Source organism: Macaca nemestrina, chromosome 6 (genome assembly GCF_043159975.1).
Source record: "Macaca nemestrina isolate mMacNem1 chromosome 6, mMacNem.hap1, whole genome shotgun sequence".
NCBI lineage: Eukaryota > Metazoa > Chordata > Mammalia > Primates > Cercopithecidae > Macaca > Macaca nemestrina.
In genome coordinates, this window is record NC_092130.1 from 170457817 (window position 1) to 170574490 (window position 116674).

Consider the following 116674-nt stretch of genomic DNA (forward strand, 5'->3'; position numbering starts at 1 on the left):
AGGTCATTTAAGGTCTACTATATGCTTGTTTATTCCAGTTAACCATTCATCTAATCTTTTTTCAAGGTTTTAACTTGTTTGCGGTGGGTTCGAACTTCCTCCTTTAGCTCGGAGAAGTTTGTTATTACTTATCATCTGAAGCCTTCTCTCATCTCGTCAAAGTCATTCTCTATCCAGCTTTGTTCCATTGCTGGCAAGGAGCTGCATTCCTTTGGAGGAGAAGAGGCACTCTGATTTTTAAAATTTTCAGCTTTTCTGCTCTGTTTTTTCTCCATCTTTGTGGTTTTATCTACCTTTGGTCTTTGATGATGGTGACGTACAGATGGGGTTTTGGTGTGGATGTCCTTTCTGTTTGTTAGTTTTCCTTCTAACAGTCAGGACCCTCAGCTGCAGGTCTGTGAGAGTTTGCTGGAGGTCCACTCCAGACCCTGTTTGCCTGGGTATCACCAGTGGAGGCTGCAGAACAGCAAACATTACAGAACGGCAAATGTTGCTGCCTGATCCTTCCTGGAAACTTCATCTCAGAGGGGCCCCCAGCTGTATGAGGTGTCAGTCTGCCCCTACTGGGAAGTGTCTCCCAGTTAGGCTACTCAGGGTTCAGGGACCCACTGAGGAGGCAGAATGTCCATTCTCAGGTCTCAAACTTCATGCTGTGAGAATCACTACTCTCTTCAAAGCTGTCAGACAGGGACGTTTAAGTCTGCAGAAGTTTCTGCTGCCTTTTGTTCAGCTATGCCCTGCCCCCAGAGATGGAGTCTACAGAGGCAGGCAGGCCTCCTTCAGCTGCAGTGGGCTCCATCCACTTCAAGCTTCCCGGCCACTTTGTTTACTTACTCGAGCCTCAGCAATGGCATATGCCCCTCCCCCAGCCTCACTGCCGCCTTGCAGTTCGATCTCAGACTGCTGTGCTAGCAGTGAGCAAGGCTCCGTGGGTGTGGGACCCTCTGAGCCAGGTGTGGGATATAATCTTCTGGTGTGCCGTTTGCTAAGACTATTGGAAAAGTGCAGTATTAGGGTGAGAGTGTCCCAGTTTTCCAAGTACCATCTGTCACAGCTTCCCTTGACTAGGAAAGGGAATTTCCAGACCCCTTGCGCTTCCCAGGTGAGGTGATGCCCCGCCCTGCTTTGATTCACACTCTGTGGGCTGCACCCGCTGTCCAACAAGCCCCAGTGAGATGAACCCAGTATCTCAGCTGGAAATGCAGAAATCACCTGTCTTCTGCATTGTTCATGCTGGGAGCTGTAGACTGGAGCTGGACAGCATGCAGGTGTGCAGTGGCCCGATTACTGGAGGGGTGGGATGCTGCTGGTGGCAGCAGCCCTGGGCAGGTGGCCCCCAGGCTCTGGAGAGCATGCACTTGGGCTCCCTCTGTTCTGACAGTAGCCTTCCTGGTGTGCTGCACTGCCTGTTGTCTGTGTGGCAACAGGACACTGCATGGGCTAGAGTGCTAAGGATCCAGCCAAACCACTGGATCCAGATGGTGTTGCGATGCTAAAGACCTCTGGGTGGACATGGGGTCAGCTCATCGGGGGCTCCATGGATGTGGAAATGCAGGGGATATTGAGCTCCAGGGCAGAATGTAGGCTGGTGGAGGCTGGACTCTCAAAATGATGCCATGGCATAGCAGCTTGGGTCTTAGAGGGTGAGAAAGACCCAGCGTTTCCTCTCGAGGACAATGCAGTCATGCATACTCCAGGCAGCTCCCTGTACTAGTCTCAGGTCCTGTGAGGGCCAAGGGGCTCTCTCATGGCCGGTACTGCAGGAGTCTGTGGTGGGAATGTGGACTGTTGGGAATCTCTTGCTTATCTTTTCCCCACAATGGGGAGTTCCTTCTGGCTTTACACCAATCTTAAGTGGGCCGGCTGTTTTGCTTTCCCCACCTCCATGCCTCAAAGTGTCTCTGCCACTTCCCTGCTGAATTCCAGCGTATTATCCTAGATGTACTGTTTGATGTGTGGTTATCTATTTGCTGTTTTGGTCCTTCTTTGTGGAGGAGGCAAGTTCTGGGTGCCTCTATTCCTGCTCCAAGAATTTCTTATCTTCTTCGGACCCGTATGCTATTTTCATGGCAAAAGGCAGAAGAGCATTAGGTTTGATTCTATCTCTTCCACTGACCAGCTGTGAGAACGTGGGTGGAAGTTTACCTTTGTGAATCCTGGTTTCCTCCCTCAGGAGCCTCTTGCAGGTGGAGGTGTGTGAAGCTTGACCAGATTACATGTAAAGCAGCCTGCTGTTTGCTGCCCCTTTCCTATGTATTTGTTTGTTTGTTGAGTTGTCTGTTTTTGAGACTTTGGATACTACATTTACTTAAAGTGATTATACCCAGACTCATCAGCTCCTTTCCTCTTATAAGCTGGAGTTTAATGTTTATCTGGAGTTGGAAAGAAGGTGATGCCTCATAAATTCAAGCTCTGATCATCTTATAGCTTCATTAATACTTTCCTGAAGGATGAGATGATAAACCTACACTTCTGATAGGTTTACAGCTTTCTGCTTGGGGGCTAGTGTCAGGGGGGAGATGTTCTATTTTTTTTTAAATTTATTTATTATTATTATACTTTAAGTTGTAGGGTACATGTGCATAATGTGCAGGTTTGTTACATATGTATACTTGTGCCATGTTGGTGTGCTGCACCCATCAACTCGTCATTTACATCAGGTATAACTCCCAATGCAATCCCTCCCCCCTCCCCCCTCCCCATGATAGGCCCCGGTGTGTGATGTTCCCCTTCCCGAGTCCAAGTGATCTCATTGTTCAGTTCCCACCTATGAGTGAGAACATGCGGTGTTTGGTTTTCTGTTCTTGTGATAGTTTGCTAAGAATGATAGATTCCAGCTGCATCTATGTCCCTACAAAGGACACAAACTCATCCTTTTTTATGGCTGCATAGTATTCCATGGTGTATATGTGCCACATTTTCTTAATCCAGTCTGTCACTGATGGACATTTGGGTTGATTCCAAGTCTTGTGAATAGTGCTGCAATAAACATACGTGTGCATGTGTCTTTATAGCAGCATAATTTATAATCCTTTGGGTATATACCCAGTAATGGGATGGCTGGGTCGTATGGTACATCTAGTTCTAGATCCTTGAGGAATCGCCATACTGTTTTCCATAATGGTTGAACTAGTTTACAATCCCACCAACAGTGTAAAAGTGTTCCTATTTCTCCACATCCTCTCCAGCACCTGTTGTTTCCTGACTTTTTAATGATCGCCATTCTAACTGGTGTGAGATGGTATCTCATTGTGGTTTTGATTTGCATTTCTCTGATGGCCAGTGACGATGAGCATTTTTTCATGTGTCTGTTGGCTGTATGAATGTCTTCTTTTGAGAAATGTCTGTTCATATCCTTTGCCCACTTTTTGATGGGGTTGTTTGTTTTTTTCTTGTAAATTTGTTTGAGTTCTTTGTAGGTTCTGGATATTAGCCCTTTGTCAGATGAGTAGATTGCAAAAATTTTCTCCCATTCTGTAGGTTGCCTGTTCACTCTGATGGTAGTTTCTTTTGCTGTGCAGAAGCTCTTTAGTTTAATGAGATCCCATTTGTCAATTTTGGCTTTTGCTGCCGTTGCTTTTGGTGTTTTAGACATGAAGTCTTTGCCCATGCCTATGTCCTGAATGGTACTACCTAGGTTTTCCTCTAGGATTTTTATGGTATTAGGTCTAACATTTAAGTCTCTAATCCATCTTGAATTAATTTTCGTATAAGGAGTAAGGAAAGGATCCAGTTTCAGCTTTCTACTTATGGCTAGCCAATTTTCCCAGCACCATTTATTAAATAGGGAATCCTTTCCCCATTTCTTGTTTCTCTCAGGTTTGTCAAAGATCAGATGGCTGTAGATGTGTGGTATTATTTCTGAGGACTCTGTTCTGTTCCATTGGTCTATATCTCTGTTTTGGTACCAGTACCATGCTGTTTTGGTTACTGTAGCCTTGTAGTATAGTTTGAAGTCAGGTAGCGTGATGCCTCCAGTTTTGTTCTTTTGACTTAGGATTGTCTTGGAGATGCGGGCTCTTTTTTGGTTCCATATGAACTTTAAAGCAATTTTTTCCAATTCTGTGAAGAAACTCATTGGTAGCTTGATGGGGATGGCATTGAATCTATAAATTACCTTGGGCAGTATGGCCATTTTCACGATATTGATTCTTCCTATCCATGAGCATGGTATGTTCTTCCATTTGTTTGTGTCCTCTTTGATTTCACTGAGCAGTGGTTTGTAGTTCTCCTTGAAGAGGTCCTTTACATCCCTTGTAAGTTGGATTCCTAGGTATTTTATTCTCTTTGAAGCAATTGTGAATGGAAGTTCATTCCTGATTTGGTTCTCTGTTTGTCTGTTACTGGTGTATAAGAATGCTTGTGATTTTTGCACATTAATTTTGTATCCTGAGACTTTGCTGAAGTTGCTTATCAGCTTAAGGAGATTTTGGGCTGAGACAATGGGGTTTTCTAAATATACAATCATGTCATCTGCAAACAGGGACAATTTGACTTCTTCTTTACCTAACTGAATACCCTTGATTTCTTTCTCTTGCCTAATTGCCCTAGCCAGAACTTCCAACACTATGTTGAATAGGAGTGGTGAGAGAGGGCATCCCTGTCTTGTGCCAGTTTTCAAAGGGAATTTTTCCAGTTTTTGCCCATTCAGTATGATATTGGCTGTGGGTTTGTCATAAATAGCTCTTATTATTTTGAGGTACGTTCCATCAATACCAAATTTATTGAGCGTTTTTAGCATGAAGGGCTGTTGAATTTTGTCAAAAGCCTTTTCTGCATCTATTGAGATAATCATGTGGTTCTTGTCTTTGGTTCTGTTTATGTGCTGGATTATGTTTATTGATTTGCGAATGTTGAACCAGCCTTGCATCCCAGGGATGAAGCCCACTTGATCATGGTGGATAAGCTTTTTGATGTGTTGCTGAATCCGGTTTGCCAGTATTTTATTGAGGATTTTTGCATCGATGTTCATCAGGGATATTGGTCTAAAATTCTCTTTTTTTGTTGTGTCTCTGCCAGGCTTTGGTATCAGGATGATGTTGGCCTCATAAAATGAGTTAGGGAGGATTCCCTCTTTTTCTATCGATTGGAATAGTTTCAGAAGGAATGGTACCAGCTCCTCCTTGTACCTCTGGTAGAATTCAGCTGTGAATCCATCTGGTCCTGGACTTTTTTTGGTTGGTAGGCTATTAATTGTTGCCTCAATTTCAGAGCCTGCTATTGGTCTATTCAGGGATTCAACTTCTTCCCGGTTTAGTCTTGGAAGAGTGTAAGTGTCCAGGAAATTATCCATTTCTTCTAGATTTTCCAGTTTATTTGCGTAGAGGTGTTTATAGTATTCTCTGATGGTAGTTTGTATTTCTGTGGGGTCGGTGGTGATATCCCCTTTATCATTTTTAATTGCATCGATTTGATTCTTCTCTCTTTTCTTCTTTATTAGTCTTGCTAGTGGTCTGTCAATTTTGTTGATCTTTTCAAAAAACCAACTCCTGGATTCATTGATTTTTTTGGAGGGTTTTTTGTGTCTCTATCTCCTTCAGTTCTGCTCTGATCTTAGTTATTTCTTGCCTTCTGCTAGCTTTCGAATGTATTTGCTCTTGCTTCTCTAGTTCTTTTAATAGCGATGTTAGAGTGTCAATTTTAGATCTCTCCTGCTTTCTCTTGTGGGCATTTAGTGCTATAAATTTCCCTCTACACACTGCTTTAAATGTGTCCCAGAGATTCTGGTATGTTGTATCTTTGTTCTCATTGGTTTCAAAGAACATCTTTATTTCTGCCTTCATTTCGTTATGTACCCAGTAGTCATTCAGGAGCAGGTTGTTCAGTTTCCATGTAGTTGAGCGGTTTTGATTGAGTTTCTTAGTCCTGAGTTCTAGTTTGATTGCACTGTGGTCTGAGAGACAGTTTGTTATAATTTCTGTTCTTTTACATTTGCTGAGGATTGCTTTACTTCCAATTACGTGGTCAATTTTGGAGTAAGTACGATGTAGTGCTGAGAAGAATGTATATTCTGTTGATTTGGGGTGGAGAGTTCTATAGATGTCTATTAGGTCTGCTTGCTGCAGAGATGAGTTCAATTCCTGGATATCCTTGTTAACTTTCTGCCTCGTTGATCTGTCCAATGTTGACAGTGGAGTGTTGAAGTCTCCCATTATTATTGTATGGGAGTCTAAGTCTCTTTGTAAGTCTCTAAGGACTTGCTTGATGAATCTGGGTGCTCCTGTATTGGGTGCGTATATGTTTAGGATAGTTAGCTCTTCCTGTTGAGTTGATCCCTTTACCATTATGTAATGGCCTTCTTTGTCTCTTTTGATCTTTGATGGTTTAAAGTCTGTTTTATCAGAGACTAGTATTGCAACCCCCGCTTTTTTTTGTTCTCCATTTGCTTGGTAAATCTTCCTCCATCCCTTTATTTTGAGCCTATGTATGTCTCTGCGTGTGAGATGGGTCTCCTGAATACAGCAGACTGATGGGTCTTGACTCTTTATCCAGTTTGCCAGTCTGTGTCTTTTAATTGGACCATTTAGTCCATTTACATTTAAGGTTAAGATTGTTATGTGTGAACTTGATCCTGCCATTATGATATTAACTGGTTATTTTGCTCGTTAGTTGATGCAGTTTCTTCCTAGCCTCGATGGTCTTTACATTTTGGCATGTTTTTGCAATGGCTGGTACCAGTTGTTCCTTTCCATGTTTAGTGCTTCCTTCAGGGTCTCTTGTAAGGCAGGCCTAGTGGTGACAAAATCTCTAAGCATTTGTTTATCTGTAAAGGATTTTATTTCTCCTTCACTTATGAAACTTAGTTTGGCTGGATATGAAATTTGGGTTTAAAATTCTTTTCTTTAAGAATGTTGAATATTGGCCCCCACTCTCTTCTGGCTTGGAGAGTTTCTGCCGAGAGATCTGCTGTTAGTCTGATGGGCTTCCCTTTGTGGGTAACCCGACCTTTCTCTCTGGCTGCCCTTAAGATTTTTTCCTTCATTTCAACTTTGGTGAATCTGGCAATTATGTGTCTTGGAGTTGCTCTTCTCGAGGAGTATCTTTGTGGCGTTCTCTGTATTTCCTGGATTTGAATGTTGGCCTGCCCTACTAGGTTGGGGAAGTTCTCCTGGATGATATCCTGAAGAGTGTTTTCCAACTTGGTTCCATTTTCCCCCTCACTTTCAGGCACCCCAATCAGACGTAGATTTGGTCTTTTTACATAATCCCATACTTCTTGCAGGCTTTGTTCATTTCTTTTTCTTCTTTTTTCTTTTGGTTTCTCTTCTCGCTTCATTTCATTCATTTGATCCTCAATTGCTGATACTCTTTCTTCCAGTTGATCGAGTCGGTTACTGAAGCTTGTGCATTTGTCCCGTATTTCTCGTGTCATGGTTTTCATCTCTTTCATTTCGTTTAGGACCTTCTCTGCATTAATTACTCTAGCCATCAATTCTTCCACTTTTTTTTCAAGATTTTTAGTTTCTTTGCGCTGGGTACATAATTCCTCCTTTAGCTCTGAGAAATTTGATGGACTGAAGCCTTCTTCTCTCATCTCGTCAAAGTCATTCTCCGTCCAGCTTTGATCCGTTGCTGGCGATGAGCTGCGCTCCTTTGCCGGGGGAGATGTGCTCTTATTTTTTGAATTTCCAGCTTTTCTGCCCTGCTTTTTCCCCATCTTTGTGGTTTTATCTGCCTCTGGTCTTTGATGATGGTGATGTACTGATGGGGTTTTGGTGTAGGTGTCCTTCCTGTTTGTTAGTTTTCCTTCTAACAGTCAGGACCCTCAGCTGTAGGTCTGTTGGAGATTGCTTGAGGTCCACTCCAGACCCTGTTTGCCTGGGTATCAGCAGCAGAGGCTGCAGAAGATAGAATATTTCTGAACAGCAAGTGTACCTGTCTGATTCTTGCTTTGGAAGCTTCCTCTCAGGGGTGTACTCCACCCTGTGAGGTGTGGGGTGTCAGACTGCCCCTAGTGGGGGATGTCTCCCAGTTAGGCTACTCAGGGGTCAGGGACCCACTTGAGCAGGGAGTCTGTCCCTTCTCGGATCTCAACCTCCGCGTTGGGAGATCCACTGCTCTCTTCAAAGCTGTCAGACAGAGTCGTTTGCGTCTGCAGAGGTGTCTGCTGCGTTTGTTATTGTTTACTGTGCCCTGTCCCCAGAGGTGGAGTCTACAGAGACAGGCAGGTTTCCTTGAGCTGCTGTGAGCTCCACCCAGTTCGAGCTTCCCAGCAGCTTTGTTTACCTACTTAAGCCTCAGCAATGGCGGGCGCCCCTCCCCCAGCCTCGCTGCTGCCTTGCAGGTAGATCACAGACTGCTGTGCTAGCAATGAGGAAGGCTCCGTGGGTGTGGGACCCTCCCGGCCAGGTGTGGGATATGATCTCCTGGTGTGCCTGTTCGCTTAAAGCGCAGTATTGGGGTGGGAGTTACCCGATTTTCCAGGTGTTGTGTGTCTCAGTTCCCCTGGCTAGGAAAAGGGATTCCCTTCCCCCTTGCGCTTCCCAGGTGAGGCAATGCCTCGCCCTGCTTCAGCTCTCGCTGGTCGGGCTGCAGCAGCTGACCAGGACCGATCGTCCGGCACTCCCCAGTGAGATGAACCCAGTACCTCAGTTGAAAATGGAGAAATCACCGGTCTTCTGTGTCGCTCGCGCTGGGAGTTGGAGACTGGAGCTGCTCCTATTCGGCCATCTTGCTCCGCCCCTGAGATGTTCTATTTTTATCTCTTTTTTTTTTTCCTTTGTTTTGATTGCTGTTCTGTAAAGGATCTTGGCTGTCCAGAGCATATTTCACTCATTTGGCTGGGATACTTTCTGAATGGTATAGAGATAACCAATTGTAGAGTTTATATTGAAACTGAAGATTTTGCCTCCGTCAAGAATATTATAATCTTAACTTATTGTTTGAGGCTCCATTGCTTTTGAATAAATACAGAATGTATTTTCTCTTCCCTTATTCAAGTGGGCAGTGTTTTAAATGGACTGTAACAGGAGCTTTCTCTGTTTGCATTGAGAGCCATCTCAAGTCTACATCCAGAAAACCTAATAAAAATTTGAGCTGCAAACAACTCGGTGGAAGCAGAAGAATGAAAGAAGTTGTTTGATGAGGATTTTGCAGAATGATGGCACAAGGCTGTTGCTTGCAGAAGGACTTAGCAATTTCTCAGGAAAGAGGAGTTTGATCCTACCCACTCCAGTCAGTCATTTCTGAGGGTTCAGATGACCATTAATTCCTCTTGCAAAACTATCCCACACAGGTGAGGTGGCACATCCTTCTACACGGGCCTCACTTTGGGTGCATTTCTAGTAAATTTTCCTTTCCCCTAACTCAGTGTGATATAAAGCTGTTCAAAATTATTATAAACAAAACCAAAACAAAACAACTGAAAATCTCATCAGAGTAGATGTCTCCTGGAGCTTATACAGTAATATTTATCATTTTGCCAATTTCTGGACGGGAAAAAATTCTACATTTGTTAACTATACATTGTGTCATAAATCAAAAGCGGGTGTTTTCTTTATAAGATTTCTCCATTGTTTTAGTTGACTGGAGCACATATTATCAATTGAACCAGTAGATTTTGGCTAGTAGATGAGATGGTGTGTCAGTTCTGTTTCTTGTTGGTGTTTGGTATTATGGTGGTCTTTGATATGGAAAACCATTCCTTCACTTTACCCAACTTGTGATTCCTTAGTACCTACGCCAGCTGTATTGTTTACAAGAGCTGACTACTAGTGCCTCTTACCAACACTGTTTTCAGTGACATCATTTTGGTAGCCCAAAATCATTTATGAGTGGAGTGTTTACACCACAGAAATTGGCAAACTCTACAAATCAGGGCTCTCCCCCGTATCCCTGACCCCCAGAGAGCCAATTGCTAAACAATTACAGACCCCCAGCGCCCCTGGCAGTCAATTCTCAATGCCTCAAACCCTAGAAGACAGAGGACTAGTGTTGGACAGAAAGTCACCATCCAGGAAATTGATCTGGGTCTTTACCAGCAGATAAGTAAGCTGAGCATTCCTACTGTCACTGCCTCTGCCTGCCACCATGCAGCTGTAAGTAGCTCTGCCTGAGTGTGTGTATACCTGTGTGTGTATTTATGTGGAAGGCCTGTGTGTGTGCCTGTGTTTATGTGTGGATTCAGGCATGTGACTGTGTGCATGCATGTGTGCAGGTGTATGCCTCTGTGTGCCCATGTGTGTGCATGTGTGTACCTATATGTGTGCATGTATACCTACATGTGTGCATGTGTGTGTGCATGCATGCCCTGTAGCTCCTGCATGCAATTGTCTGAAGCAGCCTCTGTCCTCTGCCACACATTTTTTCTTTCTGCCTAACACTTCTTTCCCTTCCTCCTCAGCCCATCAGAACAGAGCTAGGCATTCACTAGCCTGGGCAATCAGCTGCTCAGAGCCTTGCATACAGTGGAAACCTGAGGAATGGTTCTTTCTAGAAGAACGTGAGAATCAGGGGCAACTCCTACCACATCTTTTCCCTTCTCTTGTCTGCCTCTCCTTCCTTACCTTTCAAATTCACATTTGGGAATCTTTAAAGAAAAAAAGATGCCTGGACTGGGAAGCTTGTGGGAATGAGGAAGGAGGGAGAGCCATTGCTGCCTGTTTGCCCAGCAGTGGTAGAGAGTTTGTAGACTGGCCATGGATGTCAGAGTCTGGGGGCTTCTCTAGGATCTTCCGAAGGGCCTCTCCCTTCTCACCAGTGAAAACCTAGACTGATCTCCAGGACCTGAGCCTTTGTGATAGCTCTTGGGTTTTGTCAGGCCTCTGCAGCTACTGTTGAGCCCATTAGGGGCAGCAGCCTGAGTTACCACTCAGAGTTAGAGATGAGGGCCAGAGCCCTGGCCTTCTCTCTGTGCCCTGACATGTGCTCACAGTTTGCCTGTATTGTTCTATAGTCTTTAAACATAATAGCTTCTTTAAACAAGCGCCCACTGAAGCAGGCCCCTCATATTCCCATTTCACTCTTGCAGAAACTGAGATATGAATAGGTGAAGTAACCCCAAATCTTACATCCAGCAAGTGGCAGAAGCAGAATTGGAAGCCAGAGTTCCAGGTTCTCAGCTAAATCTCTAATGTGCGACTCAAGGGCCAGAAGCAATGTTTCCGTTTATTGGCTAGTTTCTGTAATCTCTAATGTGAATGTCTCTTCAGTCAGTTTTGTGTCTTAAATGTAACCACAGAAATCTAAACTTCCCAGGCTAAGCTGGGGATCTTGGTGTGGAGTCCACTCCTGCTGTGGGGACTCTAACTCTTGCTCCACTCTATGTCCTGACTTGGTTGCAACCAGGGGATGGCTCCTTGTGCAGACTCAACAGGTTAAAGCTGGAGGAGCCATCCATCTCTGAACACAGCCCCTTGCTGTACCTGGGGGGAATCGAAAGCTGAGAGAGTAAGAGATTCATCAAGGTAGAATGCTGGATTCAGGCTCCGCCAACCCGGCCTAGGCCCATCTCCTGTTCATCCCTCCACGTGAGGGTGCCGACTAGGCTCTGCTGGCGGGTGGAGAGTGGGTGCATGGGAGCCCCTAGACGGGGACAGATCATTGCTGTTGGCCACTGGGAGGAGCTGCAGCAAGAAGCACAGAAGCATGTCTTAGAATCATTCCAGGGCATGGTGGAGCTGCAGATAGATACCCACGTAAGCGCGGGCATTGGCAAAGTGATGTGAACACTGGGGCTGGGGTCTCTCTGTCCTCCCCAAAGACCCGAGACCTCACAGAACTATGATAAGCCTAGAGGAAGACTTATTTTTATTTCATTTTTTTTCTTTTTTACCTCTAAGGTGATGCCTTGTGCAAAGCTGGTGCTCAAAATATATGATTATGGATGGATAGATCAACAAAGACACAAATAGCAACAATGCTGGTTGCTCGGCCCTTTTGCTCTCTTCATTGGCTTCTTTTTCCAGAGCGTGCATCTTCTGACAGGTCTAAAGTGATCAAATGGGACCTCCGTTCTATTCCTTTCTTCACTGTAATCACGTGTTTGGGCACGGCTGTCATTTTACTGCCTGCTAGGAAAAGGGAATATGCTTGAATTTTATACGTTTCTGAATTTCATAAATTTTTTATTTTTAGAGGTGCTCCAGGCTGACTCCACACCTCCCAGTGAATGACAATTGTTCTAAAGGTGGACGTTCTTATTTAAGATTTTCATCAAGAAAAGTACTCTTTGTAGTGAACAAGGACACTCATGCAATTGGATTCACGGAGAAATGTTTGTTTTTCTCCCACTTGTTTAGTGTTGCTGGTGTTAGATCAAGTCTAGCCTTTACTGTTCCACTAAAAAGTGACCATTTGTGATTACATATTTACAAAACTATATTCAGAAGGATGTTTCAGATATTACATTTTTTCTAACAGTTCATTTCAGTTTTGAATAGAAGCCTTAAAATAGTTGGCCGGGCGCAGTGGCTCACACATGTAATCCCAGCACTTTGGGAAGCCGAGGTGGGCGGATCACGAGGTCAGGAGATTGAGACCATCCTGGCTAACATGGTGAAACCCCGTCTCTACTAAAAACACAAAAAAATTAGCCGGGCGTGGTGGTGGGCATCTGTAGTCCCAGCTACTCAGGAGGCTGAGGCAGGAGAAGGGCGTGAACCCAGGAAGAGGAGGCTGCAGTGAACCGAGATCGCGCCACCGCACTCCAGCCTGGGTGTCAGAGTGAGACTCCATTTTAAAAATAAATAAATAAATAAATAAATAAATAAATAAATAAATAATTGAAAAAGAAAGAGTTAAAAATAAATCATGGAAAATCATAAAGTGATTCATTATCTGAAATACTTTCTGAGTACAAAGCACTTTGTTTCCACTTCTTTGCTAGTACCTGCAAGTGAGCTAAAATGTGAAGGAAGGCATTTGTGATCTGATTTTGTGTCTACAAATGCTATGCCTAACCTTGAGCTGCTGCCTTTGTTGGTGTGTGAAGTGATGCAGCAAAGCAGGCGTTGGCAAACCTTCTGCAAAGGGCCAGTCCATTTATTTTACTTTGGGGGCCAAATGTGTCTGCCACGACTCCTCAACACCGCCATTGTAGCCGAAAAGCAGCCATGAATAATATGTAAAGAAATGGGCATGACTGTGTTCCAATAAAACTTTACACGAATAGGCACCAGGTCAGACCTGCCTTGCAGGCTGCTGTTTACCAACCCTGTAGTAAACAATACTCAAATGTACTCTAGTTGAGAATAAAATGAAAATTAGTGATAATGGTACAGTACAGCTAGAACATTATTATTTCTGACACAGCAATAACGTGCCACATATATAAAATGCTTCAACATAAATATGGGCAGATTATATTAACAGGTTGTATTGGCAATCACCATCCAAGTAGTGACCCCTGACCTGTGACTTCTCCTGTCATCTACAATCATTTAAAAAGCTGTCGAACCACTGGGGTGAGAGTGGTAAGATGTGAAATCTTCCCTTTGTCACCCTAATGATGAATTTCTACCTAGTCAGTTGGAACAGTGATACCATACATTTATTTGAGTTGATAATATGGCAAAAAAAAAAAATAATCATGGGGCTGCCCATGAAAATCCTATCTGTTTAGGAGATACAGGCAATATAAATGAAAGAAAAAGCTCCTAATAATAATTACCAAACCTGAAATCAAGGTAGAGGAAGACGCTTGCCCATGAAGATGTTTTAAGTCTGAATGTCCAGAAACAAGAGTCAGCCAAGTTGAAAGGTTGAAGAAGTCTGACCAAGTCTTCTCATTCCTAATCCACTCACGGAAGCAGAGAAGTATGTTATTTCAGGCCTCGGGCTGACAGCTCCCAGGGCTTGCCCTTCCATTCTGTCCCTTACACCGCATCTTGGATATCCCAAAACTGAAACTCGACTTGGTGTGTGCCCTGCCTGCTGGCCTTTTCCTCCTTAAAGGAGAGTAACAGTGGGCAAGAGGCAGCAGCCTCCACTGGCAGCATCACAACTGACCCCAGCCAAAAAGGACACCATGACATTCATGCTCTTCTCGTGCCTTTCAGGGGAATCCATAAATCAGACCCATTCATGGCCACCTGGGAAAACACTGGGAGCTGTTTGTAATCACAGCACATGAACACAACACCATCAGTCAATGTCTTCTCCTCAACTGTGATCAAAATTAATTTAAAGAGATTTAACTTTAAAAAGGAACATTGATGCGATGTTCATAAATCAATGAGCTAAATATTAGTCCTCATAACTGTTATAAAATCAGTTAATGATCCTTTCTGCTGTAAGCACAATTCTTAATCATTAGCACCATTACACATAGCTTCTCTTGAAACACATCACCCAATACATCACAACACACAGTACTCACTCTCTAAGCAATCACGTGAAAGAATAAGGAGATACCAGTAATTCAAAACTGAAGCAGGCTTCTGACTTCCTAGTAGGCAATAGTCCCCTAGAAACTATAGATTATGTGATGTTCAGCAGTTCTCAAGCTTTAGCATGTATTCGAAACACCAGGAGGGCTTATGAAAACACAGATTGCTGGGGCCCAGCCCAGAGTTTCAGATTTAGTAGATCTATGGTAGGGTAAGAACTTGGATCTCTTTACAACCTCTCAGTGGTGCAGATGCTACTGCTCCAGGACCACACGAAGAACCACTGTTCTAGAGAAGGGGCCTACACACTTTCTCTAGAGGGTCAAATTAATACTTCTGCTTTACAGCCCATGCCACCTCCATTGCAACTACTCAGTTCTGCTCTTGTAACACAAAAGCAGCCACAGATCATACTTAAGTGAGTGATGTGGCTGTGTTCCATTAGAACATTATTTACAAAAATAGGCGTGGACTGGACATGTCCTTTAGCCACAGTTTACTGACACCTGCAAGAGAGAATGAAGGACTATCTTCAGAAGACTTGCCACATCTCTCTGGCATGAATAACTGAAAGGGATAAAGTGTTGCAAGCCAGCCTCTCCCTACCCTACCCCAAATTTCTTCCTGAAAGATCTTGCCTGCACATAACATAAAGCATGAATGCCATGGCACCTGACTTTTATCTTTTAAAATGTGTTCCAAGGAACTGTCCAGAAACAACACATTATATTAATATCAGAAAGCTTTAGAAACTGGATCATTATTCAGAATTTCAGTCTGTTTTAGAGGAGAATACCAGAAGCCTACCTCTGTCACTTGTCACCATGTACTGTGTCGGCCTCCAATGGACTAGAGTATAAGCTCTGAGAGAGCTGAAACTTTATCTTCACTTTATAGAAAGGTGCCTGGAAAAAGGAAGGTGCTCAAAAGTATTTTGTTGAATAAAAGAAAGTATGAAATCAACAAATCCGTTCCTGGCCTTTAGATTTCTAGATTTACCTTCAGAGCCTGGTAGCCAACTGTGCCTCCCTCCTCTCCATCACTACAGCCCTGGGACCGTAGGAACAGAAAAGAGACCAGGAGGGAGGCTCAGGGTCAGCGGATGTCTACCAAGACCACCACACTTGGGCTGATGATAAGGACAGACTTCCTTTGAGTCTCTCAGTTCCTGTATTTTGCTGTTTGGACCCTCAAGGACCACTCAGCTCTCCAGACACCTAAGTGAAAGTTGGAAGTGGAAACAAACACCAGGGAACTGAGATCAAACAAAGCAGAGAGCCTAGGGCTGTTGATGGAAAGAGCTGGCTCCATGAGACAGGCAGACTTTAGTATCAGAAAGGCCAGCAAGGTAGGTAGGAGTTGAGGGGGAAAGGAGATGGAAAGCAAAACTTCCTGTTTTAATGAATTTGTTAGAACAGAAGCAACCTAAGTGTCCATCGACAGATGAATAAAGAAAATGTGACATCTGTGCACAATGGAAAACTATTGGGCCAAACACTGCAAGACCCCACTTACATGAGCAAGCCAAAACAGTCAAACTCATAGAAACAGAGTAAAATGGTGGTACCAAAGGCTGGGAGAGGGGAAGACGTATCTCTTGGTATATTTCACAGTTTTCAAGACGAATACATTCTAGAGATCTGCTACACAGAGCCGTGCCTGTAGTTAGCAATACAGTATTATTCACTTAAAGATTTGTTAACAGGGTAGATGTCTCATTAAGTGTTCTTACCACCATAATAGAGAAAAAGCCATTAGAGGCTCTGCTTTTTATGTGCAGTTTGCAAGTTAGAAAGGAGAAAAACTAGAACTGAGGTCTGAAAATCAGATTAGCAAGAGAATTTATATAAGATATAATCTGTGATGATGAACTAAATTAGTACGAGGTCATTTTGCAGCTGAAGTCTTTAACAATAGGCACAATTTATGAACACTATTCCCTACAAGGGGGAGGTTTAGGAACAGATGCAATTATCTTAAATGTGTTTTACAACTTGGAGTTACACAAGGTATGAGGTTAAGGGGTTATATTCCCAATGGGTAAAGATAGGCTCTGGGGTAAAACACTGGATAATAGGAGTGCCCTCATCTCTTGAAATCAAATTTCAGAAAAACTTGGCAGGAAGATCAGTAACTTATGATAGATAACAGAGGCTAGTCAAATGTGACAGGGCTACTTGGTTAGCTCATTAAGTCGTAAAAGTTCTCTCCACTTCAGCTTACACCCAGGAAGGTCATGTACAGGATAGCACCTGAATCACAGTAGGTTCAGGCCCAAGAATGTTGCATGCTCTCTGCAGCAGGTCTGGAATGGAGATCCAGAAGAGAAGAAAGTCATAGCTGAGCATGTCAGTCAGGGTGCTCCAGAGAAACCGAACCAATAGGGGTGTGTGTGTGTGTGTCTGTGTGTGTGTGTGTGTGTGTCTGTGTGTGTCTGTGTGTGTGTGTCTGTGTGTGTGTGTGTCTGTCTGTCTGTCTGTGTGTGTCTGTGTGTGTGTGTGTGTGTCTGTGTGTGTGTCTGTGTGTGTGTGTCTCTGTGTGTGTGTGTGTCGGTCTGTGTGTGTGTCTGTGTGTGTGTATGTCTGTCTGTGTGTGTGTGTCTGTGTGCGTGTGTGTCTGTGTGTGTGTGTCTGTGTGTGTGTGTGTGTGTGAGAGAGAGAGAGAGAGAGACAAAGAGATTTATTTTAAGGAGTTGGTTCCTGAGATTGGGGCGCCTACATTCAGTCTTTTTTCTACTAAGTTCTTCACCTAATTGGACGAGGCTCACCCACACTATAGCGAGTGCTCTGCTTTACTCAAAGTTCACCAATTTCAGTGTCTATCTCATCTAAAAAAGAGCTTCACAGATACATCTAGAATAATGTTTGACCCAATACCTGTGCCCCATAGCCCATCCAAGCTGACACATGAAATGAACCATCACATTGAGTCATCCACTGGCAGCGTCCTAGGAGAGGTCGTTTATTGGTGTTTCCAGAGCTTCCCTAGTTTTCTTTCTTTCTGAGGCTGCCAGAGTCCTCTCCTTAATTCTGTGAGCCCCTCCAGTACCCTGTAAATATTCCAACAAGAACTTGGGGTTGGTTTCTCCTTCTGAAACAAAAAGAGAAGGGAAAAGAAAAGGAGAATAACAACATTCTTAAGGGACAGAGGAACAGTAAATAAGCCAAACCCAAACTAAGCCTGACCCAGCATGTTATTCCCCAATATTTGTGCTGAGGGATGTCATGTCAAGCTATACCTTTGCTACAACCTTGCCTGGAATGCTAAGTGTAGCTTTTCTTTACTCAAATGCCCTGCGGTTCTTTGTTAAGGCCATGAATAGTCATGTTGTAAGTCTCCAGTGAGCTACTGAAATTGTATGTTTTCTTTTATTTTTTCCATGGTCAAAGGCATTTTATTAATTTGTGTCAGTGAAAAGCTTGTGGATGGTGCCCCAGAGGGTCCCTCCAAACCTGAAGGATGGCTTTGGGATTTGTTCTTATCTGGATTAATAGCAATCGTATTTCCCAAGCTTGGACCTTTTCTAAAATTGAGCAAGAACAGAGCGGGCTTTTCTGCAAACATACTGAGGACTAGGATCCAACAGAAGTCATTATTTACAACCCTCTCAAGCCTGCAAAGTCACACACACACACTTCACCCTGAATGGAATAATTAATCGATTATAGGAAATCACTTGCTGAGAAGGAAGATGGTCTAAAAAGAAAATCAAGTAATTTCAGCAGGAAAAAAAAAGGCTCTAAATTTTTTTAAGGAAATTACTTGCCATCTCTAGCCCTACAACAGTGAGATCCAATAAAGCTGAGATGGCAAGAGCCCAGGGGTATCTTCCAGACTCATGCCCAGGCATAGGTTTGTTAGTATAGACTCAGCAATTATTGGGGAACTTTAAGGTATGATACAAAGAATTTAGCCCATGTTCATATTTAGTCCTATTATAGAGCTGAACTCACCAATAAATTAACTTAAATCTAATAAAGTGGCCATGCTTAAAAACCCTTTCTATCATGAGGTGATCAGGTTGACATCTTCAGTGATTAGACATGTTAATAACATGTACCCTTAACATAATGTGATTTAAAAAAAAAAAAAAAAAAAAAAAAGGTCGCTATGGTCTTCCTTCCAAAAACCTGTAACTCCTGTTTTTAACTATGAGAAAAACACCAAACACAAATTAAGGGACAATTTACAAAACAAGATAGCTAAAAAGAATCCTTGTCTGTTTTTGTCTGGAAGCCTGGAGGAACGTACAACAGAATGTTACAAGTGGTCAACTTTACGTGCTGGTAGGATTGCTGATAAGTGGTGACTTGCTTTTTCCTTTGGACGTTAATCTGTTATTTAGATGTTCCAAAGTGTATTATTTTTGTATTTTTTAAAAAATGTATTCATAAAAATTAATTCTTTCTTGAATGTAGTCAAAACATCCACATGGCCAGTGACAGAAGATACAACATGCTCCTTTGGAGGAAAAAATAACGCAGGCCAGCAGCCTCTTCTTCGAGACCTTCTTCACTTCAAAGCCTGTGAAAACAGCCCTTCTAAAAAATGGTGTCACTAATGCTATCAAAACTCTTAAGATTGCCAAAACTACATTTAGGAGGCATATAGTACAGCACAAGGGCTGAGTGGTTCCCAGACAATGGGGGGGCTGCTGCTGTCCCTGGGGAGGACAAAACCCATGCATTCTTCCCATCTGAAGGGGTTAGCCCTGCACCTGTGAGTGTGCCTAGAAGAGGGGAGCCGAGAGCCCACCCGCTGAGCAGGCCACTGCAGGGGTGACGCCCACTCACCTTGCAGCCCCTGCCTATTGCAGGGCTGACATCCCCACTGCCTACAGGGTGGAGGTTGTTTCCTTAGTACAAGTCCTTTTTTATTCTTCATCTTAAATTAATAAGTGTCCAAGGAATGAACTAGCACAGCAGTTTTCAAAGTGTGGTCTAGGACCCCTGGAAGTTCTCTAGATGCATTCAGGGTGTTTAGGAGGTCAAAACTGTTTATGATAATACTAAAATGTTCTTTGCTGTTTTTCACTCTCATTCTTTCTCCAGTCTATAGTGGGGTTTTTCAGGGCCTACACAAATGGCTATGGCAACAGACCGCAGAAGCAAAGGCTGCCTTCTGTCTGCCAGTCTTAAGGTGGCACTTCCAGACCTTCCATTGCCTTTCTACACACAGCCTGCCTGCGAATCAGCCTGGAAGAATTGGGATTTAGAAACCGTGGGCCACTGTCCCTCTTGTCTTCTCTAGTCCTCCCTGTGAAGGCCCACCTCCTGCTGCCTGTCAGCTGGAAGGCTGCCGTTCACACTCCCTATCCATGAGACCTGCCCATTGTCTTCCACAAACAAGTGGGAATCTCTGTTCTAGAACATTCACCATGTTCTGCTTTGTAATATATGTTTACTTTGCTGTTTCTCTAAAATCTCTAACAACAAGTTATGTGCTTTTAGATCTGTGTTTAGTTCTTTAAAGTTTACAAAGCATTCTCAACAGGCCATCACACGTACTTCTTATATGCCTTCCAGAGGGGTGCACTATTGTGCCTGTCTTAAGGGAAGGGTGCTGAGACTCTGAGAGGGTGCAGTTTTCCCAAGGTAACACATGCAATGTGTGGTCAGGCTAGGGCTCAAACCTAGGTCTCCAGACCTAGAAGCTCTGTCATTTATAGATTGTACTTCCTCAACTGATCCCACATGAAAAGTCTGAGCAGAGCCTCATGGTCCTGGTAGAGGTGACCCCCCTCACCACACTTCTGATATTTGTTGTCTCACTTAATATGACATTCTCACACCTGAAGAGCCTTTTGAAAGGTTTTTATGCATTTTTAAGAGTAACAGAGTAAATCAATGTCCTAGTACCACCAAATTCTGTATCGTTTCTTTTTTTTTTTTTTAAAAAAAGGTAAAAAAATGTTGTTCTTCAATTTCAAATTTCAAGCTCCTTTGAGATTATTTTATCTTGCTGAAAGCCTCTTTATTCTTGATGTTTGTCATGTTTATCTTTTAGACTTAGAGCAATTTATATACCTTTCTAAAAAAATGTTATACAAGAAGATAAATGCTAAGACATAATATTGAATAACTATTTGAATCCTCAAGTAAGATAGGTGTTGTGGCCTCCAATATGGAAATGTAATTACAGAATGTGTAAGTAGCTTGCACAGGTCAAATAATGACTCAATGCAAGAGCTAGACATAAAATTATCCTTACCACTCCCCATTTCTCTGCTAAAACACATTTTTTTTTATAAATAACTTACAAAGCATTTGAAATTGCCTAGAAAGTCAATATTCATGGTTGTATTACTGTCATCTTTTTTTGCAGTTTCTATTTTCTAACTTTTAAATAAAGATAAGAGGAATATTTTGCCAAGGTTCAGACTGGTTTTTTTTTTTTCTTCAAATACTGTTAACTAAAGTATAACCTCATATGTGACTAAAATTGATCTCCATGCTCTTTATTAGCTGTTGAATTACTTTTGAAAAATGCCTGAAAGTGTCACTGAGTGATAAGTTGAGGCCCAATGAAATCCCAAAGATCCCTCACTTGTGTGTGTGTGTGTGCACACACACGTGTGTATATGTGTGTGTAAAATATATTCTATCATTTTTATTTGATTTTAAGATATGAATATCCTCTTCAAGTATTTTATGTTTATGTGTGTATGCAAATAAATTATATTAAAATTAATTCAAAGCCTACACTACATAGTATAATAAGAAATATCCTGGATATTACAAAGCAAAGTCAAGAATGACTGATGCTCTTCCCTTATGAGCAAAATTAACAATGGAGGAGAAATCAGAGAAATCCTGGGTCATTGTCTTCGTCCATTTTATGCTACTACAACAGAATACTGGTGACTGCATAATTTATAAAAAACAAATATTTATTTATCACAGTTCTGGAGGCTGGGAAGTCCAAAGTCAAGGGTCCCGCATCTGGTGAAGGCCTTCTTGGTGTGTCATCCCATGGCGGAGGGTGGAAGGGCAAGAGAACACATGAAAGAAGAGGAAGGAGGGCTTAATTCATCCTCTTATCAGGAGCCCACTCCTGTGATAACAGCATAAATCCATTCATGAGAACAGAGCCCTCACGAGCCAGTCACTTATGAAACGCCCCGCTTCTCAACACCATTGCATTGGGGATTAAGTTTCGAACACAGGAATTCTGGGGGACACATTCAAGCCATGGAAGTAGTAAATAAGAATCCAAAATTCTCATCTATCAGACCAGCACAAGAAGACAGGAAATAGAAACCAGCCTGGAATAAGAAAGCAATATTCATCGAAGTGATTGTTATGTGGGATTATTTTAATACACACTGGGACTATTCTTGTATTTCATGAATGCTGATAAAAAGGAACTCCCTTTGCAGTAATAACAGTACATTCTCTAGTATATTATAGCTTACAAAACACTTTTAAATGTACAACGGATAAGATAGCAAGAGCTGGTTCTCTTGGGTCTCGCCACACTAGCTAACAATCCTTGCACCAAGCTTAGAAAATCCAGCTACAGATCCAGTTTCTCCACTAAAAGAGGGCAGAGAACTCCCTGTGTCTCAGGATCCTGTGGGGGGTAAATGGGGTGACACGGAGCTGTCCAAACATAATCAGATTTAGTCAAAGTCCTTCATTCTCACAACCTTCCTGGGAGAGGCATTAGCGTTCACATCTCTGACTTGCAGATAAGGAAACTGAGGCTCAGAAAGGTTTAGTGATGTAGCCACAGACTAAAAATACACACCTGGAGAAGAGAATCTGCATTTTCAGTTTCTTCAAATCCTTTTTCTAGTGCTTTCAGCATTCGCAATAAGTGAATTCACCACCATTTGGGATTAGAAAACAGCCTATTTACAGGCGGATCATCTGAGCTCAAGAGTTCAAGACCAGCCTGGGTAATATGGCAAAAACCCATCTCTACCAGAAATACAAAAAATTAACTGGGCATGGTGGCACGGGCCTGTAGTTCCAGCTACTTAGGAGGCTGAGATGGGACATCACTTGAGCCTGGGAGGCAAAGATTGCAGTGAACCGAGATCATACCACTGCACTCCAGCCTGGGTGACAGAGTGAGACCCCGTCTAAAAAAGAGAGAGAGAGAGTGAGAGAGAGAGAGAGAGAGAGAGAACAGCCTATTGAGAGAAGAAAAGAAAATGTTCCCAAAACTCTCTTTAGAAGTCAGTCCACAGCTGGAGGGAATGGAACTAGGGCTTAGAAAATCCAGCTTTGGGTCCCAGGTCACACTCACCAGAGTTGCATCCCACATAAGTCCAACAATCCTTCTCTTTTCCATTTTGTTTGTTTGTTTTTGTTTTCCTTGGTGCATGGGTTAACCTGCCTTACTCCTATTGTTACTGTGAGATTCAAATAAGATTATTCATTCAACAATTCTCATCCTATCTACTGAGTATGTACATCTACACAGAACATCTACATAGTACATCTACACCACCAGTGGGTGATGACTGACATTTATTCTCAGCATCTAGGACTGGAGGGGCTGGACACTCCCATGCATGCATGCACACACGTGTGCACACACATATGCACAAAGCATTTACAAGATAAAGCAAATGTCAGAAAAGATTAGTGGCCATGTGCCATCTACATGCTACATATATTTTTCATTCTCTGTTTAGTCATCATTGGCTACTCTTCATTTAGGTAGCAGTTGTGAGAAATTAAATGTATCTATGTTCTAGAATTACATGGAGAAAATATCTGTTGAATGCTTCTTCTGTTCCCACGATGGTTTTAGGTGCTGGGAATACCTAGTGGGCAAGATGGATTAGGTTTCTCCCCTCATGGAGCTGACATTCTAGTCAGTGGAGAAAAACAATAAGCCAGCAGACAGATAAATGAGGAATTTCAGATGAGGATGGAGTGCTATAAAGACAGGAAGACAGAGAGGTATGAGTTGAGTGCCCAGATTCTTCACATCTGATGGTCAAAGCAGGCCCCTTGAAAAGCTGATTCCAGAATGAGAAGGAGTTAACCACGCGAGGATCTGGAAGAGACGGTTCTCGGCAGTGGTGTTGTGGGACTTTCTCCTTAGCCTAGCTAAAAACAGGGTCCTTGTCACATAACCATGAAAGATTAGGCTCCTAGACACTTGGAAGGGTGAGGAAAATGGAGTTTATTAGGCAAAAAGGAAAAAAGGGAAACAGGGACTCTCAGCAAGAGTCGTGCTAGCCGGTTTCCCATCTCACAGATTGAATCCCAGGTTCCACCCGGGAACAGAAGACATCAGGCTCCTCTCCTCTGCAAAGGGTATAAATTTCTGTGACTCTACCCCATTCTTCCAGTGTGCAGGTAGTCAGAGTTTCTCTGGGGACCCCTTTATGCTTGGCTGTCTCAGTGGGAGTGGCTAATGCAAAGGCCCAAGGGGAAGAATTGGCTTGTCCTGCTAGAGGAACTTCAGAAAGGCCAGTGTGGCCAGAGGAGCCAAGAGGGATGAGCTCACAGTTGGGTAGGACCCCTGTCATGCAGGGTCTGGAAGGCCATGTGTGCTAGGGGTTGTATTTGGCTGCCCATGAAGACACCAACCACAAGGACTTCATTTAATAGAAATTTGTTTCCCACACAACAAAAGAGTCTAGAGGAGGAGTCCACAGCTCTGAAGAGCCTTCATGGACCCTCAGATTCCCACATGCCTTTGACCTTTCTGCTCTGTTACCTTTAGCATGTGATTTTCATGCCTTTGATGGCCTCACAGTTGCAATATGATTGTTCTACCTTTGGCTCTCTGTCTGAATTCAAGGTGGTACAAACGATGAAGTCATCAGAAGGAAGGGGTGTCCCCATATTAAGAATGCAAATTTCCTCCAAAACCCCTCAGCAGATTTCCATGGTCAGAACAGTGTCACTTGGCCACCCCTAGCTACAAGGGAAGCTGAAAAATAAATGTCTTTTTTTTTTTTGTCTGTGAAGTTCACTACCTTCTTAACAGTATTTCCTTCATTAGAAATGCTGTTGAGTAGACAGATTATTCCACACTGTAATGAGTAGCTTGGATTGTATTCTAGAGAAGAAGCTATTTGCTGGTAGGTGGGAGAATCAGGAGTTCTTTGAACACGTGAAATTAACTTGGCTGTCACACTGTCAGGAGCAGACTGTACCTGAATCACATAGCACCCAAATATAATACGTTAGTGGCAGTGAATCTGTATGGGTCTGCAGCAACCTCAATTCTTGCCTCTGCAGAAGAATTCAACTGAGGGGTATAAAGCAGAAAGAGAGACTGAAGCAAGCTTTGAAGAAGAAGTGAACGTTTATTAAAAAGCTTTATATCTGGAACAAAAGGAAAGTACACTTGGAAGACGGCCAAGCAGGTAACTTTAGAGATCAGGTGCATGGTTTGACCTTTGACTTAGGGTTTTATACGTTGGCATACTTCTGGGGTCTTGCATCCCTTGTCCCGATTCTTCCCTTGGGGTGGGCTGACCACATGCGTAGTGACTTGCCAGCGCTTGGAAAGTGAGCAAAGGCCGTGTGTTTATTGGAGGTGTACACACGCTCACTTGAGGAAATCTTCCCTTACCAGCCCAATGTTCCTAGAAGGTCATATACCAGTTAAACTCTGCCATTTTGCCTCTTGATGTGTGGCAAAGAGATCTTATCAGGAAGCTGTTGATCACCACTTTCAGGTTTTTTCTATCTACTGGGCGACTGCCTTTCCCTGGCGCTGACTGCAACCAATTATTATTTTAGAGAAATGGTGTAACAACTTCTTGACCATCACCTGATGGTCACATAACATTTGTAGCGGTGTGGGTTGTGGGGAAGAGTCCTCTCCTGCCCTGCTCAGGCCGACTAGCTACCTACTGTAACACCACCAGAGTTTCCCAATCAGTACAACCCTGGAGAACAGGTCACAGCCAAAGATACACAACCTGTCAGACCTCAGGGCAGTCTAGGGGCCACCAGGGCCCCTCTGGAGCTCTGCTCCTTCCTGCGAAGGCTTCCCCACCCCCACCCCCCAGGGTTCCTTATCATTAGCATTTGAGTCTAAGATGCTGTCGCTCATAACATGCAACTTTGTTTTAGGTGCCACTAAGGGTAAAAACACTACCAATTAAAGGATACCACCATGTGCTCTTTCAACTTACAATTTTCATTTTATACTTCCAAGAAATGGTTCTTGAGGCTTAAAACGTAAGGCATGAGTTTTTAATTATATAGCACCTTTGCACATACATAAAAAGGAAACTACTCATGAAATTAATCGGTTAGGTACCCTTAAACGTTTAAGAATGTGAGTGACGCGGTATCTCTTTAAAGAGGACCCCAGTATTAACTTCAGGATTCTCTTCCAAACTGCTGGCACCCACTTGCAAGTTTGGATGTGAATACAAGACAATGAGAAGCATGTCATGACTGCAGCCTGGCCAACGATTATCCTATTAGTGGTGTTGAAATGTGTGTATGGAGTGGGGAATGCAAGACCAGTGTATGCTATGTGCATTTCCACGTGTGCCCTGATGCACAAAGAGTTGTGCAGCACTGAGTTAGACAACAAATAGAGAAGCCAAGGTGGTAGTGGTGAGTCTGGTGTTTAGTTGAGGGACAGAAAGAGAGAAATGAGGTTACAGTTTTGGCACCGGTAAGCATCTGCAGGTGGTGATGGTGGTGAGTCTGGAGCTCAGTGCAGGGGCAGAAATAAATGGGGTTGCAGACTTGTCACCCGTAAGCATCTGCATGATAGTTGTCCACACGGGGCTCCATGTGACTATCTATGGGAAGTCTGGATACAGAAGAAGGCCAAGTAAGCCGTGGGATACTCAAATGTTTATAAATCTAGAAGAGGGCGAACCGCCAAGCTGACAGAGTGAGCAGCCAGGGTGGCCAGAGAACTGGAGGGTAAGGCAGTGATGTGGCACCTCTGGACGAGCAAAAGAGGAGGGCGATGGCCAGCTACATCAAGTGCCACTAAGAGCTCAAGTAGAATGAAAGTGGAAAATGACAGTTGGATCTGGCAGCACAGAAGTTGTAAGTGACTTCCACAAAAGGACCTCCCATGGTTGAGGACAGCGCTGCAGAGCTTGATGAAAACCAGACAAACTGGACTGGAGGGAGTGACAAGAGATGAGCTCAACCTCCTTGAACAGTTTTGTTGTCAAAGGGAAAAGTACAGTCAAGAGAGGGGTTGTGTTTCCTTCGCTAGAGAGATTAATCCTGTCTGAATGCGAATCTAGCAAGGGCAGCGTGGAAGTTAACAGCAGTTGCAAAGCACTGGGGCAGGCGGGAACAACACGATCCAAGACACAAGAGCCAGGCATCAGCCACGGCAACAGGAAGATGATGGTGAAAACCAAAAGTGTCTGAGACCGGTCTCAACTTAGGAAGTTTGTTTTGCCAAGGTTGAGGATGTGCAGTGACACACCCTCAGGAGGTTCTGATGACATGTGCCCAGGGTGGCCAGGTAACAGCTTGGTTTTATACATTTGAGGGAGACATGAGACATCAATCAATACATAAGATGTAGGTTGCCTCTTTAGGAGGTAAAATGTGAAGTGGGGACACCCGGGTCATAGGTACATTTAAAGGTTTTCTGATAGGCAATTGGTTGAGAGTTATCTAAACACCTGGACTCAATAGAGGGGAATGTCCGGATTGCATTACGGAGTTCTGGAGACCAAGGTGTTATCATGCAGATGAAGCCGGGAATACACTGCAAATGTTTCTTATCAGACCTAAAGAGTCGTCTATTATAGGGTCTCCGTGCGAATATTTGTGAGGCCATGTTTGACTTCCACTTCGCAGCAAGGGCTGAACTAGTTTTTCACGACAACTTAGAAGGCCACCAGCGGAGTTGAGGGTCCATCCGTTGGCTGCGGCGCTTAGAATTTTATTTCTGGTCCATACCGGGGGAGGGCAGCGCTGGCCCTCACTCGGAAAGCAGGCTCTCCCCTCGCATCCTCTTTTAACAAATTCCTGCTCTCTCGACCCCCGTCGCTGCCATCTGTGCTCGCCTTTCCGCGCTTCATTAGGTCCTGCCGCGGCGGGGGCTGAGGGCCTCAGGGGACGGTTGCCTCCCCGCCGGGACGCCCTGGCCCTGGCCCGCATGTGGGGTGCCGTCACCCCGCCGTCGCCGCATAGCCAGGAGCCTGGCTGAGCGCGTTCGCTGCAGGAGGCATCCTCAGCTAGATCCTGCTTAACTTCCCGCAGCCAGCCGAGGACCCCGCCTCCCTCTGCTTCCTTCTCCCTCTCACTCCCCCACCCCTCTCTCCCTTCCCCCCGCCTCCCCCGCCTCCCCCGCCTCCCCCGCCCCCCCGCCCCCCCGCCCCCCCGCCCCCCCCGCCCCCCCGCCCTCCCCCCGGCCCCCCCGCCCTCCCCCCGCCTCCCCCGCCTCCCCCGCCTCCCCCGCCTCCCCCGCCTCCGCCCTCGGCCACAGCGTCCGACGTGGCACGGCCGGCTGCGCAAGCTCCGTATACGTAACTCGCGGCCCGGCGGGGCGGGCGGGCCGCGGTGACGTCAGTGCGCACGTCGTGGGTGGGCTTGGCTGCGCCACGTCGGCGCGCGGCGGCCGCGCCCCCTTAACAGCAGTGGCACTCGCTCGGTTCAGGCGGCTCCGGCGCCCCACGCGCGCGCACGTCGCTTTCCCGCCCGCTCGCTTCTCGGAGCTCACACCCGCGCTCACTCGCGCACTCCCGCCTGGCCCGAGAACCGCGCCGCCGCCTCGGCCCCGCGGAAGCCCCGCCGCGCCATGTCTTCGCCTCCCGAAGGGAAACTAGAGACTAAAGCTGGACACCCGCCCGCCGGTACTGACTCGTTTCCCCTTTCTCTCCACGCGCGGGTGCCGGGGGCGGGCTCGAACCCGGGGGCGCCGGGCGGGGGCTCCGCGGGGAGGGCCCCGGCGGGCGCTGAGACTTGGTCCGGGCCCTGATGTCCGCCCGAGGGGCGCGGGCCGCGGAGAGCTCGGGCGCCCAGGCCCGGGACGAGCCCGCCTGAGCTTCGGCCCGGCTTGCCGGCGGCGGAGACGCGTTTCTTCCTAAGGCGCGCGGGCCGCCGCGTACCTGTGCGATTGCGCGCGGGCTCCGGTGCCTTGGGCGAACCCAGTTGCACAACTTGTAACAAAGTTTTGGCGGATAATATTTACTTAGAAGGTACAAGTACAGATGTCTAGAAAGAAAATAACAGAAACAATGAAAAGTCAGTGGTGTTAATATCATGGTAATGATTAATTAGAGGCTGCCAGCGTTTCATACCGATTCAAGAACCAAGGAGCGGAAATAATTTTTATCATTAATCACTCAATATGACTTTCACCGCCAGTTTCTTCCACATCCAGATTTTTTTTTTCCCCAAAGGTGCTTTTTCTCTTTTTGAGCAAATCCTAAACTTCTGAGCCGAGGAAGTTAACGCCAGGAAAGAGCGGTCTGTCTTAGAACCTAGGGATCTAAGCAGCCTTCATGCTCCTGCGACCACCTCTTCTCTCTGGGCACGGTTCCTGTTTGCACTTTGGACTCTCTCCAGACGGGTCTGTTTCCGTTTCTACTCTCCTTTCCAGTGGCATTCGGCCCATATGGAGGGACACTGGTGAGAAGATCAAAGGCCTTGGGTCTCAGAAGCCAAGTCACCTCAATGTGTGGATGCGTGGGGTTCTTTTAGGGTCTTAATAGCACACCTTAGTGTCATAAACTCAGTCTTCTAGGAACAGAAGTCTTTGAGAAACATGGCTTCTTTTGGTGGCACATTTGTGCCATTTTCTTGTTACAATAAAGATTCCTGGCCGGGCGCGGTGGCTCACTCCAGTAATCCCAGCACTTTGGGAGGCCAAGGAGGGTGGATCACTTGAGGTCAGGAGTTCAAGACTAGCCTGGCTAACGTGGTGAAAGCCCGTCTCTACTAAAAGTACAAAAATTAGCTGGGCGTGGTGGCGGGCGCCTGTAATCCCAGCTATTCAGGAGGCCGAGGCGGGAGAATGACTTGAACCAGGGAGGCAGAGGTTGTAGTGAGCCAAGATTGAGCCAAAGCACTCCAGCCTTGGCGACAACGCGAGCGAGACTCCATCTCAAAAAAAAAAAAAAAAAAATTACCATTATCCTTCTCTGCTGTCCTCTACTGTAGGGCGGGAATTCCTTGCCCCAGCACAACGAATAGGAGCGGTTCTTTAAATACGTTGCAGTCCAGAGTAGACAATATTTTTCGGTGGTGATGGAAGCTCTCTACGACAAAACTAACTGGCACTAGAAAAGAAAAATGTCTAACTGATGCCAGAGAACTTAAGAGGCATGGGGTTTTAGAAAATCATTCCACTGGGTGGAAAATGGGCTTTGGGGGAATTTGTGTTGCATTGGTTTTAAGGAAAAAAGAAAAAAAAGTACCTCAAAGGGAGATTTTTTTTTTAATGGGATTTCCTTTAAGGATAACTGACTTCTATTCTACCACAGCGGGACCCTGTCCTCCATGGGGAGGAGCGCCTTGATTTCCACCTGGGGCAGGGCTGCCTCCAGGAACTGCGCTGGCCCTCGGCTCTCCAGGACCTGGATTACATTAAAGCATATCTATTGGAATGATACAGAACCAAAGTACAGTAATTAAATTGCATACAGGGATATACCCATATGGAGGATTTCTTTGTTTTGTTTTTTGTTTTGTTTTATTACTTTTTTTTTGAAACAGAGTCTCACTCTGTCACCTAGGCTGGAGTGCAGTGGCATGATCTTGGCTCACTTCTACCTCCGCCTCCTGGGTTCAAGAGATTCTCCTGTGTCAGCCTCCCGAGTAGCTGGGATTACAGGCACCTGCCACCACGCCTGGCTAATTTTTGTATTTTTAGTAGAGACCGGGTTTTGCCATGTTGGCCAGGCTGGTCTCGAACTCCTGACCTCAGGTGATCCACCCGCCTCAGCCTTCCAAAGTGCCCATATGGAGATTTTTAAGGTCAGAGGTATAAACTGTACATACTCACTCCCTGGGAAAAATTTCTTTCTGGACTCTGGTTTTCTTTTGATTGCAGAGTAAACAGCTAGGCTTTGTGAATTACAGAGAAAGTAGCTTATTTACCCCTCAGGAGGGAAGAGGCAGCTTATTTGTGCTAGTGTAGCAGTGAGCTTGGGTTCTGAGTTTGAGGACATCACTTCACGCTTCACTGGGAGTCAGTTTTTCTCCTTTATGAAATGCGAGGTTTGGGCCTCGGGGCAAGTCGCAAGGAGGGGCTGCGTTTGCTGCCGTGACTCTCCTGGCCCTCTTCAGCGTCAGGGTACCAGCACTGTTCATCCCACAGGTAAACTCCTCTAGTGACTTCAGGGCAGCTCCTTTAGACTTATGGGGTGAGCTCTTGGCTTGTGGCTGTCACCGTCTGTCATCTGTCTCCAAGATGATAGTTAAGAGGAGGGGCCTGACGGCAGCACCCCTCAAATGCCAGCAGCACCCCTCAAATGCACTTTCCCAGGTGTTACAGAGGACTCTGTGTGTTTTTTGGCAGGAAGCTCCGGTGTTCTTGTTTAGTCTGGCATTGCCAGACAGTAGGTAGCTCTGAAGGGTAGATAGTTAAAAAAAAAAAAAAAAAAAAAAAAAGGCGGTCCACTGCAATAAAGGATAATCATCAAGGATTGCCAAGAGCACAGTTCATAAACCAAAATCACTGCCTTAAAAATGTTGAGAATGCTTTCATTAAGTGCTTAAATTGAATAACAGACTTGTGCCTCAGTGCTCAATCAGAAATAATAAAATTCTCTTACAGTGACTATCTTAATGTTCTTTTGTGTCTTCTCTTTATTGCTGTCTGGCCCATATCTCCTCCTGTACATTCCTGCAATCCCCTTGTTTTCCTTCGTGCTCTAACCTTTGCCTGTCGTCTTCTTGCTTCCGGGGTTGAGTCTTCTCCATCTCTTTATTCCCTGGGGCAGCACAAAATACTTAATAAGTGCTCCTGAGTTTCCCCAGGGCCTCTTCTCACCCCTCACTGCCCCCATAGCATACCCGGCCCACAAGTTCCTTGGCTCTGAGCGCTCTCTACTGTGCACAGGGATGCAGGTGGTCCTCTCAGCCGGTTCAGGCAGCAGACTAGTGGAAACACTAATGAAGTTTGTTCAGTGTCACAATGTGCTGACACACTTCTAAGCACTTGGCACGTTTAACTCATGAAATCAGCAGTCATCTTACTGTTGAGATACCGAGCACAGTGCCATTTAAAAACGTGACCCAGAGCCGAGTGCGGTGGCTCACGCCTGTAATCCCAGCACTTTGGGAGACACAGGTGGGGAGAGCACCTGAGGTCAGGAGTTCAAGACTAGCCTGGCCAACATGGTGAAACCCCGTCTCTACCAAAAATACAAAATTAGGTGTGGTGATGGGTGCCTGTAATCCCAGCTACTCCGGAGACTGAGGCAGGAGAATCTCTTGAACCTGGGAGACAGAGGTTGTGGTGAGCCAGGATCACGCCACTGGACTCCAGCCTGGGCGAGAAGAGCGAAAACTTAGTCTGAAAAAAAAAAAAACCTTACCCAACTGTTTGGACTATCTGTTGCCAACTCGCCTGAGCTAGTGACCTAGTGGGAGCAGCTAGAAAGGCTGTTGCCTTTTGGAACTTCAGCAACCCGTCGGACGACTCTATCACTGGCCAGGTGCCTCCTCCCAAGGTGGGAGACGAATGAGGCAGTTTGTAAAGGCTTCTGAAGAGTGTTAGAGAAAGGTGCCGTGCAAATACAGGTATTGTTATTTACAAGTGATGGATGGCACTGCATCACGTCCTGGCAAATGTGCTGTCGTCTGCAGTCCTCTGTAAAAGTAATCCAGCCTTAATGATTTGAGACCTCACCACTGCTCCTGACTACAAAATCTTTGCAGAGAAATGGGGTGAGACTGCTTGTTTGATGAGTTATTGCAAATGCAGATTAGCAAAGTTAGAATTAGCAAGATTCTGTTTCATCTAACAGCAGTCATAGCATTCCATAGCAGAAAGGGGCACCTAATTATAAGCCTTGCTGTTACTCATTTCTGCCAGTCTTTGTGAGTCTGTGGCAGTGAGATGGGTAAAATTTCTTTGTTAAATACATTTTGCTGGCCCCGTTCCCCTCCATTTCCCAGTGGAGCCAAAACCATGTGTCAGTAGAGTTCTCATAAATCTGCTACATGATAGCTTTGAATGTTACTAATCTTACATATGGTTTTCTTTGAAAAGCAGACTCTACATCCCCTCTCAAAGTGAATTAATGGAAATATAAGCACAGTTGTATTTGTTTCAAGTAAAATGGAAAATAGACCATGTTACTTTTTTTAGTAACTTCAAAGTAACTTAGTTCTTATACTAATTGATCCTTCAGACATGAGTTAAGGATGCCTTTCAAAACTCGAGTGTAATTCCCCCTGAATTTTCTCCCTGAATTATCTCCCTGCAGAAAGACTTTCAGATTATCGATTGCTAGAAACGGAAGACTAATTTGTCTTCTATTAGCCCTGCGGTCACAGATTTGCTAAGCATAGTCCCAGTGTCAACCAGTCAGGACCATAGATTGAAGGGTCCAGATAAGAGGTCTGCTCTTGTTCCCAACATGCCAAGGAAAACAAGACCCCTTAGTTAGCACGGTTTTTTTTAAGAAGATTTCTGTCAAGACAGCCCCTGGCATTTCGCCTCTTCCCTAGCCTTTTTTTTTTTTTTTTTCCTCCAGACAGGGTCTCACTCAGTCTTGAGTGCAGTGGCATGACCTTGGCTCACTGTCACCTTGGCCGCCTGGGCTCAAGAGATCTCACCTCAGTGTGGTGAGTAGCTGGGACTACAGGTGTGCACCATCATACCCAGCTAATTTGTGTACTTTATGTAGACACAAGGTTTTACTATGTTGCCCAGTCAGGTCTCAAACTCCTGGGCTCAAGCGATGTGCCCACCTTGGCCTCCCAAAGTGTTGGGACTCCAGGCATGAGCCACCACGCCCAACCTTCTCTAGCCATTTTTGGTTATCTGTGCCTTCTCATGTCTTTGGTGAGTGTCCTTTTCATTTCGGCCAGTGCCCTGTGCATTCTTACTTGGTTATGTGACTGCTTTCCCCTTCCCAGCTTCAGAAATCTTTTTTGTTTCTATAGAGAATATTCACTTTTGTATAAAGTACTAGATTAGGTATAGAAAATGGTACTTCGTCTTGTAACAAACAACCTAAATTCTCAGTGGCCGAGCTAATCCAAGTTTATTTCTGTCCTGGGGGGCGGTCTTCTTAACAAAGAACAATTCAGAGGCCCAGACACCCCCTGCTGCATAACACTAGCTTTTCTTTTTTTTTTTTTTTTGAGACGGAGTCTCGCTCTGTCGCCCAGGCTGGAGTGCAGTGGCGCGATCTCGGCTCACTGCAAGCTCCGCCTCCCGGGTTCACGCCATTCTCCTGCCTCAGCCTCCCGAGTAGCTGGGACTACAGGCGCCCACAACCGCGCCCGGCTAATTTTTTGTATTTTTAGTAGAGACGGGGTTTCACCGTGGTCTCGATCTCCTGACCTTGTGATCCGCCCGCCTCGGCCTCCCAAAGTGCTGGGATTACAGGCGTGAGCCACCGTGCCCGGCCCAACACTAGCTTTTCAATGTGTGGCTGCTGCAGAGGGGATGAGTGTAGGTCACCGTGCTGGGGTCTGTATGGTGTGGCCCGCAAGTGGTGTGTGTCATCACATCAGTTTCCTATGGCTGCTGTACCAAATCACAATACACTTAGTGGTTTTAAATAACACAGTTTTATTATGTTACAGTTCTAGAGGTGAGACGTCCCAGATGGGTCTCACTGGGCTAAAATCAAGGTATCCACAGGGTGACTGGTTCCTTCTGGATGCTCAGGGGAGAATCCATTTTCTTGCCTTTTCCAGCTTCTAGAGGCCACCTGCTTTCCTTGGTTCATGGCCCCTTCCTCCACAAGCCAAGGAAAGCTTCTTCAAAGGCAGCAATGACCAGTCACATCCTCACATTGCACACTCGGATCCCTGATTCTTCTGCCTCCCTCTTTCACATTTAGAGACCCTTGAGATTACATGGGCCCATCTGGGTAATCCAGAATAATCTCTTCACCTTCACAGTCTGTGATTCTAAGCACAGAATAGCAGTTTCCCTTCTTTCTTCCTCAGCTTAAGGTCAGCTGATTAGCAACTGTAATTCCATCTACAACCTTCATTTCCCCTGGCCATGTAGCCCAGCACACTTACAGGTTCCAGAGTAGGGGAACATGATGACATGATGCTGCCCACCAAAGTCACTTTTCCCCATATGGTTGGGCAGGACCCAGTTTGATGCCCCCAATCCAACTACGGGGAAGCCGGGAGTGGGACTGGCAAACACCTGACTAGTCCTTGCCTCAACCAACTCCCAATGCCAGCTTTTACAAAGCACCTCCAGGCAGCAGATCCTACTTTCCCCTAAACTTTCTGAAATCATCCTCCCTATACTCAAGGATATACATGTAGCTGCTCCATGTACCTCCCAGCTTGAAAGGGGCCCAGTCAGCTGTCCGGCAGGGTGCCCATCCTGGCCCAGTCGGTACTGAATTTGTCCTTTGGGTCAAAAACCATGTCATGGATGGAACACACACTGCTGTGGAAGATAGAGTCAGGCATTACTACTTCAGAGTCAAAGCTCCATGGCCCAGGGGGGTCCCACTATGTCTCTGAACTTCATTCTTTAACGGGGTTGCTCCATGTAATTTAAGAGCCTTCTCACCTTCACAGTCTATGATTCTGAGCACAGAATAAATAGCAGTATGAAGCCAACAAGAGTGCAAATTCAGGAATGTATCTGGGGCTCCGGCTCATTTTTTAGCACAAACCATTACTTCTAGCTTATATGTGCACATGTGAAAGCTCCTGTAAGGGCTCCACTTGGTCTGGGGGCAAGGTTCTCATTGGGGTCTTCAATAACTTGTATCTGTTATTGGGCCAGACTGTCAGCACTCACTCTCTGCGTACGTTCTTACCGCCTCTCACCTCTTTATCCTCTCCACTTTTTAGGGTTCCCACCTTCAGGTGCATGGGCTTCCATAAACGTGAGTCTCCACTTGCCAGTGATTTTCCTCTCTCCTGGTGGCATCATTCTTCTTAACTAAGATAAGCCATAGTCTCTTGCTCTGTTCACATTGGGAAGTTCTACCCACCTAATCTCACCAACCCCTTTGCTTACCTGCCAATACATTGCTCTACCTAAAATCCTGTGGTTTAATCATAACCTGCAGCAGTGGTGGTTTTCTGTTTTGTTTTGTTCTTTCCACCGGAACAGTCCTCAGAACCTTTCATCTCTTCTTTTAGGTAGAAGAGCTTCCCTTTGAATAATATTTCAATAACTCTTCTCAGGAAAGAACAAAGGTAGCATATACTTGCGCGTCATGCTCCAGTACCTGCAGTGAATGCTTTTGGGACATTTGTGTGAATTAACAGCCCTTCCTAGTCCCCTGCTGTAAACCGCTCCCTGGTTCATGGGACTCTTCCGGTATTTCCCCTTTCTTCTTCCCGCAGTATCATTTTCTAGTGTGCTATTGAGCACTAGCAGATAGCAAGCCACCAGTGACTCCGTCTTACAGCCAGGCATCCTGACACCTGAGGATGGATGCTTGGCCCAGGATCCCATGTAGTCATTTGCTTCCCTGGTGTTTGCTTACCTCCCGGAGGTGACCATGGGTAAAGCTTCCTCCACCCCCCTTCCCATTTGGGCGGGCAGCTGCTCTGAAGAGAGCTTTTCATTTCAAACTCACCTTCCCTTATCTAGGTAGGGTAATAACCTGGCCCTATCTGTAGGCCGTTCCTTTGAGTTACTCTCAGAAGCCATGGTGCCCTGTTTCCTGGAAGGAGTCTGAGCAAGGAAAGGCTTACCTATGATTAAGGGTGGAACCCAGTCTGCTGCTTGCCAGCTGTGCGATTTGGGGCCACTAGCTTCCGCTTCTCCCTGCCTCAGGATCTACTCTGTGGGGCTGCTGTACAGTGGAAAGATGCGTGGACTCCACGTGGTTAGAGCAGTGCCTGGCACAGAGTGGTGATGAAGAGAAGTTAGATCTGTAATTCTCCAGAAGCTTCCTCACTTAGGTGCTGATGTAGTGACAGAGGTCCTGGTGGTGATCAGCACCACGGTGGGCAGGTGCTTTACAGGGCATGGCCTTCATTCCCCAGCAACCCATAGGGCAGTGCTCTTTAAGGAACTGCTGTGAAGAGAGGGTGAAGAACTGGAAAAGCACCAACGATTTGAGGACTCTAGAGGCCTCTCTAAGTACTAAATGTTAAATTAAAAACCCGTTTAATAAGACTAGCTAACAGTCGAGCACATCCTGTGTACCAGACCCTGTTGGAGGCATTTCATGTGTGCTAACTCATGTAATCCTCAGTTGGCCCTGAGAGAGGGGAACATTGTCACCCTTTCTTCATAGGTGGAAGACCCTGAGGCACAGGGAGCTTCAGCAACTTGCCCACACACAGCCACACACACACACAAGCACATACGTAGGCACACATGTGCACAGGCACATGCACACACAGGCAGAACTGGGATTTGAACCCAAGATTCTGGCTCCAGCATCTGTGTTCTTAGCCGCTGCACAGCATTTCTGCTAAGAGGAAGCTTATTCTTTACATTCAAAGCTCTCATTTGAATAACAACCACCACAACAAAAATCTAAGGTTTTTCTGTTTCTCCTAAAAATACTTATTTGCAAATCATTCTGCAAAGATTTCTGCAAAAGTAATTCTGCTTTTGTAGTTTTACAAATGAAGAGTTCTAGAGACAGTGATGCAACAATCATAATAAATATGTGCTGTCATTTTTTTGGCAGTATTGCAAGTTAAAATGAACCTGTCTCAGCTTTGAGTTATTATGATTATTGCCACTTTTTATTGCTACATTAATCACCAAACATACTGAGAGGGATTAATGAAGTTAATTGTTTTTAGAAACTAAATTAAATGCAAGTGCTAATGCTGGGTGACTGAGCCCTGACATTGTGTGCTTATTTCAGTGGAGGAGTGGACAGGCTGCTCTGCAGGAGCTGCGGAAGACTTGATCATTTCAAATGTCACCTTGACATTCATCATTAGTTTTCTTTGTAGTTAGTTGCACAGCTCTTTTTATTTTTACTTTATGAACACATCTGTGAGTTATAGTTTAAAAGTTTTACGTGTGCCAAGTTGAAAAGATTCAGAGATCATTTTTAAATGGGCATCTGTATTATTGGTTCATCCTGCCTTAACAAAATACCACAGACGGGGTGGCTTAAACCACAGACATTTATTTCTCCCAGCTTGGGAGGCCGAAGTCCACGATCAAGGTGTCGGCAGCCCTGCTTTCTCCTGAGGCCTCTCTCCTGGTCTTGCAGACGGCACTTTCTTGCTGTTTCCTCACAGGCCATTTCTTTGTGTGTGCACATCCCTGGTGTCTCTTTCTCTTATAAAGACACCATTTCTATTATATTAGAGCCCTACCTCAATTCCTTATTTTAACTTGATTATCTTTTAAAGACCCTCTGTCCAAATACAATTGCAATTTAAGGGTATGTCAGGACTTCAACCTATGAATTTGGGGGGTATACTATTCAGCCCATAATAGTATCTTTCATCAATTTCTGATGAGTATGGGAAAGAGGTGGGATAGAGCGGGGAGGAAAATTAATTTTTAAAGAGCATTTAGTGGGACAGTTCTTCTAAGCTCTTCCTTGGGCCCAAAACATTCATAACTCTGAGATCCTATGCTTCAAGAGAGTGGAAAATGACCCTAAGGTGTAGATAATTGTATTTTCAGTCTCCATTTCTGATTGGGAGGCCAACTATGTAGGCTGGGAAATCTTAGATTAAAAAGCTGCCTGCAAATGGTAGTTCTCTTCTGTTTTGTCTTTGGCTTTTTGCTTTTTTAAAAAAATTTGACCTTGAAGTGAAAGGAATTCCTAGAAACCCAAAACGAAGAAAGAACTGAAATTCAGACCTTTAGCATGAGAGGTGGGCCCACAGGAGGCAGGGAATAGCCAAGGCTGGATGCTCAGAGGCCACACCCCTGGGGAAAGGGTGGAAGAGGGAAACCTGCCCAGTGGCCCTGGGAGGGCCAGGAAGCCGGGCTGTGTCAGCCTGGGCTCTACATGGGGACAGAAGTCTCCTTGAGAATTTGTAAACAAAGGTTTGCGTTTACATGAGTTCTGTTCATATTTGCACTGTTTGGCAATTTGTCTTCTGAGAAATCTGCCTTGAAAAGGATTTTCAGACACCCATACTCCTGACTTGACAAAAACACATGTAGCATCTCCCCAGAGGGTTGCTGTCATCACAGGCCCCATAAGATCCTTACTGGTAAAGTCCAGTGAAGACAGATTCCTCCTCCACAGTCTCCCAGGACAAGAGCAAGAATCCACAGACAAAAACAGACAGCAGAATTAGACTCCAGAGGACTTTAGAAAATCAAATAATTGGATATATAACTAAAATGATTATATAAAGGAATTGAACGCACAAGAAAAGAATAAGACCCCATCAAATACAGACCTAGTGAATTTGAGACAAAAGCTCTAGATTTTTAAAAAATGATTAAAAATACAATGATTAAAAATCAATTGATGGGATATAGAGCATATTTTTGAGAGAATTACTGAACAGGATTCTGTTTCCTTCTGCCCCAAGTAGAATCTCCTCTCTGTTGATAAGAGGTGCAGGCAGCGGGGAGATGTTAGTTCTAAACCCAAGCCAGCAGAGGAATGGTTTAAACACAGTTCTTCATTTTCCTTGCTCTCTTTTGCCCTTTTCTAACAGCCAGCTGCTGGGGCAGTGCTGGTCCTGGGAGCAAATGTCACCACCTCCCTCCAGTCAGGGGCTGACAGAGTCTTCCAGGGAAATGGAAGACCAGTAAACCTGAAGCATGTAAGCCCCAGGCTGCCTCTCCCATTCTCCTTCCCGTTCATCAGCGGCATAAAGAAACTTGGCCTGGACTTTTGTGACTCAGCAGGGTCCACCCCAATTTAAAATGCCAGAGGACATGGTGTGGCAAGTTGACTGTATCATGATGTTAGCCATCTTGTGGCGGAGACTTGAAGGGTAAAGCTCTCAGTAAGGCCTGCACCCAGAGCCTCGGGGGCCAGTGACTGCAAGGAAAACAGCCCTGCTTTCTAGCCAGCACCCCACTCTCCCGAACACCTCTCTTTCAACAGTCTGAGGAGGTTTATCTCCTTTCTGCAGATGAAGCAGGGAATCTTTGAGAATCTGAGACTCTAGTCTGAGACCACATAGCTAAGGGCATGGAGGAACGTGCTGACCCCAAAACACATGCTGGTGGCTACCATGTGAGGCTGGCTTTTTGGATATAGGGGCAGCCAGCTTTTCCAAATTCCGTTCCATGGAACACTGTGGTCTTGATGGAGGATAACTGGTATTATACCAAAAAAAAAAAAAAAAAAAGTTGTGTGGTCAGATAGGCTGGGGAGAGCCGGCATGCTCTATGCCTGCCGTAAGTCTTCCTCATGCAGGGTAGCACACTAAGGGCCAAGAAGGTCTCCCTTGGGGAAACCTATTTAATTTTGTTCAACCTAGCATTTCCCACTCTTATTAGATCCTAGGTCACCCTACCCCTTACAACACAGTATTAACATATTAGCCATAAAGGAATTGCAAATCAAACCACAATAAGAGACCACATCACACCCATTAGGATGGCTATAATTAAAAAGACACACAATAGCAAGTGTTAGGAACATGTGGAGAATTGGAACCCACACACTGGTGGGAATGTGAAATAGTGTGGAGGCTTTGGAAGACAGCTTGGTGGTTTTCAGAAGGATAAATTCAGAGTTACCATGTGGCCTGGCAGTTCCATTTCTCGGTATATACTCAAGGAAATGAAAACATATGTCCATACAAAAACTTGTGTATAAGTTCTTCATAGCTGCATTGTTCATAATAGCCAAAAAAGTAGAAACAACACAAATGTCTAATTGACAAGTGGAGAGATACAATGTGATATATCCATGCAATAGAATATTATTTGACAAGAAGAGGAATGAGATACTTACATGTGCTATAACATGGAGGAACCTTGAAAATACGCTAAGTGCACGGAGCTAGTCACCAAAGGCCACATATTTTATAATTCCACTTATATCAAATGTCCAGAATAAGCACGTTCAGGTGACTGGCGGCCTGGAGTTGGGAGGGGTGGAATGGAGGGTGACTGTTCATGGGTGTGGGGTTTCTGTTTGGGGTGATGAAAATCTCCTAAAACTGATTATGGCAATGGTTGTACAATTCTGAATGCACTCAAAGCCATTGAATTACACCATTTAAATGAGTGAATTGTATTCTACATGACTTACGTATCAATAAAGCTGTTTTTTGAAACTAAGTTAACATTGGCCAGCAGTAGGCTTTCACAGCACAGTTTGGGTAAAGCTGCAGGAGAAGTTTTGTTGCCAATTGCCTGGGCTCTGTGAAGGCACAGTAGCTGTCCGATGTCACCCATCACCATATCACCCCATCAAAAACATCTTCGATATTTGAGAAGGTAAATTTCAGAGGGGAGGGTTGAGGTGAGCCCTTGTGTTGAGGCTGTGGAGAACTGAAAGCAGCAGCCATGCTCTTTGTGTAGTTTGTGCCCTGGTTACATGGCTGCTCTTACAAAATACTTGAAAGGTGACCAAATAGAAAAGCAAGAGCCTTGGAAAGTTTCTGAGCAGATCTATAGTAAGAGATTATGCTGAGTGCTGTATCATTTTGAATTCACCCCGACAGCCTTGACCTTCCCTAGTTAATCATTGTCATTGCCAGATTCTCCAGACTAACTTGTGGCCATTGAGCAACCAAAACCTTTCCAACTGGTCCCCCTGATCCACAGGCAGCCCCATTTCCACATTAATCCCACTCTGTCTGTTTTCATTTCAGTGAAAGCTGGTGGAATGCGAATTGTGCAGAAACACCCACATACTGGAGACACCAAAGAAGAGAAAGACAAGGATGACCAGGAATGGGAAAGCCCCAGGTGGGACGATGCTGGTGACTTGAGCATGTTTCCCAAAAACCGTATTCAGTTAAACGTTAACATTTGTTCTCTGTTCTATGATTCTGATAACTCCTGGGCTATGTGGAGCCCTGTTCTGTGTATTTTTCCCTTCCTAATCAGGGAGGAGGGGGCTTTGTTCTCAGGGGAGAAATAGAGCCCCTAGAGGTCCTCTTCCCTGACCAGTTACCACGAGCCCACCCTGTTCCCACCCCACATCCAGGGCTGGTGCCCCGTCTGTCTGCACAGTTAGAGACCTACCTCCACCTGCCCAGGTGCCTGGGTGTAGCCAGTGTGCCTTCCTTCCCAGACGCCAGGGCAGGCCAAGCCAAGCAGGAGCAACTGCCTGTGGCCCCTTCGTTTTCTGATGGTGGACACAGCTGCCCGCCACCCTCTCCCCAAGGCTAGACCACCAGAGTGGACAAAGTAGGCAAATTCTTGCACCTGTGAGTCTTTTGTACTCCAGGTTTCTGTTGTCATTCCAGAGAAACAAATACTAACAATTTCTGGGCAGTAGTTTGCAACTTAGGCTTCCATACTGAAATCACATGGAGACCCTTGAGAATTGCCACACTGGTTGAACCTCAGGGGTGGACCTGTCTGTCTGTGGAGCCGGGGCAAAAACTTCTGATTTAAGAATGGTTAAAGCATTTCCTCCCTCAGATCATCAGCCAGATCTAGAATTACAAGGCCATGCCCTTATGAGGACTGGGTGTACTTATATGATACCTCTGCTCCCAACCCTCCTGGGGCCTGCACAGGGGTCTCCTTGCAGACCCCTCCTCCCACACTCAACACCTATTTTCCTTAAAGGTTCAGATTTCCAGTTGGGTTCAGGGAGCTTGAAAGGAATCCATTTCCCTAGACTTTGCAATACGCAAACAGGCACCACTAACACACCTCTGCAGGAACTCGTCCACATAGAAGAAAACACTAGAGCTCTCTACTTATAGCTTGTCTCCAGATGATGTCTCGGCCAGAAGAGGAGAGGGTGTGGAAAGGGAAAGAGGCTGTGGAAAGAAGCTAACCTTGATTCCTGCGGATTAGGTGCATGCTTTTATTTCATTTCATTCCAGCAATCCTGAATAGTAGGTGGTATTCTCCCCAGTTTGTGCACGAGGAAAAAGAACCCCAAAGAGGATATCAGCTTGCCCGTATCATGCATCTTGCTAGGTAATGGAGCAGGAATTTCAACCCAGTTCTCATGCAGTGTTCAGTGGGCTGGGCTTCCAAATGGGTACTTGCCAAGAGCAGGCACCCACATGAGGAAGTGGTACATGTTCTTGGTAACCCTGCCTGTCTGCTTCTAAGTAGCGTTCCCCATTGAGTATTGTCTATAAAACCTCAAGACAGTATGAGTTATGGAGCGGCCATGTGAGGGAAGGACAGCATTTTGGGTGACGTTTCTGAGTGATTATTAGTGATTATTGTCCATTTTAAATCATGAGATTAGCAGTGTAAAGATTCAGTCCCAGTTCTGGTTTTAAAAGAAGACAGTTTAAAGAAAGTGCTAGAATTTTCCGGGCATGGTGGCTCACGCCAGTAATCCCAGCACTTTGGAAGGCCGAGGTGGGTGGATCACTTGAGGTCAGGGGTGCGAGACCAGCCTGGCCAACATGGGGAAACCCTGTCTCTACTAAAATACAAAATCAGTCAGGTGTGGTGGCATGTGCCTGTAATCCCAGCTACTCGGGAGGCAGGAGAATCACCTGAACCCGGGAGGCGGAGGTTACAGTGAGCCAAGATCGTGCTACTGCACTCCAGCTGTGGCAACAGAATGAAACTCCCATCTCACAAAAAAAAAAGAAAACACTAGAATTATTTTTCTCATTGACTGTGTTCACAAAGCTGTGTTTGGAACATAACAGCATTAGCAACTCTCCTATAAGTTCACAGTTGTATATCTGAAAGTCTTACAGCCCAGCTTATTTTGGAATGGAGAAATTTGGGGGTTTAGGAGGATAATACTGCTTTTAGGAGAATAAAACCTTGCACATACCACATAGCACCCCCAGTGGGGTCTGAGGCAGCATATTGTAATCTGTATGTGATGTTCAAACCGAATTAGATAATTTTTTTAAATTTAGGGACTCATGTCACTTCAGGTTAAGTTTTGCCTCAGTATAACTTTTAGGAAACCTTCCATTTTCCGAGCATTCTTGAGTTTGGGAATTGAGGCTAAGAGTGTGTAAGCTTGTAGTAATTTCCTTCTAAGAAACCTGGGGTGTCGTTGCCCTTCTTCAGAACCACCTGTTTCCCTAAGGAAGAAAGAGGGCAAGAGATAACGCCTTGCCTGGAAGAAAGAGTCCTGGAAAGTTAATGAAACACATGCTTTTCTTGGTGAGTTTAAGTGGAATAAGGTCCCAACAGCTAGTTCCCTGCCTAACACAGTGTCAATACAATGAGAGGTAGGAATTTATTAGCAAGTTTAGAAATAAGGACAGAACAGCCCACTCGTTTTCTTTGTATTGATTTTTTTCATGAGTTGAAATGTAGCTTTTCTAGAAGATGAGCAATTTAAATAAATAAGCCAGAGGATGAACGGTTGAAGAAGAAAGATGGAGCACCCCAGCACTGTAGATTGTAGCATCTTATTTACCTTAAAGATTTGTTCTCTATCTCTAGAGAATCAGATATTTTGAAGCAGGCCCACTGCAGGGTATGGTTTGCAAAGCACATCAGCAAGGCTTTTGTTGATATTGTTCCCTGCAGCCAAATTGCTAGGATACATTCCTGATGAGTGTGTTAGCACTTGTCCTCTTGACTTTGGCTTGGCTGTTTACTGCTGTGGGTTAAACAACTTGACACAGCATTTACAGAATGGGGTAAGCCTGTGTATACTCTTCAGCTATTGATGTAAGGTGCCAAAATAGCCCTTTCTAACACACTCCACCAGGCCTGGTACTCTGTGTAATAGTTTACTTTTACCACCGTGCACTCGCACTCCCCATTTCTCTGGTGGGCTGATTGAATAATCATAATTAATAATCATCATCACTCATTCTTACAGAGTGCAATGAGCTTGGCCCTGTTCTAACTGCTGTGTTCATATTAATTCATTTGGTCTGTGCTACTACTCACTTTGTCATCATCCCTATCTCAGAGCCGGTTATTATTGGCCATTACTCCCATTCTGAATTACTACTCTCTCTTCAACAGCTCTGAGAGTGAAGTGACTTTTCCAAGGGCACATGGTAAGTGGCAGTGCCAGCATTCCAGCGCTGGTGGCAGTTTCCGGATTCCCTATGCTCCTCCACAAGGCTTTGCTTACCCATTGAGCTCTTGTTTTGGCTGGGCACTTGCTAAGTGCTTCACGTTGGATTTAATGCTCATTGCACCCATAAGTTGGTATTACTGTGCCCATTATAGAGATGAAGAAAGCAAGGCTTAGGGAGGTTTCCAACCTAATGATATGTAATCAGTCATTGGCCTGGCCAGGGTTTAGCCTTGAGTCTGTCTTGATTTGGAAGCCCTTGCCGCTGATATGTCACATAAGTCCCTGGATCCACAGAGACTACAATCCTGATCTCTGTGTAAATGAAACTTATTGATTCTGGGGTTGCCCATAACCTTGTCTATGCTCCTGAAACCCATAATCCTACCCTTTTCATGCCTCACCATCAGTAGATGCTCTAATTATCACTTTATAGTAAGGTTTCAGGGGACTGGACTGGTTTTACTTTAGGTATGGAAAAGCCTACTTAATTGCAGAATGTATAAAACACTTAATTATCCTCTTGGAAATGTCTTATGGCATATGTGACTTTCCTATCCACATTACGCTGATCCTAAAGTTTTGTATTTTTTAATTTTGATCCCAGTGTTGTTCAGATATGAAAATGAGTACCTAACACCAAATGCCAGTTTCCTCCTTAGCCATAGATGTACATTTGCAACACTTCCTTTTCCTTGCCAGACATTTAAGACTAGTTTTAAATTTACTGACTCATCTCTGGTGGCTTCCTTCCCCATTAATTGGAAAATCAAGTACTGATTACAGAGAAAAGGGACAAATGAAAGATGAAAGATGTTATTGTGTTGACAGGAAAAAAAGCCCTGCAACTTTTACTAGTAGTTATTTTTCTTGCAATTGTTTATGCAACTCTTATTCCCTTGAATCTTGTAGTTTTCCACAGACTTAAACATAATTTCTTATGCTTCCGAGTTGTTTTGAGAAGCTGTGTTAAAAAAAAAATAGAGCCAAAATGTGAAAATGCTGCCAAAGAATTTCCATCAACCTGAGTTCTAGTTACTGGTGGCTCTTCATGTCCAGGAAGAGTAATAGCCTTCATTATTATTAGCTAATACTTCCCTGTGTGGCTGCTTGGTTCCATCTCAGAGCTGACCCAATTAAGGAAAGTGGTGGTTTTCAAGCCTTTTGTCAAGTGTCATAGATGAAGTAACCAGTTTCATTATGTAAAGGAGAGACCGCAGACATAGAATGGACTTCAGGAGTCAGGGTTCACTACAGAAAACAGTTGAATGTCAAACAGTTACTGACATTCTACCATAAACTGGGCTTGGTACAAGATATTAAGAAGGAATGGGTAACAGAAGGGGTAAACCAGAAAAGAACAGGTTTGGTCACTGACAAGTGGTGGATAGGAAAGGAGTGGAAGGAAGGGAGAAACTGGAATGGGGAATAAGGAACAGTTCTTCCCTGAGCTTGGCTTTTTGCATAGTTCTGACCTAGAACCACGGCACTGTTTCACATACCTGACGAGTAAGCCAACAATGCACATCAACCAAGAGGTGGGAGGGACCCAAAGTGGCACACAAGCACTGACGGATTGAAGGGAGTGGGAAATGCAATTGCTTGATGTAACCAAATTGAGGGGAGTGGGGAGTTATTAAGTAACTTTGGAAAACAACATTTTTAAGTGGTTACTATAAGGCCAAAGACAATAAAGAACTATGCATAAATGGTGTATTTCAGTTAGTAAACAGGCCTCTTAAAGGGCATGGTTTAGCAATTCTGAAATTGCCTTATGTGAATACTAGGATTCAGCAAACAAAGAGCGAAGTTCCTCACTGTCAGAGAAAGAGGTTACAAATAGGAAAGGGAGAAGATCGAAATGAACTTGGTGCTGTTGGATGGGAACTGGAAGTATCTGTATGAACATATGATTTGGATAGATGGACGGATGGATGGATGGTAGATACAAACATACCTATACACATATACAGAAATGAATATGGATAAGAGGGTTAGTGTCATACCTGTATTTCCTAGCTTTGTTCACTGAGAGGGCCTGAAGAACTGACACCCATGCAGCCATAAGTATCCCTGGGGCCCAGATTGTGGTGTCTAAACACCATTCCCCAGTCAGAGGAACCAGGGTTCCTTGGAGAAGTAGTTGATTCCAGGCCACGACAGGAAAAATACTAGATGAGCCTGGAATACACTGTAGTGCCAGAACATAAGGAAGTTCTCCAGAAAGGTTTGGGGCGGGGCAGAATGTTACAGAAGCCCAGCTGAAGGATCTCCTTATATGGCCTTAGCTGGAATAATTTGCAACAAAGTCATAGTATTGGGTTTTTGTTTGTTGTTGTTTTTTTTTTTTTTTGAGATGGAGTTTCACTCTTGTTGCCCATGCTGGAGTGCAGTGATGTGATCTCAGCTCACTGCAACCTCTGCCTTCCAGTTTCAAGCGATTCTGCTGCCTTAGCCTCTGAGTATTTGGGATTACTCTTAGCCTCTGAGTATTTGGCACCCGCCATCACGTCCAGCTAATTTTTTTTGTATTTTTAGTAGAGATGGGGTTTTACCATGTTGGCTAGGCTGGTCTCGAACTCCTGACCTTGTGATCCACCTGCCTCAGCCTGCCAAAGTGCTGGGATTACAGGCATGAGCCACCGGGCCTGGCCGATAGTGTTAGATTTTAACCGATACGGTAAAATAAATATCCACGAGTCCATACTGATATAAATAATTGAATTAATAAGCCAGGAGAACAGATAGCTATTTTTTGTAGAAGAACTCCAGTTACTTAATGTGTAAGAAAGGAGGTAACTAGAATATCACCAGGAGGCGAACAGCACAGTAATTGTTGTAGACAAGATCCACTGATGGATGTCAGAATTAATGGGTAAAAGTTTGAGGAAAAACCCGGTATTTATGTAGTCAACAGGATATTTGCATAGTCTCAAAGTATCTTCCCCAATATATTTGTTAATTACAAAACAGAATGAAAAGAGTGTCTTTACCGTGGAAGCCATGAGAAGCACATTGTGTACAGTATGAAAACGGAAACAAGGCAGAGCACCACCTTCAGCCTCAACTGGGAAAATGCAGGTTGATTGTCACAAAAAATACTATAAAAAGCCTTTGCTGCTCTACCTGTGTCTGTGAGTGACCATGAAGGTGCAACGTGTGTTTGATTTTGGGGTTACAAATAAATTTTAGCAAGTAGGCAAGTTTACAAAAATGGAATACATAAATAGTAATGATGGACTGAACTTATTGTCTCGCCCTTTATAGAACAGCTTTGCCAACCCTCATTTTAACTTAGTCTGCCTTCAAAAACTAGTCTACTACTTTATAAACAACTTAAGAAACTTAAAACAGTATACTTCTAATTACCACTCTACCCACTTTGTGTTTTATCATATACTTCCACCAGTACTATAAAAAATAATGTGCTGGTGATTACTTGACTCCTGGCCTTCCAAGAAAAAAATGTTAAAAGCCCCAATTTGTAGCATTTGTTATTTTTATAGTGTGAATACTCCTACCACAGCCACCCCTCCCCCCCCACAACCTGCTTTTTTTTGAGATAGGGTCTCATCTTGCCACTCAGGCTGGATTGCAATGGCATGATCCTGGCTCACTGTAGTCTCAACTTCCTGGGCTCAAACGGTCCTCCCATCTCTGCCTCCCAAGTAGCTAGGACTAGAGGTGTGCACCACCACACTCAGCTAATTTTTAAATTTTTTTTGTAGAGACCAGGTCTCACCACATTGCCCAGGCTGGTTTCAAATTCTCAAGCTCAAGCAATCCTCCTACCTCAGCCTCTCAAAGTGCTGGGATTACAGGCATGAACCACTGCACCCAGCTACAGCCAATTTTAAACTAACAACATGACATCACTAAACATAGACTTGTGAAGGCATGTATGTGAACAGTCAGCTCTACATGCCAGTGTCAGTCAGCTCCAACACACCACTGACTACAACTTCCACTTATATTGTTATTGTTTTTAATAGTAGCCTTTTAAAGATGTTTAAAGAAAGATAGATATGAAATATCTTTTAAAGATTCATTATGTGCATCTAATGTTCATTCTGTCTGGTGTCCTTTCTTTCTTCCCACCAGGTTTCTATCTGTTTTATTCTCTTTCTGAAAATATTTGTGATAGTAAATGTCTGCTGGAGATGAATTCTTCCAGGTTTTGTCTTTCCAAAAATGTCTTCGTTTTGCTTTTACTTTTGAAAGATGTTTTCACGGCCGGGTAAGGTGGCATTCCATTTTTTCTGGCTTCCATTGTGTACAGTGAGAAGTCAGCCGTAATTCTTGTCATTTTTCTCTGTACGTAATGTTTCTGTTTACCTATGGTTACTTTCAAGATTTTCTCTTTATTTCTGTTTTTCAACAGTGTGTTTGTGATGCACCAAGTTTGGTTGTCTTTGTATGTATCTTACTTTCACTGAGTATTTTCGATCTATGATTTGGGGCCATCAGCTTGGAAAAATTGTTGGCCATTGTCTTTTCAAAAATTTCTTTGCTTCATTTTTCTCTTCTTTTTTTGAGACTCCAGTTATACCCGTATTAAACCATTTGATATGTTCACAGGCCTCAGATGCTCTGTTTTTCTCCCCTTTGCCACTGACTCCTTTTTCCTCTTTTATTTCAGTGTAGATGGTTTCTTTTGAACCTGACTCTTTTCTCTTGTGCCCAGTGTGGTGATAAGTCCAGTGAAAGAATTCTTCATCTCTGATATCCTGTTTTTCATTTCCACTTCCATTTGGCTTTTAAAAATACATAGCTTCCATTTCCATGCTGAAATTTTCTGTCTTTTCACACGTATTTGTCACAGTTATTTTAAATCTTCATCTGATGGGTCTGACATCCAGGCTTGGTCCTTTGTTCTGTTAACTGTTCCTTTACAATGGGTCACATCACTTCTTTGAGGGTCTTTTAATTTTTAACTAAAGTAAAACCTGGTGTGTAAAAGAATGACAGAGACAGAAATAACACTAGAAGCTGAAGTAAATAATATTTACATCAGTCCAGAAAACAGCATGCTTTTCTGTTCAAACCCATTCGTGTGTGTGTGTGTGTGTGTGTGTGTGTGTGTGTGTGTGTGTGTGTGTGTGAATTTAGTATTTATCGTTGAACCGGGTCTGGGCTGTGTTTCTGCTTTAGTTAGACTGAAGACTTCACAAACATCAAATTAATTGAAGGTAGGATTATAACCTTCCCACTTGTAGTGGCTTAGGATATGAGTGCCTCGAAGGTGTGTCTATTTTCCTGCCCTGCCGTTGGACTTCAGCAGGCTCTGTGTGTATGCTGAGCCTTGTGGGTAAGAGCCTTTCAATTCCCCCATCCCTTTCCAACCAAGGTGGGCCTCTGCTTAGTCCTGGGTGAGGCCTAGAGTGCCAGTGGGAATCATAGTATTTGCCTCATGTGATTATAATTCACTGGTCAATTAGACAACATGTAAAAACACCTCAACCATCTCAGTCACATATTAAGTGATAGCTGTTATTACATCTGTGGGAATTTTTAAAACTTTTTATTTTGAAATAGCTTCAGACATACAGAAAAGTTGCCCAAAAAAAAGTACTAAAAAAATCCCATCTACCCCTTACCATATTCCCCATGTGGTAGAATTTCCTCCCATTTCTTACCTTCACATATGCCTAAATCTACATCTGTCTGTTTATACGAACTTTCTTCTGAAGAGCCCTTTTACTCTGGAATACTTTAGTGTATATTTACTAAAAGCAAGTACTGTATAATTATCAAAATCAGGAAACTAACATTGAAACAGTAGTGTTGCCTAATCTACAGACTCTTCAGACTTGGCCCGTTTTCCCACTACTGCCACAAATTTCAGCCCAGGATAATACCTTCATTCAGTGATATCTCTTTAGTCGCCTTTAATCTAGAACAGTTGTCCAGCTTTTTAAAATCTTTCATGACCTTAACATGTTTGAAGAGCATAGGTCATTTATTTGTAGGATGTTCCTCAGTTCAGTTTTTCTGATGTACCTCCACGATTGAATTCATGTCCTGCTTTAAGGGCAGGGACCGCACGAAGCGAGGTCTTGTCCTCCACTCCCCATCTCATGGCCAGTGGTGCTAGCTTTGATCATTAGGTTAAGATGGCATCTGCCAAGTTTCTCCTCTATCAGTTTACTATTTTACCCTTTGTAACTCATACGTATCTCACGGGGGAATACTTTGCAACTCTATTGGTATCGTGTTTCTCATCAAACTTTCACCTGCTACTTTGAGCACTCACTGATGATGCTTGCCTGAAACAGTGACTACTGTAGAGATACTGTATTTATTTCCCAGGGCTGCCTTAACAAAATGCCACAACCTGGGTGGCTTCAAATAACACATTTGTCATCTCAGTTCTGGAGTCCAGAAGGCTGAAAGCAAGGTGTTGGCAGGTTGGTGGCTTCTGAGAGCTGTGGGAAGCATGTGTTCCATGCTGCTCCATTGCTGGTGGTTTCCAGCAATCTCTGGCATCCCCTGGCTTGTAGATGCGTCACTCCAGTCCTGTGCCTTTACATGGTTTCTCCCTTTGTCTCTTTACATCGTCTTTCCTCTTTGCATGTCTCTGTGTCCAAATTTCCCCTTTTCATAAGGACGCTGGTCATACTGGATTAGGATCCATCCTGATGACTTCATTTTAACTGGATTAATAAAGATCCCATTTCCAAATAAGCTCACATTCTGAAGTGCTGAGAGTTAGGATTTCAACATGCCTTTTTTGGAAGACGCAAGTCAACCCGTAGCAGATGCCAAATGGTGATCTATGGCAATTTTTAATGGTTCTCATTATTATCATTGTTAAGATAATAAACAGAAAATTTTAAACTTCAGTGTAAAGATGGCCCAGCCATGTGCCAGCTTAAATCTCAGGCCTGTATGCCTGGGAATTTTTATCTTTGAGCCATGATTTGCATGTTTGAACTTTAAGCCGTTTGGTGAACCAATTTCGACATCACCCTTAAGTTCCAATGTCACCTTTTGTATCCAGGCTAGTTGTCAGCTGCCTTTTAAAAGGGGCGTGTCCCTGTTCTCTATGATGTGTGTGGAGATTTCAGCAGACCAGGGATGCTGAGCACCGGCCAGCTGTCAGCTCCAGTGTGTGTGTGTTTGTTTGTTTGTTTGTTTGTTTGTTTGTTTGTTTGTGTTGAGACAGAGTCTCGCTCTGTTACCCAAGCTGGAGTGCAGTGGCGTGATCTCAGCTCACTGCAACCTCCACTTCCCAGTTTCAAGTGATTCTCCTGCCTCAGCCTCCCGAGTAGCTGGGATTACAGGCTACATGCCATGCCTGGGTAATTATTGTACTTTTAGTAGAGGTGGGGTTTCACCGTGTTGGCCAGGCTGGTCTCAAACTCCTGACCTCAGCTGATTGCCTGCCTCCGCCTCCCAAAGTGTTGGGATTACAGGCATGGGCCACCGTACCGGGCTCAGCTCCAATATTGTGAGTGCCCCGTGCTGGCAGGCAGGGCCCACCACTTGCCAGCAGCAGCTGACCCAGGAGCTGGAGTGCCGTGGGCCACACAGCCCTGCCCTGGCCAAAGGCAGAGCCGCAACATGGCCTGGGCCCTGAGTGACATGGAATGTCTGTTTGAGGGGTAACTGCTTGTCACTGCTTATGGACTGAGATGCCTCTTCCAGGGAGAAGCTGTATGGAAGGCACAGCAGGAGCTCCAGAATAAAAAGCAGTCCTGATTTCATGGCAGCATAAAATAGTAACAAATAGCGCATCTGCCCTGGGAAGGAGAATCAGGAAGACTCCCGTTGCTGTTGGGCAACTCTTCCTGTTGGGTTTGTCAGACTGAGACTCAGAGACCAAGGCTGTAGGCAAAATGGGGCATTGCTGAAGTGTCACAGATTATGTGCCAGCAGGGGAGTGGTAAAAGTAAGCGTTTTGCCTGTGGCAACTTGGGCAGCAGAAAGTTGACAGAACAAGCACAAGCCCTCAAACCCCCTGACGGCAGCCGAGTCTGCTGGCAGCATCCGCTGTGTGTGAAACCCCATGCAGGATGACATCTGTGCGAGCGACGCTGCCCAGGGAGAGCTGGCACCTGGCAGCCTCTCCAGAGGCTGCAGGCTGTCCAATGGCAGCATCGAGATTGCCATTAGGACAAACCCACTCTCATCTCCACCCAGGTTAGAGTGGGCAGAACTTCCGGGCAGGCTGGCTGCCTCTCCGCCGAGAAGCAGCACATTTGTTTTCCTAGGGCTCCCATAACAAAGTTCCACAAACTGGGTGGTTTGAAAACAGAAATGTAGCGTCTCACAGTTGTGGAGGCCAGAAGCTTGAGATCAAGGTGTCGGCAGGACCACACTCCCTTTGCAGGCGCTGGGGAAGGTCTGTCGCAGGTTCTCCCAGCTTCTGGTAGTGCTTGGCTGGTGGCAGCCTCACTCTGCTGCCTTTGCCTGACTTCTCCCTGTGTGCCTGTGTGTGACCAAACTTCCCCTTTTTATAAAGACACCCGCCCCATTGGATTAGGGGCCTGCCCTTCTCCAGTATGACCTCTTCTTAACTAATTACATCTACAACAACCTTGTCTAGATAAGGTCATGCCCTTAAGTACTGAAGCCTAGGATCTCAACCTATGTTTCTTGGGGAAACATAAATTCAACCCACAACAAGCAAGCAGCACCTTGTGACACTAGGCATCAGCTGGCAGTTCCTGGCTCTGTGGGCATCCCAACAGCAAAGACAGCACGGTAATTTGTTGACTGTGATGCTTACACGGTAAATGATTCTCTCTTCCCCTGTGCCAGTGTTTACTGTTGCCCAGGCTGAGCACTGCAGCAGCCCGCTTTCCTGACCAGGGGCATGCTGTGTACGGTGGTGTAGCCCCAAATTTGATCACACACTCCATCAATTAAGAAAAATGTTTTCTGGCCAGGCGCGGTAGCTCACGCCTGTAATCCCAGTACTTTGGGAGGCCGAGGCGGGCGGATCACGAGGTCAGGAGATCAAGACCATCCTGGCGAACACGGTGAAACCCCGTCTCTACTAAAAATACAAAAAATTAGCTGGGCGTGGTGGTGGGCGCCTGTAGTCCCAGCTTCTAGGGAGGCTGAGGCAGGAGAATGGCATGAACCCAGGAGGCGGCGGAGCTTGCAGTGAGCCGAGATCGCGCCGCTGCACTCCAGCCTGGGCGACAGAGCGAGACTCCGTCTCAAAAAAAAAAAAAAAATTTTCTGCATGCATCCCCAATATATGTATATTCATTTTAAAAGTATACATGTGCACTACACTGCCATTAGATAAGTTATGAAACATACACAAAATGGATGGTAAGATATTTGATAAAGATGAAATAAGCAATATTTTAAATGTCTTGCTATTTCTAATGACTATCATTAGCTAATCTCAAGGTCCAGATACCCTGGAGATGGGATTTCTCGTTAATAATTCAGGATGTAAATCTAAATTTCGAATGGGCTTCCAGGCAATTTTAGGTTTTGTGGGGGAGAGCTGCTGCTTGTCAGATGTGATTGGGTCGTTGACATTTGTAACATGGAGACCAATGACAACAGGTAGGAGCGCTTCTCTTTGCTTATGTTCACTTGTGCTTGTATTGCGATTAACTTTAGCCTCCAGAGGTTATTTTTTCAGGAATTTTGTTTAAGCCACTTGTCCATTTTGTAAAAGTCAGCTTAAATTCACTCTAAATTCAACATCTGAGCACAGTTTGAGGCACTTGGGATATATTCAGGATGATACTAGAGAATTGAACTCATTACCCCGTTAACCAGATGGAGTCATGGATATGTTGCAAGACACTGAAAGCAAGTGAAGGGCATGGAGGCCTGTGGGTGGCGGCCCCGCTGCTTCCCCGGGAGCTCTCAGGACCAGGAGGCTGGTGAGGGACAGTCTGCCTGGGGGCCACATAGTAAATAGTGGCAAAGCTTAATTCATTTTGTTTCTTTAGATAAAAAATAAATGTGAATAGAATATATCTTCATGTTTAGCTCATTTTCCCAGCTAAATAATTGCCTTCTTAAGCACAAGGGACTGCCTTAATCATAGATTAATTCATCATGGCCCAATACCACTTTTGCTGTTGTATATAATAGAAATTAAACATTTCTCCCAACACCTGTGGATATGTGTATTTTAGCATGATCAGTAGAAATTACACTGTGAGCATTTTAAGGAGTTTTGCCCAGAATCGCCCTATGAACACAGAGTAATAGCACTGTCAGGATTCCCAGTGAATGTAGCCTGATTCCTCCTCTCCTGGAGGTGGACGCCAGAGAAAGGCTTGAGGCTGGCAGGCAGTGAATCAAAGCCTCGCCACGGAGAGATGGAGCATATGGGTACCCATATGTCATGAGATCCTGGCTGAACTCCTTAGATTTGGGAATGAGAAAGAAAGTGCGGGCGGCCAGGCTTTCCTCCGGGGCCAGTGGCTGCTGGTAATAGGCTGTGAGACAGTGTTTGTACAACATCTGGCTACATAACGGATGTGGAAACCAGGTGTGATTTATGAGCTTCCGAATGGCCCCTTCCTGCTGTCTCTCCTTCCACAGGTCCCAGCCTCCTTCTAAGATTGTCATACTCCCATCTACACCGGCAGGGCTCTTTTGATCTGATGGGAGGAGGGAAGAAAGGAAATGGGGCTATCAGTTCTCCCTTCCAGGCTCTGCTCTGTGCGTCTGCACTGCAGTCAGCCTGTTGGAACGGACGGCTCTTTTGTTTTTATGGTGTGACTCAAAAGGTTGCACTATTTATCAGGAGTGTTTTCTTATTACATAAACATATGAACTGAATTTAAATCAACTCTCCAGTGCTTGGATTTTATAGAATGAAATATGTAATAATAACCACATCAAAGTAAGAGCCCTTATTGAGTTTATTACATTAAAATGACTAGGCCTGAAGTTTTTAAATCCTTTTTATCTAAATAAGCCGTGTTGACTTCAATTGTCTCAGAAGGCATAGCACTCAGAAAACACTTGGTGAATCACTAATAATCATCTTGGACTTTGATTCTCTAAAGATAATATAGTCAATTAACTTTATTACTTCTTATTTTCCAGTTGGTGAAAAAAAGTGAATGCAGTAGTAGCCATGTTGGGGAAGAAAATTCTTTATCCTCACATGTTCTGTTGGGCCTTCCCTTCTCTCTAGGCAGGATGTTTACTTTGATTTTTGTGCACATCCCCTAAGGCAGGACTGTAGTCATTACTGTAGAATTAATATGGGCTGGAGTATCAAGGGTGGTGTTCTACTCAAGGGATTCTCATAGAATCAGCAGCTTTAGAGTTGGACATAACCTGAGGATCACTTAATCCAGGTGCTCCTAAGTGGGGGCCTTGAGAGGTGAGATGTCAGATTTTGCTAAAGATCCAGAAGGATCTAGATACCAAAAGTGAAACATATATCGGGTAGCAATCCACAAAGTGTTTTGTGTTAAAAATTAGCCCTTGTCCTCTTCTGGGCATATATCGAAAGCAACAGGGTCACCAAGAGATATTTGTACACCCGTGCTCATAGCAGCACTGTTCACAGTAGCCAAGAGGTGGAAACGACTCAACGTGCCCATCAACAGATGAATGGAGAAACAAAATGTAGGGTACACACACGCACACACACAGGAATATTATTCAACCTTAAAAAAGGGGGAAATCCTGTCATATGCCACATCATGGGGGAACCTGGAGGTCATTATGCCAAGTGAAAGAAACCAGCTACCAAAGGAAAAATACTGCATGATTCTATGTATGTGCGGTATCCAAAGTAGTCAGACTCATAGATACAGAAAGTTAGAATGGTGCTTACCAGGGACTTGGGGAAGGGGGAATGTGGATTAGTGTTTAATGTGTACAAAGTAGCAGATTTGCAAGATGAAAAAGTTCTGGAGATCTGTTTCACAGCAATGTAAATATACTTAACACTACTAAGCTGTACACTGAAAATGGTGAAGATGGTGAGTTTTGTGATATATGTTTTTTAACCATAATAAAAATATTTTTAAAACAAAAAACAAGGCCCTTGCTGCTGTGGTAAGCAGTTTGGTGGAGCCTCAGAAAGCTGAACAGCATTTCCATGTGACCTGGCAGTTCCCTTCCTAGGTATACACTCAAGAGAACTGGAAACAGGTGCTCAAACAGGAACTTGTACGTGAGTGTACCTGGCAGTTCCCTTCCTAGGTATATACTCAAGAGAACTGAAAACAAGTGCCCAAACAGAAGCTTGTACATGAATGTTCATCCCATCATTATTCACAATAGCCAAAAAAATTGAAACAGCCCAAATGTTCATCATCCGATGAGTGGAGAAACAAAACATGGTATATTCATACAAAGAATGGAGTGGTTGATTAATGGTATGGTCACGGAGGAACTTTGAAAACATTGTGCTACTTAAAAGAAACCAGACACCAGGCCACATATTCAACAAGGCCATTTATATGAAATATCCAGGATAAGCAAATGCATAGACACAGGCAGCAGATGACTGGTTGCCAGGGGCTGAGGAGAAAAAGGGGAATGGTGAGTGGCTGCTTAATGCGTATCGATTGCTTTTGAGGATGATCAAAGTTCTGGAATTAGATGGTGGTGGTGGTTGCATAACATAGCGAATGTATTAAAAGCCACTAAATTGTACAGTTTAAGGTGGTTAAAATGGATTTTATGTTCTGTGAATGTTACCTCAATAAAAAGGAAGTCCTTATGCCTGACAACTGGGAACCATGGCTAGGTTCAGCCCGCACATTGTCATTGCTGAGAAAGTGGAAGCTCACTGTGGTGACAGGACTTTCTGGAGGGCCATGACTGAACTCCTCAGGGACGTCAGGCACCTTCAGGGTTGGGGAGAGAGGCATCTCATGCAGCCAGGCTGCAGGCCCAGGCAGCAAGGACACATTGACTCTTCGAAGAAGTCTCAGGATGGGATTGACCACAGGAGAGGTGGGTCCCTGGGACTCTTCCAGGGCCACCTCTCTGCCCTCCTCCTGGAGCAGCTGCCTCCACAGGCTGGCAGAGGGTTGGCCGTAGCGGATCCATGCTTCATACCCAGACAAGTGGCATTGAGAGGGAGAAACAGGCATCTCCTCTTTCATCTCTTTTTAGGAGGAAGTAAAGCTTTGCCAGAAGCCCCCTAGCAAACTCATTGGCCAGAATCGGGTGATCTGACTATCCCTAAGTCAGACATTGCTACAGTTGCCTTAGATGTGCGGTTTGCAGTGCCATGGAGGTTGGGAAGTCAGGCACAAAGACCAGCACCACAGGCAGTGTGGCCGGGCAGAAGCCAGGCTCAGGAGGTCTTCTGGAGTAGTGGGGATGAGGAGGTGGCCCAGGTCTGTACAGAAAAGGAATGAAGTGCAGGGAGCACCGCTGAGCCAAATGTTAGGACCTGGAGCCTGGGCATTGAGGTTCAGGAACCCTCGCACAGGGCTTGGGATCTGAAGTCAATGTGGCTGGTAGCAAGAGATCAGAATCCAGGTCCAGGTTCTGAGGTACAACTGGCACCAGCCAAAGCTATGGAGAGATTCCTCCCTTCCCCCGCAGGACTCTTCATAGAGAAAAGATTCCCCCCCGACCAGGGCTCTCAGTAGAGAGAGATTCCTCCCCGACCCGGGCTCTCAGTAAAGATTCCCCCCGACCAGGGCTCTCAGTAGAGAGAGATTCCTCCGACCAGGGCTCTCAGTAGAGAGAGATTCCTCCGACCCGGGCTCTCAGTAGAGAGAGATTCCCCCCGACCAGGGCTCTCAGTAGAGAGAGATTCCCCCCGACCAGGGCTCTCAGTAGAGAGAGATTCCCCCCGACCAGGGCTCTCAGTAGAGAGAGATTCCTCCGACCCGGGCTCTCAGTAGAGAGAGATTCCCCCCGACCAGGGCTCTCAGTAGAGAGAGATTCCCCCCGACCAGGGCTCTCAGTAGAGAGAGATTCCCCCCGACCAGGGCTCTCAGTAGAGAGAGATTCCCCCCGACCAGGGCTCTCAGTACAGAGAGATTCCCCCCGACCAGGGCTCTCAGTACAGAGAGATTCCCCCCGACCAGGGCTCTCAGTAGAGAGAGATTACTCCACACCAGGGCTCTCAGTGCCCCAGTCTTGTAGTAGACTTGTATAGGACAGGGTTTCGTGTCCTCATAATTTTTTCAGCAGGAGCCCTTGGCTGTTTTCCCTGGCACACACATCTGAGCACCTACTCACTGCACATGGGCATTTGCTTATTCCCCTGATGTCCGTAAGTACCTTGTCTGTGCCGGGTACTCTCTGCACAGTGGGGACACATTAGTGAGCAAAACAAAATCCCTCTTCTCACAGGGCAGGCGTGCCACTGGGAACAACAGATGATAAGCACATGGACAGCTGAAGATGAGCTGTGGCAAGTAGACTTAGCAATGCTGCAAAGAAAGCACAGAAGGCAAGGGGCAGTGAGGGGTCTTTATCTCCTGAGAACACCGCCCGTGAGGACAGCCTGATTGAATTTTTGTAACCACCGTTAATCGTAGCCAAGGCCCTCTGCAGAATGCATGTGGAAAAAGGAAATGAAGACAGATGCTAGGGTAGCTGCCCCAGGACACAGCTGTGCAATCAGTGTCCTTGTGGGCCCACAAATGCATGCAGAAGCTCGCCAGGCAGGCTCTGGCAGCACCCGGATGTCCGAGCACGTCTGCTCCACTGTTAACTTGGGGTCGCCGTAAAGATGAATTTTCTGCTAAGGGGAACCAGAGTAGCATCTCTGTTGGACATGGCTTCAGGATGTATGGGCAAGCCTGAGGCTAAGGATCCTGCAAACTAGGCACGATCAAGAGTGTTTGGTGTGCTAGTCAGAATGTGCTTGGCTGTAGTTGCCCTGGCATTCTAGGTAGGACAACCGAAGAAAGAACACTGGAGAATAGGGGATGTCTTTGGTATTCCAAGAATTTGGCAAAACCTCTAACTAGATCACTTTGAATTTATGTAAGTCAGGAATAAAGATTATAAATGACGTCTGTTGAGCATTCCTTTGTTGCAGTTTCAGAGTGATAATGAAATTTAGGGCAATTTTGGCCAATCTAAATTAAGAGAAGTAATTGCTGTTTACTTTTTGGGGGAACATCGTGGGAGGTAGGAAATGAAGGGGAGGGAAGCTAAGATGATGGAGTAGAAATATACATGTTCTGATATGGGAGCCTATTTTCAAAGATGGAGGTTGGGTATAAAGTTTGTTTGATTATAAGAACATGAATTCATTGCATTTATCTAACATTCCTACCTACAGAACAGCAGAGCATGACCTCTGTAGCTAAGGTTAACTTTCAACTATCCTTCAGTGGGAAGTGGACATGAGGGAATTGTTTTGACATTTTTGAAACCTACACTCTTTGTGGGAAAAGTGTGGTTGATACCCTGCAATATTAAATAAGTTCTGTGGGTTGAGAAAAAAACTAGGACAATTAACAACATGGATGTTGTCAGTTAACATGCTGTTTAATTAACATGAGAAAGTTGATACCCTTTGAACCTAAAAAATCACATAGACTTTCGATAGGTGGAAATATGGCGAGTCTGTACTGATTGGGGGAACAGCATCAATGTTCATTTTGAAAAAAGCACAATAAATGATGTCACTGATGCTGGGAATGGTGCTGGCTGGCCCTCTCCCCCTACCTTTTCCTCTCCGCATCTCTCCCCCCAGTTCACTCACACTTTGACACAAGGGTGCCACATGGGGGTATCTCTCCAGACCTTCTTCATGGGTTAGCCCCACAGCCCAGCCCCCTGCCCAGTGCTGTGGTCACGATCAAAAGTTGTGTCTAAGGCAAGACATGTTTTTCATAGTGTGTGATTAATTTGAACCCAGGAGTTTGGTGATTATATCTGTTTACTTGAACTTACTGGAAGGTCAGGTTTTCTCAAGAACAATAACAAATCAGTAATATCATCAATTAGTAGCACTGCTTTAATTTCTTAAACTCAGAATTGACTTGTCCATACATCTGTTTATATTTAATTTCCCTGAAGCTCTGAAAATAGGGCAAAATAACATAGTCTTGGTCCATCAGAGGTATTCTTCACTGTCTTTTTGGCCTATCCCTTGGGCTCAGTCTAAATCTTTCCCCCAGCATTTTAAGTAACTCCACACTTAAGGATTCTAAAAAGTAGCAGTGATAGCAGAAAACCTAATACAGACTAAAAATGAATGGGAAGTTCATATAAGTCAATAATAAACACATCAAATTCCCAATGGATTAAAAAGAAGATTAACGAATAATTATCAAAAGAATAAATATTTGTAAACAAATATTAGTAAATAAATACAAAAAATAAAATTTCACTTTCTGATGTCCAGAAAAAAAAGTAAGTTACGACTGCCTTCATGTTCTTTTCTTTGCCTATTAATCATAGACAGTCAGCCTTCTGTATCTGTGGGTTCCCCATCGAAGGGTTCAACCCACCGTAGAGTCAACCAACTGTGAACTGAAAACATTCAGGAAAAAAAATACGGATTATTGCATCTGTACTGAACATGTACAGACTTTTTTTTCTTGTCATCTTCCCTAAACAATACAGGGTAACAGCTTTTTACATAGCATTTACATCTTATTAGGAATTGTAACTAACTGGAGATTATTTAAAGTATATGGGAGGATGTGTGGAGGTTATACACAAATACTACACTATTTTATATCAGGGACATGAGCATCTGTAGGATTGTGGTCTCCACAGGAGTGCTGGAGCCGCTCTCGCATGGATGCCAAGGGATGACTGCATAGATTGGATATCTCAATTTATACTCCCAGAAACATAGCAGATTGCCTACAAACAGCACACCATTTTCATCCCTCAAACTCTGCTCCCCTTTCCATCTTGTTACTAGGCTCTCCTAACTTGGATACAGAGTTGTCCAAGCCAGAACCAGGGAATCAACATGTACTTCTCCCACTCCCCAGTCCCCCACATCCAAACCCTCAGAACGAAGTCAGGCCCTTCAGCATCAGGAGCAAGGCAGCAGGCCCCATCCCCACCACCCTGTCACGGCCGACTGTCAGGGCTCCCTGCCTGGCACTCAGAACCAGCCAATCTAAACATCAGGTCTCAGCTCAGAAGTCAGCCCCAGGAACGCTTTCCTGACAGCCCTGCCTTCATCAGGGTGTGCTGACCCCTGTGTGTTCCCACAGGCACCTGGGACTTCCCCTCTCATGACACTGTGGTTCCGCTGTGGGTAGTTCTCAGACTACAGGCTCCCCTGGGACAGTGGCCAGGTACTGTTGCCTGCTGTGTGCCAGCCACCCATTCTGACACATGGGCACATTGAGAGACCGTTCCCACGAACATCTCATGTTTCTGCACAGTCCAGGTCCTCTGAGCAAAGACATTTACAGCCAAGTTAATAATGTTTGTATAAGGAGACATTTTAGGACAATACAGCTTACAGAAGTCTCCTTTCCGCTCCCCTGAAACAGCTGCTTACATTCCAGGATCAAGCTAAGTCTCTGTCTCACCCTCTCGATAGTGGAGAGGGAAGGTCACCAGCAGCCCTGTACAAGGTCAGTGTTCCCTAATTCTGGGGTTTCTCTTCTGTGATGATTCCACTACATGTCTAGGTAACACTTGGCCCTCACCGTGTCACATCACTGTGGGGATTGGCACTTAGCAAACTAGTGCCAAGATGTTCTTGCTGCTCTCTCTGACTCGGAGGTCTTGCACCTTCTGTTATGAACACCCATACACACGTGCACACACACACACACACCCTTCCACACACATGCACACACAGTGGCAGGCTGACGTGTTAGCTGACAAGTGGGATAAAACCTCAGGCCCTTCACAGTTTTGGGTATAACGAGGGTAAGCTTGGAGGGTGATGTGACTTGCCCATTGTCTGTCAGCTAAGCCAAAGTGGCAGGGGCTGAAGAGCAGTCAGAACCCAGCCACCTGCGCCAGGGCCAGCATCTTCACCGTCACATGTCTGCCTCCGCTGTGTGACCAAGGAGCCTCCCAGATTTTAATGTGCTTGCAGATCACCTGAGAATCTGGTCAGAATGCAGATTCTGCCTCAGCAGGGCTAGGGTGGGCCTGAGACTGTTTCTCCTGAGCTCCTGGAGTTCACGGTGCTGCTTGTTCCCCACCACGCTGTGAGCAGCGCTTATCTGAGACATGCGCACCATCCCAGTCTCTGCAATGCAAGTGAAGCCTACACATTTCAGAAATGTGTGAACACTGTGTTAAAGGAGGAAAATGGTTCATGAACAGTTATATTCTTTCACTGTGGGTGATAATGACAATTTCCCAATTGGCCACCATATTTATAAGGACTCCAGAGTATAAATGACAACTGTCCAACAGGCAGAATGGAAGGTTTTTTTTCTCCATGGGACTTGAATCTGTTTTGAAAGCATCTGTGATGTGTCCTGTTGAGTTTATGATTATGTCTCATCTTAATCAGGCCTTGGAGAATGAGAAGTTTAGAAGATTGTCCCTGGTATGACTTAAGCAATTCAGCAACATTCAGGAAGTCTAATAGCCAAATAACAGCAAATACAGCTACCTTTAGACCAGGTGCTTTACATACTTAGTCTTATTTAGTCTTCACATCCTACAAGGTAAGTGGTGGGACTCTCTTTTATGGTCAAGGACATCTACTGAGAAAGACTAATGACATGCCTAAGGCCATTACCAAAGTAACTGACAAATAAGATGTGAATCCAAATGTGTCTGACTCCAAAGACTTCCAGTCTCCTGCCCACCGTTTCTGCTCTGTTAACTAGTCATCTTTCCCCAAAGAGTTGTGGGGAAATTATTGAGAAGAAAGCCAAAAATCCTACTTCAAATGTTTAAGCTGAGAGTCATCTTTTCAGCACTAGGATTGTGTTATTAGGTACTGATTTGCATCAAGCTCATTTAAGACAGAGGAGTTTCAGTGATTTTCCTTTTACCCCAATTGTCAACTGAAGCTTTGGGGCTTTACAAGACACCCCGGTAGTGTTGGAGCAGCTCTGCAGTGGCACCGGCTTCTGCGGAGGCTCCCTGTCTCCACCGGAACGTCAGCTGCTGCCCTGGTGAGTCTTCAGATCTTGCAGGCAGGAGCCTCAGAACCAGGAACACAATTGAACTCTCAGAAATCCCTGGCCCAGCGTGCAGGAGCCCACGCACCTCAGGACTAGAGATAGCCCAAGCTCAGGACCCGATATAACTATGTCAGACGCTAGCGATTGGAGACTTTCAAGGCACTGCAAAGAAAGGAAATTAGACTGGAAAAGTACAAATAAGAGGAAGCTGGAGCCAGAGTAAAAACCAATGACTCACCTCTACCAAATTAGTGATGACTATAAGTGGAAAAAAAATAAGCCTGAAATGGGAAGGGTGGTGCCAAATGGGCCCAAAACAAATACAGCTGAAGAATGGAAGGTTTGTTTTCACTTTGCCAGGGATTCCAAATGTGATCAGAGATAGAAACAAATGCAGCTGTTTCCCAGCCTTAGTGAGGCCAAGCCCATGGGGTGTTGGGTCAGAGGGGAGCCTGAAGGGGAGAGAGGTGAGCAAGAAGCTCAGGTCGGCACGCAGCTGCAGAACCACCGCCTTCTCCTCCTGGGGGGAGGAGGGAGCTACACCCTCTTGCGGCTTTCGGGTTTTTGAGAGCTTGACTCTGTCCAGATGGCTGCGTACCCCGGTGAGAGGCCCGGGGCAGCACCAGCACTCTGCCCTCCAAGTCACTGGAGCCCTCATCCCTTAGGGACACAGAAACAGAAAGGAGGAATGTTTCCTCTGCAGCTTTAGTTTGACCCCACCCAGGCTGAGCCTTTGGTCTGTTAGTTCATTTACTGGTTATAACTTTTTGAAAATCCTGGACCACATTTATGACTCCTAAATCAAGCAATTTAGGTACACAGAGTCTGCAAGAGCCAGCCTCCCCTGGTCTATCTTGAAATGTGTGTGAAGCATTTAGTCTAGGAAAGCCCTAAGCTGATGGGCCCTGGGGTGCTGGCCCATTGCTCCTGGGTGACCCCTGGTAAATCATGAACCTTTGGTGCCTGTTTCCTCATCTGTAGCACAAGATTTGTGCATGTGTCTGTTTCTCTTATGGGATTTTTATGGAGAAAAGAAAATGAGGGGAAAATAGGAATACCTGTAAGCTTTGAAAAGAACTAAAAGCACAGCACGAGTTAATAGCAGTCCCATATTCATGGGGCTCCTGTTATAGAGGTGGAACCTTGCTAGACTCTGAAGAAAATAAGAAAGTATAAGTCAGTCCTCAAGAACCTTCCAGAGATTGATTAATCCTCACCGAGGCCATCTGCATTCCTTTGGTGGCAGAGTAGTTCCTGGGTAGGTATTTATAAATCATTTCAGGCTTAAACAGGATTAGAGGTGCTGTGCTTTTAAATCATTTTAATTTAGAGTTTTTACCGGAAATTATCCTATAACATTTTGAGGGTAGCACAAGGAAATAGATTGCCTTGAAGACATCCCACAGGTTTACTTTTTTGCTGTATGTTTTTTTCTGCACCCAAACGATGCACCATTTGTATTTTGGCATTTACTTCAATAATCTTCCAAGTAGACACCTGGCAAGTATACTTGGATAGCAAACAGTCCTCTAAGATGCAGAGCAAGATGTGCGAGTCTCCTTCTGTATCCTTAGGAGTTCTGTCAACGCAGAAGGTGTCACGACTCAGCATTGTAATGAAGATGAAGATTATGGCATATAATAACATGTAGGACTGACTCAGACCGGAGATCTTTAATGAGGTAGGAGCTTGGTTTCACACGTTCTTTTGCTTTAGTATCTGGCCTGGAGCCTGTGATAGAATCTCTCCTCAGAAAGGGCTACGTGTTAATTAGTGGCTGTAGCATACTGCCTTTTTCTTTACTTAAAATGCTCAAGAACTGTTTTGTTTCTTGCCTGGGTCTTCTTAATGATTGTTTCTGTATGTTCCTCCATTCCTTCTCTGCTATTTCTTCCCCCGATATCCCAATGAAATGAGCTTCACAAGAGTAGTTTTGCTCAGATGACCCAAAGGAGCTAAGTACTATTTCCAAAGTTTTGCAGCCACTGAATTGTTCTTACAAGGCATCATGCTGCAAAACAAGGACTGGCCTAGAAAACCTGAGCTGACCACTGCACTGATAGCCAGCTGAGCGGCCCTGTGCACATCAAATTATATTTACAGGATAGACTATGTGTAGGGAGTTGAATTAATTGCCATGGCTTTTACCATTCTTATCTTCTAATTTTTTTTGACCTGATGGGCTATTATTACAGTATCTTCCATCTCTATCAGTGTGAGTTTGTTATTGTAAGTGCTGTTTTACAGGGACTGAACATTTAGCTTTTCTTTTTTAATTGCTTACTCTTTTAGAGGAGACGGTGATGGCAAGAGGGAGGAGACATGGCAAAATACATAAGGCATATCTGTCTATATTTCTTTGGCATTGACATTTCATCAAGGGACATGACTCTGAAAGATGGCTGTCCCTTCTAATGGCTGGACTTTGCGGCTGCAGTGGCCAGAAGCATAAAGACGTGTAAAGAGGATTTTTCGGTACATCGAACACTGAATGTCTTGCTATGCAGCTTCTGTGATTGATATTCGGTTCTGTGGGCTCCTTCCTTCCTAAGTGCAGTCTGTAAAGGATGGTGGGGAATAGTAATTTCAAGAAAGATTTGGCATGAGTATCAGTCGTTGGGTGGTGGGTGTGAGAAGGGCGTTGCTGTTGGTGGGTAAAATGTCGTCACTTAGATGTTGTCATTTTCCCCCATATAGTTTTCATTAAGGTGACATTCTTGTGGCATCTGGGTCCAGGCAGGGTATAGCAGCCAGCATCTGACCATCTGCAGTCGTGAATATATATATATGTGTGTGTGTATATATATATATATATATATATGGCGAGAGAGAGAGTGTGTTTATTAAGTATTAACTTACACAATCACAGGGTCCCACAGTAGGCTGTCTTGCTTCAGGAGCAAGAAGAGCCAGGTCCGAGTCTCAAAACTGAAGAACTTGGAGTTCGATGTTCAAGGGCAGGAAGCGTCCAGCATGGGAGAAAGACGTAGGCCAGGAGGTGAGGCCAGTCTCTCGCTTCATGTTTTTCTGCCTGCTTCATATTTGCTGATGGCTGATTAGATGGTGCCCACCAGATGAAGGGTGGATCTGCCTTCTCCAGCCCACTGACTCAAATGTTAATCTCCTTTGACAACACCCTCACAGATGCACCCAGGATCAATATTGCATCCTGCAATCCAATCAAGTCGACACTCATTATTAACCACCACAAGTCCATCCCTTGTCAGCTTGAACCCATACACATTTCCTGAGATCATACATCTTCAAATAAATACAGTAATAAGGTCATAGTTACACCCAACATAATACAGCTATCCTTTGTACAACCAGAAATGCACTGATCCCTAACCCAAATACTATTACATAAGGTTAACAATACTTAAATGCTGATGAGGTCAATAAATCTTATGTCACATGATAAAGGAAAAGGAAATAAAATAAAGATATTTTCTTCGTACAAGCATATACATGCACAAATATGTTTTTAGCAAAAGAAGGAGGAAATACTCATGACAATTACAGTCCTCATTTCTGGAGCCGGTCACATGGTCGTAGCTGGTGTTGATGACTACCTTCTTCTACCCAGTCTGTATTCCCCTTGCCTTCAGCAAGCACCTCAGCAGGTCATGGTTTTTACCCTGGTGGAGTGACCCAAACCTTCATTCTTGAGGGGTCTGAGCCATTTGTAGTCCTGCCTGGGCTGTTGTAGTTTCCCATCGACCTTAATCACAGGGCTTGGTAAGACTAAGAGATGCCCTAATAGATCTCCTGTATTCCATGCGTACTCTTCCTTACCTCCGTTGTGGAGTAGTAGACTGATTTCATCTAGAGAGTCTAGGTCAATCAGCCCAGCCAACACTGAAACTCTCTTCTTAGCCTGTTGACTTAAGGTAAGAAGAGCCTAAAGTGTCCAGGCGGCAATCTTAACTCCAGTTGAATGAAATCATGGTTGTGTCTCCTGGTAGCAGCGTTCCTCCCTTTGGAACTAAGACCTCTAGGCTAGCAGAACATAATGTTGTGGAAACAAGAAGCAAAAATTTTGCCAGTGGATCATTAGGGGTGATGGTGAATGGTGCCATTCCCACTTCCACCCCTTAATTACTGGACCCGTGAATCCTGGCTATGGGAGAAACAGTATCATATATTGGAGGCTGATTGAGAGCATACACAGCCTTCTGGAGAACTTTGCCACAGCCCTACAAAGTATTGTCACCTAGTTGGTGTTGTAATTGTGACTTCAAAAGGCCATGGTGCCCACCCAATTAAGGGTGGGTCTGCCTTCTCCAGCCCACTGACTCAAATGTTAATCTCTTTTGACAACACCCTCACAGACAGACACACCAGGATCAATATTGCATCCTTCAATCCAATCAAGTTGACACTCAGTACTAACCGTCACAGTTAGTATAGGGGCCTACCCACAAATATCTAGACTTCAAAAGAGTGTACTTTGCATGATAGATGTGTTCCTGAAAAGTTTATTGTAAAGCACAATTTCTCTTAGTTGCATTTTATCTTCTTACCAACAGTTTCAGGGCTTATCCAGCTTCATTCTGCCCACTCTTTCTTCACCAATGGAGCTCAGTTTCTGTGTCCCCTGTCACGTTCTCATCACCTTGAAAATGGGAAATAATTGGCAGGCAACCCTAGGACACCACACTTCTAAAATTGACCACAGCTATCAGCTAAAGGGAGCAATGCAGTATGAGGTGGGCCCACACTGAGTGAGATGGACATTAATGAAAGCAGCCCTGGGTTGATACTCACATCCTCTGCTGGAGACATTAACAGCAGTGTTTATCTCTGCTAAATCTGGGCATGGTGTATCGAGAGGTTTCCTGTCAGGTCCAATTTGGGATCATCAAATTAATTGTTACACGTGACAAGCTGACATGCAAAGAAAGCGATAAATACCTCAGTGCCTTGTTGGAATTCCATGGTGAGTTCCTAGGGCCGGGGGCATGAACGATAAATGAGGCTGATGGCCTCCCTGCCTACAGCAGCCTGTCCATTCTCTCTGTGGCATCGGAAAACTCACCCCTGTTTTCCTTGAGACCTTAGTTAACTCACTCACTTCCTAACAATTGTGTTAATTCTTCTTAGCATTTTTCTTTTCCTTCCGAGAGGTGCTATGTACCTAGAAATGACCCAGCAGCTTCTTCAAAAGTACCTTGCTGGGTCCTCAGGAACTGCTTGGTAACTGACCCACAAGACATTGCCAGTGTGCCTGCGTTTCTCAAGCTCAGAAGATTTTGCTGTAGGAACCCACTGGCAGCTCAGGCTTCTACTCCATGTCCTCAAGGGTGGAATGGTGCAAAGTGTGGCCAGGAGCAGTTTAGACCCGGAGTGAGTGGCACCTGGAGGTGGGTGGGGCATCAGCCTGATGGTTGGGAAGTTGCTCCTGTTGCTGTCCTGGGCCCTGTAATCTGGCTGCCATTCCTATTACTTCACAAATACTCCCTAGTGCAGGTACAGCAGCATCCTCCCAAGGACCAAACGCAAGGGACATCAGGCTACTGTGTCTTTAACCTCTCCAACATTTTACGTTTGGGGCCTCCTCCTCTCCTCCAAAAACAGGAACTCAGCAACTGTCCACATAACTCCCTGCACTTTGGGCACAAGCAAATTTAAGTCACATTCGTGGCATAACTCTGGAAGACACGGAGACCTTTATGGCCTGCATATCTGTATATTCATATGTGTTAATCCATTTTTGCACTATAGCAGTGTAAATACCTGGGAAATACCTGAGACTGGGTAATTTATAAGAAAAGAGGTTGAATTGGCTCATGGTTCTGCAGGCTGAACAGGAAACATGGCAGCTTGTGCTTCTGTGGAGACCTCAGGGAGCTTCCAATCATGGCAGAAGGCAAAGGGGGAGCAGGCGTCTCACATGGTGTGAGCAGGAGCAAGGAGAGCAAGAGGGGAAGTATTGCACACATTTAAACAACAAGGTCTCACGAGAGCTTACTCACAACCGCGAGAACAGTACCAGGGGGATGGTGCTAAACCGTTCATGAGAAATCCACCCCCATGATCCAGTCGCCTCCCACCAGGCCCAACCTCCAACCTTAGGGATTACGATTCGACATGAGATTTGGTGGGGACACAGATCCCCATATCACTGTGTATCTGAATATCTGTGCTTCCTCACTTTTCAAATCCTTTTGAATTTTTTTCTTTATATTTTTCCTGACTTTGTTTTTATTTGTATTACCTGTTTTCTTGCCGGAAGAAGTATGAAGTACAAATATCAAAATATTACTTTAAATTGTAATTTTTTTAAGATTTAATAACAAGGTCTCCTGATAGGTCTGATCACTGCCATCACTTTAGAGTAGTGATGAATGTCAACAGTATTTCTTGGTATCTGCAACAACAGGAATGTGATATAAAACTATTAATATCTGTGATTTCTGTTGATGAAAAAGTTACAGGCACTGCTGATACTGCTGAGTTCACCCTGAGAAGGCATGCTAAATATCAGCCAGATGTCAGTGGAGATAAAGATGGAGGGTTGGTTGGTTTGTTGGTTGGTTTTTCCCCAGCCTAGTTCATGGGTGTTCTGAATTTTATTTCTTGATCCATTAAATTAAGAATCTTTACCTTATACCTCCTAGATCTGTGTTATGTCAAAACATATATGTCTACTCCAATTTTTAATTACATCAGACAACTTTCCAAAGGTGTGGATCTCAGTGTGACTCTCACGGTTCTACACCCCATATGCCCTTTCCATGTGGAAAGAACCCGCAGCCTAGTTTAAGTGATTCCATTGCAAGCCTGCGTTGCTGAGAGTCTTAATTACCTTTTTCATTGTCAAATATTAAGAGGAAATACATGGGCAGCCTGATAGGATCTTGACTGCTCCCTGATGTGCAGTTCTCAGACCTCTCTGCCTTCTTCTGTTCACCGTCCATTAGAGAACTTGCATGTTCCCACCTTTGTCATCACCCAAATGAGGAATAAACGCAGCAGCACTTGCCCAGCCCTGCTTCCCCACCAGAGCACACCAGGCGTGCCTGCTGGCTAGAGGGATGACTCCTTCCTGGTCCAGCTTCACCTCAGCCTCTGGTGGATGGAGTGCACAGGGCTTGGGGCAGGAGACTTGGGTTTGAGTCCCAGCTTTGGGACCTGCTGCCTGTGTGATTGTGGAAAACACTTCAACTCTCAGCGCCTGGTCTCTTAGCTGGAAAATGGGGGGTAAAACAGTAACCCCTCTCAGATGAAAAGATGTCAGCCTTGAGCAAGATAAAGCACGTTATGAATGGCTGTTGGTGGTGGTTCTCTGTTACACTCTTCTGCCTCCCTCATTCCCTGTTCCTCCTGGGCTTGAAAGTCAGTCATTGTGATCTCCTCCTCTGCTGCCCAGCCCAGTCCTGCTGTCATGCCTAGAACATAACTCCCACGAGGAAATGCTCCGACTGCCGCAGATCCTAGGCTTGGTTTGCTGCAGAACCTCTTACTGGTCACCTTGTCTCAGTCTTGCCCCAGTCCAGTTGACCTTCCATTCCGACGTTAGGTTGTCTTGCCTGGGATTCCAGTTTCCCCAGCCCGTAGCCTTTACTCCCTAGGAATCAATTATGGAGCCTTTGGCTTGGGAAGGTTGCCTGCAGAGTTCACCCTGAGAGGGCATGCTAAATACCAGTCAGATGTCAACGGAGATGAAGATGTAAGGCAAATTGGTTGGCTAGTTGGTCGGCTGGTTGACTGGTTTTCCCTCAGCCTGGTTCATGGGTGCTTGTGTCATATGGAGGCCTGCACTAATGAGTAGATGCCTTGGAGTCCACCTCAGGCTTCTGCCTCCCCCACTTCAATAGGAGCCCCACCTAGATCCATTTGATATCTTGAGGTTCATTCAGATTTGATGTTTTAAAACAGGATCTACTGCTATGGAAGAAGTTGATAACCACTGAAAGAGTTCAACATCGTCATTCTGCAATTGAATAACAGTAGCCCTGAGAAGCTAAGGGCATTCCCGCCAACTTCAAGGCTAATGTATGGACCCACGGGGCTTCCCTTGCCCTGGTCTAGAACTCTCTCCCCTGTGCCATGTTGTTCTTATGGGCTCCTGCCCTTTGTAACCTGTCACTTAAGACCCTGCCCAGTCTCCCCCACCCCATCCAGCCCTCCTCACAGACATCACTGCCTACCTTTTCCATGAATCAGGACCTCAGAGGCCAAAATCTACTCAGCAGAATACACTCAGTCCTCAGTCCTCCTCCACACCTCTGCTGCCCTTCCTATGTGGAGGGGTCTCCCAATCCCCCCATACCCTGAATTGCACCAGTCCTTCCAGGCCCCACTGAAGTGGCTTTTTCAAAGCCTTCCGTTATGACCCCAGCCCACAGGAGCTTCTCCCATCTGAATTCTTTCTGCACATGCTGTGTGTGTCACTGTGTTCGTTTGCTAGTGTTGCCTTAACAAAGTGCCACAGACTGGGTGGATGAAGCAGCATAAGTTTGCTGTCTCCAGTTCTGGAGGTGGGAAGTCCAAGACCAAGGTGTCAGCAGGGTTGGTTCCTTCTGAGGCCTCTTTCGTTGGCTTGTAGATGGCCGTCTTCTCCCTGTGTCCTCAAATGGTCTTCCCTCTGGGCCTGTCTGTGTCCTGCTCTCCCCTTATAGGGACACCAGTCATACTGGGTGAGGGTCCACCCTAATGACCTCATTTTAACTTAATCACCTCTTTAAAGGCCCTGTCCCCAAGAAGAGTCATACTCAGAGATTCTGGGAGTTAGGACTTCAACGTATGAATATGTTGCTGGGAAGGACAGGGGTGAAATTCAGCCAGAACAGCCTCTCACTTGGCACATAGTGGTTGCTTGCCTCAAGTCTTTCCTGCCCTGCCTGGTCCTGTTTTTAAGGAAGGATTGTGTAGTATATTACTTTGTACCCACGCAGTGCTTGCAAATGCTAGACACACGTCATTTTTCATTGAAAAACTAACTTACTCTTGAGTCCCAAACTTGGGTTTAATGAAGTCAGTGAATCAGCAATTCTTGAGGCTCTATTCAGAGCTCTGTGTGAGAAAGAGTAAACAGACGTCCCACCCAGAGTGAGGTGGCTGAGGTCTCATCAGGAAGATGGGGATAGACAGTTGGAGGGCGGGGTGGTGAGAAGCACCGACTCCAGGAAATAGAGGAAGTGCTGTCAGAGTTCGGAGGATTTTTAATGCCAATAGAGTAAGAGAGCGTAGAAGTCATCACTCTCACAGAGCATAAACGCTGGAGGAGGCAGGTGCGCGTGTGTCCTCAGAGGACCAGTGTGGGGGCAGTCATAAGGAGAATCCTTCCTCAGACCAGGGTAGTGAGAGACCACCTTTGTCTCTAGTTCCACCCTGTCCGAGGCTGGCCTTCATAGAGGGTGAATGCAGACATGGATCGCCTGGCATCAGGGCAAAGTTCGAATGAAATTCTGATGAAGGTAAAAGCTCCAGGCCACCCCAGGTGGGTAGATTTCAGCCGCAACTGGGAGCCACGCACTACTCTTGGCCCTGCTGATCCCAGGGTCTGCTCATACCGACCTTCCCCTTGCTGTGTACAGAAGAGCAAAACCCTTTTCTCTCCCTTCATTTCAAAACATGGAAGTGTGGACCCCCTGGCCAGATTTATTTCATGTTGACAACTTCAGATGTTTAAAGAGTTCAAGTCTTAGATTCACTGATATTTAATTAAAGACCTCAGTTGTTATTTATTAGCTACACTGCCTTTTCTCTTGGTCCCTTCTGTCCTCACACAATACGCTCCGAGGTAAATTCATTTCAGCCACAGTTTCTCACACCGTGCCTCCGCGGACAACCTCTGAGCCCTCACCACTTTCCCGGCTCAGCTTGGTGGTGTAACTGGGCAGCTTGATGCAGACGCCCAAGATCCCTCAGTTGCCCCAAACAATTCCATTTGCCCCTCCCTTTTGTACCTGCTTCTCACTGACTCCACAGTGTCCCTTAACACCCGGTGATTGGGACTCAGGCACAGGTGCAGGGCTGAAGGACACTCCCAGCCTGCTTGCTCTGTCACCCACAGAAGCCAGGGCACGTTCTGCCATCAGGGAACCTTCTCCGGCCACCTTCCCAGGCGCTGTGCTTCCCACCAGCCCCTCCATCGGTGTGGACCCCCATCCCTTCCTCTGCACCCTCCAGAGCACACCCATCATCCCACCACCCTTCGAGGCTCGATGCCAGAGGCCTCCTGACCTCACTCAGGGCGCTCTGTGGCCCTAAGCCCCATGAAAGGCTTCTGTCGCCCCCTCATGGTTCTATCTGTGTTGGGGCCTCGCTCAGAGCGCTCTGTGGGCCCTAAGCCCCATGAAAGGCTTCTGTGGCCCCCTCATGGTTCTATCTGTGTTGGGGCTGTGGACACATTTCCCAGGAGGCTTCTCAGTGCAGTGGGGTGAACACGGAGAACAGGAGCTAAACCTGCCTCTGCCAGGGCCGTTCTGTGGTTTGGGTCAGATAACTGCAACTCCCTGAGTCTCAGCTTCTCATCTTGGAGGTGGGCCTGTGATACCCGTTTACAGGACTTTTCAGGGGATTTGGTGCGATTGAGGCTGTGAAGGCTTCCGTATGGCCCCTTGCCAAGAGCAGGCCCTCAGAAGGGCCCTAGCCACCTCTCCCTGAGGCTTTGGGGCTGGATTGTTTTGGAGCCCAGAGAAGGGGAGGGGTCGTTTGCTGAGGAAGTGATTTTTCCCTGATTTGTTTCTGAAGGTGGAGGTGAGGGAAACTCCCAGGCAGCCTCTTTATGTGGGCACTGCTCCCTCATCACAGAGCCTGGCAGTCAGCCTTGAGTGGCACTAGCATCACCTGGGGCTGGTTACACACAGATCGCTGGGCCCCTGTGTTTGAGGAAGGCTTATGTCGTATATAGAAATGTGCGTTCTGACCAGTCCCAGGTGAATCCATGCTGATGCCCTGGGTCCCAGGACTCCACTTGGAACCATTGCCCTAAAGAATACAAGAGGGGCTACAGGCTACAGTGCTCACCACTCTTCCCTTTGGGGGTATACCCTGGGACATGTTACAGGTGGGTGTCAGCCTCTAGTCCGTTGCCTACATTTTACTGCCCTTGTGGAGGGTGGGAGCCCTGCTGTGCAGCAGAGTTCCAAGCCTGCTCCTTGGCTTCCTGTCGTGTGGTCGGAGGCAAGCAGCCTCTAGGATTCTCTCCTGGAAATTCATTATGCACCTTAGCTTGTGACCTGGCCTGGAGACCATGCCTCCGAGAAAGCCACACAGCCCTGTTTAACCATTTGCCAAACCCATCTGACCAGGAGGCAACGCTCTGGGCAGTGTGGTGGGATGTTTTGAACACACCCGAGCAATGAGGTTGGATTTGAAAATCCTTTCCAAGCTCTGCCCAGTGGTGGAATTGACGTACTGGGCTCCCTTACCTATCTCGTTCCTCTGGGAGTGTCCTGCGTTTGGGTCTGGCACACCACACCACGCAGTAGTCACACTGTGTGAGCGCCACAGCTGCAGCATCACATAGTCAGACTTTTATTCATCTTTCCCCAGTAACTCGCCTGGGTTTTTATAGGAATGCATGTACACATCCTGAATAGCAAGCCTAAAAACATTTATAACGCGTACCTCATACGGTAGAACTTTAGCTATTTGTGTTAATTATAGTGAATGGTAGTCAGATGTGCTTTTTAAAAATCCAGGTTATTAAATATTTATAAAGAAATGTGGTGGTGTTACTTTCATGATCAAGCCATAGCATACACTTGTCTATTCCAGAGGTGCCAAGTGAGTTCCTCGTAGAGGAGATGTGACTGAAAGCACAAGGGAGGATTACTTGTAATGAACGTATCAATTATTTGTAGATTTAGCGTCTTTTGGTTTTAATATTCTTTCTACTATCTTGTTTATATTGCCTATAACCTTTGACCCAATGAACATGAACTTCAAATTAGTGAAATCCAACGAAATAAGGTTTTACTCTGTCAGAAAAATCACTCACCTGACAACAGGCGCAGCTGTGCTCCTGTGCTCTCGCACCCTAGTTAGAGGTGCTGAGAACGTTTCACAGCGTCCAGAGCCTTATCTGTTGACCCCAAACCCATTCCTATGTGGGCCTGCAGCGTAGGAGTCCACCTGCACAACCGCACAAGGACTCTCCCCCATTGCTTACGATGACAGAGAAAAGTGAAAGCGTGGAAACTGTTGTCATTAATGACATGGTTTCAGAGGCGCCGTGCTTTTCACACTGTACGCTATAGCCCGCTGGTGGGTCGTGAAGTCGGTTTAGTGGATGGAGATCAGCAGAGCTGGGACCATGCAGAAAATATTAGTGCATCCCAGGATACAAGGGGCAGAATTGTTTGTTAAGGGAGATGTGTGTGTGTGTGTCTGTGTGTGTCTGATATGTGTGTGTCTGATATGTGTGTATGTGTATGCATGTGTGCGTGTCTGTGTGTGTCTGCATGTTTATGTCTGTGTGTGCATATGTGTCTGTGTATGTCTGTGTGTATCTGTGTGTATATGTGTGTGTCTATGTGTCTGTGTGTATGTGTGTATCTCTGTATGTGTGCGTGTGCACTTGTGCCCACTGCGTCACACTGTAAAATGATCCAGGTTTTTATTGCTGGTGATGCTGAAACTGTAGGAAAGCCATTTGATAGAAAATCTTTTAAGCAATTACAGAGTAGAGAAGAATTAATAATTTGGTTTTAAAAGTTTTGTCCTCAAAGTGATCATTTGAGTTTATATTCTCCCAAGTTATTTCTCTGCTCTGACAGCATATGCCCTTTATTATCTGCCTGTTGGTATATATGCCTGGAGTTGTAACAATGCTCAAGTTCGTATTGCCCATGGAATTCCTTTGTACTTAATATTAAAGGATGATTCAGCTCTTCAGTAACTCTTAAGAATTTCAAGCCTAAATAAGAATAGAGCCACTTGGAGGTAGTGACAGCATGCGGTGAGGCACCAAATTAAGGTGATTCATGGAGAATTTAATCTAAAAGAGAACTGGATGATGAGCAGAGCCAGTGCTCATCCAGTACCACCTATCCATCACACCACCCTTGCACCACAGCACCTGTGCATCATGTGATTTCTACGCCACACCATCTGTGTGCCATACCACCCACACACCACACCACCCATGCATCACACCACACCACCCATGCATCACACCACCTGTGTACCACATTGCTCACAAACCACACCACCCATGCATCACAACCATGCATCACACCACCTGTGCATCACACCACCTGTGCACCACTGTCCGTGCACTGATTGCAAATCACACCACCCATGCATCACAGCACCCGTGCATCACACCACCTGCACATCATACCGCCTGTGCAGCGCACTGTCCGTGCACTGATTGCAAATCACACCACCCATGCATCACAGCACCCGTGCATCACACCGTCTACACACCACACTGCTCACAAATCACACCACCCATGCATCACAGCACCCATGCATCATACTACCTGCACATCACACTGCCTGTGCACCACATAGTTTATGTACCATGTCACCCATGTATCACACCACCAGCTTTCCTGTCCTCAGCTGAGTGCTGGGGCTGCATTGTGGTTTTCAATATGAGTCTTTAAATTACTCAAGTTTGTGCTGCTGTTGAGAAAAGGCAGAATCCACCCTTGGGCAGTTCTCCCATTCCCGAGCCCACCCACGTGTCTGCCTCTCAACACTTGCTCAGCTGACTAAGCTACACCTTTCAGATATCAGCTGAATTCTTGCTGGCCCCCCAAACCAGTGTAAACCCCTGCCCTATGCTCCTCTAGCACCTTGGCCTTCCCCTTCATAGCACTTGGCTTAAATGTAAATGCCCAGCTGATTTTTCATTATTCATTCGACATTGAGCCCCAGCCTCCTCAGACATTGCAAACTGACCGACTGACTTGGGGACAGACCCATGGCTTCCTTTTAAAGCCAGTCCTCTCTGACTTCTCCGTGTGGGTTTTGAACTTAGCCTGCCATCCTTCCCTCTTATAGTTGTGGGAATTCAGATCAAGAAAGGAGGAATCACGTGACCAGGTTACCTAATTACAGGAGGACACAGGAGGTTCGTGTTGTTCATGAAGGTGGACCTGAAGCATGCCATGTGCATCAGGTTTTTCTGGGCTTTTCTGGAATCCTGAGCCCTTTTCTCCAGGGCAGTGCTCCCACCTACAGCATAGGATCAGGTGCACACATCTGTTGGCCTCTTCATTAGGTACAATTTAATGTGTTAAATTCGGATACTGTTTTTAGGTTAGTACAAGCATGTCCTTATCAAATCCCATCATCATTTTTGTCTCATAAACAAGAGACAAGAAATTCTTCCAGGTAAAATGTTTCTCAATTGCCTCGTCACTGATTAGTAAAGTAAGTTTTTCTTAACAAGTCTGTCTCTGATTTTCTGACAAACCAGGTAACATTTGAATAAATTCTCAAGATTGTGCCCAAGCCATATAAGGCGTTAATGCATTTGAGGTTTGGATTTGAAAGCATCAGCTGCAGTTAGGAGTCCAGTCTTTGGTGTCACACTTGTGAGTTTGGTTCCTAGCTTCTCCTCTTACTCACTGTGTAACCTTAGGCAGGTTATTCAACCTCTCTGTGCAGGTGTCCTTTTCTGTAAACGGTGATTATTAATAATACTTACCTAAGCTGACTGTTGTGAAGATTACATGAGTTAATGTGTCTCCAGTATATAGAATAGTTCTGGGCCCAGAGTCAGAAAGAAATACTAGCTATTATTAGTAGTATGTTCATTAGTACTTGATGTGTCTCCGTCATTTTATAGTCAAGCACCTGGAACTAGAAGTAATCCTAACACCCTGTAAGTGGATGGCTCTGGTTAATACAGAATATGTGGGCAGAATGTGTTTATGAAGACACTTCTGCCTGTTTTTGTTGTGTGCTGCTCTCCATGTTGTGCTGTTGGATGCAAATGCCGATGTGAGCTGAGCTTTCTGCAGTCCAGGGGGTGGAGGTGACTGTGGCTTCTTTCTCATCTACCTGAAATGATGCGTGTTCGAGACATGCTTTGTTTCCCGGGCTCTTACATGATTCAGGGCCATAAATCCCCAAAGGAATGTCACTTCTGTACGGCTCATGGAACTAATGTCTCACCAAGCACACTTGGTCCAGCACACCCACCTAACCAAGGATTTCATAATTTCTGGGATTTCCCAACACATAGATATATCAAATCATAACAAAAGAAAATCAGCACTCAAAGGTGTGACAGCACCTTACGTTTAAATCTGCTTCTCTCCCCGTGAAAGATGACACTGAGTAGGAAAAGAAAACTGCAGGAGGACAGAGAGCCTCTTAGACCAAAGCTGAGTTCTCCTTTCTCCATGAAAAATGCCCGTTGTCTAACAGGTTTTGCCCAGATAGTACATACCGTGGGGACATGCTGTGTGGAACTGCTTCTGTTTCATCACAAATGACAAGGCAACTGAAAGACTGGGGCCAAAGGTACAGCCTTGTCCTCACACAGCAGTGGAGAGAGCCCAGGCTTCCGCCACACAGGCTTTCCTTCCAGTGACCAAATAGCACATGGCCCAGTGGTGGAGAAAAAGAGGATGGAGAAATGGATTCCCTAGCCCGGGGCCTCCGCTAGATCACTGTGGCCCCTCTTTAGCCTCTGAGGTAAAACTCTTTCCAAAATGTGTAAGCCATCTTTACCTCTACATAAAATATGGAACACAATTTAAACTCTGCCTTTAATACTTGTCTCACAGCCCTCTGTAGTGTGGGCCACAGTGGGTTGATGCTAATGGAAGTTCTGCCCAAAAGGCTTCCTTATTCAAACACACTCAGGAAATGGGTGAAATGAAGTTAATCTGGTTTCCTTAAGATGGCTCAGAGCCCCAGTACACTAAGGGGCATTTTAGTCTCTCAGAGGAGGATGCAGGAAGTAGTGCTTCCAGAATTTAGTTGACCACAGGTTACTCAAATTGCAATGCAGGACGAGAGCCAGGCAGAATGTATTTTGGGCCACAATTCTGAGGTTGTGCATCCGACAGGTGTAGGAAGACCAGAGCTTGCCAGAGAATTTGAGGACCCAGGTGCTTATCCTGGCTCCACTCCTCCCATTTCCATGACCACAGGGACTGTCTGCCTCTAAGCTGCTTCCTCACCTGTATGAAAAGGAGATCAGTGATGCTTGTGGGCTCCTGGCCCTGTACACTGCACAGGAAAGACTGAGGGACCACAGGCAGTGGGCTCTGAAATCAGCGAAAGGCCGCACAAACAGAAGACAGGTGTTGGTGCTCAGTTCTGTTGACCCAGAAAAGGCCAAGATACAATTTGGGGGAAATTCCCTGATTGCATGTGTTCTGTTCTGCTTTGCCAAGGGTTTCACTTAATTGGATGAATTCAATTTTACTCTATACAGATAAGTGTAGAGAGCTGACCGTGGCATCTCCATGTAATCCAGGAGTAATCTTTTTACCTCCTGACAGTTTTACTGTCTTATCTGTTTCTAATCCATTTCCCTTTCTTGGCAGCAGACTGGGCGACAGCACAGAGACGCATAGGAAGTGGTGAGCGAAAAGTGCCCATGTCTCCAGGGCAAGCGAATACACATTCCAGAGCCCTTGGAAAACTGCAGAGGGCTTCATGTTTTCACACTGAAACCCATGGTGGCAAAAGTTGAACTGATGTGAGGCTCTTTATGGTCCCTAAATCCTACTTAGTGTAATATTCATACATTTGGCTGTAGAAAAATGAATGGATTTGAATATGGGGTGCTGCCCAAGTCCCTCTAGAGCTGTTCACTATATATGATTTTTATCACATGTTACCTTTATAAAACTTAAAAAATCCCCAATTCTGAAATCTATGTAGCCCCAAGGGCTCCAGGTAGAAGAGATCGGGGACTATGAAGGAAACTAGGGTACAAAGGCACCTGTGGAGATGAAGGTCACCAGGCTGGCCTGGTATTTGACAGGCAGGACCTCCTGTTCCCAGGTTCAGGCAAGAGGTTGCCCAGCCCTCGGGATGCTGCTCTCGGTCACAGCGTGGTGCTGTGAATTCTCCCCATCCTCACCACTGCTGCATTTGTTGTGAAGCTACAGAGACAAGCCAGTGCCTGGCCCCCGCCAGGCTGGAGAGGCAGTGAAGGCACATCCCCCCATCGAGGCCCTGTGCTCTCCTCTACGGGGGTCCCTGGGTGGGCAACCAGCCAGGGGAGGCTCCCTGTGCCCCCCACACCCAGGCTGCTGTGTACAGAAGCAATTGGCATGCACCCCAGGACACTAGCTACCGCCAAAGCCAGTAGTATTTTATGAGCCTTAAAAAATCTTGTTATACCAGTCTGTTATGAATTATTGAATTAACACTGCATATTTATAGCAACTTCTTAATAGTTTAATAATTTATTCATCCCTTATGGATCCTTTGGTATATTTCTTTTAATTGTTAGAGAAAAGAGTTTTTTTAGAGCTAACTTCACTGGACTACTTCCTCAGTGGTGCTTCCGGAATACTAAAATAGAGCTCTACACAGTTGTTCCAAACCTTAAAGCACTTAAAGCACGCAGCAAACAGACCTGCCCACACGGGAGTGGGTGACAGCCCCCTGCCTGTGCACAGGGCTGCAGCTACTCTGTAGAAGCCCACAGCCAGCCAGGCCCAGCTCTCAGCCCCAAGGCTAGCACGCTAGCGTTTCACAGCCTACGCTTGGATCGCGTGTCTTCTGAGACAGTTTAGGGACCGTATTGTTTGCATCATCCATATTGTTTCTAAAGGGAAAAACATCTTTCTGTGTCCCAACAAGTAAGCTCCCTATCTTGGGAGCACCCTTGCTTTGTAAGGTGTGTCCTGCTGCCCAGAGTGAGTCATTCCTCACAGAGCCTGCAGCTGGCTCCTGCTCCCAGGTGCTTGGTGATAAGGGGAAATCAACAGAAACTGGCTCTTTGCCAACACTCACTTGCCGATGACTAAACCCAGAAATTGTGGGGTAGCCTTAGGTAAGGAGACAAAAGTTGAAAACTTAAGACCCAGATCCTTCAGGCATTTGAGACTCTGGCTGAGGAGGCAAGGCATGCCAGATGGTCTCTGCTCAGGGTAAGGGTGCACATCTGTCTGCATGTTACTGTCCCTTTTGCATGGGTATTTTTGGTCATGAGTGGCATCGCACTTTATTAAAAAGACATCTTTTCTTTACAAGATGAGCTACCTTTGATCCTTAGTCTTTCTCTGGTTTAGGCAAGAGTCCTGCCAAGGCATCCAGCTGTTGTTGGCAGCTGCCAGGAGTTGCCGTAAAGAAGGTAGATGGGTTTTTTCCCGTTAAATTTGTTAATTCAGGCTCGTGAATGTGTCTTTGATGACACCCCATTCCTCTTTTCTGTACTGCCTCTAGCTTACTGTTTTTGTCACTTAAGCTTCAACTCATGGTTCTATCACCATTCTCAAGTTTGACTTGAAAAGATCTGAAGTACCTGTTAGCCTGAGCTCCCTCTAAAGAGGGAGAAAAGCTAATCTTCCAGGTCAGTCTGGCAAAAGCTGGAGGAAGAGCCCGTTTGCCTGGGGACTCCAGATATCACCCCATAGCCAGCAGATCCAGCGCAGCCAGATTGTCAGGTCACAAAAATAAATCCACTATCTCTAATCGCTCTTTTGCAAGCCTTTGAGGCAAGCAGGGCATGAGAGTTACTTATTCCTAAGAAATGAGCAACAAACAGTCCCAGCTAAGCACCCTGGTTCATTCACTGCCTGGCCACGACCACAAACTTGGGCTAAGCTGAGGGTCACTGACCGGTGATGTCATTTGGTGCTCAGAGCATTTGTCGAGTATGTGTGTGCACCAGACCATGTGCCAGGCGCTGGGCACACAACAAATTCCACCATGGTCCTTGACCTTGAAGGGGAGTCATGCGTGCAGAAGCTTAAAGCCGTGTTGTGATAAGTGGGAAGTTCTTGTGGAAACACAGCTGGGAAAGTATAAGTCCTGCCCTTGGAGGGGCAGGAAAGTGATGGAAAGAGAACATGAGCCAGCCTTGAAATTGCTGTTTATCAGCTGGCTCAAGTATCAAGGTGGAACCAAACACAGGCAATCCGAGCATTTCTTCCATGAAAAATGAAACTTAAGAGCCCCAGAAAAGTTCAGGATCATACCAGAATTCCGTGTCTCAGCTTGGAGTGACCATGCAGCGTATTTAGTCTGACATGCTTTGACAGTGAGAGAAAGCACTACTAGTAATGACACCAGGACAGATGCCTGAACCCAGACTGTCCTGGGGAATCAGGGATATAACCACCATCCTAGGGATAACTTGAGGCCTAATTTGCTGCCCTGAATGAAGTTCATTCTCCTTCTACTGGTCAGAGAGGAGATGGCAGGGGATTGGTTGCACCGCCCCACCCCACCTTTTTATTTATTTATTTATTTTAAGAAAATGATAGAAGACAAATACAATGTCATCTGACATTGCAATCATTATTGGAAACTACAGTGCACAGTGTGTTTGTACTTATATCCTTGAAAACCATTTTAGGGCTCACTGTCAGCCCTGTTACTGAACCATAAAGATGCTGGGTTTAAAAATATTCAAATTGGTTCCTTATTGAGGCAAATGCTGAGGAAAAGCAGCAGATTGCATCTTGAGCTTGAAAAGAACTCCTCTTTGACTTGCATTCTCTGTGATACAGCTGACTTCTTTTAAATCAGTGTTCTGAGTGAGTGCTCCCGTTCCATCTTCACCTGCCTTTATTAAACAAGCAACACAGAGGCAGATGACTTCTCTGGTGCTTTATGCATGTATCTCACTTTAAACACTGCATTTTTTGTTTCCTTGGGAAATAAACCCTCATAGCCAACAGTTGCTTCAGGTCTTGACCAAGTACCCACATGCCCCAGCCAGATGCCATGGTTAGCCTCCTGGGTGTTCACCTCTATGTGGGCTTCTTCCCTCTGGTTTCTAAGGTGACAGCTTGTTCATCAGATGCATGGAACAGCACAGACACAGGCATTTCACACCCGGCTACTCAGAGCAGGGGCCACATGGCCCAGCTTTTCTGGGAAAGGTCTGGTTTCACACATTCTCTCTTGTGCTGGTCAGCCAGTGTGTTCTGGTTTGAGATAACAAAATGTAAAACCGTAGGGCCATCTTACCTATAGCACGTGACCCAGAGAAACAAGGGCCCTGGATTAGTTTGCAAAGCAGTTCAAGTCAGCCTTGAGTCCTGTAATGCTGCAGAGAGCCCAGCACCCTCATACCCCAGCAGGGCTGGCCCCATCTGGGTGGTCGCTCCTGGGTCTCCAGCACCTAGCACTGGGTGGTTGCTCAGTGAATATTTTACCTGATAGAAGCGCCCAGGCACAGTGGTGGTGAGCACAGATCCATGCATGCTGACTGCCATGCCCCACACATCCACGCAGCCCCTGGGGCTCCACAGTGCCAGTGAGAGCTCCCCCCCAGAACCTGTGCCTCAACTGAAAACGTCCTTCCCTTCTTCCATCCCTAATAAGACTCCCCCTCCTACAGGTCCCAGCAGATGTGAAAAGGAGAACAAAGAGCCTCCAGTTCCTCCTTTGGCCCCAACCTTAGTTTGCATTCTAATTCATTAACATTTGCAGGGCTGTCCTTAGAGATGGTGGTGGCAGTTCTCCTGAAATGCGCTTGTGTTGTTCTTGCACTTTCTGTCACTTCTCTAGTGGGTCTCAGAAGTCAGATGGGTGGACTTACCTGCCCAGCCATGTGGAGGAAGGAAGGCTGCCATGTAGGTGTCTACTCATGCATACCACCTCAAAATGAGGATTATACACTACGAATCAGTTCCCCTCTGACGTCTTAGTGGAAAGTTTCCATTGAGCCCTAATGCTCCCTAGAAGCATGTCACATCCTGCCCGTGGAGGGGCCCACCCAGAGCTCCATTCTGGTTACCCTTTTCCTGCTGGAGGCCATGCCCTCCAGGTGCATCTCAGCTCGGAGAGGAGTTCTCCAGGTCGCAGCTTGCTCTGTCCATCATCCAGCATCTGCCGCCTCACTTTGTAAATAACAAGGCATATGGATGTCTTCACTGGTGAGATTTGCTGGTGGTAAAGCATGTTATCTGGCTGCCCCATGGAAAGCAAAGGAAGCTGCCTCAAGGTAGAGGACCCCCCCCTCAGGGAACCTTTGGGAGAAGCAGGTGGGAGTGAGAGCTGTGGGCCTGGGGCCTAGTGCAGCACACACTGGACATTCCCCTTACTTCCTGCCCCTGCCCTTTCATTCCTCTCTGGAAAGGCTCATTCGCCAAGTTCACAGAGATTCTGTGGTTCCCTATCTGTCCTCAGGAACAGCTGTGGGGGAGTTCTCATCCCTGATGAGGATCAGTCTTGTGGAAGTCCTTCCTGTCGATAAGGACATACTTAGTTTTCATGTGGTTGCCACGGAGACTGGCCACATCAAAACAGAGACAGCCCACGTTTCCAGAAACCCATGGTGACCTGCTTTTGCATTAGCTTCTGGGAAACCTCACAGGTGTGGCCTGATGGCCTCTTGCTATTTAGGGAGCCCTCTGGGACCAATCTTCACCTCAGTCCCTAACCCAGCGTCCTATACAGCTTGTGAACACCAAATGCCTGTTAGTGGAGAGGAGGAAGAAGGTGAGAGTGATAAGAAGCAGAGACAAGCTCTTATGTCCCTCTAGCAACTGGACAGGCAGGAAAAGTAGGAAATGCTCTAGAGATTGTGCAAATGCTTCCTTATTTTCAGGCATGCTTGATACTTATAAACACCATAGACAGACAGACAGGTAAGTAGGTAGGTAGGTAGGTAGGTAGATGTGAACAAATGTGAACCTGGAAGGGCCAGTCTTCCAATATAGATCCTTAGTGGCTCACTGGGTCCAGATTTTAAATAGAGCCAAGTGGCCATTTGCTGACTAGGAGTCATATAGGTACTCTGAATTTCCCCCAAAACCTGCACCTTTTTATCTTTGGGACTTTTAGAGCTCACCTGAACCAAACAACCAGGGCTCAGCTGTATCAGCCAATCAGAACTAAGCAAACTTCTCTTTTTTTTTTTTTTTTTTTTTTTTGGAGACAGAGTCTCCCTCTGTCACCCAGGCTGGAGTGCAGTAGCACAATCTCGGCTCACTGCAAGCTCCGCCTCCCAGGTTCACACCGTTCTCCTGCCTCAGCCTCCCAAGTAGCTGGGACTACAGGCACCCGCCACCATGCCTGGCTAATTTTTAGTATTTTTTGTAGAGACGGGTTTCACCGTGTTAGCCAGGATGGTCTCGATCTCCTGATCTCCTGATCCGCCCGCCTCGGCCTCCCAAAGTGCTGGGATTACAGGTGTGAGCCACCACGCCTGGCCCCATTTTTAAAATTTGAATTAACAGACCTGATTGATTGGGAACCTGGGTAGGAACTTTTGCTCTAAAACCCAAGCCTTCCTTTGTTCTTTGGAACATAACTTCATTTTATATTGGAGGCTGTGTCTCCCTGGTTTGCAAACTGTTCACTGGCATAAAGTCTCTTTCCTCCAAACTCCTTTTTCAGAGAACTTTTGTTGACAGATAGATGATTGACTGATAGATAGAATGACATCTACATATGTATATATATATAGTATGTATGTGAATAAATGAATGAAACCACTAATCAATAAACCACAATAAACCTTAGGGCCCTGAATATTAATTTACCCGGGAGAGACCCAGTCACTAGAGATCAGGGCATCATGAATAGTCAATATCAGGGAGTCAGTGAAGACTCTAATTAGTGGCTCACAGTGCATTTTCTCGAAACCCGAACTTTAGGGGACTTTGATGCTGGTCTATACCACAGCCTGCCCTACTGTGCTCCCATGCTATTCTAATACTCTGCAGTATTTGCTATAAACGTGGGTGAAGGTAGGGCTGTTGGGTTGAATGTAAGTTGTCCTAACTCACTAGCTGGTTTTGAAAAGTAAACAATTCGTTGTGGGTTTAGTTTTCTGCCTATTTGACCCTGCTCTCTCTCTCTCTCTTTTTTTTTTTTTTTTTTTTTTTTTTTTTTTTTTTTTTTGCTAAGTCTGGAAAAGGCCCAAGTCTTGGTATGGTCTTAGGAGGCCTTACAGAGCTAGCATTTCCAATCAGGTAGCAGCTGAATTTGCAGATCCAGAGACCACTGAGGCCACTTACTGTGTCAGCCTGGCTGGCTGGCGAGTAGCTGTGCTCTCAGCTCACCAACTCCCTCCCTTGCTGTGTGTGGGAAAGGTGGATTAAGGACATAATTCCTGGTGAATCCAGCCACAGAGGAATCAGAAAGCCCTCCTCCATCATGCAGTGTCCCTGACTTGAGCCCACACTCTGCGTGGTTCTCCCAGGCCATGCTTTGACTCTTGCAGGATGCATAGCTCCGTGACTAAGAGATGCCTGGCTGGAAAGTATCCTCATTACAAGTTAACTCTGGCATCTCTCTAATTCTGTTGCTGGTTCTGCATGAAAACGTCCTAGTGACAGCTGATCCCATTGAAGGTCAGCCGCCTGTGCTTCCAGTGATGGAAGTAGACTCAGACCAGATGAGTTTTCTGGTATTGGATTAGTGTGTGCTGCTTTCTAATAGGAATTCCATTGACAGTTGTCTCGTTGGATTTTTTCTACCTGCATGATCATTTTCCCTTTTAGAACCATCATAGTTTTATCCTATTTAAAATACATACTTTGTACTTTGAACCATGGACACCCACCTCCCCAAAATTATACCATTTATCATATGACCCTTGAGCCTGAAGATTGCATTTCAAAATATAGACAATTAATAGAGTGATTTTTAAAGCACCTGTCTAATCAGCATTAAGCAGTCACCAGCACCTTCCCATAATTGAAATTCCCAAGAATGACTCTAACACATGGACGTGTTCGGAATCAAAGATGGAACCGTTTTTAGGGTAAATGTTACATCCTGAAATCAAGCAACATGTAAAGTTTTTAATACATAGATGATCGTTATACAGACTAATCATCGTACCAATTGTCCTCAGCCCTGCTGGACAGCCGCGCGTCTCTCCGTTGTAACGAGCTAACCATGTAATAAAGCACGGTGAGCAGGCACTTCCTAGGGCGGTGCCAGGAGCCTTTCTGAATCCTGCAAAGGACTGTGTCCAACGCCTGATCTAGCGTTTTTAGAGGTGGCCCACCTACAGCCAAGGTCTCCCAATGGTGTAGCTTTGGAGCTACACCTAGGCGGGCTTCCCCCCAGTATCTTCCACGTTGCCATGTAATTAAACATGCACACTTTTTTTAAAATTTGCCCCTTGCCTTTAACGATAACTTACATTCTTCCTAAAAGTTATCTTCTCTGGAACATTTCATTAAGTAAAGGAAGCAGCCATTTTTGCTGCTTTATAGTGTTTGAATTGTTCAGGAGTGGAGGTGGGAGTGGAGGTGAACAGGGATTCCCACTCTTTGGTGCTGGGGGAACCTTTTCTCATAGTAATGTCCTCAAACCCTGCCCCATGGCACCGTGCAATGCTTAGAACAAAGGAGTGAGGAAACTCAAGGTGGGCACACTGGCATTCTTCAAAGAAGCCCTGAGAAACTCTGAAATTCCCCAGACTTGAAACAAATGAGAGAGAGAGAAAGGAAGTGTTATGCTTTAGAGGACAAAAAGCAATGACTAGACTGTCTTCACATAGGAAACTAATTCATTACTTATCGCCACTAAACATGAGCTTGTCAGTGGATGTCTATTCCAAACACAGTGAATACACTATTTTATGTAAACTCCCTATTCTACAAAGTAGGAATCATTCCCATCTTACAGATGGACACTGAGGCTTTGAGAGGCTGCTCATCTGAACTGAGATTTGACCCCAGAACCATCTGTTTTCTAAGCCCAAGCCCTCAAACGTGCCATGACACTGCTTTTGTCTGTGGTTCTGAATCGCCTCTGACTCCTGTAGAGATGGCAGCAGAATGTCTGGGATTTCTACACCAGGCTGAGGCCTCCCCCCAACCCCCTACTCCCTCCCTCACTGTCAGGAAGCGGTGCCTGGGCCGTGCCCCTCAGATGTGGTCGCTTCTGTATGTGTGATAAATTTTGAAAGTCTCAGTGGTGCAGGACCATCAGTACGTATTAAATCCATAAGATGTAAGAAGGGTAATTAACACTTCCTGTCATTATTTCCCCTTCTTTGCATCCGGGGAAAGAGGTAGAATAAGGAAGAGCAGGAGGAGGGAGGGAGGAGCCACACGCCAGATGCTGAAGTGGTCTGGGATGGGTAGAGTGCTGGGCCCACAGGAGCTTTCTGGAGCTGTGTCTAGAGGGAAAATGAAGGTCCCCGCCTATTTAAACTAGACGCCCAGTCCGTGGCTTTCACACTGCATGCAGAGTGTGGAACACGTCATCTACTGATGAGCCCTGTTCACCCGACACATCAGAACTTGGGGTTTTAGCCTTTCCTAACTAAAAAAAAATCTCTGTGAAGTTTTGACATCTGGATCAACAATTAGCCAACCATCTGTGGGTGGAATGCTACCTGGAGAGAAATATTTCAGAACCCCCAAATGACAGCATCCTTCCCACACAGACCCAGACCTGGCCCAGACCCAGAAGAACAGGTTGGGGTGAGGTTTTGTCCTGAAATCACAGTGTCCTGGAAACAGTAGGTCTGAGGAAGGGGCAGATTGCTGTCGCAGCCTCTTCACTGAGGGATTTGAAGACACTGATTCCAGTCATATGAAACTACCACCTCACTGCAAAGAAGGTGCTGTTAGACCAGTGCGAACTCAAGTATTCTCCCCTAGAAGAGCACCTCTGGCTGTGCCCTTTTGAAACATTTTATAAATTTCATATACCAAATTTAGAAGGAATTAGGTTCCAGGTTATTTTCTCTCGGGTTTAGAATTGTGTTTGCAGCGCTGGAGTTGAGTTCTATATACCTTTGGTCAGACTCATGTGACAATTAGCCACTCCTGGGGAGAAGGGGCACCTCGTGTCCAGGTGCCAGCAGCCCTTGCCCGCAGTGCCTGGCCAGGTTCCATTTCTCCTCGCTGTGGCCGAGCTGGCCGGAGCCTTCACGGGCTGAGAGGACCAGCAGTGCCATCTTGTGGGAATGTTGTCAGTGCTGAAGCCAGGCTGAAGGAGGGAGACGGCTTCACCTGTCACACTCTGAAGAAGGACGTTGCCCAGAAATGCCTGGGTGCAGTCGAGTGAGACGTTTCCCTCTGCTCACCAGCCATGCTAATTATTATTTTGCTGTCCAGAAAATTAATAGCCCAAATAAATTAAGACCAAGCCAAGAAGGTATTTCAAGAACTAAAAATGCAGGAATGGATTTGTTTTCCATCGACTTACTAGGAAATGTTTAAAAAGTCACCCCAGGTGGGACTATATTTTCCATAAACTCTGGAAGCGCAAAGCTACAGATTCCAAGCAGAGTCAAAACAAGAGTTTTGGAATTTATTTCTAGGCTGCCCTGCAGGCTCCGTGCTTTCCTGAGGAGAGTGGACCAAGAGACTGCTTTTCCCAGTCAATGAGCGCCTGTGCTGGGCCGCAACCTAAGTCCCCCCTTCATCAGTGCATGAGAAGGGCCCCCGGCCCCAGTCACTTTGTGCGGGCAGAAGCTGATCGAGGGTGCCCCGTCCTCCCACTGCAGTGCTCTAGCGTCGTGTCCTCTGTGTTACACACGTGCTAAGCGCACACTGTGACTACCTTTCATCAGCACACAGACACGTGCTGAGCACACACTGTGACTACCTTTCATTAGCACACAGTGGGCGAGGCCCAGGGGCCTTTTCTTCTGCACTGACAGAGGGTTTGATTCGAAGTGCAGCCCAGTTCTCAAGGTCATTACCCTGGAAGAGCAGTCTCTTTGCCTTCCCTCCTCAGGAAAGCACGGAGCCCACCAGGCAGCCCAGAAGCAAATTCTGAAACTCTCTTTCGACCCTGTTTAGAATCTGTTGCTTTCTGCTGTGTGTGTGTGTGTGTGTGTGTGTGTGTGTGTGTACACATGTATACAGTCACCTAAGGAGGTAGGGTCTGTTGCTGTCCAGTTTTATGGACAAGGAAACTAAGCCTCAGAAAAGCCAAACACCAGCTCACCAGCTTGTCCCTGGCAGAGTCAGGATTTTAACCCAGATCATCCAACACCAGAGCCCACACTCATGGTGTCCATTTGCCACTGTCCCTCCTTTCTGTGGTTCTGAATCGTCTCTGGACCTGTCGGCTGCCTCTGGATCTGTTGGATGGTTTGAAGCCTCCCCTGCATTTTGTTCCCGAGACTGAGGAACAGAGTCATCTGAGATGGTAGAGATCTCAGCAACCCAACCGAAGAGCACAGCCCTTGTGCTTTCTCCCGGGCTCTGCCCCCAGGACCCCAAGCAAGATTCCAGCCTCTCTGAAGCACCATTTCTTCCTCCATAAAATGGAACATCGCCTGCCGAAGGAACTCAGATGAGCGAATGATTTATGTGGAAGTGCTTTGTGTGATAGTTAAATGCTAGAGACATAAGTGATCATTTTTCAGGAAAAAAAAAAATCCACTATCAAGTCAGAAAGTAAATCTTTAGGTAGATTTGAATGTATTGTACTGTCTGGTTGAATAAAGGACTCTCAGGTTACATTTAGATTGCTTACCTTAAAACTCTGCGTCTCTAAATCATATACAGAAGACAAGCTAAAACTTGAGGCAGCTAAGCCCTTTAAAATGAGGGGACTGGGCTTGGGGCCAAGATTACATGCCCTGTACGGCCCTCGTTCCAAGTCTGGTTCCCAGCACTTATCACTGTGCAACCCTCAGGCAAATGACCGGCCCTTTCTGATTTACCCTTCTAATCTGTGAAATGGACAGCTCCTGCCTCACAGGACCAAGAGAGTTAGATACAGCACTTCTAAGGGGAGCACCTAACTCAGCAGCTGGTCCATAGTACATAGTGGTGATTGGTAAACAGTAACTTTTATCACCTGAGACCATTTCTGTCCTTTAGGGAAAATAGAGACCCAGTGGCTTATTAAAGGCCATGTGTCCCTGCCTTGTGTGTACACACTTCCCACTGATAGAGTACATTTACATGAAGAGGAGACAGCATTTGCAGAGGATAACTTGAGTAGACTTCCATAAACGCAGGTCAAAACTAACATGAAAATGATTCTGTTACATACAACTCTACAGTAATGCCTTTGCTGCCATTTTTATTACTTTCAGCGGGATCAGAGACTTGACCAGATTCCCAGTTTCACTACTACTCCGTGCACAGGTGTGTGTGTGTGTGTGTGTGTGTGTGTGTGTGTGTGTGTGTGTGCATGTTTCTCCCCATCCCAGAATGCAACTGCGTGGTAACTAAGCTGACCCTAATCCCTACCAGGATGCTTGGGAAGGAAGAGGCTGACCAGTCAGATGCACATCGGACCCCTTGCTGTTGCACAGAATCCTATTTTGGGGTAAAGAAGGGCACTGCATTTTTCCAAGAGTGCAGAAGCTCCCCCAGGGTTAAAGGAAGAAGGGTAAGGATCCCACAAAACTAGCTATGGTGAGCCAGGCTGGAGCAGGGCAGCAGATACAAATTACTTTGTCCACCGGTTGCCTATCAGTAGCAATCCTGTTTGAAGATTATTAACAGTCGGTCCTTTTGGGACACCTGGATTCATTTTCTGGCTGACCTGCTCTCTGTAGCCCAGGAGAAAGTATTATTGCAATATCGGTGTCCTGTGGGGACTGAGTAGGTACATGTGGGGTGTCACATACAGTTCTAGGCAAAACTCTAGAAACCACACTGGAATGCAGTTGGGAGAATAGCTGAGAGAGTGAAGGAATTTGAAATCATGCCTTTGAGTCTGGGAAAGGGATGTTCTGGGGGTTTGTGGTAACCTTCTTCAAATATCAAAGGGCTGTCCTGTGGAAGAGTCGTTAGACTTGGGATGGGCGCTGGACTAAGTGCAAGAAGACAGAATCCGGACCCCTGGGAGACATCCAGGAGGCCCCCACTGAAGGCCCTCAAGCTCTTGACTGCAAAAGGATGAAGGTGTAGATTGCAGCAGCCGTCTGTCTGGTAGGGAACCTCCTGTCCAGCCCTAACTCACAGAGCGCGTCGCTTTACCCCTCTCAGAACTGGCGCAGAAACCACGCTGTCAGAACCCCGCGATGGCGAGGGAGGGTGTAAAGCCTTAGAACACAAACGAACGTTAAGTCTTCTCAATTTTTATATGAGTTACGTGTTGGGATGGCAGTAATTTGAATATATTGAGTTAAATAGTTGCTGTATGGGAGTTTAGGGAAGTTTTAAAACTATGAATTTGGGTTTCTCTGCCCTTTCCACATTGGTTTAAAGATGAGACCATCAAACTCAGTGTTGATGAGATCTGCATTCCGCAGGGTTACTCCCTCACTGAGCGTCTCTGGCACTTCATCCTGCCGGTCTGCAGTCTCCACAGAGTGCCAATACGGTGTAAATCTTCTTCATTAAGAAAATTTAGAAAATAAGAAATAGTGAACTTTTGTTAAGGACAAAGGGTCCTTTTCAGAGTTTGATGTGGTCCTTACCAGATGGACAAGAGAGACCCACGTGCACGCACAGCAGGTGGCTGCTTAGTCTAGGTGTGAAAAAGCTGCAGTTTCTGCTAGTGTATAGGAAGTGTTATCTGGATTCTAATCCTGGCTAATTCTGCCTGGCTTGCAGTTCCTTTACATTTAAATAAGTGTGATTTTTAAAGTCTGGAAAGGCCTGAGGATACGGGGCAGGCAGGGTTGATAGTTTTCACTCTCTCTGTTTCCTGAGAGAAAATAATGTTGCATCTTCAAAACAGCATCTGTCAGAATGATTTTCATCAGATCAAATAAATCCTCAAAGCAGCTATCATACTTTATAGACTTGAGAAATGCAGGTTATACTTTGCATGGAAGCCTAATGGCATTTAAAATAGGCGTGTTTTGCCTGTACAGCCTTACACCCAGACTCCTGACCAGGGTTTCTCGCTTGTGAGATTTTGTTCAAGCTACCATATCTCAAAGAGTTTAGTAACTGTTTTGACTATATGAACATCATAAATAATTATTTGCCAATTTAAGTTACTGTTAATTATAGTTGGAAAAAAGGATTGGGCTGTGAAGCCTTTGGGCCAAACTTGATGGAAACCTTCAGCAGCATACGCTGCGTCACTGGGCGAGTGACGTGAAGATACATATCGCCGCTAGACATCTTGGAAGAGGCCTGCCTTTTGCCGTCTTTTCATGGGCAGCTGCCATATGTCCTTACAGCCAATTATGGCCTTTTCAGTTTTAGAGGAGAGAAGACTTTTGGGGGAGGACTTTTGGTTCATAAAGACTTTTAATGATTAATGATCAATACAGATTGATACTTATTATTCTGCGGCAGGGAAGCTTATTCTTAAAAATTAGTTGCTAAATCTAAACCACAGTACGATACCTCTTCACACCCATTAGAATAGAGCCTTTATCCAAAAAATCAAAATAAAACAGAAAACAACAAGTGTTGGCAGGGATATGGGGAAATAGGAACCCGTGTCCGTTGCTGGTGGGAATCTAAAATGGAACAGCCGCTGTGGAAAACAGGCTGGTGATTCCTCAAAAAGTTAAACACAGAATTACCATATAACCCAGCAATTCCACTTCTGAGTTACACACAAAATAATTGAAAGTAGAAACTCGAGCACATATTTATACACCCACGTCCATAGCTGCACCATTCGCAGCAGTCCAGGTGTCCATCAGCAGACAAATGGATAAGCAGAATGTGGTCTGTCCGTACAGCGGGATGTTATTCAGCCTCAAAACGGAATTCCCACACATGCTGCCACATAAATGAACCCTGACAATACTATACTAGATGGAATAGGCCAGACACAGAAAGACAAGTACTGTATGATTCCACTTAACCTGAGATCCCTAAGATAGTTAAACGCATGGAGATGGCCAAGGGCTGGGAGGAGGAGAGAATGGGGAGCTAGTGTTTAACGGGGACAAACTTTCTGTTGGGAATGATGAAAAAGTTCTGGAAATAGATAAAGGTGATGATAGCATAATATTATGAATATACTTAATGCCAGTGAGCTGCATAGTTAAAAATGGCTAAAATGGTAATATTGTTTGTAATTAGTTGCTGAGCTGGCTGGGGTTTCCAAACGAAGTTGGAAGGGAGGGAGAGCTTGGACTGTCTTTAGCGATAACGTTTGCCTGGAGCAGACCAGAGCTAAAGGAGACCCCTCAGTCTGGTGTCCTGTCACTTCCCACCGAGTCGCCTCTTGGGGCTCGATAAGACTTTCTCACGAAATACAATTCTTGAATATTGTGTAAAAAGTGCAGTCTTAAAGCAAGGACCTCACCTGCGGAAGTGCTGGATACACAGGGTTCTTTCTTTCAGTGCCTTATTTCTTACCGGCACCAAACAGATGGGGGTGCTGAAGAACAGCAGTGCAGGATGAAGTCTCGGGTCTTCATGTTGCTCTTCCCCAAGTTAATTGGGTGGAATGCACACTGTTATGGTTGTGCCCCAAAAGACTGCTCTGACCTAAGCTCTGACCTAAGCCACTGAGTGACTTTCCCTGTTCCTGCTCCTCAGCTCGGAGTCAGCCCTCAAGGTGTGCACGAGGGGCAAGTTCATGGCCTTTCCGTCCTGAGTCCCTTTGACTGCAGCGCCAGACCCTCAGTCTTGCCATCACTCAGCCAAGTTGCCAGCACCACGTCCAGCAGAATGACTGGCCACTTTGTATAGGATGTAGCACAAAGCACACCAACCCCTGGCTCATCGCCGCACCCGGCGGGCCTCACCTCACCCCCCACCACCCGATGGCTGGCAGAGGCACATTTCTTATGCTGAGCCTAGCATGATTTTCACTGACATGCCCTGTCTTTATGAGCAGAATCCAGCAAGCCACTAAAGCTCAGCAGATTCAGTCATGGCTCACCACAAAGGATCTATCCCCATAAAATTTGGGGTTTTGCAAGGACAGCGCCATCTGTGAATGCCTCCCGTGGACTCTTAGAATCTGCAACCTGCAACCACGGCCCTGGACGCTCCTGGAATGAGCTGGGACTGTGGGGGAAGGGTCATTCTTACTCCTGGGGGTCTCCTTTAGCCCCCAGAGTCTCCATGGCCATTCAGCAGTTGTGATGGGACAGTGTCCTTGAGCAGCTCATGTGGGAGTGAGGTGCTAAATGTGGGTTTAGGAAAGGAAACAGCGTGAACTGGGAGTCAGAGGCTGGGTTCTAGGCCTCGGCTTCCCTGTGTGTTTTCCAGCACTCAGGCTAGAGCAGAGTGGTCATGATCTCGTATCATCACTGTTCATACACATTTCCCCTGGGACATACTCGAGGCCTGGAACCCCACCCTTGTCGTGATCAATGCAGGAGACGCCCAGAGGACATCATCTCTGAGGAGCACCGAGGGCAGGGAGGAAGGGTGGGACTGTGGCAGGTCCCTGGGTTTCAGACATCCGTCATCAGTGCACACAGGGACCAGTGCTGGAAACAGACTCCTGATAGCCAGGTCCCCAGAGAGCCTCACGTGGTAGCTACTACATAGTGGGACTGGGCTCAACCAAGGAGCCTGTCAGGAACACCCAACATGGAGGCCTCTCCAGGCTGGCACCCTGCTGCTGGACAGCACCTCTGCGTCCAGAGTTCCATCCACCTCTGCAAAGGGTGGCCTACTCACAGCGTAGACCACCCTCATTGCTGGGATCTCCTTTAGCCCCCAGAGTCTCCATGGCCATTCAGCAGTTGTGATGGGACAATAATTCTGTGCATGTGTCAGTCTTTATAAATACACACATAAATACAGAATTACAAGTGATTTTAACTTTTTTTGCTTGTCTGCTTTTCAATAATGAATATGTACAGGCAGACCTCAGAGATATTACAGGGTCTGCTCCAGACCACCATAATAAAGCTAATATTGCGATAAAGTGAGTCCCACAAACTTTTTGGTTTCACAGTGCACATAAAAGTTTTGTTTACACTCCATTGTAGCCTATTAAGTGTACAGTAGCATTACGTCTAGCATTACATCTAAAAAACAATGTGCATACCTTAATTTAAAATTAAAAAACAATTAAAAATTATGTATGCTGATGATCATCTGAGCCTTCAGTGAGGCTCAGTCTTTTTGCTGGTGGAGGGTCTTGCCTCAGTGTTGATGGCCGCTGACTGATTGGGCTGGTGGTTACTAAAGGTTGAAGTGGCTGTGGCAGTTTCTTAAAATAAGACAACAGGCCGGGTGTGGTGGTTCACGCCTGCAATCCTAGCACTTTGGGAGGTCGAGGCGGGTAGATCACTTGAGGCCAGGAGTTCAAGACCAGCCTGGCAAACATGGTGAAACCCCATCTCTACTAAAAATATAAAAATTAGCCAGCCATGGTGGTGTGCGCCTGTAATCCCAGCTACTCTGGAGGCTGAGGCATGAGAATCTTTTGAACCTGGGAGGTGGAGGTTGCAGTGAGCAGACATCGCACCACTGTATTCCAGCCTGGGCAACAGAGTAAGACTCTCTCCCTCTCTCAAAAAAAAAAGACAACAATGAAGTTTGTGAGATAGATCAACTCTTCCTTTCAGGAAAGATTTATCTGCAGCATACGATGCTGTTTGATGGCATTTTACCCATGGTAGAACTTCTTTCCAAAATGGAGTCAGTCATCTCAAACCCTGCCACTGCTTTATCAATTAAATTTATGTAATATTCTATATCCTTTTTTGTTATTTCAACAGTGTTTACAGCACCTTCACCAGGTGTAGATTCCAGCTCAAGAAACCACTTTCTTTGCTCATCCATGAGAAGCAACTCCTCATCCTTGAGGAGTTTAATCACTAGATTGCAGCCATTCAGTTCCATCTTCAGGTCCACTTCTAATCCTCGTTCTCTTGCTGTTTTCACCACATCTGCAGTTACTTCCTCCAGTGAAGTCCTGAACCCCTTCAAAGTCACCCATGAGGGTTGGAATCAGCTTCTTCCAAACTCCTGTTAATATTGATATTTTGACCTCCTCCCATGAATCATGAGTGTTCTTAGTGGCATCTAAATTCTTTCCAGAAGGTTTTCAATTTACTTTGCCCAAATCCACCAGTGGAATTACTTATTTCTTTAATAAGACTTGAAAGTTGAAGTTACTTCTTGATCCATGGGTTGCAGAATGAATGTTGTCTTAACAGATATGAAAACAACATTAATCTCCTCTCCTTGTATACGTGGTCTTGGGTGGCCAGGAGCATTATAAATCAGCAGTAATACTTCGAAAGGAATCTTTTTTTTGAGCAGTAGGTCTCAACAGTGGGCTTAAAATAAGCAGTAAACCTTGATGTAAACTGATGTGCCGCCATCCAGGCTCTGTCATCCCATGTATAGAGCACACACACAGTAGATTTTACATAATTCCCAAGGGCCCTAGGATGTTTGGAATGGTAAATGAGCATTGGCTTCAAATTAAAGTCATCAGCTGCATTAGTTCCTAATAAGAGTCGGCTGTCCTTGGAAGCTTTGAAACCAGTCATTGACCTCCCCTCTCTAGCTATGAAAGTCCTAGAGTACATCTTTTTCCAATAAAAGGCTGTTTTGTCAACATTGGAAATCTGTTGTTTAGTGTAGCCACTTTCATCAATGATCTTAGCTAAATCTTCTAGAGAACTTGCTGCAACTTCTTCATCAGCAGTTGCTGCTTGACCTTGCACTTTTGTCTTCTAGAGATGGCTTCTTTCCTTAAACTTCATGAACCAATCTCTGCTAGTTTCCAGCTTTTCTTCTGCAGCTTCCTCACCTCTCTTAGCCTTCATAGAACTGAAGGGAGTTAGGGCCTCGCTCTAGATTAGACTTTGGCTTAAGGGAATGTTGTGGCTTGTCTTCTATCCAGACCACTCGAACTTTCTCCATATCCACAATAATGCTCTCTTTTACTTCCTTGTCACTCACCCCAGTGCTCACTGGAGTAGCATTTTTAATTTTCTCCAAGAACTCTTCCTTTGCATTCACAACTTGGCTATTTGGTAGAAGAGACCAGCCTGTCTGAGCTTCCGACTTGTCTTCCTCACTAAGCTTGGTCACTTCTAGCTTTTGATTGAAAGTGACAGACATGCGACTCTTCCTTTCACTTGAACACTTCTAGGCCATTGTAGACAATTGTAGAGTTGCTAGTTGTCCTAATTTCAATATTGCTATGTCTCAGGGAGTAGGAAGGCCTGAAGAGAAGGAGACAGGGAATGGCTGGTCAGTAGAACTGTCAAAACACATGCGACAAGTGTTGATTAAGTTTACCATCTTATAAGGGCACAGTTCGTGGTGCCCCAAAACAATTACAATAGTAACATCAAAGATCAATGACCGCAGAGCACCATAACAGACATAATAGTAATGAAGATGGACGCCCATAGACCTGCTTATGCAGAGTTGCCACAAACCTTCAATTCCTAAAGAAACACATTACCTGTGAACTGCAATAAGCCGATGCCATAAAACAAGGTACTTGTGTGTGTGTGTGTGTGTGTGTGTGTGTGTGTGTGTGTGTAGAGGGGAGGGTGTTTACCTATATATGTACATAATTACTCAAGCTTCCTCAGCCACCTTTTAGGGCTCAGTTTGATGGGGAAGCTAATTCCCTTTATTATGCATGTATTCTTACTAGATTGACTCTCTATGGATGACATTTTTATCAAGTTTCTGGAGTGGGGTGATCTCCTGTATTTCCGCCTTTCAGAGCCTTGACAGATTAAAAAGCAAGTAAGACATGGAGACAGTGAAAGCCACTGTGCACTCCTGCTGTGGAAAGACGGCTGTGCCTTGTTGAAGATGATAGTATATGATTTGCTACCAGAGTGGGGCCATCCCTGCTTAAGGCTGTTCATAGATGTTTAAAAGAACATTCCAAAGGACTTTAAGAAACTTTGCACTGCTATTTCTGTATTCCTTTCCAAATCTTTTATAAAATGTTAGAATTCAGACCACAGTTCCCAAGCTTTGGATGCAAACTCCTTGGCCTGAATCCCTGGAAGCCCTCCCCTGTTAGTGGCATCAGGCACCACAGCAGGGTATGCTTTAAGAATCAAAATGAATTCAGTTATACCACGTGGTGGGGCTTAAACTGGAGCTGAGCTTACTCATCTCTGGCCGGCTATTAATCCTATAGCTAAATCATATACGTAAAGGAAGGGGAAGAAAATCCAACCTTGGTAACCATACAACTAACACTAAATAAAACCAAGGTCATGTATGGGGTATCTCTGTGCTGCTTCGTAAAACTTGAAATTTCTGAATCTCGCTAAGTAACAGAAATTACTTGGGGGAATTTCAGGTGCTTTTGGTAAACTCTTTGGGGAAGTAAACAGTCAGTGAACTTTCTGAATGCTGGGACTTTTGCCTGCAGCAAAACAAAACTAAGACAAGTTAAAAAGACCACCAGCAGCAGAGGAGAAGTAGAGCTGGGAAGAGACAGGCTGGGGAGCTCAAGGGATAAATTCTACCCCCTCTGCCCAGCAGGGCTGGCCTTAAGCAAAACTGAGCCAAGAGGGAGATGCTTCTTCTCCACCCACCTCCATGAGTGTTCCAGATCGATCGTGCTGTCCCAGCTGGGCTGACCTTGTATTCACCTCCTGCTCTTGGGTGCCTGTACCTCTTGGTGGAGGCATTTTGGAAGTGCACACACCTTATCCACTACCTTAAACTGTGTCCTGATGTTTTTAAATTTTGGCACATGTAGCCATCAAAAATAAATGTACAGAAGAGTATATAATTACATGGAGAGATGCTTACCATAGTCTTAGTTCAGAAGGCAGATTACAAAACAGTGTGACTATTTTTGTAAGAAAAAAGTTAAGAAGAAGACAAGCACGTACATCTATGCATAGAAGGAAAGCCTGGAAGGATAGCGCCGTGTTAACAGCCGTGTTTCCAGGTGGTGGACCTGCTGGTGATTTGAGCCTGTTTGGGCTTCTGTTTTTTCACACTGGGCTGTATTGCTTTGGTACTGTATCCGTTCCCTCAATACTCCACAGTGTGGTGAGCTCAGTGTGAGTTAACATGTCAAGAGGTGACAAGTTTCCCAAGGACCTTATGTTTGTAATGCTCGGGTATTGATGGGGGATGGGAAGTTTGTGTTGGTTCTGGAATCTGCCCTGTGAGGATGCTGGAAGGGGAAGCCCAGGGTTGAGGAGGCAGTGAGAAAGTCTCCAAGTCCACGCCATGTAAAACTACTTCTCCCCTGCTTTAGCGAAGCGCCTGTTTCATGATCTCATTAAATCAAAAGAATTGGGCTTGCCCACAGTTAAAAGTGTTGATTTAACCAAAAAACAAAAATAGGCTAGGCACGGGGGCTCATGCCTGTAATCCCAGCACATTGGGAGGCCAAGGTGGAAGGTTGGCTTGAGACCAGGAGTTCAAGACTAGTTTGGGCAACATAGCAAGACCCTGCCTCCGCAAAGATAAAACAATTAGCCGGGTGTGATGATGCACGCCTGTTGTCCCAGCTAGTCGGGAGACTGAGGCAAGAGGATCACTTGAGTCTAGGAGTGGAGGCTGCTGTGAGCTATGATCGTGGCTCTGCATTTCAGCCTGGGTGACAGAGACCCTGCCTCTAAAAAAACTACAAATAGAAAGTGCTTGTAGGCAATTCACTTGCAGTTGGCTGCAGTCTCTTTCTCTCTCGTACTCGGGGCTGAACTAGCCTCAGGAGAAGGAGGCTCCCGAGCCCCGTAGTGTGGTCATTACAACAAATAATGCAGAGGAAGAGGTTCGCTCCCCATTCCGCCTCCACGCCCTCCAGCCTGGCTCTGCCACTGTGTCCCCTTTTTTGGACTGTTTTGTTAAATCTGCCTTTTCCCTTCTTGTTTTCCAGTCCACCTAAACCCACTGTGTTCATCTCTGGGGTCATTGCCCGGGTAAGTCTGGGAGTGTCTGCAGTGGGTTTGAGGCCTTTGCATGGCAGCATGGAGTCTCCTGGTTCCTTCTGGTTTTATTAAACTCTACCTGGAATAACCCAGCACCACTGCTCATCTCAATTGTAGCCATGGCTCTCTTGGTTGCCACATTTCCCCAGAGGGTGCTTCTGCAGACCCCAGGCCAGACTCACAGTTTGGGTCACATCCTTTACCTTTCCAGAGCCGCCCTTTGGTGAGACCCAACATTGTGACTTAAGCGCAGGCCTCCCACCAGTAAACCATCAGCGAACCCCCGCCAGCGAACCCCTGCCAGCAAACCCCCACAGTATTGCCGTCCACAGGGCTGCTGTTCTCAGGACATTCACTTTCTTATCAGAGGATGCCTGAAGAAAGTGCCAGCGTTGGGGATAGCCCACTATTGGTGGAGCTGTGACCACAGCCAGCCAACCTGCCAGCCAGAGAAGTGTGGCTCCAGCCTGCTCGTGTGGGCCCCACTCTGGCCACACCCACAGTTGGCACGAAGCCCATTGATCCCTCTGGAAAATAGCGGGTCCCTCATGAGACTGGGCAGGCCGAACCTGGCTCTGTCTCGTAGGCGCCCTATGCATTTCCTTCCCGGCCAGCGCCCCAGGCCTAGCTCACAGCTGTGGTGGCACATCTGAACTTAAGATCCTGGATTTGGTTCTGTCCTGCCCCCAATGTAAATAGTCACAAATACAAATGTAGCAGAAGAAAGCCCCAGGCATCTAAGTCAGTTCTGTGGGAGTCGCGTGTTCCTGTGTCTCACGGCATGGGGCAGAGCCAGTGAGCATTCTTGCTGTCCTGCCAGCGTGTGGGCCTCAGTGCCACCTGCCATTCCCCGGTTCTGATGGCCTGGGCCCCCCACCACCCAGAGGGGACAGGCTTCCACCCTCCTTTACCCATTCACAGTCCATGCCCGCCCTGCACGGACACTGGTGGGCGCCGGCCTGGGGCTTCCTCACACATGAATCCCATGCTTCCTGCAGAGATGCTGTTGGGCGCTGGCCTGGTGCTTCCTCACATACAAACCGCATGCTTCCCGCAGGGACGCTGGTGGGCATTGACCTGGCTCTTCCTCACATACAAACCCACTGCTTCCTGCAGAGATGCTGTTGGGTGCTGGCCTGGGGACTGCCTCACCCATGAACCCCATGCATCCCGCAGGGACGCGGGTGGGCATTGACCTGGCTCTTCCTCACATACAAACCCACTGCTTCCTGCAGAGATGCTGTTGGGTGCTGGCCTGGGGACTGCCTCACCCATGAACCCCATGCATCCTGCAGAAACGCTGGTGGGCACTGGCCTGGGGCTTCCTCATCCATGAACCCCATGCTTCTTGTTGATCAACCTGAGCTTTCTGTGTATCCTGACAGGGTGACAAAGATTTCCCCCCGGCGGCCGCGCAGGTGGCTCACCAGAAGCCGCATGCCTCCATGGACAAGCATCCTTCCCCAAGAACCCAGCACATCCAGCAGCCACGCAAGTGAGCCTGGACCCCACCAGCCTCCCCCGCGGCCCTGGCTCTTCTGTACTTGGTATTTCCCTGACAGAGAAAACCAGCACTTTCTCCCAAATCCTGCTCTGCTGGGAAATCTAAGGCAAAACCAAGTGCTCTGTCCTTTGCCTTACATTTCCATATTAAAAACTAGAAACCGCTCCAGCCCAAACCTTGTTTATGGGGAGTCCGGTTGGATGTCGTTTGAGGATGATTGCGCCCCTAGAGGTGCCATTAGCAGAATTTGCCAAGATCTGAGAAAAACTTTTAGCTTTAGTTCTATTTCAGCAGTCGCCTGACATCCTTGTCTGTGGTCTTAAAAACAAGAAGGCACACATTTGAAAGGATGAGATTAAGGTTAGGGGAAAAGCTCAGCCATTGCATGCTTTTTAGTATTGGGACAGTAAAATCTTAACACCTGCGGGAAAGTAAGAACTAAGGGAATGAGTTTGGGCGGCCCCTCAGAAAGACCATTAGAGGCAGGGAAGAGCAACGCCAAATTTCCCTCCCTTGTGAGATGGGGGATCCTGTGCAGGCTGAGGAGGCACCCATGAGAAAAGCCAAAAAAGCAGAGCGAGACTCCGTCTCAAAAAAAAAAAAAAAAAAAAGCATGCATCTTAGAAATAGCTCCTCAATTCCAAGAGTCAACATTAGAAATAGCTCCTCAATTCCAAGAGTCAACATGCCAAAAAATGAGGCTGGAGGCAGGTAGCTCCGAGGGAGGACTGCTGGTATGAGATCTCGGCATGGCAAGCCCAGCATCGCCTCAGCCCAGACAGGCTCCACCAGGAGATCAAGCAAAGCTGGCCTTAAGGAATCACCTCCTGAGCCACTTCAGAGTCTGGAAGTGACCACGGACCAGGGTGGAGGAATAGACTTCTACTTCATTCTGGGACACTTGAGCCAGGGAGTTGAAAGCTTGGAAAGAGCAGATAAGAAACCTGCCCCTTGTCTCCCTAGGGACGTGAGACACCACATTCCATTTGTGCTAGAAAAACCTGTCCACTGATGGGTCTAACCATTCCAAATGCTTTCCACCCCGTGTGCACAGCTGCCTGGGTCCGTCGTCACTTGGGTGCGTCACGTTGTCCTCCGATTTTTAGATGAATTTCCTGTCTAGAGATGTCCTAGTCTGCTCACTGGCTGGTGGCAGTAGAGTACCCTGCATCTCCGAAAAGCCAGAGGGTTCGCCTAGTCAGACGAAACTCCAGAACGGTGCTTGCGGAGGGCCTGACTGTCCTGCTCACCCACAGCCGATCTGCTGCAGGCCAGCAACCATGCCGTGAGCACCTGCCAACCACCAGCCTTTCTGGTACTGTTCTGTTCACATCTGCCTGCTGGTGAGGGCAGAGGCAGACCTGGTCAGACCCAGCGCCCATCCTCCCTGAGGGAGCACAGCACAGCCTCACACTTGAAAGGCAGTGTTTGGTTTCCCATCTAATCAACTTAAGGGAAGCCGGCGTGTACCCTTCAAGACCCTGTCGCCACCTGCTTCCTCATCAGTTTGGTATAAACTGAGGGTGGCTTTTGGAGACCCAAACTTGGTCAGCAGCGCTACCATGGAACACCCCAGCAAGCACCTCCCAGCCTGCCTTTTGGAGTAGCACCCAGGAGGGGATGCTGCGCTCCAGCAACACCAGGTCAGGCCCGTGCAGACCCCTGCCCCTGCCGCTGCAGAAATCCAGAAGCATGCTGAATGCTTCTCAGTCTTCAGCCGGAGGGAGGGCTGTGATTTCCAGAGGTGTGCTTTTTATGTACTTTTAGCTAGATCTGGCATGCATCTGTGGCCTTTAGATCATTAAATCCAAACTGTTTGCCTAAGTGAGTGTATCAGTTGTTAACTTCAAGAATATTGATGATTTATAATAAAGCTCCTGCATTTCTCTCCAGCTTTGTTTTTTCTTGTAGATCAGAGATTCCCTTTTATATTTTACCGGGGTTGCCAGATGGTTTCAATAGAAGTACAAATACCCATACATGTGTACATGATGGGCGTTTTCAAAACTTATTTTCCAGATACAAAAGTCGAACTCTTGGACACCTGGTGACTCGAGTCTAATTATCTACTTAAAATGTCATAACATGGAAAAGCTTAATACCATTGATTAAAGCATATTACTTGGGCCCAGCAGCTGGCCTGTGCCAGGAAGGCCCTTTGGGAACAGATGTAAGAGAGAATGATTAATAGTAAGCCCAGGGGTGACGGTGAGCAGCTTTTGATGTACAAGACGTTTGCCTTAATCAGAAGGTCTCCTGTAACCCTTGTGAGAAAATAATCACAACTATTAGACTGGCGATCCAGAATCAAATCGGAATTTGAGTGGGAGGGGCCTGAGGTTTTCTCACCCAGGGCTGTATTTGTCAGAGAGCACCAGAGGGAGCACCAGGGGCCGCATTCACAGCCCCAGCTTGGGTGTAGCTGGAGTCTACACCTCCAACAACCCTGGCCTTGTCGGGTGTTGCCTCTGAAGCTGCTGCTTGTATTCCTGCCTCCTGTCTCCCATGCTAAGCTGAGGAAAGGAACGAGGGGCATACTCATTTTCTGTCACTGGGCAGAGTCCATTCTCAGTAAATATATGGTGGTTGCCAGAAATGCCAAGCATCCAACAAGCATGGAACAGAACCACCCCCAGGGCTCTCCACATCATTCCTGAACATCATTATCCAGTGTCAGTTTTCTATTGCTGCCTTAACAAAGTCACAAATTAAGCCACAAACTGTGTGGCTTAAAACAACGGGAGTGTGTTCTGTCACAGTTCTGGAGAGGTTTGAAATCAGTGTGTTGGCCAGGCCACACTCCCTCCGCAGGCCCAGTGGGACTTTCTGGCCTCTCCCAGCTCCTGGCGGCTCCTGACGGCTGTGGCCATCCTTGGCGTCCCTTGGCTTGTGGGCAGCATCACTCCGGTCTCTGACTCCGCCATCACATGGCCATTCCCTGTCTGTGTGTCTGTCTCCAAATCTCCCTTGTTTTCTGAGGACACCAGTCATTAGATGAATGCCCACCCTATTCCAGTATGACCTCATCTTCCCTGATTACATCTGCAGAGACTCTGTTTCCAATTAAGGTCACATTCAGAGGCACTGGGATTTAGGACTTCAACATATCTTTTGGGGGAACGTCATTCACCCAAGAACATCACCTATGTGCCGAAAAGCCAGAAACCTCACTCCCAGCTCACACCATTTGAAGAACAGTTCACTTAGTGCATTGCTTTTCTGCAAAAACTTTGCTGGGAGAACCTTTACCTGCTGCAGGTTTCCTGATACAGCATCTCTGGCCATGCAGCATCCCAAGCCTGGCTGCAGGAAGAACAGAGAAAAGACTGGAAGCAGAGACATAAAGGGACAGGACCCTCGGCTGCAGAGGCTGCCTGTCCCTGGGTCCAGTGGCTGTGGGATCACTTGTTGTCAGATGTGTCCTCAGCCCAGAGAGTCACAGTGTTGCCACTGTGCTCCATGGATGGTGGTTATACTATTTCACAGGAGGAAAGACTGAAGCTCAGGGTCCAGTGTCAAAGCCACTGTTAGTAGATGGCCAATAAGCACATCAAAAGATGCTCAATGTCTTTAGTCACCAGGGAGATGCAGATCAAAGCCACAATGAAATACCACTTCACTGTGGCTAGAACCAGAAAGTCAATGACACAAGGGTACTGACAGGAATGCAGAGAAATTGGAACTCGTACGATGCTGTTGGGAGTGCAAAATGTGCAGCCACTTGGGAAAACAGTCCCGTGTGAAAAAACAGTGAGAAAAACAGTTCCTCAAGTGAGAAAACAGTTCCCCATACAATTAAACACAGAGTTATATGACCCAGCAATCCACTCCTAGGTATATACACCCAAGAAAAATGAAACGACATGTCCATGCAAAAACGTGTAAACATGATTATAGCAGCAGCATTCATAATAGCCGAAAGGAAGAAACAACACAAATGTCCATCCAGTGAAGAATGAATGAACAAAATGTATAGCCACATAGTGGAGTACTACTCAGCCATGAAAAGGAATGAAGGACTGATAACACACAACATGGATAAACTTTGAAAACATCATGCTAACTGAAAGAAGCCAGTCACCAAAGATCGTATGTGTGATGTCATTCATATGAAATGTCCAGAACAGAGAAATCTATAGAGACAGTGCTTGCTTAGGGCTGGTATGGGGCAGGGGGAGTAGGAAAGTGATGGCCAAAGGGTACAGAGTCTCTTCTTGAGGTGATGAAAATATTCTAAAATCAACCATGTGAATACTTGCACATACCCATGAATATGCTTTTTAAAAGCCATTGAACTGGACACTTTAGGCTAGCCCATGGAGAGGGCAGCTTGCGGTTCTGAGGGAGGCAAGAAAGACTGGCAGTCAGAAACTCAGGGGAGCCAGTCAGCAGGACAGCAAGGAGCCATGTGAGGAAAGTCGAAGAAATGAGAAGACCTGGAAGGGTCAGTGTGGATGCTGAGACCCCAGAGACTACGAAACTGATACTGAAATCCTCAGGGAAGCAGCACATCCCAGGGGTGATTAGATGATAGCAGTCAGGACCAGGAAAGGGTGAGCTTAAACAGAAGGCACAAAACACGGAGAAAGGAGACATGTGAGGAGGACAAGTGCTGACCTAAAAATCCCCACAGGGAGCAAGAAACTCTGCTTAGCTGCTGCCCCTGGATTAGGGACACAGTGTGGGGGACAAGCTGTCCTTTGCTGCGCAGAGCCGGGGAAGAGAGGGTCACGAGCACATATGTGCCTTAATGGCCAGGTGGTGAATGGCAGGCTTGAGGAAGGGCGAGGGGGGATGGCACTGCACCGGGGCAAGCACAGGCTCTAGAGTCACCGCTGTGCAGGCTCAAACCTCAGCCCTGCCGGAGCAAGAGGCTCCATCAGCGTCTCTGGACCCCACCTACCCAATTGCAACTCTGCACTCACGGAGCTTTGTGAGCATGAAAAGAAGTCATACACGCTAACCTCATGGTTAATACAGATGCTCAGTAAATGAGAGGCATTACTGGGATCACGAGGACAGGGTTCCCAGCATAGACAAAGGGTGCTAGAGGGGTACAGAGGTTTGCAGTTGGCAAGAAGATTCCAGAAAGGGATGGTTGGATCAATGCCACTCAAGATTGTGTTCAGGAACAATGAGGAGATGGAGAGGTGGCCAGGGGCCCAGGTGAGTGTTGGCGGAGCAGGGATGGGCAGAAGGGTGCTGGGCCCTAAGGACCCTGCAGGGGCCACCTGTCACCCAGAGGTCAGCAGCGCATGCGTGCCTCTGGTTCCTGCATGCCATCCACCGCAGTCTTTGTTTGGTCTCAGGTGGCCCCAGCACAAAGCGCAGCTCTTTGAATGTTTTCACTGAGAAGTTCCTTCATAGTGTTTGTAAGTGTCACTGGAATGATCCAAGACTGGAGGGGTTACCAGGAGGAGCACATCGTTTTCCAGTGCCCCTGACTCATTCATCTGCTGCCCCATGGACCACAAGTCCTGAGCTCTCCCCTGCGACCACCCGAGAAGCAAGCAGCCCCTCCCCACACCTGCAATGTGTCCCTGGGACACCCCTGTTGCCCCGCCCTGACCCAGAGGCCAGGTCCCTGGGGCCGCCCGCTCTCTCAGCAGGCCCCTCCTAGAGGGACAGGATCCCTGGGACATTTCCTTTCTGGGTCCAGGCAGGAAGGAGAACTGGGACCCTATTCAAATGTGTCCTGGAGTTCTGACATTTTGACACCATTTCAAAGAACCTCCTCAGCTCCAGTTCAAACTAGAACCAGCCCCTGATGGAGCCAGTGCCTGGACCGCAAAACCCAGAAGCTCAGGCGGGGCTCAGGTTCAGGTGCCTCCTGCCACTTACTAGGTTTGGGCACCAGGTGACCCCCTGTGTGTGTATCAGGAAGCTACAGGGTGTGATGTGCCCATGGCATGGACAGGAACCTGGCTAAGGAGACCGTGGAATGACCACCAGCCAAGTGGAGGGTGCAGGCCTGGATGAGGGCCACGCAGGCAGCCTGAGAAAGGGCAGGGATTGGGGGTGAGAGAGCAGAGCCATGGGGAGATATGGCCAGACCCAGCGGGTTTGTAATTCGTTGGTTATTGTTAAAGCATCTGCCACTGCCTCGGCAGCCCGTGCTATTCTGCAGTTCTGCAGCTTTTCTTATCTTCACAGCTGCTGTGCTGGTTAAATACTTCTTTTTACAAATCCAAAAGTAAACTTCTCTTTCCCTAAGACTTGGCATCTTGCTGGCCTCTGCAGTATAAAAACAAAAACAAAACAAAACAAAAAAACAGGCATTTTGCAACCCTCCCAGGAGGCGCCTGCAGCCATATGCGCCTGAAGAACGGGGAGGGAGGGAGGGAGTGGGTGGTGGTGGCGAACCATGAGGCTTTGCGAACTTGAGACATCCTCATCACAGTTGTATTCACCAGGTCCTCCAGAGAAATAGAACCAGTGGGGGTGTGTGTGTGTGCGCACGTGTTTATCCATGTGTACACACACATGCACACATATAGGAAGAGACTTATTTTAAGGAATTGGCTCATGAGATTATGGAGCCTAGCAAATCCCATATCTTCAGGGATGGCAGGAAGCTGGAGGCCCAGGAAGAGCTGGTGCTGTTGTTCAAGTCCGAAAGCTGTCTGCTGGCAGAAGTCCTTCTTGCTCAGGGAAGGTTGTTCTTCTGTTCATTCAGGCCTTCAACTAATTGGATGCGGCCCACCCACATAATGGAGTACAGTCCGCTTGACTCAGAAGGTCTACTGATTTAAATGTTAGTCTCATCCCAAAATGCCTTTACAGAACCATCTAAGATAATGTTCAACCACATCTCTGGGTGACATGACCCAGCTGAGTTGACACATAAAATTAGCTAATGTAAGTATTCATTGTGGCTGATTTTTCTCTTGTAGCAGGATGAGCTGCAGATAAAACCTCTCAGACACCAAGTTGTAGAAGGAAGAAGGGCTTTATTCAGCTGGGAGCCTTGGCAAGCTACTGCCTTAAAATCCGAGCTCCCCGAGTGCACAAATTCTGTCCCTTTTAAGGACTCACAACACTGAAGATTTCATATGAAAGGGTTGTGATTGATTGAGCAATCTAGGGGACACATGACAGGGGTTTCATGCACTGATAGAACAGGGCAGGGAGTTTCACAACATTCTTCTATACAATGTCTGGAATTTATGAATAACATCAGTTTCTAAGTTATGAGTTGATTTTTAACTACTGGGTTTAGGCCAGGCAGACCCAGGCCTGGTTTTGGGCCTGGCACCGGGCTGCTGTCTTTGGTTTTACTTCCTTGCTTTTTATTAAAACAGGTACTGAGTATAAAACAATATAAAACAATGTGAGAGGGTCTTTTTCTTTCCTCACTCTGGGTCGTTAAAGCATCTTGGATGTGTTTTTACTTCGACCTATCTGCAAATCTTTACAACCTTCTGTCTAGCATTTGCCTTGCTCTTCTAAACAGACTTTCTAAAATTCAATTAAGGGCATTCATGACAAGAGAAAATTATTTTCCCTCATCCTCCCCTTTAATCCTAACTATTTTCATAAATCCAACTGCCATGCTTTCAAAAAAATCTAATTTGTCAACTGGAAAAGCCCCAGCGTGGTCTGCTATAATGAACTAATATAATCTGGAGGATTTGGAACTCTACCCAGAGGCCTGGAACGAGCTTTTGATTACATTTCGACATCACCATTCTGCACTGCCGAGGGTCACTTAAAAGAAAGACTCCAACATTTTGTAGCATAAGGACTCAGTTTCCTGTGCAAGTCGCCAGAAACCCACTTGTGTTATTCTTTAAATAGGGATGTATTGAGAACATGGAATGTGCTTAGAGAGCTAATAATGATCTTCATTATTTCTAGGGCAATGATTGTCACCTGGGGGTGATGTTGCCCCCCAGGGAACATTTGACAGTGTCTGGAGGTTGCTAGTGGGTGGAGGCCAGAGATGCCACTAAAAATCTATCATAATGCAATTAAACAATCAAAAGCAAATTTCCCTCAACCTGGAATCCTGAAGAAAAAAAAAAAAAAAAACATGTGTTTCAGTAATGACAGCACGTTTCGTGGAAGCAACTGAAGTAGCTCAAGCTTGTTTGTGTTTTCCAGTTCCTGGAGCAGAAAATAGTAAATTGCTGTGATGCAGATTTGCTCCTGGACGCAGTGGAAAATTTTAGATAAAGCAAATCTTTGCCTTCAGGGAGAGTGTTCAGTTGCTCTCCAGCTTTATGGTGGTTTTCTCAGTCACTGATACAAAAAAGAGCCAAGATCAATGCCCTCAGTGGCTTCCCAGCACACCCACCTAGGGCAGGAAGGACAGTCACACTGGCTTTTGGCTCAGCTATTTAAATATTCTCAAAAACAGGTCTAGAAATCTCTTTGCAAACAATGGCAGCTGCTTTCCAAAATGAACCATGTGTGCCTCAGGCTGATTAACCTCCCAGTTATCAGTGGGCATGGCAAAGGGATGAATAGCTGAGAGGAAAATGTGTGTGTCTGCGGAACAGCAGCATGAAAAGAAACCAGTGTAGGTAAAGATCTCCTTCAGGGCAGGGACTTTGGCCTTGTCCTGTGTCCCTGTCTGCTAGCAGAATTCCTACCAATCGCAGCCCCTCAACAAATCCCTGTTTCTATCACAGGAGTGAAGGCTAGATGTGAGCTCTGGGGGAATGTGGTCGTTTCTTACCATACCTGGCACTTACCCAAACCTCCAAACTAACTGGACGATAGACCAGGAATGCTGGCACCCACCATTTCCGTCAGACTCTGAAAATGTTCAATTAGTTGGTTCCGCTTTTAGCTGCAACATGTGCAACTAGATTGCGTCACGCATATATAAAAGACAAATTTCAGAGCACCGTCCAAAATCAAACTTTTCAAAAGATGCAAGTTTCATCACAAATTCCCTGCCTTCTATAGCAATGACGCCTCCATCCTCACCCAATGGGAGCAGTGGCCAATGCAAGAACCCACATCCTGAGACTTGCCCCATCACAGATAAGGCTGTGCCTAAGAAGACAGACTGGAGTACAAAGCATCTCTAAACAAAAACAACCACAGCCGTAATTAATACATGCATAAAAACAATACCTAAGAAACGGTGTTTGGGGTAATTATGAATCATTTCCATCTTGCATACTAAGGAAATCATCCCAAATTACTTTGTAATGTCACATCACATACATTTAACAGCCCTAACATGATGCTGAGGACTTCATATATGTAATGTTTAGTTTCACAGCTAAAGGATTTTCCCTGCCTTAATACTGTTTTTTTTCAGTCTAATAATTATTCGGCCATCCTCATAGATGCTCTTAGTATATCAAAAGGATCCCAAAGAAAGTTATCCTAGGAAACAAAACCAAACCAAAAGATTATTACTTTTCAGGTGCAACACTATTGCAGTGTCCAAGAAAGAGCATTAGATCACTAAACCAGCATTTTCTTCAAGGACAATTAAGTAACCTGAATACAATAAGACAATGACAAATGGGCATTTATTAATTAATGCTTTGTTTAACCCATATAAATTTAGTCAGAGTTATACTATTTCTTTCATTAATCACAAAAGTGTTGAAGTAGATGGATTTCCCACTGAAGGAGATTCTGGTCCTAAATCACCATCATCATGATCCCCATCACCATCATCACCACCATCATCACCAGCACCATGATCACCATCATTATCATTACTATTACTATTACCATAATTACCATCATCATCATCACCCTCATCATCACCATCATCCCCACCATCATCACTATCACCATTACCATAATTACTGTCACCATCATCACCATTATCATCATCACTATCATCACCATCACCACCTTCATCATCACTATCACCATCATCACCAGTACCATGATCACCATCATTACCATCATTGTCATTACTATTACCATAATTACCATCATCACCCTCATCATCATCACCATTATCCCCACCATCATCACCATCACTATTATCATAATTACCATTACCATCATCATTACCATTATCATCATTATCATCACCATCACCACCTTCATCATCACTATCACCATCATCACCAGCACCATGATCACCATCATTACCATCATTGTCATTACTATTACCATAATTACCATCATCACCATCACCATCATCCCCACCATCATCACCATCACCATTACCATAATTACCATCACCATCATCATTACCATTATCATCACTATCATCACCATCACCACCTTCATCATCACTATCACCATCATTACCACCATTGCTGTTATCACCATCATTACCACCACCATCATTTGTCATCACTACCACCACCATCATGATCATCATTATCATCCTCCTCCTCACATTTATTGAACACTTACTATGTGCTAGATGCTCATAACAATCCTACTGGTAGACATTTTTATCATTGCTGTTTTACAGATAAGGAAACTGAGTCTTAGTGCGGTAAAATAATGTACTTCAATCACATAGCTAGTAGGTGGCAAAGCTAAGATCAATATGACAGCTATGATTTCTACCACAAACTTCTAAAGAGCAGGAAGCTCCACTGTCATTTTCACACATTTTTAATTGATTGAACCAATCAGTCCATCATTCAGGTAAAAGTAGGACCCCAAGAGTTAGAGGAACAGCTAGATCCTCCAATTGTCAACCATTTAGGTCAATAATTGGGGCCTCACAGGTGTCTAGGTCCAGCTCCCAGGATGGTAACACTGTAAGTCTGAAACCTATTAATCTTGAAGAGATCTCATCATTGTCAATGATAACAATGACAATGACAGTGGGCCATATCATGAAAAGGAGGAAATCTTTAAAGATCAGACTTAAGTCCTGCTTTCACTATACAGAAATCCAACTCTATGCTCTAGACCCTGTCTCTCTCAGTACCAAATAGGACCCCCTATGCATACATTGCAGGGCTGGTCTTCAGGGGTCCTAGAATAGGGAACTGTAAGAGAAAGTCCTATGGGGCGAGCAGGTCTAGAATGGTGTAGAGCTCCAAAAATCAGAAAAAAGGATAGGGCCGCCTCCCTCTTGCCCCACAGGAGACATTTCAGGGAAGAAAACACAATTAAGAAACTGACTTTCTTGGCTTTGCTGTCAAGTTGCTTCCCAGTGTCCATTCTTCCCTCTGTCTTTGGACTGGAGCCCCGTTATATACATGCCAGCAATTGGCCCAGTTCTACTGCTCCATTTTCCAACCTAGCAGGTAAGTGCGGCTCATGACTGAATTCTAATCAATAGGTTATGTAAGACGATGGTATCTTAAAAGGAGTTGACTCATCCAGAAGATTTGCCTGTTTTTCCCCCTCACTTCTTCCTCCTGCCTGGAAAACAGGTGTGATGGCTTGTCCTCTAGCAGCTACTTTGGATCATGAGGCAATGAGGTAATGCCAGCTCCTTCCAAGGATGACTGAACAGAAGGAGCCTGGGTCCCTGATGACAGTGGCACCACCATGATCACCCCAGTCTGCCTCTCTGGACTTTGCTTATGGGGACACAAACCCTTAAGTATTTAAGCCACTATTTTCTTGGTTGTAACAGAAAAGTTCAGAGTACAGATTTTGAGGCTGAACACCCTGGGTTATATCTCAGCACCTTCACTCACTAGCATCAAGACCTTGGATAGGTTACTTGACCTCTCTGTATCTGTTTCCCCGTCTGTAAAACAAGCATGAAATGGTATCTATGTTACAGCGTTGTTACGTGACTGGCAATCAGAGGACCTAGCTGTTCCTCTAACTTTTGGGGTCCTACTATGGTAGGCACTTTTATAAGTATAGGCCATGATCATGATGATGACAGTGACAGTGACAATGATGATTACTGGATTTTCTGTGATATGCAGGTAAACCTGACCTGGTACATATGCTCACAATGGCCGAGCCAGAATGGGTTTTCCCTTGAACAAAGGAAGAGACACTACTCTTCAATACCTTTCAGTAGCTTCCCTGTGAAGCTGCGAGCTCAGAAGAGCAGAGGCCAACCAGACGTAATGGCTCACACCTGTAATCCTAGCACTTTGGGAGGCCAAGGTGGGAGGATCAGTTGAGCCCAGACATTCAAGACCAACCTGGGAAACATGATGAAACCCCATCTCCACAAAAAATACAAAAACTAGCCAGGCATGGTAGCACACACCCATAGTCTCAGCTAGTTGGGTGGCTGAGATGGGAGGATCGCTTGAGCCTGGGAGGTTGAGGCTGCAGTGAGCCAAGATCCCCAACACTGCACTCCAGCCTGAGTGACAGAGCCAGACCCTGTCTCCAAAAAAATAGAGCAGAGCCCACTTTCAAGACAGAGCACACTGGAGCAACAGAAAATAACCCACTTAGCCAATTATTGGTTCAATTGTGCTAAGTCAGCATTCAAGTTGTGGACAATAGAAAGGATCTCCAAGGATGTGTGGGGAAAAGGAGGGAAGAAAACATACAGAGACTAAAGGTCAAGGTTGAGGCCCCAGAGGGAGCATGGGTGCCCAGCAGGGGAGTTGGTGAAGTTGTCCCCTTGGGTGGGGCCTGTTGTGACTGACTCATCCTTCACCGAAGGTTAAAATCTTCGTTGGGTAAGCTCTGCATCACTGGCTGTGGAAGCCAGGCTCCTGATTGCCTTTGAGGTTCTGCCATTTTCTATGTGTCTGTTCTCACAGCATGACCCTGTGATACAATTAGACCCAGTATCAAGTATGTCTACATGGATGTCAGTGGGCCTCTTGGGATTTGTACCAGTGCAGCTCAGAGCCAGGTACATAGGAAAAAATGTGGCCTTGCCCACAGAGAGGTCTGGCCATTTCCCTCAGCTCTAGGAGGTGACTGATGGCATACCTGATAGGAATGTCTTTGTTGGTGGCAAAGGCTGGCCACATGGAACCTTAGCATAGAGTCAGCCACATCTGACAGTCTCAGGATAAGAGCTGGCCATGCAGGAAAGACCAACCATGGTGACTTTGAGTTACACAATATATAGGTGGCCTTAGTGCCTGATTTCAATTATGTATGTGATCAATCAATCATTTGTTCATGCTTGTGTAGTGAGGCCCCAATAAAAATTCTGCACACTGAAGCTCTGGCAAGCTTCCTTGGTTGACAGTACTCCATGCATTTGCCACGCATCATTGGCAGGAGGGCGACGCATCCTTAGGACAGTGGAAGTTTCACATTTCAGAGCCTCCCTGACTGCCCCATGCTTCTCTGCCTTTGGCTCATTTCTGTTGGTGCCCTTGCCCTGTATTCAATGACTATAATAGCTTTCACTGAGTTCTGTGAATCCTTTTAGCAAACTCTTAAAGTGGGAGGTAGCTTGGGGAACCCTCCAAGCTTGCAGTTGCTGTCAGAAGTGAGGGCAAACTTGGAAACTGTGTCCTGAAACCTTACAGTCGGGGTGCCTGGTGCACCCATAACCTTTTTGGGAAACAGATGCAGACACAGGCATCAGATGGCTCCGTAGCCACCTCAGCCCCATTTCTTTATGCAGCTTCCTCTGGCCGAGGCCCTTCTCTTGGGGGAGCAGTTGCTGCCCGAGGGTCAGGGGCACGCCACGCTCTGTGCTCAGTCTGGGCAGAGAGTCTCGAATAAGACCCCCTTGCATACTGTTTCATTGGTCAGAAATACAGGGGCAGTGGGTTGTGTCTGAGCAGGCTGTCACATGCCTTTCTCAGCCCTGATTTTCTGAAGCTTCCCATATGTCCATAATTTCTTTATAAAAGCGGCATGATTTTTCCTCGCTTGGAGATGAGAAAACAAGCTGGACATAATGAAATCCTTCATCTATTGGCTGCATTCTGCAGTCTAGAGGCAGCAGCAGGCCATGCTTGCTGGAGCTCTAGCCATGAGGATGCCAGCATGGGCTGCAGTTGGGTGCCACCTGCAGGGTGAAGGGCCGAGAGGAGAGGCTCCACCGTTTCACAGAAGGCCCACGTTTCCTGTCGCCCTAGCTTTTCTCCTCGTTCCAAGTGGCTGGACGGTGGGAGAGCAGAT

General features: G+C 45.8%; 1 protein-coding gene and 1 long non-coding RNA gene across 2 annotated transcripts; one reads left to right on the forward strand and one right to left on the reverse strand.

Moving 5' to 3' along the window:
* Positions 1-17208: 17208 nt before the first annotated feature.
* LOC139363919 (uncharacterized) lies at positions 17209-28070 on the reverse strand. The gene is made up of 3 exons (XR_011625133.1): positions 27888-28070; positions 21228-21380; positions 17209-17417 (listed from the first exon to the last, which is right to left on the reverse strand). It is a non-coding gene; the product is annotated as an uncharacterized lncRNA (long non-coding RNA).
* DA (death associated protein) lies at positions 27857-104607 on the forward strand. Its single transcript, XM_011754339.2, has 4 exons — positions 27857-28092; positions 41132-41228; positions 101160-101202; positions 102597-104607. Exons 1-4 carry the CDS (start codon positions 28038-28040, stop codon positions 102708-102710), a joined length of 309 nt encoding a protein of 102 aa, XP_011752641.1. The 5' UTR covers positions 27857-28037; the 3' UTR covers positions 102711-104607.
* Positions 104608-116674: the final 12067 nt, after the last annotated feature.

What these genes read in the sequence shown, in the direction of transcription:
- DA (XM_011754339.2), top strand. Translation starts at nt 28,038, where the DNA reads ATGTCTTCGCCTCCCGAAGGGAAACTAGAGACTAAAGCTGGACACCCG. An exon ending in AGCTGGACACCCGCCCGCCG is followed by an intron (nt 28,093 to 41,131) that starts GTACTGACTCGT and finishes TTTTCATTTCAG; the next exon opens with TGAAAGCTGGTGGAATGCGA. An exon ending in TCTCTGGGGTCATTGCCCGG is followed by an intron (nt 101,203 to 102,596) that starts GTAAGTCTGGGA and finishes GTATCCTGACAG; the next exon opens with GGTGACAAAGATTTCCCCCC.